At 39.2% G+C, this 121896-nt stretch overlaps 1 protein-coding gene across 5 annotated transcripts; it reads left to right on the top strand.

Moving 5' to 3' along the window:
• Window positions 1-1420: 1420 nt before the first annotated feature.
• Window positions 1421-91659, top strand: SLC39A12 (solute carrier family 39 member 12). 5 transcript variants are annotated; one of them, XM_074404968.1, is made up of 15 exons: window positions 1421-12931; window positions 13789-14134; window positions 21865-22146; window positions 26062-26269; window positions 30844-31016; window positions 34922-35093; window positions 39281-39453; window positions 42908-43060; window positions 45299-45406; window positions 47801-47867; window positions 52855-53013; window positions 55334-55521; window positions 86141-86216; window positions 86759-86871; window positions 89130-91659. In XM_074404968.1, the coding sequence occupies exons 2-14, from the start codon at window positions 13874-13876 to the stop codon at window positions 86842-86844; spliced, it is 2106 nt and encodes a 701-aa protein (XP_074261069.1). In that variant the 5' UTR covers window positions 1421-12931; window positions 13789-13873; the 3' UTR covers window positions 86845-86871; window positions 89130-91659. The 5 variants fall into 5 exon arrangements, with proteins under 5 accessions (XP_074261069.1, XP_074261070.1, XP_074261071.1 ...); XM_074404969.1 differs by lacking the exon at window positions 86759-86871; XM_074404970.1 differs by lacking the exon at window positions 45299-45406 and having other exon boundaries at window positions 7790-12931.
• Window positions 91660-121896: the final 30237 nt, after the last annotated feature.

Genomic DNA, 121896 nt, shown 5'->3' with positions numbered 1-121896 from the left:
TACAATCATTGCCAACACTTGTTATTTTCCAGTCTCTTTTAAAACACTGATAATTATCCTAATAGGTTTGTGGTCGTTAGGATATCTTTCTCAACAACAACAAAAATAAATCACTTGATTCACACACACACACACACACACACACACACACACACACACAAACACATACTCTCTCTCTCTCTCTGTCTCTCTCTCTCTATTAGCATGTATCTCTGGAGAACCCTGAAGAATGCAAGTATCTAAAAGGAAATTTTTCAAAGTACTTGTAGAGTGAGTGGGTTTTGTAAAATAAACCTGTACTGCGAAGATCTTAAAATTAAAGATCTAAATAAGAAAAAAAAATACCTTTCTGAGTTCCTACTTCAGTGAGCAGGGATGGAAAAACCCCATTAAGTGCATTGTATGAAAGTTCCTGTGTCCAAGAGACATTCTAGAGTGTGCCAGCCAGTACACCGCTTACAGAAATCTGAACTTCAGTGTGAATTCAAGATTCAACCTTACGTGCTTTTCTCCACACTCCCTCTCTTCTCAGGGAAAACTTCCACAGCCCAAGCCATTAAACCAAGTAGGTGCTCAAAGATCTCTATCTGCTGAGTCAATATCAACTGCGACTCCTCATGCATGGGCCATTTTGAAGGTATTATTTCTTTGTCACCAGAGGGAATCTTGGGTTGTAGCTAGATGGCAATTTGTGTTCAGTGATAACCACTTTGTTCAAGAACCCTTCTAGCCTCTCTTCTTGTGATTTCATAGAGACCTCTACATTTTAGCATAGTGCTAAAAGCTAACTTGCCTTTTATTGTCTCCTGTGGTTTTAATACTGAGTTAGGGATCCCCATCGCACACACCAAATATCCCTGATGACAGTACTGACCCCGCTACATCTGGCTGACTGATTACCAGGCTTTGTTTGACAAACTGCGAACCCAGTGTGGACTGTGACTGTCCTTTCCACTATATATCACCAGCACCTAGAATATAGTAACATAGGTAGATACTCATATACCTGAGTGTGATACTATGTAAATGTACACATAATTCCTAAGCCTCATGAACATTTCCTATGTGCTATGCATGGCATTACTTGCATTACTATTTATTTTGTTTATTTTGAGACAGTCTTCCTCTGTGGCCCAGGCTGGAGTACAGAGGTGCGATCTTGGCTCACTGCAACTTCTACCTCCAGGGTTCAAGTGATTCTCCTGCCTCAGCCTCCTGAGCTGCTGGGATTACAGGTGTGCACCACCATACCTGGCTAATTTTTGTATTTTTGGTAGAGACAGGGTTTCACCATGTTGGCCAGGCTCTTCTTGAACTTTTTTTTTTTTTTTTTTTTTTGAGAGAGTTTCACTCTTGTTACCCAGGCTGGAGTGCAATGGCATGATCTCAGCTCACCGCAACCTCCGCCTCCGGGTTCAGGCAGCTCTCCTGCCTCAGCCTCCTGAGTAGCTGGGATTACAGGCACGCACCACCATGCCCAGCTAATTTTTTGTATTTTTAGCAGAGACGGGGTTTCACCATGTTGACCAGGATGGTCTCGATCTCTTGACCTCATGATCCACCCGCCTTGGCCTCCCAAAGTGCTGGGGTTACAGGCTTGAGCCACCGCACCCGGCCCTTGAACTCTTAACTTCAAGTGATCCACCAGCCTTGGCCACCAAAAGTTCTGGGATTACAGGCGTAAGCCACTGAGCCTAGCCTCATTACTATTTAACTCCTCACAACAGCCCTATGAAGGTAAGTTTCCGCTATAACCTTTATTTTATAGTTGAGGAAACTGAGAGAAATTTTCAGAAGCTCATCCCACAGCCAGCAAGTGGTAGAATTTGAATTTGAGCCTGGGGATTCTGGCTCTTGAGTCACTAAGTTGATTCTGAAAGGAAGAGGAAAAAGGAAGGAAGAAAAACAAACAATTTTATCTGTTTTAATTTTTTTCCTAGGCAAGAGGGAGCCCAGGCCACTGAAGGCAGGCTAGGTGAGAAACAGAACTGTCCATGGGACAGAGCCCTGGTGAAACCAGACTGAAGGTCAGCACAGGCCAAAGGCCCCAGAGAAAAAGCTGTATTCACCAGAGACAGTGACCCAGAGCAAGGGGTTGGGGATGAGTGGGGAATTGGTGGCAGGTAGGGGCTTCTGGGCTTCCCAGTGCCACTCCATTTCTTCCCGCTTGGACATGGCTGGCCCTGGAGGCCATCCCATAAGGGAGGAGTATGATACCAACAGCTTCAAGCTGCTTTTCCACTATCAGCCCTGAGAACAATGAATTGGGTGTCTTATGCTGTATGTTACAGTTATCAATGAATAGATGATACAAATACATGATATACAAATGTTAAAATGCAAATTGTATATATAATATAGATATATACATATATACAAACATCCACTCATAGTTGTGTATATATAACATTTTAGCAAAATATAGTAAACTTGGAACAGTTATATACATATACACACATATGCATATATATGGAGAGAGAGACAGAAAGCAAGCTTTACCTTTCCTCATTTCTCTTTTTACACAAATGGAAGAATAAATGCCTTATCTTTTTGCTTATGATTATGATTGATAGGTGGGTAGACAGGGTCTTGCTCTGTTGCCCAGGCTGGAGTGAAGTGGTGGAATCATAGCTCACTGCGGTCTTCTACTCCTGGACTCAGGCAGTCCTCCCCCGTCAGTTTCCTGAGTAGCTAGGACTACAAGAGTGATCAACTGTGCCCAGCTTATTTGTTTATTTTTGTAAAGATGGGGTCTTTTATGTTTCCCAGGTTGTTTTCAAACTTGTGACCTCAAGCAGCCCTCCCACCTTGGCCTCCCAAAGCATTGGGATCACAAGTATGAACCCCTGTGCCCAACCTATGATTACTTTTAGTGATTGTCTCTTATTAGTGTATATAAAATGACTATTAATTTGTTGGCTGCATATGGTCAACTGAAAAATATAAAAATGTCCTATCGATGGTCAGTTAGGAGGTTGCAGATTGTCATGGTAACAGTACTGATATGAAGATCATTTAACATGCTCCTGGCTCTTCCAGAGAAAGATACAAGTGTTTCTCTAGGATATATAACCAGAAGCATTTTATTTGACAGCTCTTTCAACCTCTGCCCTCAAGAGTTTCTTTATCTCCATCCTCTCAACAAAGTTAACACCTTTTTTTTTTTGTTAAATCAATATTCAGTGCTATTACATTATACTATCATAAGTCACATAGTAGGCTTTTATGTCTTTCCTAAATTACTTTGTTTGCCTTCCATTAAAATGTTCTCTCTCTTTTTGCTTTATGTTTGAAGGCTCTATCCCTAATTTAATTTCTGTACTTAATGATTTCTTCACCCAAACGTATAGGGCCATTTATTAGACTCATGGTTTTTCTAGGAGACATTCATTCTGGGCTCTCTTCTCTCCTTTCTTATGAATTGGTTTCACTAAGAAATTTGAAGAAATGATTATACAATCTCTCAGCATTCAGAGTTGCTGTCAAGAAATGTGGTGCTATCTCCAATTCTGTACTTTTTTGTATGAACTGTCGTGTTCCCTCTGGATGTTATTTGGATTTTTATTCATCTCCAGTGCTCAGTAATTTTACAGTGCTAGAGTTACTAACCTCTTTCAATCTGGAAACTCATGTCCTTCAATTCTAGGAAATATTTTTGTGTTCCTTAGAATTTGATCTCTTTTTCACTGTTCTTTCGGAGCTTTTATTATTTGAAAACTAGACCTGTCATCTTTGTTTTTCAATTCTTCCTACTCATCTGTAATACTTATTTTCTAACTTTTATTGAAATATTTACTACTGCAAGCCCATTCATAATATTCAAGAGCTCTTTGTTTTAATATTTTTTACATTATTCAGTTCCTGATTCGTATATATAATAGCTTCTGTAGGAATAAAAGCTATACCTGAAGGGAGCCATCATTTAGGATAGAGTATTACATTTCTACCTTTCTTTATAGAATCATCCTCCTCTCCTGTCCCCACCCCACACATATATCCAACCATATCTATTATCCCCAAGTTCAGAATTTTTCTGACTGAGCCTTTCCAGAGAGGAAACTTCGACCCTTTCTCCAGGGAGGAAAAAGTACTTATGCAGTGGTGTGGCTTGAAGAGGACTGGAGTCCAACTACTTGTTGATAGGAGTTTCAGCTAGTGGTGTGCTGGATTTGGGTCACACCCAGCTCTTCCCAGTAGACGGTTCAGTGTTCTCTTATTGGTAGTCTGAAATGAGCCATGATAGGAGTATTGATACTACAGAGCTCATCCATCATTGGGAGGTGCTCCTCACCTTTCAGGACAGTCGTTACACGTAAGTCAGCATGCTGCCACATCCAGCCAGTCCCCATTTTACGCTTACCCTAGTCCAAGTCTTCAAAGGTACCAAGTGCTCCATCCCTGAGCCTCCTTGTTGGACTGTGACACAGGGTTTTGTTTCTCTTCATTTTCCTCTTCTTCATGCAAGTGGATGTCCAATTTGGTATGTTAAGCCATGCCTACTCATCCATTTTCAGCTTTTAAATTTGTTTTTTTTTTTTTTAAATTTCTGTTGTCCCTTCTTTGCTCTCTTGATTCAATTGTGTATGGTTTTTTAATCCCCTGTTTTCATTATAAATGTATTTGGAGGAAAGATTTGAGAAAATATATACCATGTTAACCAGAAGTCTTGTTATGTATTTATGGTCTGAAAAGAGGTATTGATGGTACTGATGTAGCACAGCTGGGAACTGGATCCAGAATTGGGCAGTTATCTTGGATATCTGTGGATGTTTAATCAACTTAAAGAATAAATGAATCTAACAAAATCCTGGCTTTGCTAATAATGTTTAGCATTTTCAGTGCCAGATACTACACTTCACATGCTCTACCTCATTTAATTTCCACATGAGATAGGTACTAAATCATTATCTTCCTTTTAGAGATAAAGACATCAAACCTTAAGAGACTTCCAAGGTCACAAATCTTATGACAGTGGCAGGGATTTATATTTACGTCTGTCTGAAACGTTTAACTCTTGAGCCTGTTTATTTATATACTCCTTATGGAAGATTCCTGACCAAGAATAGATTGAGGATCAAGCTTCAGTTTTGTGCACCAATGTATGCCAGAGAAGAGACAGATGCTCAGTGCAGGTTTCCGGGGTCTTCTATTCTCAAATGGCATTTAAAATAAGAACAGTGCTATCTTAGAAACTGGTTAAGAGTAAGCTTGTTTAGTTCTGCTTGACGACATTCCATCCGTGGTTTCCAGTGCCGTCCTAACCACTTTGTACTTCCAGCATCCCCCTAGATGGGTCTTAATCATTTTATAACTTTTTAGACTCTAAAGTCTAAAAATTTCCGTTTTCACGCTATTATAAAGACCTTCCTGCGACTGTCATTCCCTTTATAAAAGGAGTAGGTTTAATGGACTCACAGTTCTGCATGGTTGGGGAGGCCTCAGGAAACTTAAAATTAGGCTGGAAGGTGAAAGGGAAGCAAGAACCTTCTTCACATGGCGGCAGGAGAGACAAGTTCAAGCACGGAAATGCCAGATGCTTATAAAACCATCAGATCTCGTGAGAACTCACTATCATGAAAACAGCATGCGGGAAACTGCCCTGCATGAACCAATTACCTCCCTCCCTCAGCACATGGGAATTACAGTTCCAGATGAGATTTGGGTGGGGGCATAGAGCCAAACCAAATCAAGTGGGAAATGCTACGTATCCCCAAAGAGAAGCTGAAGTTTTCAGAAGTTCTAATACAATAGGATGCGGGGTTTTAACAATATTACCTTGTTTTGATTATTAATTTTAGTGTCAACTGGACCACAGGGTACCCAGATGATTGGTGAAACGTTACTTCTGGGTGTGTCTGTAAAGGTGTTTCTGACACTAACATTTAAGTTGGCTGATTGGCTAAAGCAGATGGCCCTCCCTAGGGTGGGCCAGCATCATCCAATCCACTGAAAGCTGAACTAGAACCAAAAGGCAGAAGGGAGAATTCGCTCCATGTGCCTGATGGTCTTCAAGCTGAGACGTGTGTCTTCATTCACCTTTGGACTTGGACTGGGAACTTACACCATAGGCTCTCCAGGGTCTCAGCTTTCACACTGCAGATCCTGGGACTTTTCAGCCTCCAGGGTCTTACGAGCCAATTCCTTATCATCTTTATCTGTGTCTATGTCTATATTTACATCTCCTATTTTTTGGATAACCCTAACTAATGCAATTGGATTGGCCCTCCCGAAGTGCATGCTGGAACATTGCATTGCAAATCTCTCAGGGGGTGCTTTGTATATCATGGACTATGTGAATGACGTCTAGCAGAGTTGTGCAGCCTACGAGGCTAGTTATATTTACTCTCTTGAATCTAAGGCTCTTTACTAGTAGTTATGGGATCCCAACGAGATCACTCCTTATAATACACAATATCCTCCAGTTCGAGGAAGATCTGATCTGGGTTTTCATAGGAGCAATGTATGAGGCAAAGGTTATTTAAACAAAGGTGCTTCATTTAGCAAGTGAGGTACAGGCATTAGCTGGAGCTACTTCCTTCATCTTCTCTTCAGAAGATGGAGATGATGAGTAAAACAAGAGATCACAGCACGGCTCTCATGTCACCATTTTCTCTACTCAGCACCTTATCTTTTTGATAGATTTTTTTTTTCAGTGGTTGAGTTATATTATTTTAAGCTGGCCCTCCCCTCTTCTAGATTCGGATCCTCTGATCCATCAATTGCCTTTTATCCATTCAAGGATCAACCAATTCTAATCAACGTTCCCTCCTTTGGCTCATATATTCAGTTGTTTATTAAATATCTGTTGAGGACTCGCTATATGCCAGGAGAGCCTATGATGTGAAAACTTGGGATACAGCAGTGAGAGAAAGATGAAGTCCCTCTCCTTGCAGACTTTACTGACGGGCAGGTAGACAGAGTTTAAACAAATAATGACAGAAATAACTTACTTTTATTGAATGGAACAGAATGAAGGAAACTTACAGGAAGCCATGAAGGTGCACATTGGGAATTATGCCAGGTGTGAGAAAGTAATGCAAAAACTGAACGATGATGCATGAGTCGGTTCAGAGAAATGGAGAACGGAAGGTTGGGAAGTAGTTGAGGAAAAGTTTGTTGGAATAAGATGCAGAGGAAAAACAAGGTCATGACCCACTGCTCAGGGTATGGCTACCTCATTTTGTGGTTCCCTGTCTTACAAACTCCCAGTTGGGTTTATCTTTTTATATTATTGTCAATTCTCTGAACTTTAATTAAAAGGAAAATCCTCTTTACTGGTAGAACTCAGGATATATCCTCAACCTTTTTGCATTAGTAGGGGCCAGGGTCTTCCACTAGACATAGCACATGGGAGAACAGGGTTTTGATGGTATACATCTTGTGTTATATACAAACTATATCTATAGTTGTATATTTCACTTGGCAGGCTCTAAAAATGTGCTTGCTGAATAACTTGTTGAATTAAAGTTTTCCAGAAATTATTTCTGAGAAAATATATTGTTAAAGGAAGCATTTATTTGATAAATGTTAAGAATTATTTTCCTCCATTTCTATAATGCTAATCATTCTGGGATTATCTCTTTTAAAAAATGCTCTACTGGCAGGGCGCGGTGGCTCAAGCCTGTAATCCCAGCACTTTGGGAGGCCGAGGCGAGTGGATCACGAGGTCGAGAGATCGAGACCATCCTGGTCAACATGGTGAAACCCCGTCTCTACTAAAAATACAAAAAAATTAGCTGGGCATGGTGGCACGTGCCTGTAATCTCAGCTACTCAGGAGGCTGAGGCAGGAGAATTGCCTGAACCCAGGAGGCGGAGGTTGTGGTGAGCCGAGATCGCGCCATTGCACTCCAGCCTGGGTAACAAGAGCGAAACTCCATCTCAAAAAAAAAAAAAAAAAAAAAAAAACTGCTCTACTTCCTTTCCTATTCCAAACCAGTAGCATCTTAGTGCTCTTTTGCTTTGGGAATTTTTGCACAGAGCAAGCAGAACTGATTGATATCAAAGGGGCTTTCTGGCTTTTATAAGAGCCAACTTTCATGAAAGAGATGATGCCAGGGGCCCTGAGGATGCGGGAAGAGATGAAAGCATCTTTGAGAGGAGGAAGAAAAGGAGGGAAATGCTGCCCATACAGGCACTGGTTCCAGTGAGAACCCGAGGCTAACCCATTGTGCTGAAACGGTGCCCTGAGTGACACAGCCTCTGAAGCCAGGCCTCAGAGGAATGCCTAAAATTGAGACAAATGTTCGTTTTCATAAAGATTCTGAGCCCTGTATGCAGAGTGGAAATAGCCGAGTCCATAACCAAAACTGGACTAACCGGATGATGGGGATTAGGATGTGAAGGTTCTTAGCAACTACTCAAGTGTGCAACTGATGAGTTTCCCTGATGTTTCACCTAGGACTCTGGCCCCACCTGAGGATGGAATTTCCCTCCATCAGCCTGCATGGAGGCCCAGAGTTAGACTGAAGGTGACATTTTTCACATGAGTTTATCATTCTGTCACAGCACACTGTGAGTAATTGTTGACCAATAGAAAAGACATTTGAGAAAGCAGTGGTTTTCCTCAATATTGGATAGGTGGTTTTAACCAGCTTAAGGGAAAGTACTATTTCCTTAATGAATTTAACATCCTGTAGGAAAAGTTGCTGGATTCACTTGAGGTCCATGTCCATAGTGTGGGACTTTTGCCCACTTCTTCAGCTCAAGGGCATTTTGATACTTCTGTATTGTTGCCATACTGGAATCTTCCATTGCTGGTTCCAGCCCCTCCCCTAAGTAGGAATTCCATTCATTGATTGATGGCTTCTAATTCTACAGTTAGCAGTAGATGCCAACAGTGTTGACTTCTGCCATGTTACAATGCAGCAAGAAGCGCTTTACCAGATACAGACCCTCAACTTCAGACTTCCCAACCTCCAGAACCAAGAGCCAAATAAAGCTCTGTTGTTTATAAATTACCCAATCTATGGTATTCTGTTACAGCAGCACAAAACAGACTAAGAAAATGATTTTTTTTTCTGGTTGTGTAAAATTATACAAGTTTTCAATAGAATGTAGAAATATAATAGAAGGAAAAATCACCTACATTCCTACTACCAGTGGGCTATTAATAGTTTATTGATACCCAGTGTTTTCGTCATGAATGTATTTTTTGTAGTTTTAATCTGTATATTACACATAAATGCTTTACTTTTTACATGTTATACTAATAATTGCACAAATATTGGAATGATCCCTTTTTATACTGAGACAAAAATCCATTGCATAATCATTGAACAATTTATTTGGTAGAATGCTGTCAATACCATTAGTTCAATCCACATAACTAACATCAAATTATTCTTTCTTGGAAATAATTGAGTTCACATTTTTTAAAAAAACTATCATTAAAGGCTATTTAAAAGATAGAAATTTTAATATGTCACATAATTTTGATATATCCATCAATTTGACACCAAAATCTTAAAAGCAGAGTAAAGTATTAAATATCATCCCTCTGTTTTTCTAAAAAAAAATTCTGAAAATAGTAATGTTTTTGGTTTGTGGAGTAAAAATCTACATCTGATCATCCTGTACTTTAGTATTCTTTAATATGAAATTAGAGCTCTTAATTTTAGGATCAAACAAATAAGGCTAATTTAAAAAGAAAAAAATTCTCAAGATTCTGAATAAATATCAAACACTGAAGATGTCCTTTGCTTGGTATTATTTGTAGCCAATTCAGGAGGACTTAAAGGCAACATTAGAGAATGGGTTAAGAGATAAAGAAAATGTCATTAGAAGTTCCACCTACTTCCCCTGGAGAGAGTAGAGGTGACAAACACAGACTTTGGATGTAAATTGTCATATTGACTCATAATTTTCCATCTCTATTCTCAATGCTTTATGGTACCTAGTGATCCCCACCTCCTGGTATTCAACCCTACATGGTGTCCCCTCCACTTAAGCATGGGTGGGGCCTGCAATTCACCTCTAACCAGTAAAATACGGGCTGTCGCTCTGTGTTTAGATTACATAAGATTGTCAACAACCACATGAGCATGAAAAGGGATCCTTCCCTAGTTGAGCCTTTACAAGAAACCTTAGTGCTGGATGACATCTGGATTGTAGCCTTGTGACAGACTCAGAAGCAAAGGACCCAGCTGAGCTGTGCCTGGACTTGTAACCCACAGAAATTGTGAAATAATCCACTCGACTTGCTGTAAGTGACTAAGTTTGGGTCGATTTTCCATGCAGAAATGGATCACAAATATACCTGTGTACACAGTGCTTCCCTAATAGTGACTCAGAATAGCTATGAAATGAAGTGCCCGCTCTCACCAGACTTCTTCATACCAACTCTCTATTTCCGCTAGCCTCTTTTATGCCTGAAAATGTCACTTTAAGAAACACTGGTTTGTAGGCTATTATTACTGCCTCAATTTTAGAATTTGTTATTGGTCTGTTCAGGGATCCATCGTCTTCCTGGTTTAGTCTTGGGGGGTATATGTGTCCAGGAATTTATTCATCTCCTCTAGATTTTCTAGTTTATTTGTGTAGAGGTATTTATAGTATTCTCTGATGATAGTTTGTATTTCTGTGAGATCAGTGGTGAAAGACTCGTTATTTTTTATTGTGTCTTTTTGATTATTCTCTCTTCTTTGGATAGTCAAGACCCATCTCACGTACAAAGACACATATAAACTTAAAGTGATGGAGGAATATTTACCAAGCAAATGGAAGGCGAAAAGAAAAGCAGGGGCTGCAATCCTAGTCTCTGATGAAACAGACTTGAAACCAACGAAGATCAAAAACACTAAGAAGGGCATTACATAATGGTAAAGGGATCAATGCAACAAGAAGAGCTACACTATCCAAATATATATGCACCCAATACAGGAGAACCAAGATGCATAAAGCAAGTTCTTAGAGATCTACAAAGAGACTTAGACTGCCACACAATAATAGTGAGAGACTTTAACACCCCACTGTCAATATTGGATCAACAAGACAGAAAATTAACAAGGATCATCAGGACTTGAACTGAGCTCTGGACCAAGTGGACCTAATAGACATCTATAGAACTGTCCACCCCAAATCAATAGAATATGTATTTTTCTCAGTGCCACATAACACATAATCTAAAATTGACCACATAATTGGAAATAAAACACTCTTCAGCAAATACAGACTAACAGCAGTTTCTTAGACCATGGTTCAATCAAATTAGAACTCAGCATGAAGAAACTCACTGAAAACCGCACAACTACATGGAAACTGAACAATCTGTTCCTGTATGACTACTGTGTACATAACAAAATTAAGGCAGAGATAAATAAGTTCTTTGAAACCAATGAAGACAAAGACACAATGTACCAGAATCTCTGGTCCCCACCATGGGGATGACAGGTGGCACTGAGAGGAGCTGGTAGGGAGCTGTGGTCTCGCGTGCCCCTCTGGTCCTGAGCCTGCTCCCTCCTCGCTTCTCCACCCACTGGACTCTCGGCTTAAAGGGCTTGACTTTCAGTCCAACTTCCTGCTCCCCTCTTTGATTGCTCATTCCAGACTCTTAACTTCAGTTAATCTCAGCGCAGAGCTCACAAAACACAAGCCAAGTCCCTTTCCTCGACAGTTCAGTTAAACCTCACTGTTTCCTGAGGGCTTATTACAGAGAAGCCTGGGCTGGGCACAGTGACTCGCGCCTGTAATCCCAGCACTTTGGGAGGCCTAGGTGGGTGGATCACCTGAGGTCAGGAGTTCGAGACCAGCCTGACCATCATTAAATGGCGAACCCCTGTCTCTATTAAAAAATAAAAAAAAACCAGGTGTGGTGGCACATGCCTGTAATCCCAACGATTTGGGAGGCTGAGGCAGGAGAATCCCTTGAACCCAGGAGATGGAGGTTTCAGTGAGCCATGGTCATGCCACTGCACTCATGCCTGGGTGACAGAGCAAGACTCCATCCTCACCCCACAAAAAAAGGTCTGGAATTTTCTAGGAATATTTGCCTTTTGTATTTCCATCAGTGTTACCAGCAATCTCTCAGGAATATCCCACCCCATAGTCCCCAGATTTCATACCCAGTTAGTGATGAGGCTAATTATCCTGATCTCTAGTTTACCTGCCCACCAGCAGACTTAAAGCCCTGTACTGTGGCGTGTACTTTGCTCACTCCGAAATCTTAGGGTTTAACTTCTCTTGCCTTCTAGAAAATGAACCACTTAGTTCCTTCAGTCATTTACTCACTAATAAGTTGTTGAGAGGCTTTGTTTTGCGGAGCATGAAGGATCTGACATAGTAACTTCTACCAGCAATGCTGGTCCTCACAATATATGCAGCTGATTAAAGTTCCTGGTTTACACCACCTACTTCCCTGGTAAGAACTTCATTCCTTCAACCAATACTTTTCATTTGAAAACATGTAATTATGAAAGCTTTCAATCTTTTAGGCGTCTGCATCTTGCAGAATAAATAGGGTTCCAAAGAGCCTATCTTTTCAACAAATCCTTGGTTAGAGCCTGGATGAAACTGTTATTACAAAATCAACTAGAGAGAAAAAAACTCTTCATCTGACACTAGTCTTTCTATTCTGCGAGGTGAAATCCTTTGACCTAGATTCTGTCCCTTGCAAGGCAAAGTGACAGTAGGCGAGCCTAAGAAAAATGGTTAAATCTTGATCTAAAACGTTAAATTCATGAACCACACTGATCTGATTACCCTGAAAACCTACCAGAGAGAAAGTTCTCCCTTTTATCCACCTTCATTGTTACCTTCAGAGCAGCTCTCTCCATAGCAACTGAAAACTTCTCTGGGCTGAAATAATCCTCTCTAGCTCCCAGTGCACAGTCAAAGAATTTTAAAAACAAGGAACTTTGTAACTGTGAAATACTCTCCAAGATTTAAAGGGCTGTGGAGCTCCAGATCAAGAATCGTTTATCTTTCTTCTGAAGGTAAGCACTGGGGTTAGAAATGGTTGCATCATTCTCTGTCACTTTCAAAATGCTAACATAACATCCTAAAAGTGTCTTTGGGTTTTTTTTTTTTTAACTCATAAAAGTAATCCCAATATCTTTGTTGCTAGCCTACAGTCATTTACTAGCTAGCTCATCTCTGGGCCAGGATCAGATGTGAGATGCTGTTAATATTTTACATGCCTTAAGCCATCAACAGAAAGATAATTTTTTTTTTCCCTAGAAAGTTGACTGGCTCTAAAGTCGCCCTCCACTCCTTCAGTCACTACTGAGTGAGTGTGTTTGTCACGTTCTTGAGGTCTTGGAATTCTGTTTTGCTAAGATGCTCCCTACTCTAGAATCTTGACTTTCATTAAACTAAAAAAAAAAAAACAGACCTGTGTTTTTGGAACATTATGATTTTCTTCCAGTACTTTTCCTTGTCTAAAACCTTTTAACATGATGTTGGTGATTCAGTAGAATTTATTTTCTCTTTTTATTTAGGGATGAGGACCACAAATAACTTGGAGTTCTTTATAATGTGATAAATATAAGGTGTTTCCCAACGTGGGTCCTGTAACTTGTACCACCTGCTGGTGAATGAAGAAACTCTTCATTTGTGACGCTATGTTTAGTTTAGGGAGAGGGAATCTAACAAGCTTTTTGGCTGTTGGGCAGTTTGAGAATCTACAGCCATGGTACTTTCCTGCCATTTGGGGTAAAAAATTACCTACAGACCCCCTGCTGTGTAGAAACAGCTTGTCATTGCAAATCAGCTTAGCCACCCAATTAATGAGTCCTTTCAAACATGTTGAAGGCACAATAATGGAAGGCTTTATTTTTCCCCTTTGCCACAGAAATTCCTTTGGTTACAAGTTTACCCTGTCAGCAGCAACACACTCATCTCCATCCAAGGCAGACTCAAGGTGGAGGAAGGTGGAAATGTGCTTCTGGACAAAGCTTTCAGTATCCTGGGTGCCACTGTTTCTTCTACTGGGCCTTGTTTTTTCCACTGAGACAGACAAACCCTCCACCCAAGGCAGCAGAGGTCGTGGGAGCTCAGGCCAATTCGCAGACCTACTGCAGGTTCTCTCTGCTGGTGACCACATACCCCGCAGCCACTCAAGAAGCCTCATCAAAACATTGTTGGAGAAAACTGGGTGTCCACGGAGGAGAAACGGAACGCGAGGAGATTGCAATCTGGTTAGTGACATAGAATGGTGTCAGGTATCAGGACACGTCCAAAAGAAAGCAGTGGATTCTATAAGGGTTCATTTCAGTAAAGCTAAATCACAGGCCAGTCTTCCAGTATGTACTTGGGCAATGCATTCTGGTTAAATAATTTCCATATTTGGGATACAGCAAATCATTCAGCATTCTATTTATAACACCTAGGGCCATTTTTGTTGTTGTACAAGGAATAATGTTTATATAAGGCTTTCTAGAACCTTTCTGTATATTTAGAGGTATTTATTCGGGAGCATGAACTTTTAGTCGTCTTTTCTGATTAATCTTTTTTAAAGCCGTCAGTGCACCTGCATGTGACTAGTTTTAGATGCTATTTGTTTTCTGGAGCACAATAATGGTGATCTGATATTTGTCCAGTGTTAGATTTTTGAGTAGTTTCTCTTGGCATGGCATTTTCTAATATTATGCATAGATCGTAGTTAATGATTAGATAATCATCTTCTTACAGATGAGGAATCTGAGCTGGGGTGACGGGTGCTGTAGGTGGAGCTGAAGTCAGACCCATGGCTCCTGGGGCCTGATTCACAGCCTGATCTTAGGCTACAAAGTCAATCTCAACCCTGACTGGAATCAGCTGAGTAGGTTTCCCAAAATACCCATGTTTGGGCTTCATCCTCTAGAGATTGAGATTTTACTTGCCTAGGACAGAATTTTTTAAAGTATCTCTGGGTCACTTTAATATGCCATCTGTGGTGGCTGAGAATCTTCATTAGGGAGGGTGGGGTAGGATGGTAGGAGGTGAGAGCTCATGTGTTTAAATAACTGCAGAAAAAGATGAGACATACTCCACCATCCCGTTACTTACCCACAGGATTATTTAGGATGAACCCTTAAAAGCATAAATGAAAGCATGCCTATGTAAATAAAACAAAAGTTAATAACTGTCTCCAAAACACGTTTTGGTAGACTTCTCAATCAGGCATAGCTCTGAGGGGGGAGGGGGTTGGGGGAGGGGAACATTTTCTGACTAGGTGTTTTGTTTCTTCCTAACAGAAGATATCTTGATCACAGAGACTTTTTCTCTGCTTTGCGTGAGCAATAAATAATTCAATAATTATTAAAATACCCAATGGTTCCCAGAGGAAATGTGTTATAATAGGCAAGTCATCTGTGATGACATTAATATATATAGAGAGCAACACAAGATGTCCCACTGGAAATAACCAGAAGTCATCTCTTATTCATGTCCTCTGAGGATTCGCTTCAGGGGAATGTTCTCCTTTAATGACGTGAAGTGCCTTATGAAGGCTGGTCCAATATTAGTTTTGCTGGGGAGAAGGTAAATATGCAGAATTGTTCTCCATTTTCAGGGCTGGGGGAAGGATTGTTCTGTATTTATTGTTTTCTGTGACATCATCAGGGGTTTAGCTGCTTTGGTCCCCATTTGAATGGGTTCCATCCCTAGGATTTGAAACACCATCTTGAATAGCTTTACCCTCCTTCTCTAGGAAAGAAACTGAGAAGTTAATCTCAGCTTTACCTGTTCAGAAGGCTTCAGTTCACCTGAATCACCCATCAGGGAGAAGCTTAGGAAATGTGTCCCATCGCTCATGACAAGAGAGAGGAAACGGAGTCCTGTTGATTTCACAAACACCCGGTTATGGCGGAAACCACAGGGCTTCAGCTTAGGGTCTAGTCTATTCTGTCACTGAGGGACTTTGCTGACAGTCAGGGTTCATGCCACAAATTCTGTGGTAAAAACAGAGGTTAAGGGAGCTTGTTCATATCCCTACATGTCTGAAGAAAGAGGGAAGTGGGTATCTTGAATTTGTGGGGAGGAAAACATGCTTCCAGTTTTAGGTCTGTGTAAAAAGTGAATTTTTAAAAAAGCCAATCTGAAGTATCCGAGAGCATTGCACATTTAAAATAAATTCAGTCAAGCTGCAGTCTTTGAAAATGAAGAGTTCTTGGCTGATCCTGGCTTTTTCTTTCTTTAATGAGAGGGGTCAGAATATAGTTTTAATGAACTTCATGAGGGATTAAATAATTCCCAAACAATACATTCCACTTCAGTAATTCTGAGAACCATAGCCCTACACAGGTTTCTGAAAGGAAAAGAGCCCTCTTCTGGCACCTTCTACTGTTGGGACATGAGGAACCTCAGCTTCCTCGCCTGGAAGGCTGAGATAAGGAGCCCCTCCTCGGGGAGATGTGTGAGTAGCACATGGACAAACACGTGTTCCTTGGGGCACAGACCTCTGAGGGTCACATGGACAGATACATGCCTCTGTGGAGGTAGCTGTGAAAAATCACATGGATACATGTGTGCTCCCCAGGAAAATGTCTGCGAGGATCTCATGGACACACATGTTCTCCTTAGGAATCAGATCTCTGAGGACCTCATGGACACACATGCAGAAAGTCAGATATAGGAGCTCAAGTTCCTTCTGTTCCCTGCACCTCACAGCAATGTCTGATTCCTCCTTTTCCAGGGACACTAGAGCAGTGCCATTCCTCAGAATCTCCCACCTGCCTGTGCCTCAGGCCCCGCTCCACTGTCCTAGAGTCTGAGGATTTTAAACCAGTTTCTCCAGGTGATTCTTAGACACCTTCAAGGGAGAGAACTACTGCTTTAAAGGTCTCCATTTAATTCACACGTGGCCCTCGCCACTGACTCATTTGGCATAACTGTCATGGAATAAAGTGTGGAAAACACCTAGCTTTGTCTTATCTATCAATTTTTTCTTAACCCTTCTCAGTTAAAAACTTTGTGTTAGTCAGAAAAGCCACTAAACTAGTATAGACCCTAAAGAGCCAGTACCTGTCATCACCAACATCCTTCCAGCTCTTTGTGAGGAAAAAATGAAATATGCTTTCTCTCTTACATTTATAGTCAATTGTTAGCTACCTCCCCAAAAAAAGACCTTATAGAAACCTAATAAATTGAAAGAGGACAGTCTCTGTCTTTATAAAGAGGACAGTGACTTTTAAGTTCTTAGATTTCTGTAAGATTTACCCATTACTCAAAATTCAATTTTAAACATCTTTCAGTCTAAAACCCCTGAAATTTATCCTGGAGGCCTGACAGCTGTCTTATTAATGTAGGAGAAGACAGCTACCATGCTGCTATTTGTCCACTGAAGCTCTTACCTGGCATAGATTATAAGCAATGCTGTATTTCAAGACTAGGGAGGCCATGTAACGTAGCTGTAGGATGTGGTGGATAATTACTACCAAGTATCCGAGTAGCCTGTTTAGCTTGTAAGGGGAGCCTCTCCTTGAATTTTAATCAGTCTTTTCCCAAAGTTTATTTCCTTATAAAGTCATTAAAACCAATTCTCAGAGTCTACTAGGTTTTTTTCCCCTCCTTAAACCTTATTCCCCAACCTGACAAGATTAAAAGGAAAATCAATGGATTATTCCTGAATGAGTCCATTCTTCTTAAACAAAGAATTGCTTCACCAGAGGGAGCAGCCTTGGACAGATCTTGATGCCTGTGGGGTAGCAGTATTTGCAAAATTTTGCTAAACATCCTCTCCCAAACACAACTGAGCCAGCTTTTAAATCATTAACAACAAAAACAAATCTAGTGCTGATGAACTGAAATTTCCAGCTCTGCCCTCATCCGGCAGCCTCAGTAATGCTTTTTGTCATATCTATGTCCAGGGGAGGAAAATTCTTATTTTAAGTTAGCTTTTCTGAGGCTTTCACATGTATTCTTTCCTCAGGCCACTGCCTTCTGTATTAAAATAAATTAAGATTCAAATATAAAAGGGAGCAAAGTTTCCAGCCCATTGTTATTTGATTCACAGTTAAGCTTTAATTTAGCAGGCCTCAAAATAAAGCAAATGTGAAGCAACACCTGTTTATTCAAGGTTACCGAAATCTCTGTTCAGACCAGAGAAGATACTTCTACGACTGTTTCAAGCTTTCCAAAGCCAGAAACCAATTGTACCTTCCAGGTCGTATGCCTTTTATACATAGTTCTGGAATGCCCACCTGCATGGTTACAGTGAGGACCCTGTTCTCTGCTGTTCTGTGCCATGCATGCCAATTTCAACCCTGGAAAGGTACATGGCAAAGACACTGAGGAAGAGTGATGCTTGGACAGGAGTCTCAGCATCTCAGATGGGTTGAAAGGTGGCTACACGCTCTGCCATGTGCTCATCCCCCAAGCCCTGCCACATGTGTGTGGCAGGCCTCATGAATGTCCTGCTTCTTACATCACAGGCACTCTTCTTTCTACCTACCCAGCCCCATCAAGCAACCTGAGTAGCACTTGAAAGTGTAACATAAACTCATTCAGTGCTCTGGTTGTACCATGTTCTTATTCTGATGGATGTTAGATTTGGACCAATCTCTTAGCCATCTAAGTGACATCTTGTCTCATCAAATGGAAGGGAGAGAAAATTACTGGTTGAAGGGGTTACCCATCAGGTATGTCGGTGGGTCCACAGCCTGTGTTCTCCATGGCACAAAAGAAATCAAAGAATGAGACCTATTCTTGGAAGAGCAGAATTGAGACTAGCAACGCTCACCGCCATTAGCTGTGTGGCTTTGGGCAAGATTCTTACTCACTTTAGTCTTGGTTTTCACATATTCTATGAGTAAACTTTTCTCATGAAGAAAGATGTAATTCATGTATTCTTTGTAGTACCCTTGAATACTGTACCTAATTTATCCATTAATCCATGGTGCATTAAATAATTGAGTAATTGATCTTCTAATGGCTTTATGTTATATAACGAAAATATTTAGAAATAGTTGGTAGATTATTACATAGGCTGGAAACATTTTGTTTTTTACTCTTAATAGGGTCCTTACTATCAAAGAATTGATGATTTTATGCATTTTTCAGAACCAATTATACACCAAGGAATAACTGAATGCAAAGTTACTCTGCACTTTGCTGGGCATATGGCTACCTACAAATTGTAGCTAATAATACCAATAGTTTGGTTTCAGGAGCTCATTTGGTACAAATAATGGCTTTATTACTCTTTTGTTTCAACAGATTCACCTTTTGGGTCTTGCCTTGCCATCAGCTACCAAGATGTGGACTTTTTTTTTTTTTTGGCAGCTATTTAATTTTTTTTTTATTGCATTTTAGGTTTTGGGGTACATGTGAAGAACAAGCAAGATTGTTGCATAGGTACACACATGGCAGTGTGGTTTTCGGCCTTCCGTCCCCTCGCCTGTATCTGTCATTTCTCCCCATGCTATCTCTTCCCACCTCCCCACCCCCCATCCCTCCCCCATTTCCCCCCAATGGATCCCAGTGTGTAGTGCTCCCCTCCCGGTGTCCATGTGTTCTCATTGTTCAACACCCACCTATGAGTGAGAATATGTGGTGTTTGATTTTCTGCTCTTGTGTCAGTTTGCTGAGAATAAGATGTGGACTCTTCTTCTGGGCTACTTAGGGAGCAGAGAAGGGTTGCTGAGGTTTTAGAGGTGGAGCCTAATGTCTATATTGAGAGTTGGTCTTGGTGGAACCCCTGGGTTCTTGACGCCCTGTAGTTGGGGTCAGAAGGGGATTAAATCTGTACGGTTTTATGGAGAATGTGATTATGCTTTGATTTGGAGATAGATGACATTTGTTTCTTTCTGACTCAGATGATTATATCGCAGATGCTACACAGTGGGTTATACAGCAGACCTGGAATTAGAGCCCCCAAAACTTCCACTTCAAAGAAGACTAGATTAAAAGATGTTGTAGTACAATATCCCCACCATGGGACAAATCTGTCTGGGACTCAGGACAGGAATTTCTCAATGCTTTCACTCTGAGGCTGTGTCCTCTGGCTGCTTCTCATGTTTTATGAGAATTCTTAGGAGCTTCCCAACTGCCTCCAAGGAAAGGTAGCTTCCCTCTTCCTGAGAAAGCTTCCAGTCCACAATTCCTGTGTCTGTTTTCTCACTGTCCCACAGCATTTATCCAAATTCCTTATGTCACGTAAATGTCTCAGATTAATGGTGCTGGGCATGTACTTGTGGTTTGTAAAACAAATAAGGCATCACAGTGTAGGGTAAGAAAGACTCTTCCTCTAACATTTTAAATTCTGCAGCTGGGGCTTGTGAACTAAATGGACAAAAGATAGATTAACGAGAAAAAGCATACAAATTTTATTTGATGTTAATATTTTTATGTAGCATAGGGACATCGTAGAAAAAGTGAAAACCCCAAAGAAGGAGGGGCTTATATACCATTTTAACAAAGAGTAATAAATCGTGGGGATGTGACAAGAGTTTAAAAAAAAAGGGAGTTTGGACTAGAGATGGTAAATTGTTAGAAAGTGACTAGGAAATTTACATGGAAAACCAAAATAATTTTTAAAACAGTTATACCAATGGAGAATTATTTTAGTAAGGTTTATTTGTATAGGTTCATCTCAGCATTAACTCCCCCTTTCCAGTGATAACAATGTTCTCCTCTTGCTGATACAGCAAGGAATCCTTTCTCATGGGAAACATATGTCCTGCTTTTAGATAGTAAGGGGAAGGGCAGAGAATCCTTCCTGTACCTGCTGTTTCTCGGTTGCCTTCAGCTCAAAATAAAGAATATGCCACAGTGGCATATTTTGGGGTAGTATGTTCCAATTCCCTTCAACAAAATCGTTTTTAGCAATTTCCCTAAATAGGATAGAAGAGGGGCAGATGGACGTCATTCGTTAAATTTTTATAACTCTTAAGTGCCAGATATTGTGCCGTATGCTGAGGATAGAACTGTGTGCCAAGGAGATGAAGTCTACCCTTAATGGACCACTGGTTGTCATAGAGAAGAGAGAAAATAAACAAGTAAACAAAGCAATTTTAGAGTATGAGTGCTATGAAGAAATTTTGTTTCATGGTGCATTCCAGAATTGTGCTGTCCAGCAGAGTAACCACTAGCCTGCATGTAGCTGTTGGACACTTGATACGTGGCTCATCCAAATTTAGATGTGCTGCTAAGTGTAAAATGGACACCAGTTTTAAAAGACTTTGTTCAACAAGAAAAACACAAAATATCTTAATTCAAAAAAATTTTGATTACGTGCTGAAATAATTTAATCTTGGATATATAAGGTTAAAATATTTACAAAAGTTATTTTCAGCTGTTTCTTTTTACTTTTTATAACCTTGCTACTAAAGAACTTCAAAGGATATATGGGGCTCATATTTGCAGCTTGCCTTGTATGTCTATCAGATAGCTCTGTACTAGGGAACACAGGCTGGGAATCTTTAGGAAGGCATCATGAGAGGGTGATATTTTAAGCTGAAACCTGACAAATGAGGGGAACAAGGAGACCTGGAACATCATGGGAAAGAACTTGGTGAAGTTGACGTAAGATTACAGGGCAGGAGTTTAATGAAATGCTGGACCAAGGCTAGGAGAAAGGAGGGTAGAGTAGACAGGAGCCAAACCAAAGAGAAGATTGCAAGGAGTTTGGATTTTGTTCTCAAGGCAAATGGGCATCAATTTAAAAGCCAAAGAATAATCTGTTTTCTACAAGGCGACAGATCAACAACCTGTGGCCACTGTAATTGTAGAGAGGAAATTACCCTTAGTGGAAAGAAAGGGTCCCTAGAAGGGCATCATTGTTACATAGGAGTCCAACTCTCTGAATCTAGCTATTGGACCTGCCCGTTTTTCCTTTTCGTTTATAAAATGATAAGCATTGAAGACCCAGGTGGTCGTTAGTGTTCTGGAACTATTTGTTAATCTTTGTTTCTTTTGCTGCTGCTGTTGTTACTGTTTTCTTCCGCAGTGCTTTGAACCGGATGCACTGTTACTAATAGCTGGAGGAAATTCTGAAGATCAGCTTAGAGAAGAAGTGGTCCAGAGAGTTTCTCTTCTCCTTCTCTATTACATTATTCACCAGGAAGAGATCTGTTCTTCAAAGCTCAACATGAGTAATAAAGACTATAAATTTTACCTACATAGTCTACTGAGCCTCAGGCAGGATGAAGACTCCTCTTTCCTTTCACAGAATGAGACAGAAGATATCTTGGCTTTCACCAGGAAGTACTTTGACACTTCTCAAAGCCAGGTAAGAAGGCAAAATTACGAACTGGCTCCGCTACTAAGATGCAGTCTTAGTGCCTTATTTTTTGTTCCTTATTTATTTCTAAGACATTCAAGGACTTCTAAGGGAGGTACATATTTGTGGTTTTTGGTTATGAGATGTTAAATGACAAAATTTAAAATTCTGAGTCCAAAAGAGGAAGTGTAATGACTAATTGGAAGAGGAGTTTTCGCCAGAAGTTGGGTGGGTGGGTAGGCAGTCCAGGTGACAGGGCAGTTTTCTTCTCCTGGGTCCTTCTGAGCACTTGAGTCAGTGTGACCCAGGGCTTTCTGACCGGTCTCCAGGGACTGAGCTGTAGTGGTGGTGAGCAGGGTGTCTATTTGCTTTGCCTCCTGGCTGGGAAAGGAGAAGGCAGAGACATTTTGAAAGAGATGAATTACCATTAGTTATTTCACTGAAGAGGCAGCTTGCAAAAAGCATTACTCATGGTTGCCAGCCCTAGATGATATCCCTTTGTGGCTTTTGATTTGTGCTGCCTGTGTAGAGGATCTGTTCAAATGCGTTTTCTCTCTCCCAGCTCCCACGTGGTCTCTGTTGCCTTTATTACTATTCTAGCAAAACTGGCCTTTCAGTTAGGTTTTCGTTTTCTGGTTTGCAGTGGGAAATCTCAGCAGATGAAGTTCTCTGAACATTAGGTTTATTTAAGCCACAGTTTTGTTTTTTTTTTTTCAATTATTGAGAAGCCATTATTACATTTTGAAGAGTGTGGGGAAGTCACTTTTTTCCTGAATTATTCATAAACATGTATAGACAGATTTAGTTCTTGCTCTCAATTCTGGCATTCTGCAGCTTAACAACTAGCAAACATATCCTCCAATTTGCTGTAAATATGTTTAATTTCTTTTATTGGTAAAGCAAGTGGAGAAGCTCTTTGCTAAGGACTTTGTGAATATCACATCCATAGCTCTAATCCTGTTAATTTCAAAGTTCGGCCATAATTCCTATTTTCACTTCAGGAAAAGGGGTTCCTAGGCCCATCCCAGCAGATCATATCTATAATCCCAATACTTTGCAGGGCTGAGGCAAGAGGATCACTTGAGGCCAGGAGTTTGAGATCAGTATGGGCAACATAGAAAGACCTTGTCTCTATAAAAATAGAATTTATAAAACTAGCTGGATGTGGTGGCATGAGCTGGTAGTCCCAGCTACTCAGGAGGCTGAGGTATGAGGATTGCTTGTGCCCAGGAGTTTGAGGTTACAATGAGCTATTATGCTGTCATTACACTCTAGCTTGGGCAATAATATGAGACCGTATTTCTAAAAGAAAAAAAAGAAAAGAAAAGAAAAAGGGGTTCCTTTACAGAACTGTTTTCTACTTAAACCAAGAGATGTGCCTACATATAATTTCTTCTGTGCAACATCTATATAATCCAAATTTGATTCAAATTGGCTGCTAAGATTTTTTGTTTGTTTGTTTGAGACTGAGTCGTGCTTTGTTGCCAGGCTAGAGTGCAGTGGTGCAATCTCAGCCCACTGTAACCGCCACCTCCCATGTTCAAGTGATTCTCCTGCCTCAGCTTCCTGAGTAGCTGGGACTAGAGGGGCACGCCACCACACCTGGCTAATTTTTGTATTTTTATACAGACAAGGTTTCACCATGTTGGCCAGGATGGTCTCGATCTCCTGACCTTGAGATCCACCTGCCTTGGCCTCCCAAAGTGCTGGGATTACAGGTGTGAGCTGCCGTACCCAGCCGGCTGCTAAGATTTTAATCCTACTCATTATGGCCTTTTGATGGAGATGAAATGGAAACTCAGCACTTAAAAGCAGATTGTGTGGGGTGTATGTCCATGTTTCTGGTTATCCTACACATACTGCAAATACTCAGGCTTCTGAGTGTTTCTGAGATAAAACAGCCCCAGAACAGAACAAATCAGTATTGTGTCTAGAACTCCGTTATCCAACTAGTTTCAGTCATTAACAGTTGAACACCTGCAGAGTCATAACCCTTTGCTAGGCCTCAGACCAGTGAACACCTGGATGACACCACTGTCTTTAGTTCCTGGGAAGGATCCGTGAGCTCATTCAATGATTCTAGGATTCTGTAGGATATCAATCCGTCCAGACTTTGCAGGAGGCTTTTGGGACTTCACCACGTCAGCTGTTCTTTCTGACTAGATGGTGTGAGGTCAGGGGGAGTTCTGGCTCACCAAGCCAATCATTACTTGAATTTCCAGCTCTTTGTCTGCACAGGACCCAGCTTCCACAGATCAAGTCACTAATGGCTGCTCTGAGCGGACCTCAACCAGCTCCCCAAGAGAATCAGCTTGATACCCTAATCCAGGCAAGCTCCCTGACGGCCCAGAAAGAAATATCTCTCCATTCCTTCTTTCTTGTCCAAACCTCTCTGTGTTTTATCTTCCTGATTCAATCTCTCAATGTTTCCACCTCTTTAATTTTCTCCACTGTTGGCTGATTCCATGGTAAATGAACAGGGATCTCTCCGTAGTATTCCCCTAGCCCTGCCTACTGCATGGTGGCTGGTGTTCCTGACCCCACCCAAAGGACTTCAGGGATGGGAACAGTGGTTGGAATTCTCCTTTATCCACAATGGTGTTTTGAGACCATTATTGTTTCACAGCCTGCATGAAAGACTCATGCTTCTATCAGCTTCAAACTCTATTTCAACTTGTTCTTTTTACCCATGGATCTTGTGGCTACTCCTCCAAATTTATCAAAATTTTGGTAATTGACTCTTAGCCTTCCACTCTGCTCTGGACCACGGTTATAAATACGCTCCTGCCAAACTCTTCAAATACAGACTTAAGAAAAAATAAGTTCAATGGGCACTTTTCCTCCTCATCCTAAGTCATTAGAATGCAACCTTGACACCATAACCTTCCCTTGATCTCTCTTGATGAATTTGTTTTCTCCTTCGCTTCATATGAAATGGGCTTAGGACAGTGCCTGACATATGGTGAGTACTCAAATGTCCAAATGGGATTATGAACAGGATATAAGGCAAAATGAGAGCTTTTCAGATGCTTATAATTTAATTGAGGAAAATTGGTATACACTTTAGAAAAAGGTCCTGTGTCTTCTGGGAGTTCACAGAACACAGTCAGCGTGCTAGGTTTGGTGTGCAATGAGCAGACATTGAGCTTGGGACTAAGGGTAGATGAGACGTAGAGAACCCTGTGAGGGCGCAAGGCAGCAGAGCCTGTGTGAAGTCAGGGCAGGGACTGTCAGCTTGAAAATCAGTCTCCTGCAAGCTGTACTTAAAGTGGACAGAGAAACAACCCACCAGTTTTAAAGGTGTTAAACAATAAGAGCAGGAGGTCCCCTTGGAGAAAACACATCTTTAAGAGGATAGTGAGGCCGGGTGTGGTGGCTCACGCCTGTAATCCCAGCACTTTGCGACACAGAGGTGGGTGGATCACCTGAGGTCAGGAGTTTGAAACCAGCCTGATCAACATGGTGAAACCCCGTGTCTACTAAAAATACCAAAATTAGCCAGTCGTGGTAGTGCACGCCTGTAATCCCAGCTACTTTGGAGGCTGAGGCAGGAGAATCACTTGAACCCAGGAGGCAGATGTTGCAGTGAGCCGAGATCATGCCACTACACTCCAGCCTTGGCAACAAGAGTGAAACTCCATAAAAAAAAAAAAGGCCCGGGAAGGGTGGGAGAGATAGTGAGAAACGCTGGATAAATAAGGACCAATGGGATGAGGGTTAGAAAATTCAGTGCTATCGTAGATAAACCATTTCCAAATAGAGTTGTATCTGAGACAGGAGAAAGATGATCGTCATATTTCTCCAAATGATTCAATTTTCTTTTAGGCAAACTATTTTTTATCTTTTGGGGGAAATTCCAGTGGTGTTTGAATCAAAATAACTTCAGAAGTTACAATTTTCTCTTTGTTTTGTATCTGATTTCAGTGTATGGAAACTAAAACACTGCAGAAAAAATCTGGAATCGTGAGCAGCGAAGGTGCTAATGAAAATACGCTGCCTCAGTTGGCAGCCAGCATCATTACTTTGTCCCTCCAGGGCGTCTGTCTGGGACAGGGGAACTTGCCTTCCCCAGACTACTTCACAGAGTACATATTCAGTTCGTTGAATCGTACGAATACCCTCCACCTATCAGGTAAGGATGTTTTCACGAATTTAACTTTGAAGTCATACCTACTAAATAAACCCTGCCGAAAGCAAAGACTGAAGCTCTTGATGACTGAATTCATTCAGGTATGTTTTAAATACCATTTTTATTGAGTCATGAAGTCAGACAGCTTCGGTGGCCTTTCAAGGCAAGCGTGCTATGAAGGCTATGTGGTGATGAGGCAAAAACATGGATTTGGTCTATTTCTAAGCGATTGGAATTGTGGATGTAGAGGGAGGAAGAGATTTTACAATCTTCCTTAAATAGTCACTGAATAGTTTCTTATTTGGGACGTAATGCTGGGCCAGGCCTAACAGACTGTCTTGTAGAATGGAGGAATCGTGTTCCAAATTGTGCAAGATATTTGGCAGCAGTTTCCTTGAAATCGTAAAAGTCATTTCATTTCAAATAGAAGTAACATGAAATAGCCATCCTGTTGCATTCCTGACTTCCTGCTTTTTGGGTCTCCAGGATGAAATGGGATGTCAGAACTGGAATTAGAAGGTTTGTTTTGCACCTTTCTTTGTACTTGACAAGACGTTAAAAATGAAATGACTAATTATTAAACTATACATCAAAATGCCCCTGAGATGGATTTTTGCTGTTGTTTTTAGAGACAGGGTCTCATTCTGTTGCCCAGGCTCCAGTGCAGTGGTGGGATCATAGTTAACTGTAACCTCCAACTTCTGAGCCTAAGCAAGCCTCCTGCTTCAGCCTCCTAAGTAGCTGAAACTACACGTGTGTGTCACCATGCCCAGCTAATTTTCTTATTTTTTGTAGAGACCGGAGTCACACTATGTTGCCCAGGCTGGTCTCTGAATCCTGGCCTCAAGTGATCTGCCTCCTAAAGTGCTGGAATTACAGGAGTGTGCTACTGTGCCCAGCTGGATCTTTTTTTTTAAAGTGCGTCATTATCAGTATCATGAGTAAAAAATTGATTACTATTCCCTACTATGATAAAAAATTCAGGCAAGGTGCCATGGCTTACGCTTGTAATCTCAGCGCTCTGAGAGGCTGAAGTGGGTGATCACTTGAGATCAAAAGTTCGAGACCAGCCTGGCCAACATGGTGAAAGCCCGTCTCTACTAAAAATACAAAAAAATTTAGCCTGGCATGGTGGCACGTGCTGGTAGTCCCAGCTACTCGAGAGGCTGAGGCAGGAGAATTGCTTGAACCCAGGAGGCAGAGGTTGTGGTGAGTCGAGATGGTACCACTGTACTCCAGGCTGGGAGACAGAGTGAGATTCCATCTCAAAAAAAAAAAAAAATTCAGTCAGTGTTTATGTTTTTATAATTTTTTTAAAAAATATTTTTTGATTGAATCAAGATCAAAATAAAGTTCAAAAAATGTAAATTGTTGGTATGTCCCTTAAGTTTCCTTTATACCTGTCACACTTCTTCCACCTTCTCTATTTTGTTGCAAGTTTTTTTTTGTTGAAAACAAGGGGGTTGTTTTGCATCTGGAATTTGCTGATTGCATTTCTGGTCATCTGTCATGCATTTCTGTGCACTGTGTTTCATGTTTAGGGGTTGTTATATATAGAGGCTTGATAGGGTTGCTTATCGGTTTTATAGTTAGTACCTTCCATTAGGAAGCATATAACACCTGGTCATCTCTTTTTCAGAAGTTGTAAGTAATTGATGATAGTTGCCTAGATTGATTGATTATTTCGGGCTTATAAAATGGTGATCTTCTGACTCTCATTTCTTTCTTACTAGTGTAATAATCCTATAATAGAAAAACTTCCTCTCCTTACCACTTATCTTACTGAGGTTCTTAAGGGAACGTAAGAATGAATTATTTACACTCTAATTTGCTGGTCTTTAAAATAATAACACAGTGGCCATACATCCTTCAAAAGAGAAAGATTTGCTTTTAAAAATATTTATAGATTTTCAGCATTTCTTGTTATGTTTATACCTATGCCTTTAACATTCTTTTTGACTCTCTTAAATGAGGTCCTCTTTCATTGTATCTTCTAGTTGATCTTTGTGTTTGTGTGTGTGTGTGTGTGTGTATACATATATATATGTTTCTAATTTTTAAAGGTTAATTTTATAACCTGCTTCATGATTATCCTTATATTGATTTTTAGGGGTTTCAGATATATAATCATATTATCTCTAAATAGTTTTGCCTATTAATATCTATTTGCCTATTAATATTAATATCTATTATTTTATTTAAATTAATAAATTAATAATTAAATTAATTAATAAATTAATTTAAATAAAATAATCATACTTTTATTTACTTTCTCATCTAATTGCATTGGTTAATAACCCTAATAAAATATTAAATAGTAGTGGAGGTGATCTGCATCCTTATTATGTTTCTGACTTTGAAAGAGAAGCCTATTTTCTCATTAAGTTTAGAGAACAAATGAGAAAAAAATATATTTACCGAGACTTTTATATTAATCCACATTTTCACATCTTCAGTGCTAGTCATTTCTTGGAGCGGACTTGAACAAAATGGGAACTTTACCCAAGTAGTAAATTTGGGTCACTTCTTTTCAGCCTAAAAAACTTCATTTTGTATTTCTTACAAGGCAGGTCTGCTAACAGTAAATTCTCTCATTCATTGTTTACCTGAGAATGGCTTTTTTTAAAACCCTCAATTTGAAGGATTATTTTGCTGGATATAAAATTCTTTTTTTTTTTTTTTTTTTTTTTTTGAGACGGAGTTTCGCTCTTGTTACCCAGGCTGGAGTGCAATGGCGCGATCTCGGCTCACCGCAACCTCCGCCTCCTGGGTTCAGGCAATTCTCCTGCCTCAGCGTCCTGAGTAGCTGGGATTACAGGCACGCGCCACCATGCTCAGCTAATTTTTTGCACCATTAGTAGAGACGGGGTTTCACCATGTTAACCAGGATGGTCTCGATCTCTTGACCTCGTGATCCACCCGCCTCGGCCTCCCAAAGTGCTGGGATTACAGGCTTGAGCCACCGCGCCCGGCCGGATATAAAATTCTTGATCTTTTTTTTTCATTTTACTTTTTTCCAATGTTTGTGGGTACATAGCAGATGTATACATTTATGGGGTACATGAAGTGTAATGTTTTGCTACAGGCATGCAATGTGTAATAATGACGTTATAGAGAACAGAGTATCCATCCCTTTGAGCATTTATCCTTTGTGTTACAAATAGTCCAATTATATTCTTAGTTATTTTAATAGTCAAGTAAGTTATTGATTATAGTCACCCTGTTGTGCTATGAAATAATAGGTCTTACTCATTCTGTCTAATTAGTTTTGTTATACCCATTAACTGCCCCCCTCCCCCCAATACATTCTCTAACCATTAGAAACCATCCTTTTATTCTCTATGTCCCTGAGTTCGATTGTTTTTTTTTTTTTTTAGATTCCGCAAATAAGTAAGAACATGAAATGTTTGTCTTTCTTGTTATTGATTTCTAGTTTTATTCCATTGTCGTCAGAGAAGATGCTTGATATTATTTTAATTTTTTAAAAATATTTTGAGACTTGTTTTGTGAACTAATGTATGATGTGTTCTTGAGAATGACCCATGTGCTGAAGAAAAGAATGTGTGTTCTGCAGCTGTTGGATGACATGTTCTGTAAATATCTATTAGATCCATTTGGTCTTACAGTGCAGATTAAGTTCAATGTTACTTTGTTGATTTTCTGTCTGGAAGATCTGTCTAATGCTGACAGTTGGGTGTTAAAGTCTCTTGCTGGATTGTGGCCTGTGTCTCTTTTTAGCTCTAATAATATTTGTTTTATCTGTCTGGTTGCTCCAGTGTTGGGTGCATATATTTTCAAAATTATTAAGTACTCTTGCTAGATTGATACCTTTATCATTACATAGTGACTTTTGCCCCTTCTTAGAGTCTTTGTCTTGATATCTATTTTGTCTGATATAAGGATAATGACTTCTGCTTTTTCTTTTTGGCTTCCATTGGCATGGAATACCTTCTCCATTCCCTTTATGTTTAGTCTATGTGTGTCTTTATAGGTGAAGTTTGTTTCTTACAGGCAATAGATCAATTGCTTATTTTTTTTAAAATCCATTCAGCCAGTCTATGTCTTTTGATTGGAGAGTTTAGTCCTTTTACATTTAGTGTTATTATTGATAAGTGAGGACTTATTCCTGCCATTTTGTTTCTTTGTTTTCTGGTTATTTTGTGGTCATCATCTTTACATTGCATTAGAAAACAAGGTCTAGAGTGTTTCTAGAATCTTGTCTCCCTTTCATGGCTTTTCTCTCTTTTGCTTATATATTTAAAAGGAGAACAATTTGATTGACTTAACTAAAGTAATAATTAACCTACTAAGAATGTATAATGCCTCAAGGGAATAATTTCTTAAGGATTAGTTCAGTTTCATCTTTAATTTACCTTTTTATAGAAAAAGAATATACTTGACTCCATGGAAGGCATTTTCATTGATGAAAATGTCCATTCTGTCATCTCTAGAGCTTAAAAAAGATGAGAATATCTTTGTAAGGGAATATCTATGCTGTGACAACATGAAATTGTGACTATTCTGAACTTGACCTGTCTATATTCTATGTGACACCAGATTTTATATGAAATTTCTAGAACTAGACCAACTCCTCAACACTCTCTGGACCAGAAGTACCTGTATCAAAAAGGATAAAATCCAGCAACTTCAAAGGAAACAAAACAATGCAATAACCCATGATCAGGACTATTCTAATTTCTCTTCATCTTTGGACAAAGAGTCTGAGGGTGGTCCAGTTTCCTGGGATCAGGTATTGCCATTATTCCTCTTATGCAAGCATTTGCTGTTGTGAAAGGAAGCCCAGCTGTGAAAGTTTTATTAGAGTTGTAGAAAACTGAAAGGATATCGTGTATTGTCTTGAAAAGTAAAAATACTCCAGTTCTCCCATGTAGTTACAGTTTTCTTTTTCTACAAGTCTATCTCTGTAGACATAAAAACAAAGCCAAGGTATTTAGGTGAATGAAATACATGACTTTTCCTCCCTTGAATTCAGACTGAATGCATTAGTACTTAATTCAGAAAACATATATTGAGCATTTTACTGCACACCAGTAGTCATCTTGGGCATGAGAGATACAGTGTTGAACAAAAATAGGCACATATTTTTCCCATTCTATATTTTAAAAGCCAATTTCTGTTACTTCTGCCATGTGTAAAAGGCACCTATTGAAGGTGACCCTTTCAAACTCATGTTTACCATATTCAGCTGCAGGTGACAAGAGTTGATCTTCATATTAATCCACGTGTGTGAAGTCTCCTTAATTCGGGCCAACTCTCAGGAAGAGAACATATAGGGTCTGTTTATGGAGATATGCTTGCGCTTGTGTTCATGTCTCTTTATGGAGACCCGATTTGAACAAAGGATAAAGGTTATGTTTTAAAATTAAAGGGTTACTTAAGACATACATCTTCTAAGAATGCTAATAATCATTTTCTGTGCTGACTATGCAAAATAAACAAAACAGCCTCTTCTCCAGTAATTCTTCTCTGTCCCAACATGTGACTTTCTTTGTGATTCTTGATGGGATCCTAACGTGGGACACCAGATTTGAGGACTCTGCCTGTATTATTTAGATCAATGGTTTTCCAAGGTTGTGCCTGGGCCAGCAGTAGCAGCATCACCTGGGAACTTGTTGGAAATGTACATCCTCAGACCCCAACCCAGAATCTCCTGAATCATAAACCCCAGGAGTGGATCCTAGAAGTTTGTTTTTTAACAAGCCGTGCAAGTGATACTCAAAACTAAAGTTTAGAAACGACTCCTTTTGAATATGTTTGTAAAGCTTCCATAGAAACCTGATGACATCATCACAAGTGCAAGCATATTTCAAAGTTACATATGAAGGAATAAAGATGGTTTAAGTATTAGTGGCTGTGTAATGTATATTTTCATTTTATTCTTTATTAAAAATAGTTGTGTTCAAAATTTTATAGACTATATTGAGTCCCCAGTAAGGACATTTACATTAGTGATTTCAGCAGAAACTTACTTAAAACAATGGCCAGATGGCACAAAAGCAGCAAGCAAAGATGAAGGACACAGAAGTTCGTAATAGAATAAGCAATAACCTTACTCTGTGAGAAGGTATTCTTGTGTGTGTGTGTGTGTGTGTGTGTAGATGTTTTTTTAGACAGAGTCTCGCTGTGTCACCAAGCTGCAGTGCAATGGTGCAATCTCAGCTCATTGCAACCTCCATCTCCCAGGTTCAAGTGATTCTCCTGCTTCAGCCTCCTGAGTAGCTGGGACTACAGGTATGCGCCATCATGCCCAGCTAATTTTTTGTGTTTTTAGTAGAGACAGGGTTTCACCATATTGGCCAGGCTGGCCTGGAACTCTTAACCTCGTGATCCACCTGCCTCAGCCTCCCAAAGTGCTGGGATTACAGGCATGAGCCACTGTGCCCAGCCTGTGGGAAGGTATTCTAAAACTAGAAACTATTCAACTTGGCGACAAACTGGAGCAAGATGGATGGCATTTTGTTCGTGTTTCTCTCTCCATTCCTTCATTTACCAGTCAGGCATTTTCCGATAGGAATTGCATTATGAAACCTTCATCAGAAGTTTGTTGGTAGTTTCCTTTTATTTTCTGTCAATATTATTGATGATGAAATAGACAAGTGGTGTAGAAGAGAATATCGTCTTTGACATGCATTATTTTGATAAAGGGAAAAAGACACAAGTTTAGCTTTCCGTGAATGTTTTTGTAGCAGAAACTGCTTGGAGTTCTTGTCCGATCCCTTGCAGAGAAATGCCTTCCTCACCCACAGGCGTGAGTTTGGCACCCACGTTTGAACAGCTTTTTCCATCTCCTACTACTTGGGCAAAACTGATTGAACTAAATGGACACCTGACCCAAGAGAGACCATCTGTGGCTTTGCTGAATCAATTAGCTGCAGCATTCTTGGGTTTTGGAGTGAAAAGTTGGGGCTTATATGGCCTGGAGTTTACTAAATGAGAGAGGGCCAAACTGTGAAAGGAAATAGATGGATGTAGAGGGAAAAAGGAAAAAGGAAATACTTGGCTCAGGGAGGGAAAGCAGGGCGGGGCAGGAAGGAGGGTGTGGGCAGAGATCATGCATCTTTGGTTCTGATTTCCCAGCTTCAAGTTGTCATTACTTATGAAGTGTGGGCATTCCTTCAACCCCTGGCTCCTTTGAGACTATCTGTGCCTTTCTAATACATTCTCCTCTTGGTTTTCTTATTTCAGTGTGTTCTGTTCCATGTACTCAAACATTTCCTGATCAAGATTAAACTTTTTATCCCTGACATCATCTCTAAAGATTTTTATTTGGGGAAAAAGACAAACAGCAACTGTGTCATAATTACTTACTGATTAGCTAAGTGCCTTTGTTAAAAATCCCTAAATTCTACAGCATGGCAAGCCAGACCAGGCTTGCAGACCAGTAATTTTTAAAACAATATCTTACAGATCGCAACTAAAGATCACAGAGACGTTGCACTGGAGTCTTATTTCAATAGAAAACATCCATTTGCACTAGCTAAACTACGTGTCATTCTCATTCACCTATTAATACTTTGATTTTTTTTTTGTTTGTTTTGTTTTGTTTTTTGTTTGTTTTTGATTTTGAGACGGAGTTTTGCTCTTGTTACCCAGGCTGGAGTGCAATGGCGCGATCTTGGCTCACCGCAACCTCCGCCTCCTGGGTTCAGGCAATTCTCCTGCCTCAGCCTCCTGAGTAGCTGGGATTACAGGCACGCGCCACCATGCCCAGCTAATTTTTTGTATTTTTAGTAGAGACGGGGTTTCACCATGTTGACCAGGATGGTCTCCATCTCTTGACCTCATGATCCACCCGCATCAGCCTCCCAAAGTGCTGGGATTACAGGCTTGAGCCACCACGCCCGGCTAATACTTTTAAATTGTAATTTTTTATGTGCACAGTGTCAGCCTTTATTCTGAGATGGACAAATGTCTTGTGGCCATTTTTAGAGACTGGCATTTGTTTTTTTTATTTATTCTTCTCTTTCGTCAATATGCCTATGCAATATGAAAACAAATTGTGGAGATTTAGGTAAAAATCAGCGAAGTCTCATATGATGCTTTCGACTGTCGTGTGTGTGTGTGTAGAGAAGGGATATCAATTGCGAGAGGCAGCCATATCACTCGGTGTTTACACAGCAGCTAGTTGACAGAGCTTTACTTTCAAAAATATTACTTGTATAACTTTTGGAAGTACACGTTGCCTGCACAGGCTGATTAAATCAAACAGTGTTAACGACAGTGACCTCATTACCCTAGGACTTCTGTTTGTTGTGTGATATCTTTGCTAACACAAAGCTATCCTCGTTGAAAAGCAACAAAAACACTGAGGCATCCTAAGGCTCCTGGTTAGAGCAACACTGAACACGTTGTAAAACACAATGTGTCTTTCTAGGAAAGAAAAAGTGTACGGCACTGAAACTAAATAATGCTCAGAATAAAAGCAAGGTATTGCAGACTTTGATCAGGGATTTCAAACATCCTTAGGAATTGCATGTAGGGAATTAGGAACGCTTGCAGGGAAACACGTGTCGTACTGGCTTCATTTTGTGTGTTCTAATCATTCCATCTAGCATTCACTCCTCAAGAATGATAACTGGTGGAGAATCTAGTTTAGTGCGGAGATTAGTAACAATGTATGTTTCCTTCATACAGACTTGCTTCTCTGCTAGGCAGCTGGTGGAGATATTTCTACAGAAAGGCCTCTCCTCCATTTCTAAGGAGGACTTTAAGCAAATGAGTCCAGGGATCATCCAGCAACTCCTCAGCTGCTCCTGCCACTTGCCCAAGGACCAACAAGCAAAGCTGCCACCCACCACTCTAGAAAGTAAGTTCTAGATCTTCCTGCAGAGAGCTGGTGTGCACCATGTGTGCAATAATAATAGTAAAAGCAGGATACTTATTATATTCCAGGCCATGTTCTAAACATTTTACATTTACCAACTCATTTAATACTTCTAACAGTGCTACAAGGTAGATGTTATTATCCCCATTTTACAGATGAGGAAACTGAGGCACAGAGAGATTAAGTGACTTTCCCAGGAACACACAGCTGGGAAGTGATGGAGTTGCCATTCAAACCCAGCCACGCTGGACCTGGAGTCCTTGTTTCTAGCCACAATACATCCTACCCTTCAATGAATATTTGCTATATGGTCGATATAAATTAATTGTGTCATCTGTAGTTGACTCAATCATGGATCAACGTAAAAGGCCATAGTTGAGAGGTGGCATGGTATAAGAGAAAGCGGTAGTGTTGGAACCTGGAATGCAGAGCTGAGTCATGCCTTCTTTCCTCAGACACTTTGTGATCTTAAGCCATTTCTCTCCAGGACTGTTTCTTTTCCAGCACAGTGGAAAGCAGTGATATCCTATAGGGCTGCCTGTCTCACATCATGGATGTATGAGAAATGAAAATACATTAAGATAAACCAAAGCACATGGGGTTGCTGTGGAATGAAGGTGACCCATCCAGGGAGATACCAGCCTCCCAGACATAGCTGTCAGCCCCAGGAGGGGAAGAGATCAGTATTTGCAGTTATCTGTATCCCACTGAGTCATTGCAATAGATGAGATCTCTCTGAGGGCTTCACTGGGTACCTGTGAGGTTCAAATGAGATAAGGTATACAAAAATGTGTTCAGTAAATTTAAAGCTCTGTATGTTGAAAAGGCAAAAAAAAAAAAAAAAAAAAAAAAAAAGGTTGTCTGTGAACTATCTATGTTATTTAGTAAAAATATGACCATTAACTTACCATTGATCTGAGGGTCTTAGATATGTTATTTTCTCGGAGCTGTGTTTTTCTCTTTGAGATAGCCGCAGTACCGATCATAGATGAGTTGTTCAGTTACCCATCTCTGACTCGTAATGGATTCTGTAACATCAAGTGGCTTAATTGAAAATGTTACGTGTTCACACAGATGTCTTAGGAAAACAAAACGAAACCACAAAACAAACACAAAAAGAAAATGTTACGTGAACAAAAACATCTCAGGCCTAAATATATACGATTCAGCATTCACTGAGAGGAAAATAACTTCATTAATAGTGAGCAGCTAAATAACTCAGCACCTGGTGATGGTCATTCAGTGAGGCCCAGAAAATGGATGAAGATTGCACTGTGTCAGCTGGAACATCCTTGGACACCTTTATATTCCTACCACCTGGCTCAGGGCTGGAACATACAGGTGGCTCAGAAAAGGGTTTTGAACTTAAGACCTATGAAAAAAGTTGTATCTCCTTTCGAATGAACTTCTAGATGCTTCTGGGGAGTAGTCTTCCTGAGAAACATCCTAACTCACTAAAGAATCTAGAAAGGCCAGGCACAGTGGCTCATGCCTGTAATCCTAGCACTTTGGGAGGCCAAGGCAGGAGGACTGCTTGAGCCCAGAAGTTTGAGAGAAGCCTGAGCAACACAGGGAGACCCCATCTCTACAAACGGAAACGTTATCCAGGCATGGTGGTACATGCCTGCGGTCTCAGATACGTGGGAGGCTGAGGTGGGAGGATTGTTGGAGCCCAACAGTTGGAGGATGCAGGGGGCTGTTGACAGTGCCACTGCCCTCCAGGCGAGTGACAGAGAGAGAGAGCCTGTCTTCAAAACAAGAACCTAGAAAAATATCACTGTCCTCAATCGAAAATGTTGCATTGTGTGAATAGGGAGAAGCTTGTGATTTCAAAAGGTCTTTTGAAATGATAGAAATGTCTGATATTGTATTGAAGGGAGGAGAACTTGAGGAGACATTCTTAAGAAAATACTGTTCAGCATGCGGAAACTCAACCGCTAAGTACCACCTTCAGCTGAGTTTCCAGGAAAGAGTATGATGGCCATGCACAAATTAAGTTTCAGACCTATTGAAAGTAGCTGCTCAGAAGTAGCTAAGAATTTAGTGAATAGGTCAAGCTCTATTGTAATAACCGGAAACCTTAGAACCTGCCTGAAAGTTGCCTGACACCAATCAAGACTTCATGGCACCTAAGCAGGGACCTGGGGTAAATTAGCAGAGTCCTGTGACCACAGGTCAGAGATTTTATGGTTTTGTGGCTGTCCTTCCTACATGAAAGCAAGTGAAATATGACTCACAGAAAATCTAAAAAGGTTTGCTGACCTCTGAAGTTCGGAAACATTCATTTCGCGCATGGTAGGCACCCACAGGGGTGAGGGGTAGCAAAATATCCAAAGAAGTTTCACCTTTGCCTTTTGCCTGGGAACTGTCATACCCTAATTTGTCATTGTGTTTTTCTTTCTTGGCATTTTGTGGTCTTTTACAGTTACCACTTTATTTTATTTATTTATTTATTTATTTTTGAGATGGAGTCTCGCTCTGTCACCCAGGCTGGAGTGCAATGGTGTGGTCTCGGCTCACTGCAACCTCCACCTACTGGGTTCAAGCAATTCTCCTGCCTCAGCCTCCTGAGGAGCTGGGATTACAGGTGCCCGCCACCATGCCCGGCTAATTTTTGTGTTTTTCGTAGAAACGGCATTTCACCATGTTGGCCAGGCTGGTCTCAAACTCCTGACCTCATGAGCCACCCACCTTGGCCTCCCAAAGTGCTGGGATTACAGGTGTGAGCCACCACAACCGGCCTGCAGTTACCTCTTTTAAAATGGGCCAGCTTTAAATTGTGTTAAACATCTAGGTGTCCATGTTAATATTCAAATATCTTTAATTTATGTTTAAATGAAAAGAATGGCATTCCCACATAGAGTCTACTTGGGGAAGAATAGGATATGAAACTTGGCTGAATATTTTCAGGGAAGTTTCTATAACACGGGCATTTTTACTACATTACAAAGATGAAAGAAAAATGATGTAGGTGTCTGATCAATACATACGACATACAATTTGGCATCTTAACCACTTGTATTTGCACAATTTGGTACATTCGCATTGTTGTGCAACAGTAATAGAACATTTTCATCTTGCAAAACTAAAATTCTGTGCCCTTAGAATAACAATTCTTTATTTCACTTGCTTCTAAACCATTTTATAGAGGTTCTACAGCAGTGAAAATGTGGTAGTGGGAGTATGGGAATAAATGCATAAAAGTTTTTCTACCTCTTTTGAGTACACTACCAACCCTATTTTAATCTTAAACCCCTGGGTAATTTAGAACTTATATTTTAGTAAAGGTCCTTTTAATATCACAAGACTATTTTTCTGTTACCAGTTATATTATTAAAATGATCTAGGCAGGAGGCAGTGGCTCACACCCGTAATCCCAGCTCTTTGGGTGACCAAGGTGGGTGGATCATTCGAGGTCAGGAGTTCTAAACCAGCTTGGCCAAGATGGCGGAACCCCACCTATGCTAAAAATACAAAACTTATTCAGGCATAGTGGTGGGTGCCTATAGTCCCAGCTACTCAGGAGGCTGAGGGAGAAGAATCATCTGAGCCTGAGAGGTGGAGGTTGCAGCAAGCCGAAATTGTGCCACTGCACTCCAGCTTGGGTGACAGAGAGAAACTCTGTCTCAAAATTAAAATAAAATAAAAGAATTTAAAGTGCGAACCTTTAAGAAAAATGGAAGGATGATGAGAATGAAATATTTTCTACAAACTTTAAGAGGGTAGTTTTTCTTAAAAACTTGCAATGAGCTTTAAGTATTTTGACACCAGGTTTGATTTATTGTATATCTGTCATCACTGAAGAAAATGATAGTTTAATTTTGTAATTAGACTTCCTCATTGTTTACAAACTAGTTTGCTATGACTTTTAGTAATTTCTGAACAGGTAGAGAAATAACCCTTTGCTTTGACTATCTACAGCAGATGAAAATGACGCCAAGCATAACTCCGTATCCCTTTGTCATCTGTACTGAGTCTGAAAGTCATTTCTTCCCTCTTTTAATCTTCCCTCTTCCTTTTCCTCCTTCATTTCTTCTCCCTTCGTATATGTATTTGTTTTGCTTTGGAATAACCCTACAAATTGTCCTTTATGAATATTTTTTAAAAAGAAGCATAGAAACATGACATTCTAAGGGTTATAAAAGTGTTTTTGATCTTTTTTGACTTAGAATACGGCTACAGCACTGTGGCTGTCACCCTTCTTACACTGGGCTCCATGCTGGGGACAGCCCTGGTCCTTTTCCATGGCTGTGAGGAGAACTATAGGCTTATCCTACAGTTGTTCGTGGGCTTGGCCGTCGGTACACTGTCTGGAGATGCTCTGCTACACCTGATCCCTCAGGTAATCTGCTCTTTTCCATTTCAGATAAAGTTTGTTTCATTTCTCTTCACATTTAATTACTGGAGGTATTTATGCAAAATTTTACTGAGACTTCAAACAGAGAATATGGTGGCTGGTGTTTTCCTTTAAAAAGAAATGTTATTTCTCCAAAGCCCCTCTGCCCTTGTAGAAGAAAAGAGATGCTGCAATATTAGGCTCACCACATAGTAGTAGTATTTCTGAAATAAAAGAGAAAAGGTGGTTGGGCATGGTACTTCATGTCTGTAATCCCAGTACTATGGGAGGCTGAGCCGGGCAGATCCCTTGAGCCCAGGAGTTCAAGACCAGCCTAGACAGCATGGTGAAATCCTGTCTCTACTAAAAATACAAAAATTAACTGTGCATGGTGGCATGTACCTGTAGTCTCAGCACTTTGGGAGGCTGAGGTAGGTGGATTACTTGAGGTCAGGAGTTCGAGACCAGTCTGGGCCACATGGTGAAACCTCATCTTTGCTAAGAATTCAAAAATCAGCTGGGTGTGGTGCCGTGTGCCTGCAATCCCAGATATTCAGGAGGCTAAGACAGAAGAATCACTTGAACCCGAGAGGTGAAGATTGCAGTGAGCCAAGATCGTACCACCACACTCCAGCATGGGTGACACAGCAAGACTCTCTCAAAAAAACGTTATCACTCACTTAGTTCACCCAAGACCTGGTTGTTTAAAAGTCCAGAACCTCCCCTTTCTCCCTCTCTTGCTTTCTCTCTCTCGTACCTGCTTCCCCTTCCCTCTCTGCCACGACTGGAAGCTTTCTGAGGCCTGCACCAGAAGCAGATGCCGACACCATGCTTCCTGTACATCCTGCAGAACCATGAGCCCATTAAACCTCTTTTCTTTATAGATTACCCAGCCTCAGATGCTTCTTTGTAGCAACGCAGAAATGGCCTAATTCACTTGCCCTTCTCTCTATTCTTACCCGAAGGCTGTACCTCCTCAGCTACCTTGAAGGTTGGATTTTTGTCTGGGGTCAGCCAACGGAGGGCCCAGTGGAAAACGCAGAGCAGGAGGAGAGAGAGGCAGTGGTGCTCCTGCCCAGCTCCCTCCTGGCTACGGCGTCTGCTCTAGAAGAGGCTGCTCTGCTGCAGGCTCGCCTCCAGTGGACACCTTCTTCTCAGCTCTGCGGCTCACTGACCTTCCTCCCTTTTTTCTTTCACCCCTAAGGGTGGCAGTACTTTCCTGGGATTGACAGTCTCTGGGAGCTTCATTATCCCTTGTTTATGCCCTTGACCCTGCCCATCTCTGTAATAGTCTTATCTTTAATGTTTCCTTATTTCAGCCATCACAGTAGAATTCTCCTTCTTACCTAACAGTGTCTAGATTTCCCGTTCCTAGGAGCAGGTAAGTGCCAGGAGGCTGCCTCCTGTTGAAGTGTACCGAGGCTCATTGTCAGAAAGGAAAGGGCTAAAACCTGAGTTGAGGTCGTCTGCAGATGAGGTTATCTCTTCTCTCTGAAGTCTCTCCCCAGGTATGATGAGAGTGGACCAATGATCCGCTCCCCCGCCCCCCAGCAAAGCCTGAGCTGGTTAAAATTTTCCACAAGCCTCTGGCATTTTCCTGCAGGGTGACTCTTGTTGCTTAGAGGCTCAATTGTTATTCAATTTTCTGAAAATCTCAGAGGGAGCATTGGAGAAATAAAACCATTATGGTTTTTAATTTCCCTCATAATCTAATTTTCTGGAAATATTTCAGGGCTTATGTTTGACTAGAGGGGGTGTCCGAGGCCTTTGTTCTAGGTCACAGCAGTGGTGGCAGAATTGTTTACTGCCCAGGAGCCTGGGAAACAGAAAAAGGCTCTCAGGTCAGCCTGAGTCTCCCGCAGTGGGGGAGCCCACAGCGAGGGTGGACTTGGGGATGGGCGCAACATGTTACAGAGGAGAATTTAAGAGATTAGCTGGGTTTCATGAAATTTTGTAGGCAGATGTTTGCTTAAGAAAAGAGAGGAAGACTGGGTGCAGTGGTTCCTGCTTGTAATCCCAGCGCTTTGAGAGGCCAAGACCGGGGGATTACCTGAGGTCAGGAGTTTGAGACCAGCCTGGTCAACATGGCAAAACCCTGTGTTTACTAATTAAGCATGTATAATCTCAGCTACTCTGGAGGCTGAGGCAGGAGAATTGCTTGAACCCTGGAGGTGGAGGTTGCAGTGAGCCGAGATCATGCCACTATACTGGGGGACAGAGCGAGACTCTATCTCAAGGAAAAAAAAAAAAACAGAGACAAGGATGAAAGTTGATAGAGGAAGAAAAATGCAGAACAAGTGTGGTGGCATGCTAGAAAAATCAGTGATCTGTGGCAAGTTTTCAAAGAAAGGTCTGCACAGAAATGAGAAGAAAATGCTAATAGGATTGCCTTTTTTAGTCAGCCAAATCTGTTCAGTTGAAAGATCTACATTTTATTTTGAGATCTGAGGCTTTTCTTCTGTTTTATTTTATGATATTACAAATGTTCTCTATTTTGTTCAATAATGGTCATTAGAAGTATTAGGTGAGTATCCTTTAATGCCCTTAGCAAAAGAAAAAGTTTACTAACATATATTGGTTTTTAGTGATATTTATGTATACAATGTACATATGTAGATACATATGTATACTCACAGATACACATATATATGTATAAACACATAAATGCCTATATACATATATGTATGAATGTATACACATAGAATCTATACACATATGATTTCTTTTTCCTCTTTAAAAATTAATTGTTAACATCCTAAATCTGGAAACCATTTATGATCTAGTTCATAAATTGCCTTCTCTAAGAGAAAGGATATGGTACAGAATGATCTACTGGCTCACAAGAAATCATGACGTTGACCAATGGGATGAGGCAATTACAGTAAAATTCCCAGCACCTTTCTTGTATCGTTTTGTGTCCCAGAGACCTGACAATATTGTTCTTCATACCGTATGCCCTCAATAGAACAAGTCTTCATAGTGGATTTCTTACTTATCCGAGTATTTAATAAAAGTTTACTTTGATTGCAATGGGGCATGAGGAGAATTAACCCCAGATGAAATATAAACTTTATTAATATTTTATGAAGCATTGTTGTACAAATAGATGCAGATTGGATTCCTGAAAAACAATTTGGCCCAAGGACTGAGTTTGTATGAAAATCGAGGGCACTTGTAGAAATAAAGCTTCGGCTTCCTTCTGTTCATGAACACAAGGTAGTCAAAACTCTCCTTTGTTCCCTACTGTGCACATTTATTTGACCCTGATTGAAGTGTATAGTGGAAGTATTCACATACCCAAAAGCAAACTGGGCTTTAGTGATTGTATTAATAGTTGTCATGGCATTTCCTAGAATGAAAACTAAATATATTCAATGCTGGGCCTACTATCTGATAGTTAAGTCATCAAAAGTTGTCTCCTTCCTTTCTTTCTGACTTTTTTTTTTTTTTTTCGCTGAAGGTTCTTGGTTTACATAAGCAGGAAGCCTCAGAATTTGGGCATTTCGATGAAGGCAAAGGTCATATTTGGAAACTGTTGGGATTAATTGGCGGCATCCATGGATTTTTCTTGATAGAAAAATGTTTTATTCTTCTTGTATCACCGAATGACAAGGTATATTTTATTTGTCTTGTGCTTTAGAGTCTTATAATACATTCATCTGTTACTTCAAAAGTACTTGTTCAAAAGTAATGAAGTTGCCTGTGTCAGGGATGTCTAGCGGAGCTCTGATTTCAAGAATACACAGCTTCTTCTAATAGGAGATTAATTTTTTAAAACATCTATTCCTGGGCAGTTAATGTACTTGTTACGAACTTCTGTTTAACCTTCATGGTTGGTATAGGAACTGGGGACTATTTCATGTTTGGGGAAGGAAGAGACCCAACATTCTAGCTATTAATCAGTGTTTTGGATGTCTTTCTTAACCTAAACAAATAAGCAAACAAATACTGAAAAGTCAAAAAAACGCATGTCATTTCTACCTTAAAGGCATTTAAAATTACAAAAACAAGCAGCTTAGGAATTTCGAAATTTGCAGCAAATCTTCTTTTCAGCTTTAGTAATTTCTTGTATTATGCCAGTAGCTGACAAATGTCTACAAATATGGGCCAGGTGCTGTGGCTCACGCCTGTAATCCTAGCATTTTGGGAGGCTGAGGCAGGTGGATCACAAGGTCAGGAGTTCAAGACCTGCCTGGCCAATATGGTGAAACCCTGTCTCTACTGAAAATACAAAAAAACAAAAAAACAAAAAAAAAAAAATTAGCTGGGTGTGGTGGCAGGCACCTGTAGTCCCAGCTACTTGGGAGACTGAGGCAAGAGAATCACTTGAACCCAGGAGGCAGAGGCTGCAGTGAGCCAAGATCATGCCACTACACTCCAGCCTGGGCAACAGAGTGAGACTCTATCTCAAAAAACAAAACAAAACGAAACAGCAGTAATTGTTTATCATTCCTAAATTTGTTCAAAACTTTGTTTTATGCATCAAAAAATAAAATGAATTTATTGATGGATAGGGGGATGATAGATGAATAGATAACATGATAAAAATAGATTTAATAAAATTATCATAGAATCCAGAAAGTGGATATTTGAGTATTTATATTACAATACAATTCTTTCAACTTTTTGTGTATTTGAAATTTTGCAGCTGTAAATAGATGTCATGAATTCAAATAGATGACAAGTCAACTTTTATAAAAGTTTTCTAATAAAGCAGGGCTTTTCTTTGGCCTGGGGCTTGAACTAAGATGCTATGGTAATTTGGAAATTAGGAATGCCAACTTTTGTTATAGTACTTACCCTAAAAGTTTAGACACTTACCTTAAAGAAGTTCTAATCTCATGAAGCATTAAGTAACAAATCCCCACTTATGCCCAATGGATTAACATGTCTGAATTGGGAAAGCTAAATTAGAAAGCCAATATACCAATCTATATATAACTCCATAGTTACAAATCCAGTGTGATAATGAGTGAAAGAAATTTGGGGCCAGGTGCCATGGCTCACATCTGTAATCCCAGCACTTTGGGAGGCCAAGGAGGGTAGATCATCTGAGGTCAGGAGTTCAAGAACAGCTCAGCCAACATGGTGAAACCCTGTCTCTACTGGGCGTGAGTAGAGACGTATAGGTGTGGCTGTGGCTCACACCTATAATCGCAGCTACTCAGGAGGCTAAGACAGGAGAATCACTTGAACCTGGGAGGTGGAGGTTGCAGTGAGCTAAAGTCACGCCACTGCACTCCAGCCTGGGAGACAAGAGTGAGGCTCCTTCTCAAAAAAAAAAAAAAAAAAAAAAAAAAAAAAAAAAAAGAAAGAAAGAAAGAAAAAAGAAAAAGAAAAAGAAAAGAAAAAATTCTGAACAGCCAAAAACATGGGGTTTATTCACATTGTTTATGGGCTTATCAGGGAACTTAAAATGAGTTTTAAGAACATAATTCCAAGATTTATAATGTTGCCTTAAATAAAAGGAATGTGTATGTTTAGGAACTGCAAATGCTTTAATTGATGAATACATTTCCAGAGACATTATTTTGCTAGTCACAGGGTACAGTTTTGGTAGTTTTATTATCATTGTGGTATCTCTGTCAGAAAGAATTCAAAATTTAATTTTGTTTAAATATATCTTTTTTTAGTAAATAAAAAGGCAGTATAAAAACTACCACTGTTCAAGCCTCCTTTAATCATCACTAGACATTTTTGAAGTTGCATTCCATTCTTAAAGCATCCCAGTTCTCTTTTGTGGCATCCACCGTTTTGGCCAATAAGCAATGGAATCGAACCATGACTGACGAAAACTTCACCTGTGTTCTTCTGGCTTCAACACTAATTTTAAATCATCCTCACCCACCAGGGCCTGTCATTGGTTAATGGGCACGTGGGACATTCCCACCATCTTGCACTCAACTCTGAATTAAGTGACCAGGCAGGCAGAGGCAAATCTGCTTCAACTATCCAGTTGGTAGGTTCTTGATCTGAAGCATTCTACTGATCTCCTTACCTTCTTTTCTTTATTCCTCAATGAACAAATGAAAATCAGTAGAGTAGACCAATAGATTCCACACTCCTGATTTACCTGTTGTTGACTGTGATAAATATTGATTAGAAAACTCTGCCAAGCACCTGAAAGCTGTTTTAAAGAGCAGCAAGCACCCTCTACAGATTCAAATCATTGTTCTCTGGATCGCTTTCAAACACGTGTGGATCAGACTGACATCATGGACTTGTCATTAATCCTTGTGTTTGCAAGTTTTCATAAACCAGTTGACCTTTGGGTTTTCCATTCTGAGTAATCCTTAGCCATGACTAGGTGGATACAAACAGATGTTGAGGAAGGGATTACTTAGAGCACCTAGGACTGGGGTGTTCATTTCATAATGCAGGAGAGAACTAACTCTGCCCAATGAGATGTTTCATAGTAAGTGCCTTCATTCTACTAAATTTTCCATAATAATATCTTCTGTATTAATTCTCAAAGTACAATGTCCAATCATGTTCAAAACAATACTCCCATTTGAATTCTTAAAGTAACAAGTGTAGGAATGGGAAAAATATGGAAGTAAAATATAATTGTTAGAATTCTTGCCTCCTGGAACCATGGCCTTGGGGTAAGGGGTTTACAGTTTAAGGACAGATTCCTCAGTAGAAATGAGGAGGCCATTCCTGAGACATTGATGTAGTAAAATAAAAGTTTGGGAGTAGATTTCAGATTTTGTGCTAATTCAGACATTAAAAACCAAAAATTAATTAATTAATTAATTTAAAAAACAAAAATTGCTTTTAAAATACGATTTTAAGAACCTTAATTACATTAATTGCTTGAATATTCTAAATATGGTTTGAAAGAAGATAACTTCAGGTAGGGTTAGTTTGAAAAATCACTTTACTGCTGACTTTATTCCTTCTCTTTGAAGTGTTCAGAGCCCCAAAATGCATATAAGCAAATCTCTGAAGGTAACTTAATCTTAAGCTATTTGAACACTTCAGCGCACTAATATATGTGTAATTCCTCTTGTTATTTAAGCTGCAAATTCAGTCTAAGCAAAATAGAAGTCGTATGAACATTTAGGAATGTTCGATGAATGGAACTTCTTGTTTCTTGTTTTCTCAAGAAACTTGAGGATAAGGAAGGAGAATATACATTTTTTTCCCAATCAATAAGAAGTCCTGAATATTTGACTCTAAATTACTTTACATAATGTGACAATACATAGCTTTTTTTGAAAAACAAGGCAAGACATACTACAATAAATATCTGATCTGGTCTTTTCACAGAACTATAAAGCATTGTGAAATAATTAGGTTTTTGATGTAACGTAAAGGGATCACATTGTTTTTCGTTTCTATATCCACCCAATTTCAAGTAAGAGGTCCACTTCCTGCTCTCTGTACCCTGCAGGTTCTACCTGATTTCTCAGCCATCATTCTCCAAAAACAGCCTATCATTATGTCTTTTGAATAGCTGCTGCTATTCTAATACGTGAACTTTACTAATATGTAAAATTTACTTTCTCTCTCACACAAAAAAATGCACTTATGTCATTACATTTGTGTCAAAATTTTTTACAGCTTTGGGTGACAGAATTCTATGAATATGCTTTTAAAAGGACATATTTAATATGCATATGAAAAGTTTTATTTAAATAATAGAATCAGAGGCACAAAGGGAAAATATCTTTTCAGAAATTGGACTGTGAGTCAGTCTCAAATAAAATCAAGTAATCTTAACTCATAAAGTCAATTTCAAAATCTCACTTCTCTGTCATATAAAAGAATGAAAAAGCCTTTGTATTTATTATAGTTGTCTTTTATACATATGTGGATCTATTTTCTTAATGGGCAAGATTCTTTTACTGACCGGCAAAGCATTAACACAGAATATTAGGTTGCAGTGAATGAAATGAGGTGTTGAGTTTGCATGGGTTTCTTTTCTATCCAATATATGTCAACTGCTCACAGATTAGAGGAGGAATCCTAAAACCACAATCCACCATACAGGAGAAGTGCCAAATTGGGCCGAGAATCATTTTTTTAATAGCTTTTGAATTTCATAAAGCCTTACATAATTTACCAGTCTGAATTACAGACTATCTCGTTGGCCTTCAGCTCTCTGTGGAAGATTCTGATCTACGTGACAGTGCTATTTTCATCTAAATATGAAGAGCGCAAAAGGCTTGCTTTGCCATATGCTTTTGGCTCTCCATTGTATGTGTCTATGAAACCTAGAGGTTCTAATACACGTCTAGAGTGTTAAAACGTCTTTAAAAATCAACATAACTCTCCAGATGTTTCATTTTCCAAAAAAAAATGATGGCCATTACTTATTTTTCATCAGTTATTTTTTTATTTAAAATAGCAAAGCCCGGAAGATTCACAGGCAGCTGAAATGCCTATAGCCAGTATGACAACCTCCAACAGAAAATGTGAGTACCAAGCTAAACTGTACATGTAGAAAGTTCCATAGAAAACAGTTATGTCTGTTTTCAAATAAAATGTCAAAACCATATAGATTTCGTATCAGGTAGGTAGTTTATTATGAAAAACTTTTCAATAGGATTTGTAATAAAAATGAATTCCTATTTGGCTCTCAAATTTACTACATATTCATCTCAACTTTACTCCTTCTTTTAAAAATGAAGTTTTTCTTAATTTAAACTAATTCCTTTCAGGGAAAACTTCAATTAATGTAAACACATGTGTGTTTATATCATGGCTCATTCCTAAACATATTTGTGTATGATGATTGAGGCTTTTATTTCACTATGAAGGGTAAAGATATCATTGGTTTTTCATCTTCTGTCACAGTCTACCGAAAATTCATCACAAATGTGTCTTATACTGTCATGGACATAGTGGAGTTCAAATCAGTGATCTCATTTATTCACATCTTATTCTGTAACTCATTTGTTCATTTAATTTTTAATTTAAAAAGGTTGATTTTTTTTTCCCTATGACTTTTCCTTCTTCTGCATTTAATTTGTCAATGTAGGATACCACTTGATTTACCTGTGCTTATGTTTCTGAATAATTCTGGAAGATTTTTGGTTTTGTTTCTTTTGCCTGTTTTGGTTTTCATCTGTTACTCTGGAAGTTTTGCCTTATTTTTCTCCTTTATTTTACCCTTTTGTGACACAAACTTCTTACAGTTTTAAGGTTATGCATCATGATTTTACTGTAATAACTTAGCCAATAATAAAAATAGCTACCATGTATTAAACACATCTTTTATGCTAGGCACGGGTCTATGCTAATCAATTCATTCAGTTCTCCTACAACTTAATGAAATAAGAGTAAATATTATCTGAATTACACAAATGAAGAAATCAGTTATTAGAGAGGTTAAATCACTGCTCAAGGTTACATAGCTAGCCAGCCCCAGATCTGGCGAACTAAAGAAATGCTAATGTACCAACGATTTTTTTGTGATCATTCATTTATACATGCATCAATGCATTCTCTGACATTATTTTATTCATTCAATAAATGTATGAAGACCTGCCACGTTTCAGACATATTTTATGCAGTGCAGAATAAAATAAGCGTGGTCTTTATCCTTAGCTTGCGATGTCGTCAGGGATGGAAATGCTACTAAGAACAAACACTGTTAGAACAACTACTGTTCTAAATGTTTTAGATAAATTAACTCATGTAATTTATTTATTTGATTCAGAATATGGAATTACACATTTTGTCCATTTCTGCTTTCAGAAAATTGCTAGTAATATTTTTCCTTCTGAACTTTTAGTTCCAAAAGTAATTTTAGAATGCTGGGCACACAGTAGATCTGCAACAGATTTTTTCCCCCTTTGTTTTTGGTCTTGGAAGAAGGCTATGCCCAGTCAAATCAGGAGCTGAAAGAGGACGGTAGATCAGGGAGTAACGATGATCGTCTTCAAACATTCTGCAGGCCTTCTACCTACCTGCTTGCTTACTGTTGAGCTTGGCATGCAGAATGAATGGTGAACATATTCACATTACATTAGTCAACTGCCCCTTGGCTAGGGACATAGTGAATTAAGCTTCAAACATTTGATGACCTGTTTTGTGTTACCTCATCCGTGGAATTCAACTTGTGTTTCGAAAGACAAGATGCAAAAATTCAATCCATAGTCTGATTTAAATTTGAGAAAAGCACAGTGATACCACTTCCAGCCCCCACGTTTTACCATGGAGGACCTCTGATATTTCAGAAATGTGGAACTCAATGACTGCCAAGTACATGAGTAAAATATTGTAGGGAGTTCTGTAATGAGTACATTAAATTACCAGTGAATGCTTATCTTCCACTAAATGTGTGTGTGTGGAAGATATATGTGTGTATATATATGTGTGTGTGTATATGTGTATATATATATATATATGTATATATATGTATATATACAAACATATATACATACATACATACACATATATACATATATATATAATCTATGTGTGTTTGTGTATATGCACACACACATACAGAGAGAGAGAGAGAGAGAGAGAGAGAGAGAGAGAGAGAGAGAGGAGAGAGATGGAGTCTCACTCTGTTGCCCAGGCTGGAGTGCAGTGGCACAATCTCAGCTCACTGCAACCTCCACCTCCTGAGTTCAAGCAATTCTCCTGTATCAGACTCCTGCTAAATAATGTTTAAATTCTTTTAAGAAATATGCACAGTGTGTTCTGTATGGCTTACATGCAAATATTTTTATTTGCCTGTGGCTTGTTACCTATCCACAAACTAATATTTAGACACCCATGATCAGAAATAATCAAATAATAGTAAAAATAGACCACACTGGTTTCTAGTAGAGTATAATATTGGCTAAAAACCCTCCTTTGGAATGTATACTATTAATATCAAGGCTACAGGTAGGAAATTACAAGTTTATCTGCATGTTGCAGTGATGTCAAATATAGCATCTGAAGCTTTTTTAAAGTTTCCTTTCACAAAGAAGAGCTTTATCTCTGAAAATTGGCAGGAATGGTTAAATGATCTGATAGCATTATTGGACTCTGAGAGTTTCCAGGCAATGTCAATAAGAACTCCCTGAATTTAATAATTCAGTATTTATTCTGTGTTTGTATGCTGTTGCCTGAAATCTTTCCCTTTTTAGCAAAGACTAAAATAAATTACTAAACCACAAGAAGGATGTAAATTAGTCCTACAGTGATATTTCTAAATACTCATGATTTTTAGAAGTGAAATGCACAGGCCATCTTTGGAACACAGTAAATAGGACTATCTCCTAGGTGCTAATCTGGGCTATATCTGCTATTTACTGGAGTTATTTATTTCACGGTGTGGGATATGACATGTATCAAATCATATTCCCCAAATAAGATAGCAAACTACATTGTAATGCAATCTCCCTTGTAGTCTTAGGCCATGCAACAGTTAGAAACCAGGAAGTACCCTCTTTCTATTTTTATTGAGCACAATTATTAGAATTATGTGTTCAGGCCGGGTGCAGTGGCTCAGGCCTATAATCCCAGCACTTTGGGAGGCCGAGGCGGGTGAATCATTTGAGGTCAGGAGTTTGAGACCAGCCTGGCCAACATGGTGAAAACCATCTCTACTAAAAGTGCAAAAAGATTAGCCAGGCATGGTGGCATGCACCTGTGATCCCAGCTACTTGGAAGACTGAGGCAGGAGAATTGTTTGAACCTGGGAGGTGAAGGCTGCAGTGAACTGAGATCATGCCACTGCACTCCAGGCTGGACAACAGAGCAAGACTCTGTCTCCAAAAAAAAAAAAAAAAGGAATGGCCAGGTGCCATGGTTCATGCCTGTAATCCCTAATCCCAGCACTTTGGGAGGCTGAGGCAGGTGAATTACCTGAGGTCAGGAGTTCTAGACTAGCCTGACCAATATGTTGAAACCTGACTCTATTAAAAATACAAAAAAATTATCCAGGCATGGTGGCATATGTCTGTAGTTGCAACAGCTCTGGATGCTGAGACAGAATTGCTTGAACCTGGGAGGAGGAGATTGCAGCGAGCTGAGATCACGCCACTACACTCCAGCCTTGGCAGCAGAGCAAGACTCCATCTCAAAAAAAAAAAAAAAAAAAAAAAAAAAAAGCATTATGCATTCATTCCATTCTAACACTAACAATAACTACTACTTACACCTGTCACAGCATATATGGAACTTAATAATGACATTTTTGACTATGACCTATGACAATGGATTAATGATTGTTCTTATCAAATGGTCTACATAGGCAGATTACTCGCAGATAAGTACTATGCTCAAAATACTTTCTGTGTTTGTGAGTCATTCACCTCTATAATTGAGTTATACTAACATGCAATTTAGACTTTTCAGAAAAGAAATTCTGTCCATTAAAAAGCTGAACTCAATTATGATCAAAATGGTTTCATTGGCTCTCTCTTGACCAGATAATATATATTATGCAATAGAATTCCATGAAGACGGAAGCTTTTCTTTATTTTGTTCAACATCTAACTGGCCTGGTGCTGAAAGTGACCTTGCAGAAAGATTAAAACATAGAGTACTTATTCCAAAGCCGACTATGGGGCCGGAAATGTTGGTTGTGGTTCTGTTGAAGTCACAGTGGGGAGTGATTGGGGCACTTCAGAGAAGTCATTAGCACTCATCAGAAAGGGAAAGAAAACAATCACACAGTGGCAGAAAGTACACTGCCATCGATTGACACAGAACAGTCTGACTCAAATCACAGCTTTGGGAAATGGACTCCGTTTTAATGACCTTCTGCTGGGAGGTTTGCCTTGGCCTGCTTGGTCTGCTACAACAAACTACCATAGGCTGGATGGCTTATAAACAATAAAAATTTATTTCTTATGGTTCTGGAGCCTAGAAGTCCAAGGTCAAGGTGCAAGACAAGAGCCACCTTTCTGGTTATAGATGGCGCCTTCCTGCAGCAGGAAGTAGCTGAAGGTGCAAGGGAGCTCTTTGGCATCTCTTATAAGGCTGTTAATTTCCTCCCAAAGGCCCTGCCTCCTAATATCACCACACTAGGGGAATAAGTTTGAATGTATGAATTTTGGGTGGGGCACAAACATTTAGTCTCTAGCAAGGTTCTTAAATTATTTTAAAATGCATTACAAGAGATATACGGGAAGGTCATTAGTGGTATTTTGGGAGATAATAACATGGTTTTTATTTCCTTCTATTGGCATAACTGCATAAGATGTTAAAATAATGAATGTCAGCCTGTAATTTGTCTCATGAGACCGGTTAGTAAAACAGTGACCATATGTTAAGTGTGTGAGTTATTACATCTGAATCCCTAGTCCTGACTTTTGCTGAAACAAAGTGATGTTATTTAATTAGATGGAATACAAGAATGTCAAGGGTAGGTGGGAAAGTTGGTTGGTTTTGAAGGATTTCGTGAAATATGTAGAACTCTGTTAATGTTTCTTCTATGTTTATTTGGCGCTTCAGGTAAAGCCATTAGCTTGTTAGCAATCATGATTCTGGTTGGGGACAGCCTGCATAATTTTGCAGATGGCTTAGCTATAGGAGCAGCGTTCTCATCGTCGTCTGAGTCGGGAGTGACCACCACGATTGCTATCCTGTGTCATGAAATCCCACATGAAATGGGTAAGTTAAACCGTGGAATCACTGTCTTCAGCTTATTGAGAAAGAAATTTTTCCAGCTATGGTTTGCCAGGTTTTTTTTTCTAACCTATGATTGAAAGATGAATACTTTCCTTTGATAATTTATTTAAACCATAAGGAAGAGGAGAACTAGAAAAATAACTCCTATACCTTGGAATAAAATCCAGTTAAACTCCTTTATGATGTTCCCCAGGGCCAGGAATGATTCTGTTTGGATTCCAGAGAATTCCATATGGGAGAGAGTCATTGAGAGAAATATTTTGAAGAGTTTTGACAAGGACTTTAAAATCTGCATATTAAATGTGAGAAAAATATTGGGAGGGGAACTTTACCCATCATGTCAGCAAATGGGCCAGTAATATAAAATAACATTTAAATTAAAACCGGTCAGGCACAGTGGCTCACACCTGTAATCCCAGCACTTTGGGAGGCTGAGGCAGGTGGATCATCTGAGGACAGGAGTTTGAGACCAGCCTGACCAACATGGTAAAACTTGTCTCTACTAAAAACAAAAAATTAGCCATCTGTGGGGGCCCATACCTGTAATCCCAGCTCCTTGAGAAGCTGAGGCAGGAGAATCGCTTGAACCCAGCAGGCAGAGGTTGCAGTGAGCTGAGATTGTGCCGTTGCACTCCAGCCTGGGTAACAGAGCAAGACTCCATCTGAAAACCAAAAAGCAAACCATGGTCTCATCAATCTGACTTACACAAAATGTTTAAAGCCACTGAAATGACAGGTGTGTGGTGGCAGATGCGCATGCGTCTCTTTTTCTGCATAATCTTAGATGCCCTGTAATTTTTTTCTTTTAATTTGTGTGGGTACGTAGTGGGTGTATTTATTAATGGAGTACATGAGTTGTTTTGATACAGATATGCAATCCATAGGAATCATATCATGCAAAACTAGGTATCCATCCCCTCAAGAATTTATTGTTTGTGTGAAAAACAATCCAATTATACTTTTAGTTATTTTTAAATGTACAAATTAAATTATTATTGACTATAGTCACCCTGTTGTGCTATCAAATACTAGGTCTTATTCATTATATCTGTTTTTTTTTTTTTTTTTTTTTTTTTTAATGATTCACCATCTACACCTCCTCTCCTCCCTCCTCCCCACCCCGTTACCCTTCCCAGCCTCTGGTGACCATGCTATTCCCTAACTCCATGAATTCAATTGTTTCGATTTTTCGATCCTTCAAGTGAGGACAGTATAGCTGTGTAGTTTGCCCCCCAGGGCACAAGATGGTTTAGAACAGACATTTCTGAAACAGACCCAGAACGGGTAGAGGCTGGTCTGGCACAGGCTCCCGAGGGAGAGGGCTCTTTGCAGTCTCTCTGCTTCCCACTCTTACTCCTACATTGCCTCTAGGAAACTCTTGCCCTCTTGAGCTCGGAGTCTGTTGCTAAAAGTTCTGACATTGACTCACGATTGATGTATCCTTCTGGGAACAGTTTTTCCAAGGTCCTTCCTGAGCGCATTAAAGTCCACCTCATCTGAAAGCCATCCTCTGTCTATGGTCCTGCATTTTGCTACTATGACAGTGAGATGTAGTTCTCAATCCTCAACCCAAAACCACAGGGTGGTGTGACAGTCTGCAACAGGCCAGCAGAGACGTTTCAAGCCTTGTTCCTGGGACCAATTATGCAATAGAACTAGGAAACTGGGTCCCCAAGCTGTCTTTTTATTGAATTGTAGTCTCAATTCCCCTAACTAAGAAATAGATGCTCTCAGATTTACTAACAGGTGAATCTTCTCTTGAAGGAAAGGCATGGAGAGAATGAGGTTGTTTTCCTATAATTGTTTTCTAAAGGGAAAAATTTTGTTTCCACAACCAACTTTTGCAATGCTTTAAAAACCTCTTATTAGGTAGTTTTCTCTCCCCACATCAGTTTCTGCTAAAGTAAATAAAATCCCATATAGTGTCATGATTTCACCTGGCAAATGTCCAGGTCCAAAGATTTAGAAACCCTGGGAAAGCAAGTGACTATTTTGCATTTATCTAAGTTGGAATGTCACAGGATATCAAGAACTCAAGAATGTGTCACAGATCTCTCTGTATATACAATCGTTAGGAGTAGTCAAAGGAATGGAACTCTTGAAATGCAACTTCCTAATCGTACAATGAGGTGGCTATGAATCCTAGAGAAATATAGGAAAGCATTTTATTTACTGATCACTCAACTCTACCAATAAAATTGGTTCCAGTTGCTGACATTCAACGTAGCTAATAGCATGTTACTTTAGCAAAGGCATCTTCTGTTAAATGATAATTATATTTTCCTTTCCCCTTAAACTGCAGGAGACTTTGCTGTGCTTTTAAGCTCTGGACTTTCTATTAAGACCGCCATCCTGATGAATTTTATAAGCGCTCTGACTGCCTTCATAGGGTTATACATTGGCCTTTCTGTGTCAGCTGATCCATGTGTTCAAGACTGGATCTTCACGGTCACTGCTGGGATGTTCCTATATTTATCCTTGGTTGAAATGGTAAGCTTTGTGACTTTTCTATTTGGTTTTTCTAAACACTGAAAATGTAAAACAGAGGGAAAACAAGCAGTAAAAATGGAAGAATAAATGAGTAGAAGAGATGAATATATAAAACAACATAAGCCATTAAGGAAATATTCTTTGTAGACCAGAAAGTACATTCTAGGCAGAAAGAACGTAATTTGAGATATAGAAAACATGGCCATTTTCTGTAGTGTTAAAGTGTCAGGTATGTGATAGCAGATGCATGTAAGACTTTTCTTTTAGTCAATTTAAGAGGAAAGAATGAAATGTTGATAATCATCAAAAAGTAATCATCAGCTCATTCTATTCCAACTTTGTATCTATATGTCATGCCTGTATTTCCAGTTGAAAAATGAAAAGTTCTGTCAAACAGCCGGCTATTTTATTTATACAAAGGAAAATAATTCAGCTGAATTTGTCATTGAATTAAATCTCTGTTTGACTGAATTAACCAACCGTATTTTTAAAATAAGGATGACATCTTTAAGTTTTAATTGCCAAAGGACCATTATGCTGATGAAATGAGAAAGTAAGAAGATTTTTATAATATTTGGTCTCTAAAATTGCAACATACATTTCCTAAAGAGGTCCTTGCTTACTCTAATGATAACTCAGTCATTAGTTTTCTTTCTCTATAACCTGATGAGCTAATTGAACTTGGGAAATTTCACATTGTCTTGCTTCTTAAATTCTGGACTCCATAAGATAAAAGTCTTTTTGAAGGTCATTCTCCTTTGGGCTTATTTACAATTTTAAAAATATCTTAAGGCAAAATCATATTGATTATCCTTTCTCATGGGTTGGAATATGGCAAATTAAAATGGAATAAATTAGCAAAAGTAGTACTTAAGACTGAAATCAGATGTGTTATTACCTGCATCCTGGAAAAGAAAAAGTAAATTAATCTGGACGGTAATATGTAGAACAGATTCATTGAGATTGACTACTGAGGAAGCAGAATCCATCTATTGTCCTGGAAGTAAATGAAATGTTTTATAAGGAAAATAGTACAGGAAGCAGAAACCTGTGCTAACACAACCAGAAAGCAGTGCATTGTTGAAGTAGGTCTTAATAAGGGGATTCTCAAAGTAAACACTGCAATTTTTAAACCCCACTCTGAAGCTCCTGAGTTTCTGGTTGTTTTTCTTAATTCTTAGGATATTCATGCAGATGAGGTAAACACCAAATATTCTTCCATATTTAGAAATGTTCTTATATATTATTTGTGATGCTCAGAAAACATTGTAATATTGATAGTAAAGTGAAAAGTAGAGCAAATTTCGACCCAGCAATTCCATTACTGGGGATATATCTAAAGGAATATAAATCATTCCATTATAAAGATACAAGCAGCACTATATACAATAGCAAATGCATGGAATCTATACAAATGCCCAACAGTGATAGACTGGATAAAGAAAATGTGATACATATGCACCTTAGAATACTATGCAGCCATAAAAAGGAATAAGATTGCGTCCTTTGCAGGGATATGGATGAAGCTGGAAGCCCTTACTCCTAGCAAACTAACGCAAGAACATGAAACCAAACATTGCATGTTCTTACTTGTAAGTGGGAACTGAACAATGAGAACACATGTACACTGGGAGGGGAACAATACACATTAGGGTCTGTTGGGGGAGGATGGGGATGGGGAGAGCCTTAGGGAAAAGAGTTAATGTGTGCTGGGCTTGATACCTGGGTGACGGGTTGATAGGTGCAGCGAACCACCATGGCACACGTTTATCTGTGTAACAAACCTGCACATGTACCCGGAACTTAAAAAAATAGAATGGGATAAAATTAAGTGGAGTAAATTTTACCCCTTTTTCTGAACCTGTCTTCCAACCTGAGGTCAATGTTACAGAATCCTGAGATTCTTCCACCTTGAGAAATCTGTATTTACAGCTTTTTTTTGTGGCTTTGAAACCACAGTCACTCAACCATTTAATGATGTGAGCCATCCTTTGTTGAAACTGAACAGTCTTGAAGGTAATTTGTGGAACTCATCAGTCCTCAGATTCACTCTTGAACTTCCTAATGTTCAACTTTCGATTTCTAACTTCTCTTTATGGGTCCGTTTGGGGCAGTTGCTGGATTCTTTTGAAGTTTATTCTGTTTTTCACAAGAACTGGTTCTCCCTTTAAGTACGATGAATGTCATTGTCTACAGTTAATTTGTTTTCTTTGCTTTTGTCTACTCTCCCAGAATTGACCTGGGAAGGTTATCAAGAGCCATTTGTCAAGCAGAACCCTAAGCTAAATATGTCATTTTCCTTTCAATGCTCCCACTCCTTTTCTCGTAAGGGTAAGCAATTACTTATAAGAAAGCAATGTGACTGATACCCTGTGAGATTCCAACTGGCATACATCTTGACCATTGCAAATTACTATTAGCCAAGGAAAAGCCAGCATCCTGGCAGAAAGACAGGGAAGAAAAAAAAATACTTGTAAGTTTCCCGGGGCTACTTCCTATCATCCAGGTCACTTGCTCTCACGGTCTTCTGAGCAACTTCTAAATAAACGCGGCCCTTTCATATAGCAGTAAGCTTAACTGTTGCTGTTCTCTGTGTCCATGCCAAAGAAAATAGTCGGTCATTTAGAGGGAAGAAAACAAGATTGCAAGACTCTGAAATAGCAAAGAAAACAAATGCAGCATCTAAAGGGTAAAGGGGAATACTAGAGAGAATATACTAGTTATTTATTAAATCCTAGATATTTACGAGGTACCTTCTGAACAAGGTTAATGTGAAAGACTAGTTAGATCTTTGCCTTGTGTTTGTTTGTTTCAAAGATACTGGATGTGTTATTTAAAGTCCAAAAGAAACAAGAACTAGAGACATAAATGAGGCCATTAGCAATGAGGTCAGCAAAGAAGAAAGTCGTCTCCAGGGAAAAGTGCCAGCCTTAATTCTCCAAAGAATTGGCTTGTTCAAGGACACTAACTCCAAATGGCATTGAAGCATTTCTAAAGGAAGTTCAGAATGAATGCCTCTCTGGGTGGCCAGAGGAAATTAATGCTCTGTTATGAAGATCTGTGACCTAGACTGGGTTTCCCCCAAAGCAGCTGGGAAGACAAAGGGCAGGGTGAAAGCAATTCATTTGGGAGGTGATCCCAGGGAGCAGAAGTGAAGGGCTGACAAACTGAAACAGAGAAGGAAGAAAAAAAGTCAGTACCATCTGTATTTTTGTTAAGTTGACTAGGACTATGGGAACACCATCACACGGGACCTTCTGATGAGGTTCAAGAAATATGCCTCAGAATAGTTTACCTAGGAAAGGAAGAGGCTTTAGCATTCAACACCGTCCCAGCTGGCATTATCTCCCCATCTCCACTTCCAGCTTATATACACTTGAGTGCTAAGAGCATTCCTGTAAAGGGGCTCATGCCATCACATCAAGGAAGGCCAGGGCAGGAGAAGGAGGACCAGTGTGGACCAGAAGCAAGACTCTGCAAAACCAGTCAATGCCTCCTTGGAATGGGTCTCTGCAGCAGTGACTGGGGTCAGAGATGGGGCTGAGCTACATGAAATAACACACATGTGATGTCTATTAACAATTGACCCCTTCCACTCCTCAAATGCTCTCCTTTACTTTGAAGACCCATCTCTCCCCAAGTCCCTTCGTGGTGGTGGTAGCCCGCCAAAATACCACAATGACTTAATACAAAATAATAAGTGAAAGAAGTTCCAAATCCTGATGGCCCTGAGGCCATAGTTGATATTCATCATCTCTGCCCTCCAGCATCCGATCCTGATCCTCCTCAGCCCAAGCAGCACTTGGGTTGATCTACATTGTACTCCTGGTAGGGGCAACCCAGGTCTTCACTGAAGGGTCTGGATGTTCACTGCTTTGTCCTTGTTAGCATTTGTATCCTGTAGTTGCCTGGTGACCACTGTTACCAGGTGTAGAAGCACCAAGAGATGCTCCAGGAAATCTGAATTTCTAGCTGTTTCTTCTTTTCTTACCATGCAGCAGCACCCCTAACTCCTCATGGTTACAGGAAAGGGGTCCTAATCCAGACCCCATCAGAGGGTTTTTGAATCTCACGCAAGAAATAATTCAGGGCAAGTCCACACTGCAAAGCAAAAGCAAGTTTATTAAGAAAGTAAAGGAATAGAAGAATGGCTACACCATAGACAGAGCAGCCCTGAGGGCTGCTGTTTGCCCATTTTTATGGTTATTTCTTGATGATATGCTAAATAGGGGTTGGATGATTTATGCCTCCTCTTGTTAGACCACATAGGTCATGTCCTGACATTGCCATGGCATTTGTAAGCTGTCATAATGCTAGTGGGAGTGTAGCAGTGAGGATGACCAGAGGTCACTCTTGTCGCCATTTTGGTTTTGGTGGGATTTAGCCAGCTTCCTTACAGCAACCTGTCGTATCAGCAACGTCTTTATGACCTGTTTCTTGCGCTGATCTCATATCTCATCCTGTAACATAGAATGCCTTTGCTATCTGGGAATGCAACCCAGTAGGTCTCAGCCTCATGCTCTCCAGCCCTTACTCAAGATGGAGTTGCTCTTGTTCACACACCTCTGACATAGTCACTAACAATCACTCTTACCAGTATGGTAACTTTCTTCACTGTTAGTTGATCCACTAATATAGGGAACCACAGATGAGCAGGTGGTGGTGATAACTTCAAGTTTACTGGAAACTTTATTGCAGGAGTTCTCAACCCCTGGTCCTGTTAGGAAGCAGGGTGCACAGTAGGAGGTGAGCAGCAGGTGAGCAAAGTTTCATCTGTACTTACAGCCGCTCTCCATTGCTCACCTGAGCTTCACCTCCTGTCAGACCAGCGGAGGGTGTTAGTTTCTCCTGTGAACTGCGCATGTGAGGGATCTAGGTTACGCACTCCCTATGAGAATCTAATGCTGATGATTGGTCACTATCTCCCATCACCCCCAGATGGGGCTGACTAGTTGCAGGAAAGCAAGCTCAGGGCCCCCATTGATTCTATATTATAGTGAGTTTCATAGTTATTTCACTATATATTGCAATGTAATGATAATGGAAATCAAGTGCACAACAAATGTAATGTGTTTGAATCATCCTGAAACCATCACCCTCACCTCCGAACCCCGGTGCATGAAACCATTGCCTTCCATGAAACTGGTCCCTCGTGCCAAAAAGGTTGGAAACCGCTGCTTGATTGTATTCCCTGGTGCTTTCTCCTCAGGAACAGGGATCTGTGGTCTGACAGTACCTAAGTTTCCAGGAATAGGGAGCATAAATAGCCAAAGTGAAAAAACTAGCAATCCCTGTCTATCAATTGCTTTGTAATTTTTTTATTGTTTCTGCTCTAATCTCCATGATTTCCTTTCTTCTTACTTTGCATTTAATTTTCCCTTTACTTTCTTGCAGCTATGTAAGGGCATCTCATTTTGTCTGAGAGCTGAATGTTCCTTCTAAAAAAATGCTCAGAACTGGGAATCTAGAGAATTTCTCAAATCCAGCTTCTCTACAGTTTATAAAAATTGCTCAAATAGAAAAAAAAAGCCCTCAAAGTATTGGTTTTTGTTCCAGCAGTTTGAATAAGAGAGACTTTATTTTTAATGAGTATAGTTTGTTATTTAAAGCATAAATTAATTAATTTGTTAAAAAACCATAAATGGATTATGCCAAGCAAAGGTTTATTTTGGATCTGACTCAAAGTGTCAAACCTTTAGGCATTTTTCCTGAGGTTTTTAGATCCTGCCGAAATGGTGTTTCCATAGCAACAGGGCTGTAGAAACCCCAAGGGGCTATCCCTGTAGATGTAACTAGAGATGTCCCAACAATGGGGGGAACTGGACAACTGCCCAGGAATTCAGTACATTAATAGAACCCAAGCTGGTGGCAGAGCTATGACTCAGGGAGGGAGCTAATGGAGAAGAAGGTATCTGACTAATTCATGCCAAAACAAAATAAAGCCTAGATGCCCCCACTAGGTACAGCCAAGGCAAATGAGCTGGAATAGGGGAAATACCCAATTTCCAACCCTCTTCCCCTACAAACCTCCCTTGTCACACAGTGTTCTAGATCTCTTCCCCAAGGCCTCACGTTTTTTTTGGATGCTCTTTTAAAACTTCATCTCCTCTCCAAGACTATCCCTTATATTTCTTCAACCTTATTTTACTTATCTAATAACTGTACAGGTGGGAGGGTGGGGCTGGGGCTGGGGCAGGAACCTCAAGAATAAAAAGCAGTCATTTAGAGCAATTTACTTCTCTTACCTCTTGTGAGAAGTTTCTCCCAGAAGTAATATCACAGCCAGACCTTTGCCTGGAGCACTTCCAATTTCCAGATGATTTTCCTTACATGAAAGCCAGGATCAAAGGTATTTTGACCATGAATTTAAGATCCTCTGCCTTTAAAACATCCAAAAATGCAAAAGTCAAATCTGAGTATTAAGTCTGGTCAATAAATATCAATATAGTTCATCCTCTCTACACTTACTGTAGGTCAGTAAATATAGCAGATTCAAGATCATGAATTGGGTAAAAACAAAAGAAAACATTAATTGAGTGACAAACATCACCTTTCTAGCCAGGCTTCTCCTCTCTTCTTCATCATATGACTATGGAATTAAACTAAAGTAGAATCCTAGACTTTTAGAATAGTGATCACATTTCCTCCTCTCCATTATTCTTTTTTATTTATTTATTTATTTTTATTTTATTTGCATTTTAGGTTTTGGGGTACATGTGATGAACATGCAAGATTGTTGCATAGGTACACACTTGGCAGTGTGGTTTGCTGCCTTCCGTCCCCTCACCTGTATCTGTCATTTCTCCCCATGCTATCTCTTCCCACCTCCCCACCCCCCCGCCCCTCCCCCATTTCCCCCCAACAGACCCCAGTGTGTAGTGCTCCCCTCCCTGTGTCCATGTGTTCTCATTGTTCAACACCCATCTATGAGTGAGAATATACAGTGTTTGATTTTCTGCTCTTGTGTCAGTTTGCTGAGAATGATGGTTTCCAGGTTCATCCATGTCCCTACAAAGGACGTGAACTCATCGTTTTTGATGGCTGCGTAATATTCCATGGTGTATATGTACCACATTTTCCCTATCCGGTCTATCGTCGTTGGGCATTTGGGTTGGTTCCAGGTCTTTGCTATTGTAAACAGTGCTGCAATGAACATTCGTGTGCACGTGTCCTTATAGTAGAATGATTTATAATCCTTTGGATGTATACCCAGTAATGAGATTGCTGGGTCAAATGGGATTTCTATTTTTAGGTCCTTGAGGAATCGCCACACTGTCTTCCACAATGGTTGAATTAATTTACATTCCCACCAACAGTGTAAAAGTGTTCCTATTTCTCCACATCCTCTCCAGCATCTGTTGTTTCCCGATTTTTTAATGATCGCCATTCTAACTGGTGTGAGATGGTATCTCAATGTGGTTTTGATTTGCATTTCTCTGATGACCAGTGATGATGAGCATTTTTTCATGTTTGTTGGCCTCCTGTATGTCTTCTTTTGTAAAGTATCTGTTCATATCCTTCGCCCATTTTTGAATGGGCTTGTTTGTTTTTTTCTTGTAGATCTGCTTTAGTTCTTTGTAAATTCTGGATATCAGCCCCTTGTCAGATGGGTAGGCTGCAAAAATTTTTTCCCATTCTGTTGGTTGCCGATTCACTCTACTGACTGTTTCTTTTGCCGTGCAGAAGCTGTGGAGTTTGATTAGGTCCCATTTGTCTATTTTGGCTTTTGTTGCTATTGCTTTTGGCGTTTTGGTCATGAAGTCCTTGCCTACACCTATGTCCTGAATGGTTTTGCCTAGATTTTCTTCTAAGGTTTTTATGGTATTAGGTCTGATGTTTAAGTCTTTAATCCATCTGGAGTTAATTTTGGTGTAAGGTGTCAGGAAGGGGTCCTGTTTCTGCTTTCTGCACATGGCTAGCCAGTTTTCCCAACACCATTTATTAAACAGGGAGTCCTTTCCCCATTGCTTGTTTTTGTCAGGTTTGTCGAAGATCAGATGGTTGTGGGTATGTTGTATTTCCTGTGAGGCCTCTGTTCTGTTCCATTGGTCTATATCTCTGTTTTGGTACCAGTACCATGCTGTTTTGATTACTGTAGCCTTGTAGTATAGTTTGAAGTCCGGTAGTGTGATGCCTCCTGCTTTGTTCTTTTTGCTTAGAATTGACTTGGCTATACGGGCTCTCTTTTGGTTCCATATGAAGTTTAAGGTGGTTTTTTCCAGTTCTGTGAAGAAGGTCATTGGTAGCTTGATGGGAATAGCATTGAATCTGTATATTACTTTGGGCAGTATGGCCATTTTCACGATGTTGATTCTTCCTAACCATGAACATGGAATGTTTCTCCATCTGTTTGTATCCTCTCTTATTTCGTTGAGCAATGGCTTGTAGTTCTCCTTGAAGAGGTCCTTTACGTTCCTTGTTAGTTGTATTCCTAGGTACTTTATTCTCTTTGTAGCAATTGTGAATGGCAGTTCGTTCTTGATTTGGCTCTCTTGAAGTCTATTACTGGTGTACAGGAATGCTTGTAATTTTTGCACGTTGATTTTGTATCCTGAGACTTTGCTGAAGTTGTTTATCAGTTTCAGGAGATTTTGGGCTGAGATGATGGGGTCTTCCAGATATACAATCATGTCATCTGCAAATAGAGACAATTTGATTTCCTCCTTTCCAATTTGGATACCCTTTATTTCTTTTTCTTGCCTGATTGCTCTGGCTAGAACTTCCAGTACTATATTGAATAGGAGTGGTGAGAGAGGGCACCCTTGTCTAGTGCCAGATTTCCAAGGGAATGCTTCCAGTTTTTGCCCATTCAGTATGATATTGGCTGTTGGTTTGTCGTAAATAGCTTTTATTGTTTTGAGATACGTTCCGTCAATACCTAGTTTATTGAGGGTTTTTAGCATAAAGGGTTGTTGAATTTTGTCAAAAGCCTTCTCTGCATCAATTGAGATAATCATGTGGTTTTTGTCTTTGGTTCTGTTTATGTGGTGAATTACGTTTATGGACTTGCGTATGTTGAACCAGCCTTGCATCTCCGGGATGAATCCTACTTGATCATGGTGGATGAGCTTTTTGATATGCTGTTGCAATCGGTTTGCCAGTATTTTATTGAAGATTTTTGCATCTATGTTCATCATGGATATTGGCCTGAAATTTTCTTTTCTTGTTGAGTCTCTGCCGGGTTTTGGTATCAGGATGATGTTTGTCTCGTAAAATGATTTGGGAAGCATTCCCTCTTTTTGGATTGTCTGGAATAGTTTCAGAAGGAATGGTATCAGCTCCTCTTTGTATGTCTGGTAGAATTCAGCTGTGAACCCATCTGGACCTGGGCTTTTTTTGGATGGTAGGCTCTTTATTGCTGCCTCGACTTCAGACCATGTTATTGGTCTATTCAGGGTTTCGGCTTCTTCCAGGTTTAGGCTTGGGAGGATGCAGGTATCCAGGAATTTATCCATTTCTTCCAGGTTTACTAGTTTATGTGCATAGAGTTGTTTGTAATAATCTCTGATGATGGTTTGGATTTCTGTGGAATCTGTGGTGATATCCCCTTTATCGTTTTTTATTGCATCAATTTGGTTATTCTCTCTTTTCTTTTTTATTAATCTGGCTAGTGGTCTGTCTATTTTGTTGATCTTTTCAAAAAACCAGCTCCTGGATTTATTGATTTTTTGAAGAGTTTTTTGTGTCTCTATTTCCTTCAGTTCTGCTCTGATCTTAGTTATTTCCTGTCTTCTGCTAGGTTTTGAGTTTTTTTGATCTTGCTCCTCTAGCTCTTTCAATTTTGATGATAGGGTGTCAATTTTCGATCTCTCCTTTCTTCTCATGTGGGCACTCATTGCTATATGTTTTCCTCTGGAGACTGCTTTAAATGTGTCCCAGAGATTCTGGTATGTTGTGTCTTCGTTCTCATTGGTTTCGAAGAACATCTTTATTTCTGCCTTCATTTCATTGTTTATCCAGTCAACATTCAAGAGCAAGTTGTTCAGTTTCCATGAAGCTGTGCGGTTCTGAGTTAGTTTCTGCATTCTGAGTTCTAACGCGATTGCACTGTGGTCTGAGAGACTGTTTGTTATGATTTCTGTTCTTTTGCATTTGCTGAGGAGTGATTTATTGCCAATTATGTGGTCGATTTTAGAGTAGGTGTGATGTGGTGCTGAGAAGAATGTATATTCTGTGGATTTGGGGTGGAGAGTTCTGTAAATGTCTATTAGGTTTGCTTGTTCCAGGTCTGTATTCAGGTCCTGGATATCCTTGTTGATTTTCTGTCTGGATGATCTGTCTAATATTGACAATGGGGTGTTAAAGTCTCCCACTATTATTGTGTGGGGGTCTAAGTCTCTTTGTAAGTCATTAAGAACTTGCCTTATGTATCTGGGTGCTCCTGTATTGGGTGCGTATATATTTAGGATCATTAGCTCTTCTTGTTGCAGTGATCCTTTTACCATTATGTAATGTCCTTCTTTGTCTCTTTTGATCTTTGTTGCTTTAAAGTCTATTTTATCAGAGATGAGAATTGCAACTCCTGCCTTTTTTTTGCTCTCCATTTGCTTGGTAGATCTTCCTCCATCCCTTTATTTTGAGCCTTTGTGTATCCTTGCATGTAAGATGGGTTTCCTGGATACAGCACACTGATGGGTTTTGGCTTTTTATCCAATTTGCCAGTCTGTGTCTTTTGATTGGGGCATTTAGTCCATTGACATTTAGGGATAGTATTGTCATGTGTGAATTTGATGCTGTCATTTTGATGCTACCTGGCTGTTTTGTTGGTTAGTTGATGCAGATTCTTGATTATGTTGATGCTCTTTTACCATTTGGTGTGTTTTTGGAGTGGCTGGTACTGGTTGTTCCTTTATATGTGTAGAGCCTCTTTCAGGAGTTCTTGTAGAGCAGGTTTGGTGGTGATAAAATCTCTGAGTGCTTGCTTGTTCACAAAGGATTTTATTTTTCCTTCACTTATGAAGCTTAGTTTGGCTAGATAGGAGATTCTGGGTTGAAAGTTCTTTTCTTTAAGGATGTTGAATATTGGCCCCCAATCTCTTCTGGCTTGTAGGGTTTCTGCTGAGAGATCTGCTGTGAGTCTAATGGGCTTCCCTTTGTGGGTAACCCGACCTTTCTCTCTGGCTGCCCTTAGCGTTTTCTCTTTCATTTCAACCCTGGTGAATCTGACGATTATGTGCCTTGGGGTTGCTCTTCTTGAGGAATATCTTTGTGGTGTTCTCTGTATTTCCTGGATTTGAATATTGGTCTGCCTTGCTAGGTTGGAGAAGTTTTCCTGGATAATATCCTGAAGAGTATTTTCCAGCTTGGATTCATTCTCTTCATCACATTCAGGTACACCTATCAGACGTAGATTAGGTCTTTTCACATAGTCCCACATTTCTTGAAGATTTTGTTCATTCCTTTTTGTGCTTTTTTTCTCTGTTCTTGCCTTCTCTTTTTATTTCATTGAGTTGATCTTCGACCTCTGATATCCTTTCTTCTGCTTGGTCAATTCGGCTGTTGAAGCTTGTGCATGCTTCACGAAGTTCTCGTGTTGCGTTTTTCAGCTCCATCAATTCACTTATACTCCTCTCTATGCTGTCCATTCTCGTCAGCAGTTCGTCCAATCTTTTTTCAAGGTTCCTATTTTCTTTGCGTTGAGTTAGAACATGTTCTTTTAGCTCATTGTAGTTTCTTACTACCCACCTTCTGAAGTCTGATTCTGTCATTTCATCACCCTCCTTCTCCATCCGGTCTGGTTCCCTTGCTGGTGAGGAGTTGTGATCCCTTTTAGGAGGAGAGGTGTTCTGGTTTCGTGAGTTTTCATCCTTTTTGCACTGGTTTCTTCCCATTTTTGTGGGTTTATCCACCTGTTGTCTCTATTCTTTCTTTTTCTTACAATTTATTGAGTTTGACTGAGTCTTTCTTTATCGGAGAAATGTAGACCTCAGTTCAACTCAAAGATCTAGAATCACCAAGTTGGGTCTGGTAAATGAATCCTTTCTCTATCCACAAGATGAGTAAGTCTCTCTTTGAAGTTTGGCAATTCCTAAGTGTAATTCTGCTAAACATCAATGCACAGGAAGAGACTTGTTTTGAAAACGACATATGAAGTCATCTTGATATACATATTTGTTTTCAACAAATATTGTAGTTAAAATCAATGAGTTCCCTTGGGCATCATTTTAAATATCCTTTGGCTGAGAAAGAGGAAGCGTTCCAAACTCATTTCAGGTAGCAAAATTGGTGCAATTTAACATTCACAATTATTTCTTAACAAAAGCAAGAAAGGTGAATCATTGTTACTAACAAATTTGAAAGACTTCTCTTTCTGTAAAAATCAGTCAAACCCTACACTTAGAAATTTTCTACTGAGAAAATGATGAATTAAGCCAATTTTGGTGAAGGCTGAATTCTCTTTGTAATTAAAAGCCATTGACCATTAGAAATGCTGGTATTTTTTTATCCTCAGTCCTCTTTTCTTCTAACTCATTTCTCAATCATACACACAAATACAGAGTTCTTCCAAAGCAATTATTTTAAAAATGCAATTGACCCTTGAACAAGATAGGTTCGAACTGCATGAGTTCACTTATATTCAGATTTTCTTCCACCTTTACCACCCTTAAAATAACAAGACCAACCCTTCCTCTTCCTCCTCCTTTTCAGTTCCCTCAGTGTGAAGATGAGGGAACTGCTTAATGAATAGTAAATGTATTTTTTCTTCTTTATAATTTTCTTCTCTTTTCTTTTTGTCTTCTTTTTCAAAACAAAATATTACAAAGCTCAGGCCTTCTGGCTGGCCTGCCTACCTTCCTTCCTTCCTTCTTTCCTTCCTTCCTTCCTTCCTTCCTTCCTTCCTTCCTTCTTTCCCTCCCTCCCTCCCTCCTCCTTCTTTTTCCTGAGACAGAGTCTCACTCTGTCACTCAGGCTGGAGTGCAGTGGCCCAATCTTGGCTCACTGCAGCCTCTGCCTTCTGGGTTCAAGCAATTCTCCTGCCTCAGCCTCCCGAGTAGCTGGGATTGCAGGCGTGTACCACCATGCCCGCTAATTTTGGTATTTTCAGTAGAGCTGGGTTTTGCCATGTTGGCCCAGCTGGTCTGGAACTCCAGGCCTCAAGTCATCCACCTGCTCAGCCTCCCAAAATGTTGGGATTACAGGCATGAGCCACTGTGCCCATCCCCCTTACGATTTTAATAACATTTTCTTTTCTCTAGCTTACTTTACTCTAAGAATATAGTACATAGTACATAATGCATATGAAATATGTGTTAATTGTGTCATCGGTGAGGCTTCTGGTCAACAGTAGGCTATCAGTAGTTCAGTTTTGGGGGAGTCAAAAGTTATACATGAATTTTCAACTGCGTGGGGATCAGCATCCTAACGCCCACGTTATTCAACTGAACTAAAGCTGAATGATGTCTGTCTTTGTTGAGCTGCTTTACGACTAAGAATTTGTCTAACTGAATCACTTCCCCTAAAGCAGAAAAGGAGAAGAGAATTACTAAATCCAAGTTTAAAGCAGGTAACGCCTTTGTCTCTCTTAATTGTGTGTGACAGTGATGGGCTCTCTATCTTATAACTCACAGGTTTTTTTAAAAAAAAGTTTAATTTGTCTTCTGCTGCAAACTGCTTCGTGAATTGCCTTAAGAAGATCCCATTGGGAAGTGATAGACATATAAGATTCTGTATTTGGATTATTCAGCAAATAAAATTTTTAATGCTGAAGGTTTTAAAATAACCTTGAGGGAGGCCTCCAGGTTGGCTATTCCATGTAAGCTGAGACCTGTGATCTTTGCTTTCTTGCTTAATAAGGAAGGTTAAAACAGCTATGTTAAGTTGTTTATTGAACATAAATACTAGTTGAAAAAGACCTAAATTCAAAACAGTGGGAACCAACCTCCCAATTTCAGGAGATTCTTGAGTAACATAGTGTTGAAGATTCTACAATTACTAATCAAATATGATTCTAAAACAGAACATATTCTAACATCCCTCTTTTGATTGATGTCAAGAGCCAACCAAAAAAATGAATTCCATGCAAAAAAGGAAAAACGTATATAATAAGCCCAAGATAGCCATTACCAAACTTTTATTCAAATTCAACTCTCAGAAGATTGTTAAAAGCGAGAATTGATATAGTATTTGTAAGCAAACATTCCAGAGAAGATTTCTATTCTCCAGAATATTGTAGAAAGAGCAATCCTGGAGGGCCTTTTTAAGACTCTGTGGCTGATAAAACCTCATTTCTGTGCATAGGTAATAGTCTCCACCAAGGTCCAGTCAGAGGGTCAGCCAGGTTTATTAAAAGGAAAGAGACTCCAGACTTCCCTCCATCTTGTTTACAGCAAACCATCACAAAGAAAATCAAAGTATTCGAAATTCAACAACACCACAGACTATTAAAAAGAAAGGGCTTTGATCCTGCAAAAATAGATTAGTTTGTGGGGTTTTGTTTTTGATGGGGCTGGAGGATGCAGTTTCTCTTTTTGCCCAGGATGGCGTGCAATGGCATGATCTCAGCTCACCACAACCTCCGCTTTCCGGGATTAAGTGATTCTCTCGCCTCAGCCTCCCAAGTAGCTGAGATTACAGGTGCCTGCCACTGTGCCCAGCTAATTTTTGTAGACATGGAGTTTCACCGTGTTGGCCAGGTTGGTCTTGAACTCCTGATCTCAGGTGATCTGCCTGCCTCAGCCTATCATAATGTTGGAATTACAGGCGTGAGCCATGGTACCCAGCCAGTTTGTGGTTCTTAATGAAGCGTGAGGACATGAGAGCTGAGTTTATGCTCAGGGACTTTGAGATCTAAACAAAACTTAGAATTTGATGTTTTTTTAGTGGAAAGTAATGACAAAAAATCTTTATCAGGCAACAAGTGACATCTCTTACTATCATATAAGTTCTTAGATCTAATCTAAATGGTACTTTATTTAAAATGTTGTAATAGTATAATCTTTATATTATAATAAGCTAAAAAGCTAAACAATGATATTGCAATAAGTTAAAAAGATAAGTAGTTAATAAGCTAAAAAGCTAAATGCATATTACAATAAGCCAAATATGTCTCAATAAGCTAAAAATCTAAACAGCTAAACTCTAAGAATTTTAGAGTTTTAGCTATCATATTTGGGTCTGATCCATTTTAAGTTAATTTGTATATATGATGTTAGGTAAACATCCAACTTTATTCATTATTATTATTATTATTTTTGGAGACAGAATCCTGCTCTGTTGCCCAGGCTGCAGAGCAGTGGCATGATCATAGCTTTCTGTAGCCTTGAGCTCCTAGGATCAAGTGATCCTCCCACCTCAACCTCCCAAGTAGCTGGGACTACAGGCACATGCCACCATGCCCAGCTAATTTTTAAAAACATTTTTTTTGTAGATTTGGGGTGTTACTGTGTTTCCCAGGCTTGTCTTGAACTCTTGGCTTCAAGTGATCCTCTTGCCTCATCCTCCCAAAGTGTTGAGATTACAGCATGAGCCACCATGTTCAGACTGTTCATTTGAATGTGTATATCCCGTTTCCCCAACATCATCTGTTGTAGGGACTGTCTTTGGTCCATTGAATGGTTTTGGCACCCTTACTGAAAATCAGTTGAGCATGTGTGTAAGACTTTGTTTCTGGGCTCTATATTCTGTTCTCTTAGTCTAGATGTCTGTCTTTAGCCAGTACCATGCTCATTTGATTATTCTCGTTTTGTAGTAAGTTTTAAAATCAGGATATGTGAGATCTCCAAATTTATTCTTTCACAAGACTGTTTTGGCTATTCGAGGGTCCCTTGAGATTTCTTCTGAATTTTAGGGTGGATTTTTCTGTTTGATTGTGATTTTGATAGAGATTACCTTTAGTCTGTACTTTAAGTAGTATTGATATCTTAATAATATTAAGTTTTCCAATTCATGAACATGAGATGTCTTTTCATTTATCTGTTTTTAATTTCTTCAGCAATGTTTTATAGTTTTCAGTGTATGAGTCTTTCACTTTCTTGGGTAATTTTATTTCTAGGTATTTTATTCTTTTTGATGGTATTGCAAATAATGTGTTTTCATTTCTTTTTTGGATTGTTCATTGTTTGTATTTAGAAAGGCAGCTGATTTTGTGTGTTGATTTTTGTCTTTCAACTTTGCTAAATTTAGATTTTTGTTTTAACATCTTGGGAGTAAAAAAAATACATGCTTACTGCTTAACAAATTATTATTTAACAGAGAGATGTATTTTACAAGCAGTGTTTTTAAAAATATAATGCTGTAATACATAAAAATGTGTACATTAAAGACACATTTACAGGTCAAAAGGATATTCTACAACAATCACATAAGCCCTTTTCTCTTGTTTTTGAAACACACTAGAAACAGAAAGCAAAAGTTAACTCATTCAGTGTCTGCTTTTCCCTTCTTCAATTTTAAGTCGTGTAAATAGAGAAATATGCATTTTTGACAATAAATAAAGGAAATCTCTATCTTCTTTCAATGTTACAAGTAATCATGTCCTTTTAAGTCAATTTGTGCTGTATGACAAAATTAATTTTTACGTGAATTTTTTTGTTATTCGCTAGAGCAACTTTTCTGGTATTGCCATGAAGTTTGTGATAGTGAATGCCAGGTACACACTGGCTTGCTTTTTAGGACTAACATAGGTTTAAAGATTTAATACATCTATAGTTTGAGTGTTGTGCTGATCACAGCTGTGAAGAGACAACCTGTGTATGGCTTCGTGTTTCCAGCTATCTGGAAGAAAAGTAAAAAGTAGTGTGATTGACTTCATGGTGAAGCACTACAGCTAACAAGATGGCTAGATGATGTATGGGAGAAGATGAACTAAGTCAGTTCATGTACTTTCTGGGCTTACAAAAGCCAGATAGTCTTTCTAATTTACCAATCTTTCAGCAAGTTGTGATCTCATAGATGAATTTCTCAGTGAGTTTTCTTGGAGACACTGTATGGATAAAGGATTATGTAGATTGAGTATTAGGTTGGGCAAAACTGTATAAACTTTTGGATTCTCCTAAGAACCATATTAAATCTACCTATATATCTATTTGATAGGAAGATGACTACATATCTCTTGGTAATCATTTTTTAGTTGACATGTTATCAATAAATAATCATCAAAAGATTCCAAAAATAATAGAAAAAATAAGCTGAATGCCTTATTAACATTGTTTTCAATATGTGAATGAGAGAATGTTCAAAAGCTTTCTTTTTCACTTTTTCTCTGTGTTTGATGTTAAGGAGATATTCCAGTGAGTCTTCATAACAGCGATCACATTTGGAAAAAAAAATGTAGGTGCATTGGTGGTATAGTATTGTGGAAAAGGCTTGGACTAAATCTCATCCCAAGTATCAACAAAAGCCTGCCAAATGGCACAGCCTAGTTGAACCCTAGGCATTAAACAGGCCAGCAACTCAAAATATGCTTTATTCTTCTTTTGTGCTTTAAATATTTTTTAGAGTAATAGAATTATGTGGGTGAGACATAAAAAGTACAGAATGAGTCATAACCATGATTCTTCTCAAAGTGAATATGTAGCTCTTGTTAAGAGTGCTTCTTTAGAGATAAGTAATTAACATTTTTCCCCTACACTGTCCAAATGGTGGCCAGTAATTACATGTGGCTACTGTGCCTTGAAATGAGGCTAGTGTAACTGAAAAATTGATTTTTTTAAGTTAAACTTTATTTTTAGGGCAGTTTTGGGTTCACAGCAAAACTGATCAGAAAATACAGGTTTCCCATATGTCCCCTGTCCCCACACATGCACAGCCACCCCACTATCAACATCCTGCAACACAGTGATGCATCTGTTACAATTCACCAGCATACCTTAACACATCATTATCATTTGTTAGGTTTCACCCTTGGTTTTATACATTCTATGGGTTTTGACAAATAGACGATGACACATACCCACGATTGTATAATATAGAATAGTTGCACTGCCTAAATGTCACCTTTGTTCTGCATGTTTATTCTTCCCCCAAATTCCCGTGAACCACTACTATTTTTATTGTCTTCATGGTTTTGCCTTTTTCGGAATGTCATCTAGTTGTAATGATACAGTATGCTACTTTTTCAGATTGGCGGCTTCTTTCATTTCATAATACAAATTTGAGTTTGTATTATGTCGTTTTACAGTTTGATAGTTCATTTCTTTTGAGTGCTGAATAATATTTCACTGTCTGGATGTATCGCCATTTATCCATTTACCTACTGAGGGACATCTTGATTCCTTCCAAATTTTGGTGATTATGGGTTAAGCTGCTACAAATTCATTTGTGTAGGTTTTCATGTGGAGAAACATTTTCAGATATGTTGAGGAAATGCCAAGGAACATGATTGCTGGATCATACGATAAGCTTATGTTTAGTTTTGTAAGAAGCTACCAAACTGTCTTCCAAAGCGGCTGTACCATTTGGCATTTCCATCAGCAGTGAATGAGAGTTCCAGTTGCTCTACATCCTCACCAGCATTTGTTGCTATCAGTGTTGTGGATTTTGGCCATTCTAATAGATATATAGTGGTATTTCATTGTTTTTTAAATTTGTAATTTCCTAATAATATAAAATGCTAAGCATCTTTTTTATGATGACTTGCCATCATATATCTTCTTTGGGGAGTCTCTATTCAGGTCTTCTCATTTTTAATTGGAAATTGTCTGTTTTCTTACTGTTGTCTTTTAAGAGGTCTTTGTCTATTTTGAATACCATTATTTAACCAGATAATGTTTTGTAAATTGTTTCTCCCAGTCTGTGGCTCATTTTCTCATCCTCTTGACATTGTCTTCCACTCAACTGAAGTTTTGATTTTGGGAGTGTATATTCAGGACAAATTGAATCTGTGTTACTGGACTGCAGTCTTGAAGCTTGGCCCAAATAAATCATCTACTTATATATATATATTTTAAAAATACATTTTAATTTTAAGGAAGCCAAGCTTATGAATTTTTTCTTTCATAGATCATGTCTTTAGCATCTTATCTAAAAAGTCATTGCTATACCTAAGGTCACCTAGATTTTTTTCTATCATAACCTTCTATGATTTTTATGCATTTGCATTTTTAATTGAGGTCTGTGCATTATTGTGAATTTTTTGTGAAGAATGTAAGACTCTGTGTCTAGATTCCCTTTATTTGTAAGTGAATTTCAGATTGTTCCAGCACCATTTTTTGAAGAGGCCATTGGTCCATTTTATTGTGTTTTCTCTTACATCAAAGATCAGCTCACTAGATTTATGTGAATCTATTTCTGGACTTTCTGTTATATTCCATTTCCAATTGTTGAATCAACCTTGCATACCTGGAATAAACACCCCTTGATTGTGGTGTATAATTCCTTCTGTACATTGTTGGATTTGATTTGCTGATACTTTGTGTTTTTTTACGTCTATATTTCTGAGAGGCGTTGGTCTGTAGTTTTCTTTGCTTATAATGTCTTTTGCTTGGTTTTGTTCTTAGAGTAATGCTAGCCTCACAAAATGAGTTAGGAAATATTTTTTTTACTTCTATCTTCTGAAAGAAATTTTAAAGAATTGGTAAAATTTTTTCCTACAGTGTGTGGTAGAATTCATCAGTGAGTTCATCTGGGCCTGGTGATTTCTGTTTGGGGAGGTTATTGATTATTAATTCAAATTATTTAAGAGATAAAGTCCTATTCAGATTGTTTATTCCTTCTTATGTGGGTCTTAGCAGACTTCGTTTTTCAGGGAATTGGTTCATTGTATCTAGGATATCAAATCTGGGAGCATAGAGTCGCTCCTAATATTTCTTTATTACCTTTTCATGTCCACAGAATCTGTAGTGACATCCTCTGTTTGATTTACAGTATCAATACTTTATATCTTCTCTCCTTTTTTTTCAGTTAGCCTAGCTAGAGGCTTATCTATTATATTAATCTTTTCAATGAACTAGATTTAGTTTTGTTGAATTTCTGAATTGATTACGTGATTTTAATTTCATTGATTTCTGCTCTTTCATTATTTTCTTCTGCTTACTTTAGGATTTAATTTGCTCTTCTGTTTCTAGTTTCTGAAAAAGGAAGCTTAGAATATTAAGTTTACATCTTTATTCTTTTCTGAGATATGTATTCAGTGCTCTGAATTTCCCTTTGAGCACCACTCTCACTCTATCTCACAAATTTTGATAAATTTTTTTTTTATTTTCATTCAGTCAAAACATTTTTAGTTTCTCTTAAGATTTCTTTATTAACTCCTGTGTTATTTGTAGGTATGTTCTTTAATCTCCAGTTCTTTTGGAATTTTCCAGCAATCTTTCTGTTATTGATTTCTAGTTTAATCCATATGACCTAAGAATAGAAATTGTATAACTTCTATTATTTTAAATTTGTTAAGGTCTACCTTGTAGCCCAGAATGTGTTCTATCTTGGTGAACGTTCCAGGTGAGCTGGGGAAGAATCTGCAATCTTCCTTTGCTGGATAAAGTAGTCTATAAATGTCAGTTATGCCGACTTGATGGATGTCCTGCTGAATTCAACTATGTCTACTGATTTTCTGTCTGCTAGATATCTGTTCATTTTTTTAATCTTCCATTTGTTTTTAGGTTCAAGGGATACATGTACAAATATGTTATATGGGTAAGGTGCATATTGTAGGGATTTGGTATACAGATAATTTTATCACCTCTGCAATCAACGTATACCCAATAGGTAGTTTTACAATCCTCACCCTCCACTTTAAGTGGGCCCTAACATCTATTGTTTCCTTCTTTGTGTCAATATTTATTTCCCACTTATAAGTGAAAACATGTGGTGTTTGGTTTTCTGTTCCTGTTTTAATTCACTTAGGATAATGACCTCCAGCTTCATCCATGTTGTCACAAAGGACATGATCTTGTTTTTTTTATGGCTGTATAGTATTCCATGGTGTATTTGTACCACATTTTCTTTATCCACTCCACCAGTGACAGGCATTTAGGTTGATTCTATGTCTTTGATACTGTGCATAGTACTGTGATGAACATATGGGTTCATGAACATATGGGTGCATCTTTATGGCAGAATGATTTATATTCCTTTGTGTATATAGCCAATAATGTGATTGCTGGGTTGAATGGTAGTTCTATTTTAACTTTTTAAAGAAATCTCCAGACTGTTTTCCACCATGGCTGAACTAATTTACATTTTCACCAGCAGTATATAAGCATTCCCATTTCTCTGCAACCTCACCAGCATCTGCTGTTTTTAAACCTTCTAATAGTTGCCATTCTAATGGATGTGAGATGGCGCGCCATTGTGGTTTTCATTTGCATTTCCCTAACGATTAGTGATATAGAGCGTTTTTTCATATGCTTGTTGGCCGTGTGTGTGTCATCTTTTGAGATATGTCTGTTCCTGTCCTTTGCTCATTTTTTTAATGGGGTCATTTGTTTCTTGCTTGTTCATTGATTTAAGTTCCTTATAGATTTTGGATATTGGACCTTTGTCAGTTGGATAGTTGGCAAATATTTTTCCTATTCCACAGGTTGTCTGTGTACTCAGTTGAGAGTTTATTTTGCTGTGTAGAAGCTGTTTAGTTTAATGAGGTCCCACTTATCAACTTTTGATTTTTTTGCAATTGTTTTTTGAGTCTCTGTCATGAAATATTTGCCAAGACTCATGTTCTTTGCTAGGTTTTCTTCTAGAATTTTTGTAGTGATAGGTTTTATATTTAAGTCTTTAATCTGTCTTGAGTGGATTTTTATATATGGTGAAAGGAAGGGGTCCAGTTTCAATCTTCAGCACATGGGTAACCAGTCATCCCAGCACCATTTATTGCATAGTTAGTCCTCTCCCCATTGCTTGTTATTGTCTGCTTTGTCAAAGACCAGATCATTGTAGGTGTATAGTTTTATGCGTTTTCTAACATGTTCCATTGGTTGGATAATTCGGTCTTGTTGAATCGAATATTTTATCATTATGTAATGCCCATTTTGTCCTTTTTGATCATTGTTGGCTTAAAGTCTGTTTTGTCTGAGATAAGAATAGCAGCCCCTGCTCTTTTCTATTTTCTGTTTGCTTAATAGATATTTCCCCATCCCTTTACTTTGAGTCTAAGGGTGTTCTTGTATGTGAGATGGGTGTCTTCAAAGAAAGCATACATTTGGGTCTTGCTTCTTTATCCAACTTACCACTCTGTGACTTTTAAGTGGGCTGTTTAGCCTGTTTATGTTCAAGGTTAATATTGATATGTATCGATTTGATCCTGTAATCATATTGTTAGCTGGTTGCTATGAAGACATGATTGTGTATTTGCTTTAGAGTGTCAGTAGTCAATAGTGTTTGTGTGGGGCTGGTAATAGTCTTTCATTTCCATTTAGTACTTCCTAAGGGACCTCTTGTAAGTTGGGTCTGGTAGTTACAAATTCCCTTATCATTTGCTTATCTGTAAAGGATTTTATCTTTCCTTCACTTATGAAGCTTAGTTTCACCGGATATGAAATTCTTGGTTGACATTTCTTTTCTTTAAGGGTTCTTAATATAGGCCCCCAGCATCTTCTGGCTTGTAGGGTTTCTGCTGAAAAATCCACTGTTAGCCTGATGAGTTTCCCGTTGTAGGTGACCTGCCCCTTCTCTCTAGCTGCCTTTGATATCTTTTCTTTTGCATTGACCTTGAAGAATCTGATGACTGTGTGTCTTGGGGATGGTTGTCTTACATAGTATCTTGCAAGCATTTTCTTCTCTGAATTTTCTGAATTCAAATGTCAACCCTTGTAGTAAGATTGGAGACATTTTCCTGGAAAAGGTCCTCAAATATGTTTTCTAAGTTTCTTGCTTTCTCTCCCTCTTTTTCAGGAATGCCAGTGAGTCATAGATTTTATCTCTACATAATCCCACATTTTTCAGAGTTTTTAAAAATTTCTTAATTTTTTTCTTTATTTTCGTACAACTGAGTTAATTCAAAGAAGCACTCTTCAAACCCTGGTATTCTCTCCTTAGTCTATTCTGCTGTTAATACTTCTGATTGTGTTATGAAATTCATGTAGTGAGTTTTTCACTTCTATCAACTCAGTTCAGTTTTTACCTTTCATCTCTTGAATCATTTTGCTGGATTCTTCAGATTTCTTGGAATGGGTTTCAGCTTCCTCTTGAATCTTGATGATCTTTATTGCTATCCAGATTCTTAATTCTCTGTCTTTCGTTTCAGCCATTTCATTCTGGTTAACAGCCATTGCTGGGGAGCTGGTGTGGCAGTTTGGAAATAAGGAGACACTCTCACTTTTAGAGTTGTCAGGGTTCTTGTGCTCGTTCTTTCATATCGTGTGTGGGATGATGTTTCTTTAACTGTGGTGTAATTTGAATCTAGTCAGTTAGCTTTTTCTCTGGATGTTTCCAGAGGGCCAAGGCTTTGTACAGGGTCTGTTTTTGTGGCTGAATTCTAGTCGCTGGTTTCACAGGAGTCTATATTAGCATAGCACTTTTGGTATTGAAATTTGGGCTCTCATCCAGTAGATGATGCTTAAGAGTAATGACCAGCAGACAGGCTTTTAGTCAGCCACTTGTTTCCTCTGTTTTCCCTTGTGTTTGCAGGCACGCCCCTTCTCAGTGCTGTGAGAGTGTAGGGTCCTCTCCTACTTGAGTGCTGGCCACGGATCTCAACTTGGCCCCCCAGTGCTGTGCACCACAGCCCTTGGGCAAGCTCAGGCTTTTTGTTCCTTCCCCAGTTATGGGGCAGCAGGGATGGGGACCTTGGCAGTGCTAATGACAGAGGCCCTTTCACTTGTCTCTTGAGCCTCCACCCAAGAGAAATGTAGAATTGCTGTCAGAATGATCAGCTCAGGATGAAGTGGCTGCACTGTGAGCCCAGGCTGCCTGGTAAAGAGCCAGGGGGGTCAGAGGGTTCATGGGGAAGACAATCTGGCCTCTCCTTTATAGGGAAACTGGGTTATGCTAGAGGTGCAAGTAAAGCACGCAGTCTTTTTGCTCCTTCCACAGCCTGGTGGCAGGGGACCAGGCAGCACTGGTAAGGAAGGTTCTGCTGCTACAGCAGTAGCAAGGAGAGCTGTCAGTTGCCTCTGGGAACTCCATGATGGACAGATACAAAGCCACTCCTGATAGGATTGTTCGCTGGGGTGGGGTGGCCACCCCAATGAACATTCAAGCCCAAGCTCGCGACCCTGTCTAGTAAAGAGCAGGAGTCAAGGGTTCACAGAAAAGAGAGACTGGGCTCCTCTCCTGCTGGTTGCAGTGTGCTGGAGGTGGCCGCAAAGTGAGCAGGGTCTTTATTCAGGGCAGCAAGGGCAGCACCGCTGCAGCAGCGATGGCCAAGAGCCCGTGGGTTGTCTCTGGGATTTCCTCCTCAGAGAAATGCAGAGCCACCCCTGAAGGGTTTGGGTTGGGGCAGGGAGGCTGTGCTGTAGACCCAGGTCACAAGGTGCTGCTCAGTGAGGAGGAGCAGGGGCAGGGACCCGTGTAGAAAACAGTTTGGCCACTTTTCCATAAGGCAGCTGTGGTGTGCTAGAGGCCTGCGAGTCTTACGCTCTTTGCTCTAACTGCAGCCTGAGGGCAGTGGGGGTGAGAGCTGTGGCAGGGGCAAAAAGGGCAGTCCTGTTGGTTACCTCTAGAATCACCATCTCAGAGAAATGCAGAGGGGCGACTGGCCCTAGTGCCCAGGTGGAGGTGGGGTGGCTGTGTCAGGGGCCCCCAGCAAGGTGTTGATGGAAGTGAAGCCTGTAGTCTGTCTACTCCTCAGCACTGTGGCTGCAAGAGAGCCTGGCTTTCCTGCTCAGTGGAGCTAAGATACCTGGTGCCATGGTGTTCAGGAATCCAGTGCCCTTGGGGTTCCTCGTGGGCCTGAACAGTGGCTCTGCCCACACTCTGTGAAGTTCTCTATGTCAGTCTGGAGGACATGTGGGGAGGTGGGGGGATCTCCTGTGCCCAGGATTGCAAAGGTTCATGGAAGAAGTATGGGTCATCAGGCACTCTTGCTCACTTAACGCTTCTCTTGATGGGGACCTGCCTTGGCTCCACTTCAGTCCATAGTGGGCAGCTTTCCCTTTTCACTTTTCTGAACTCTCCGTTAAGTCTCATTACTTCCTTGACGATTCTAAACATGTCCTCCTGGATGATCTCGTTGAAGAGCTAGTGTTGACTTGCCACTCTCTGTCCTCTCTGTCAGAGAAGCACACACTAGCTGCTTCTAGTCAGCCATCTTGACCCAGAACCCCTCTGTTCATTTCTGATGGATGGATGTTGAAGTCTTCCAACCTAGTTGTGAATAAATCTACTTTTCCTTGTAGTTCCATCCCTCTTTGTCTCTCATTCTTTAATGCTGCCTTGTTAGGTACATACACATTAAGGATTTTGTGTTTTCCTGGAATATTGACTCGTTTATCATTATGTAATACACCATTTATCCTTGACAACTATCTTTGCTCTGAACTCTGCTCAGTCTGAAGTTTAAGATAGCTACAACTACTTATATAACGTTCTCCAACCCTTATAATCTATATTTTCTTTTTATTTAAAGCAGGTTTCTTGTAGATGGCATGTAGTTGGGTCTCGTTTCTTGATCCATTCTTAAATCTCTTTCTTTAGTTGGTATATTTAGATAATTATTATAGTGATTACTGACTTAGTCAAATGAATATCTACCATATTTCTTCCTGTTTTTTATTCATTACTTTTGTTCTCTGTTGCTACCTTTGTCTTTCACACTTTTCTTGCCTTTTGGTTTCTAATGAAGCATTTTACATGATTCTATTTTCTCTTATTTTTAGCATATAAATCATGCTTCTTTTAAAATTTATTTTAATGGCTGTCCTAGAGTTGCACTGTACATTGACAACTAATCCAAGTCTATTTTCTTTCTTTTCTTTTCTTTTTTTTCTTTTTTGAGACAGAGTCTTGCTCTGTCGCCAGGTGCCAGGCTGGAGTGCAGTGGCATGATCTTGGCTCACTGCAACCTCTGCCTCCCAGGTTCAAGCAATTCTCCTGCCTCAACCTCCCAAGTAGCTGGGACTACAGGTGCATACCACCATGCCCACCTAATTTTTTTTGTATTTTTAGTAGAGCTGGGGTTTCTCTTGACCTTGTAATCTGCCTGCCTTGGCCTCCCAAAGTGCTGGGATTACAGGTGTGAGCCACTGCGCCCAGCCTCCAAGTCTATTTTCAAATAATATTACACTACTTCACAACTAGTGCAAGTGTCTTATATAAAATATCTCTAATTCTTCCCTCTGTCTCTTGTATTACATCTTCATTCATTTCACTTATATATGAGCATACATAATTGCACCCAATATTATAATTATTAATAGCTGTAATCTGTTAGATCAACTAAGAATAAGAAAAATAAAGGTTTTTGTTTACCTTCCCTTATTCTCAAGTGCTATTCTTTTTTTTTTTTAACGTAGCTCTAAGTTTTTGACCAATATCATATCCCTTCTCTCTGAAGAATTTTTAACATTTCTCACAAAGCATGGCTACTGGCAAAAAACAAATTCCTTCTATTTTTGTTTTCTGAGAAAGTCTTTATTTCTCCTTCACTTTTGAAATATGATTTAGTAGGGTACAGAATTTTAGATGGGTAGGTTTTTTCTCTTAGCATTTTAAATATTTTAGTTCACCCTCTTCTTGCTTGCATGGTTTCTGGGAAGTCAGATACTTCTCATCTTTGCTTCTTTAAAGGTAAGATTTTTTTTCATCTGGTTTCTTTCAAGATTTTCTGAAGTTTAAAGATGATATGCATAGATGTAGGGGATATTTTTTAGCATATCTCCTGCTGGATGTTCTTTGAGCTTCCTATATCTGTAATTCGGTGTTTGACATTAATTTGGAGAAATTATCAGTATTGTTTCAAATATTCCTTCTAGTGTTTTGGCTCTTTCTCCTCTGTCTAATATGTTATGCCTTTTGTAGTTGTCCCAAAGTTCTTGGATATTCTGTTCAGAGTTTTCTTTTCTCCAGGTCTCCTTCTCTTTGCTTTTCTGTTTTTCAAGTTTGTTTTATAAAATCCTCAAGCTCAAAGATTCTCTCTTTAGCCATGTCTACTCTACTAACTAGCTCATCAAAGACATTCTTCATTTCTTTTACAGTGTTTTTAATCTCTAGCATTTATTTTTTTCTTACAATTTCTATTTTTCTGCTTAAATTTTTCTTCTGTTTTGAATGTTGTGTCCTTTTCTCATTAAATTTCTTAACATATTAATCACAGAATTTTAAAACTCCTGGTCCAATAATTTCAACATGTCTATTACATCCGATTTTGATTCTGATGGTTATTCAGTTTCTTTAAACCATTTATTGCCTTTTAATATGTCCTGTAATTCTAAAGGTGGACATACTGTCCTGAGTGAACAGAATTGTGCTAAATAGGCCATTAGTAATGTGGTAGTAAGGAATACATAGGGGAAGGGGAAGGTTCTATAGTCCTTTGGTAGAGCTCAGTCTTTTAGTGAGCCTGTGCCCTTGGACTATGAACTTCATCAGTGTTTCTCATTATCTCTTCCCCTAAGTAAAACAGGATGGCTAAAAGGTCTGAAATTTTTTCCTTCCCCAGGTGGCTAGGCTTTGATAAAACCCCAATAGGTTAGGCTCTGGTTAACCAGTTTCCTCTGAGGGCAGGTCTTGTTAAGAGCAGAATGCTCTGGTATATTTCAAAATGGTTATGTTCCTTCTTCCCCTACCAGAAGCATAAGAAGATTTTTCTCCAGTTTTCATGGTGAGGATCTATGTAGCTCCTGGAGGTAAAACTCACACAGTCTGGGGGCCTTCCATGACTAGGTCTTACAGAATTAAACTCGAGAGTTGCCCGGGCTGAGCTTTCAGCAGTTCATTCATTGCAGTCAGGTTTTCTTAACCTTGCACTGACTGGTTCTAGCAGAGGTTTCTGCTGTTGGGCTTCTGCCCTGGTAAGTTGTGATTCTCTGAGTCTACCTGCTGTCTGTCCAATATGTGAGACAATATGTACCTTTCCCTGATAGATCTAGAAAAAGCTGTTGATTTTTCAGTTGATCAGTTTTACCTGTTAGGACAGAGTGGAAGCTTCTTAGCTCCTTATATGCTGGACTAGAAACCAGAAGTCCCTGGTAGTCAACTGTTAAGTATATAGTTTGCATATACAGACAGGAAATTGCACATTTGTAAGCCAAATGGTGACTTGCACCATCAAGTTCCATTTTGTTCTTAGATGTCTGCTTTCTGCAAGGACAAACTAAGCCATTTACAAATGGGCTAGAGTTAGAGACTCCCACAAAATCTGTACTCCTCCAGAGATTAAGCATAATTAGGATGCCCTCCAAAATAAGTTTCTGAGTTTTCGTCTTTATCACATTTCATAGAAACAAACACGGTTCTACTTATCGAATGCAAAGGTATGTCTGCCTCAGTGTGCACAGTGACTTTTAGGACCCCTCTTAGAAAAAGATGTCATACATCAGTTAAGTGAACTTTATGAATGGAGAAGCAAATCATTTCTAAATATTCATAATGCCAAAAGCTATGCATTCTTGAGAGAGAACATGGTGAAACGCCGTATCTACTAAAAACACAAAAATTAGCTGTGTGTGATGGTGTGTGCCTGTCATCCCAGATACTCAGGAAACTGAGACAGGAGAATTGCTTGAACCCAGGAGGCAGGGAGGTCACAGTAAGCTTAGATCATGCCACTGGTCCATGCCAGGGTGTGAGATGGCAGGTCATAGTAATCCATCCTCATGCCATCAAATTAAGAAAAAAATATCTCAAGCTCACCCAAACAAAACATTCAGCTCTTCTCCATGTACTTAAAAATGCGTCAACCTGGCTGGGCATGGTGGCTGACGCCTGTAACCCCAGCACTTTGAGAGGCCAAGGCAGGTGGATTATTTGAGGTCAGGCGTTCAAGACCAGCCTGACCAACATGATAAATTCTTGTCTCTACCGAAAATACAAAATTAGCCAAGCATGGTGGTGGATGCCTGCAGTTCCAGCTACTTGGGAGGCTAGGGCAGGAGAATTATCGAGAACCTGGGAGGCATAGGGTTCCCAAGTGAGCTGAGATGGTGCCACTGTACATCAGCCTGGACAACAAGAATGAAACCCCATCTGAAAAAAAAAGTGTCAACCTATTTTCTATTGCCATAAACCTAAAGTCCTTGATCTTTCATTTGACCCATGAAATAATCTGAGTCATTCTCTACTGGAGGTGATTTTTATCCCCCAGGGGAAATTTGACAATGTCTACAGACTTTTTTGGTTTCATGACTAGGGGCAGAGATACTGCCACACCTCCTCTAATGGACAGGAGGGGGCTCTCACAAGAAAGAATTATCTGGCCTAAAATGTCAACAATGACAAGACTGAGTTAAATCTCCAATCCACGTTGACTCCAGCCTGTGCCCGGGTAGAAATGACTGTGTTGGGAAGGGGGTATGCTTGCTCTGAACTTCTCCGGGTGAGGGATTTGAAATAATTTGAGACAAATACACCTTGGGGCACTTCATACAGATACTTCAGTGAACCTTTCCCACTAAATGGTGTTAGGGTATTTCCCAAACATGAAATAGTCGCCACGTGTTTCTCTGAGAATAAAATATAGCCACAGGACAGCCTGGTCAACAGAGTGAAACTCTGTCTTTACCAAAACATACAAAAATTAGCCAAGTATGGTGGTGCATACCTGTGGTCCTAGCTACTCAGGAGGCTGAGGCAGGAGAATTGCTTGAACCTGGGAGGCAGAGGTTTCAGTAAGCCGAGATCCCACCACTGCATGCCAGCCTGGGCAACAGAGTGAGACACTGTCTCAAAAAGAAGAAGAAGAAAAAAAAAACCACAGAATACACACACACACACACACACACACACACACACACACACACACACACGAGATAATGTCCTTACTATTCTTACTATTCTAAAGATCAGGAAGACCTTAGTCATCCCTGTCTCTCCCTCTTTTTTTCCCTCCCTCCCCCATATGTGTGTGTGTGTATATATATATATATATATATATATATATATATATATATATGCGCCATATAACAACCTGTGCGTTTAGTCGTTTTATAAAGCTAATAGAACAGTCCAAAATAAATACCTTTCATAGCTTATCTATTTCACATTTAATCATTTTCTGAAAAGTAAGAGTTTGTTTTTGGTTGATAACCATGTCATTTTAAGACTTCTGCCAAAGGCCAGATGCAGTGGCCTATGCCTCTAATTCCCAGCACTTTGGGCGGCTGCAGCAGTCAGACTGAGTTCAAGTTCGAGACTGAGCAGGAGTTCAAGACCAGCCTGGGCAACATAGGGAAACCTCATCTCTACAAAAAGTGCAAAATTGGCTGGGTGCAGTGCCGCACACCTGGAAGGCTGAGGTTAGAGAATCGCTTGAGCCCAAAAAGCTGAGTCTGCAGTGAAATGTGATCACAGCCATTGCACTCCAGCCTGGGTCACAGAGCAAGACCCTGCCTCAAAAAAAAAAAAAAAAAAAAAAAAAAAAAAAAAAAAAAAAAAAAAAGGCTTTTGCCAATACTGGGATCCTCATAACCACAATCAAATGGCTTATATTTCAAAATCATAGTAGAGTAGGTATTCAGCATTTTGTAACTGTTTTGGGAATTTTAAAGGTTATTAAGTTCTGAATAACAGTCTCTTGTGTTTTCCCACCAAGCTTTTCCCAGCAGTTGAATATATCTGGATCTTATTCTGGTTTTTATTCTTTTTTTAGCTTCCTGAAATGACTCATGTTCAAACACAACGACCCTGGATGATGTTTCTCCTGCAAAACTTTGGATTGATCCTAGGTTGGCTTTCTCTCCTACTCTTGGCTATATATGAGCAAAGTATTAAAATTTAAGTTAGGATCTTCTCCATCTGTCAAAAATGCATTTATATAGTCTCACTTTGTTTCTTTCATTACACTCTACAATTATTTGTCAATTAAGTGTTTTTTATCTTAGGCAAAGTGTATATCTTTTAATTCATTAACTTATTGATTTTATAATGCAGTTTTATTTTTGGAAACAGAAATGTCAGACTGTCCTTGATTGAAATCTTGTTTTTGGTTTCCAACACCATGATGAAACTCTTGCTTTTTAGGAAGTAGTTAGTAAATTCTGTATGAATTGTAATAAACTTTAAAAAATAGATAGTTTCCCTGAGAAAGAATGTTTGTAGCATTTAAAGTAGGCAGATGCCTGTTGGGTTAAAATCAACTGCAACTTCTATGATGTTAATTTTTTTCCCTGTGCATTTATAAACTATAAGCAAGTTAAGTGACAAGCCAATGTAATAAAGACTAGTTTTAATGTGGTGGTTTTTATTACCTTCTGTGACTGGATGTCAGATTCGGAGTCATCTTTTAAAAAACCAATATATAGTTCACCCACTGACTCAAGAGCGCTCGTGAACAAGCCATCTTGGGAGACCTGAAGGATGACATGTCAGCCATTCTTCCATGTAAGTCATCAAATGAAATCTCTTCCAGCCAAGGGGAGCTGGAAACAAGAGATAAAGTTCAGAATTTTTAAAATAACAAAACTGGAGTCAGGCAGTAGATCAGTGCCTGTACTCTCACCGATTTAACAGAGGATATTTATGGAAATGATCTCAATGACACGTGAGATATATTTTATCTTCTCTTTCTGAGGAAACAGTCTTGAATAAGATTTCAGTTGGGAAGTTCATGAAATGTACATGCAATTTACTGGTAACCTAGTGAAAGGATGGAAACAAAATAACCCCGGCTTTAGTCATTATTCGTAGAAAATGGATGCCTTATATTTTTCTTATTTTTTAAATGATGTATCTTGACAATGAAAAAAAGCCGATTTTACTGCCGAAATGATTCATGGTGCTCAGTCAAAAACATCTCTCCTATCTCTTACTTGCCAGTAGGTATTTTTTATTTATTTTTTTGCTATGCCCTACTCAAACACGATCTTGTTCATCCATCTTTGTTTGATTTCAAAATGACATGGATTTCTTCTCCAGTTATCTTTAGAGCTTAATTTAAGCAAGGGCCATGCATCATCACTGGATAGTGCAATGGTTCTAAAACTTTGGTACAAACAAGTATTAACCTGAATGCTTATCTATGAAAAACACAGATTGGCCTAGCATGGCGGTTCATGCCTGTAATCCCAATGCTTTGGGAAGCCAAGGCAGGAGGATCCTTTGAGACCACGAGGAGTTTGAAACCAGCCAGGACAACATAGCAAGACCTCATCTCTACCAAAAAAAAGAAAAACAAAAAAACCTTAACCTAGTGTGGTGGTATATGCCTGTAGTCCCAGCTACTAGGGAGGCTGAGGCTGGAGGATCGTTTGAGCCCAGGAGTTCAAGGCTGCGGTGAACTATGATGGTACCATTGTACTCCAGGGCAACAGAGCAAGACCCTGTCTCAAGAACTAAACAAAAACACAGATGGGCGGGCCCCAGCCCTTGATTCTGATTCTGTAGGTCTGGAGTGAGGTCTGTGACCTTGATTTTGAACTGCTTCCATGTGATGCTGCTTCTGCTGGATGGGGTACCACTCAGCACTACTGGTGTGATAGATGTTGGGCTGACTTGGCTTCAAGAAAGCTGAGGTGCACAGCTCTGTTGCCCTAGAGTTGAATCATGTGCTTTTGAGTAAGTAGGCTAACACATCTACAAACCCCATGCTAGATTTGAGTTCCTGGGCTGAAACTCCATTTTCTTTGTCCGCTTGTTATGTGACATCAGATCAATCCCAGCAATTGCTGGATTAGGATTCCATGCAGCGCTTTCTTTCCTGTTCATATTTTCCCTAAAAGGTAAGCAGATTTGACACGTAGAGCTTTACTTTTTTTTTTTTTTTTTTTTTTTTAAGAGGAAAAACTGCAGCTGAACAAAAATCCCTTTGTACAGGTCAGCAGGGTGTGGAGGTCAAAATACTTGGCACTATCTATGTTTTGGTTTCTATGACTGGGTTCTGATTTTGACATTAAGCTTTAATTTATGCCAATTTAATTAGTAGAGTTCTGATGGATGACTTTGTTCCATGTTCAAGTTTGGAGTCATTTGGAGCTGGCTAACTTAAAATTGTTGGTATGAACTGCTCACCTTCAAGTTAAGAGTAAGTTGAATTTAACCCTCTGCTGAGGTTGGAAATAGGATGCAGAGAAACTTAAAGGGAGTGAGCTGTCAGAAAGATTTAGAGGTACCTTCTCAGTGGGTGTTTGCAAGCCTATCACCAAAGTGCCTTTATTGTAAGCAGAAACCTGTGGTCATCTGAAGTCATTTGAAGGATAGTGTGCTGTCATGGCTCCTGGGGACACCTTTCTAGCTCACCATCTCTCCCCTCCTCTGCCTTATCATTCATTCAGTGTTCTTCCAAAGAGTCCAGGTTCGAGATAACAATCCCTAGCCTGAGATGGACCTCCAGCCACAAGCAATCTTAGAATTGCTAGAAAATCACTATTCCTCAAAGCTGAGTAGCAAGAATGAAAGGACGATGACAACTATTTGCTTTCTAAATATGCACAGAGTCTAAATTTGGGATGGCTACACAGCGTCATCGCTTTAAGCTATCTAAGTTATGTGTTACTCACTGATCTTTGGGGTGCATGGTGTTTTCCTTGAAACCAGATTTCTCAATAGCATGAGGGTATTTATTTTTCCCAGGCATAAACTTAGCATTCCACTGTATTTCCACTTGGTGATTGACTTGTTTTTTTTTTTTTTGACTGAACTAGAAATGCTTCCGGAGAAGAAGAGCAAATCGCACAAAAATCTTATGTGAACATCTATCATCCATGGACAGGGCATATTTAGGGATGGGGAATTGGCCTGTGTTGCTGAAACGCTGAGAGCAGAGCCTGGGAACAGCAAACTCAACAAACTGGACACAGCATGGAGAATGTGACTATTACCTTTGTAGATGACACCAACCAAGAAGACATGTAATTATATCTAAAACAGAATGACACTTCTAAAAAAATGACAAGACATGTAATTATATCTAAAACAGAATGACACGTCTAAGAAAAATGACAATCAAACTGAAAGCAACCTAAATAATGGATGATAGGGTTACATAAACTGCAGCAGTAAGCCTCAAACAGAATGCCCTTCGGCCCATGAGAATGATGCTACAGATCAGAAAGCTACGTACAGAGCAGCAACTTTCAATATATAGGTTTAAATTTTAAGCAATAAGACCCTTTTAGTAAAGAAAAACTTGTGTGGAATCTATACAGATGCTCTTGAAACTGCCTTGATAAAAGCCACGGAATGGAAACGGGGGCCCTAATTTCTTGGTCTCTCCCTTCATTTCCTACAGAAGTCTCCAAGGGATCCCTACTGATACTCTCAGAAGAATAGAATCCTGCATTGTAAGTAAATATTTCAAATATTTGTAGTTATAAAAAGTGTTCACAACCCATTGAGTAAATAAGCAATTTACCAACTGAGTATATAATTCCAGCATTGTGAATATACAGTATTATATATTACATACATGTCCATATTGAAAAATTTCTGAAAGACTATACAGTAAAATATAGTATTTCCTAAGGGGTGGTATTTAAATGATACGATTTTGCTTTTTTATTTTAAAAAACCTTATTTTTTGCTATAGTTATGTTATATTTAGTTTTGGAAGAAGAAATGAGTAAAATAAATTTTTTAAAAAGTTATGTAAGAACTTTGGAATATTGGGCCAATATTAAGCAACATGAAATTTCACAAAGATAATGAGTGAAGTCGCTTTTGAGTTAACAAATCTGCCATATGTGACTTCTGGATTCTACTCTGACACGTAAGGAACTTATCATTACAAAGAAAAAAATCAAACAAACTGAAAAGTAAACTCTTCTAAGGTCCTTCAGAGAGCAAAGGTCACAGAGCAAATATTTGGCCTCACAATTTAAGAGGCAGATAGAGAGAATTTCAAGTTATCAAAGCAGAAGCCCAGCAGCAGAAAACACTGCAGGACCCAGTACCAGCATCCAATAACAAGGTAGAAAAAACTGAAATAGGCATTGATTAGTTGCTTGAATTGTATTGTAGACAAGTTTGAGAGCTAAAAACTTGAGGATGGACCAATTTGGGGTGGAGGGCCCTTACTTGCATGACTTTTACCTCCAGGATCCTTACCAGGTTCTCACAGTGAAGACTGGAGAAAAGTCACTTGGTGCTTCTGGCATGGAGAGGGGGAAGTAGCCATTTGGAAATACACGAGCATTTTGTTCTTAACAAGATCTGCCATCAAGGAAATCCATTTTACCAGAGCCTAATGGATGTTTTACCAGAGACTACCAGACTGGAAAAAGAGAAATCCCCAACTCCAGCTCCCTCTAACCTTTCTGTCTACCTAAGGTAGAGAAAATAAAAACTGAGGTCACAGCCCAGGGACCCAGGCTCATTAAAAGGTTGAGTGCTAATCATAGGATTTGAGAACACTTCCCCTTCCCTATACCTTACAAACACATCAAGAGGGCTCTTATATAATAACAAGGACATGCAACTGTAAGAACTGTGACTCTCACATGTGATTTCAGAAGAGGTATCTAGAGAAATGTAAAGACAACATAGGAGACAAAAACGAGGCTATCGGGAAATTTTAGCCTCTGACAACTACAACTCCAGCAGACACTAATTATAGCCTCACCCCTGGACAGATAAAGGACTAGTACCTCAGTTCCTTTCACTTTGTGTATCGTATTGGCTTTCAACATAAAATTACAAGGCATACTAAAAGACAAAAAACATAGTTTGAAAATACAGAGCAAACATCAGACCAGATTCAGACATGGCAAAGATGTTAGAATTACCAGACCTGTAATTTAAAACAGCTATGACTATGATTGAAACACAAAAGCCTCTAATGGAAAAAGCAGACACCATGCAAGAATGAATGGAAAATGTAAGCAGGGAGGTAGAATCTTTAAGAGAGAACAAAAGGACTGGGTGTGGTGACTCATGCCTATAATCTTAGCACTCTGGGAGGCTGGGGTGAGAGGATCACTTGAGCCCAAAAGTTCAAGGCTAGCCTGGGCAATGTAGTGAGACTCCAGCTCTACAAATAATAGTTTAAAAATTAGCTGCATATGATGGCAAGTGCCTGTGGACCTAGCTACTCTGGAGGCTGAGGTGGGAGGACTGCTTAAGCCTGGGAGGTTGAGGCTGCAATAAACCATGATCATGTCACTGCACTCCAGCCTGAGAGAGTGAGAGATAAAGAGAGAGAGGAAAAGAGAGAAACAGAGAAAGAGAGAGAAAGAAAGCAAAGGGAGGGAGGGAGGGAAGAGAGGGAAGAAAAGAGGGACAGAAAAGGGAAGGAAAAGGGAAATAACAGAAATCCAAAACATTGAAACAGAAATGCAGGATGCCTTTGATAGGCTCTTCGGTAGACTGGACATGGCCAATGAAAGAATCATTGAACGTGGAGAAATGCCAATAGAAACACCCAAAACTGAAATACAAGAAGGAAAATAAATAAAATAGACAATATGGAAGAACTGTAGGACAATTAGAAAAGGTGTCACATGCATCATGGAATGTGAAGGAGAAGAAACAAAAAATAACTATTTGAAGGAATAACAACTTAAAATTTTCCAAAATTAATAATAGACATGAAACCCCATATCCAGAAAGCTCAGAGAACGTCAAGCAGGATAAATACCAAAAAACGTATTCCTAATCATGCCATTTTCAAGCTGCAGAAAAAGGCAAATGAAATATATTGAAAGAAGCCAAAGGAAAAGTATTTTTATCTTTGCAGGAGCAAGGGGAAAAATAATTATATCGACCTTCTCTTCAGAGACCAAGCAATCAAAAGAAGTGGCATGAAATATTTAATGTTGCAAGGAATATAAGCCACCAACCTATAATTTTTCATCTAATAAAATTATTTTTCAAAAGTAAAGGAGACAAAGAGTTTCTTAGACAAACAAAAATTGAGGGAATTCATTGCCAGTAGACTGGCTTTGCAAGAACTGTTAAATATAAATTCTTCAGAAAAAAAATAAAGTTGGTTAGAAACTTGCATCTGCATAAAGAAAGGAAGAGCACTAAAGAAGGAGTAAATAAAGACATAAATTTTTTGTTTTTCTTAATTGGTCTAATAGATAACTTATTTAAAATAATATCAAAAATGTTTGTGGTAATTATCATTTACAGATACTTGAAATGAATAGCAGCAATGTAATAAGGAATGGGAAAAGAAATTGGAAGTACTCTTCTGTTCAGGTACTTGCACTACATGGGAAGGGATATAGTGTTCTTTGAAAGAGGTCTTGGACTAGTTGTCAATGTATACTGCAAAATCAAGGGCAACTGCTAAAAAGATTTTTCAAATGAAGTTTGATATGCTGACAAAGGAGAAAAAATAGAAGGATACAAAATGCTCAATTTAAACCACAGAATGCAGAAAAAATGTGGAAGACCAAAACAAGTTAAAAAAATAAGCGATGAAAACAGTAACAGATATGATAGATATTAAATCAACTGTATGAATCACTTTAAAAACCAGTGGTCTAAATACATCAATTAAAAGACAGGATGTTGTCAAATTGGACACAAAAACTAAGACCCAACCATATAAAGACACGGATTTAACATTAAAATTAAAAGAGGCTGGGTGTGGTGGCTCATACTTATAATCCCAGTCCTTTGGGAGGCGAGGGCGTGAGGATCTCTTGAGGCCAGGGATTCAAGACCAGCCTGGGCAACATGGCAAGACATCATTTCTACATTAAAAATTTAATGCATTAAATTTAACATCAAAGGGATGACATTCCACTCCTGGGTATGTACCCCAAAATTTTGAAATCAGGGACTCAAACTGATATTTGTATACCAATGTTCATATCCACACATTTGCAATGACAAAAAGGTGGAAAAAAATTTCACTGAATTGATGAGTAGAATAACAAAATATGGTGTATATATACAAAAGAATATTATCCAGTCTTAAAAAGGAATAAAATTCTGACAAATGCTATAACATGGATGAACTGTGAAGATATGCTCAGTGAAATAAACTAGACACAAAAGGGCAAATATTGCATGATTTGATACATGTGAGGTATCTAGAGTAGTAAAATTCACCAAGATAGAAAATAAAATGGTAGTTGTCAGGGATTGCAGAAGCAAAAAGTGGGTACAGAGTTTCAGTTTCAGATAACAAAATGTTCTGGAGATGGATGGTGGTGATGGTTATACAATGATGTGGATGTACTTAACACCACTGAACTGTACACTTCCAAATGGTTAAAATGATAAACTTGATGTTATGTATATTTTACTTTAATAGAAATAAAAAAGATATTCAATGCTAGCATTAATGACAAGAAACCTGCAGTGGCTATGTTAATTTTAGACAAAGAAAACTTCAGAGAAAGGAAAATTGTCAAGGATAAGGAGGAGGGTTACATGACGATAAAAGAGTCACTTCTCCAAGAAGACGTAATTCTTAATATGTATGTGCCTAACAACAGAGTGCCAAAATATGTGAGCCAAAAACTAATAAAACTTTGAGAAGAAATAGATCAACCCACTTTTGTAATGGAGCACTTCAGTTGGCCTCTGTCAGTAGATAGAAGAAAGAAACAATAATTGGTAGATCTAGCAGGCAGAAAATCAGTGAAGACACAGTTGAACTGAACTACACCATCAATTAATTAGATCTATTGACATCTATAGACTACTTCAACAACAGCAGAATACACATTCTTCTCAAGCACACAGAGAACATGTATCAAAACAGACTACGTTATAGGTCATAAAACACACCTTAACAAATTTAAAACAATAAATACTATATAATGCCTGTTCTCAGATCACAATGGAATTAAACTATAAATCAGTAATAGAAAGCTGGAAAACCCCCAATTAGTTGGAGATTAAACAACACATTTCTCAATAACACATGAATTAATGAAGTAAAAGAGAAACTAACGTATTTTGATTAAATAAAAATGAAAATACAACTTACTAAAATTTGTGAGATGCTGTGAAAGTAGCACTTACAGAGAAATTATCATCTCAATAAATATATTTTAAAAAGGTCAAAAATCAATCTATGATTCTACCTTAGGAAACTAAGGTAAAATCAGAAAACAAAAAGTAAAAGAAAAAAACACAAGTTAAGCAGAAGAAAATAAATAATAAAAATTAGAAAAGAAATAACTGAAATTTAAAACAGGAAATTAATGGAGAAAATCAAAGAAACCAAAAGTGCTTCTTGAGCAATAACATTGATAAATCTCTAGTAAGGTTAACTAAGAAAAGGAAAAAGGACATAAGTTACTAATATCAGAAATAAAAGAGGTGACATCACTACAGATCCCACAGTTATTAATAGAATAATACCAAAATATTATGAGCAGCTCTATGTTCACAATAGGTAAAATGCACCAATTTCCTGAAAGACACAATCTGCCTAAATTCACAGAGACAGAGATAATCTGATTAGGTATATAACTATTAAAGAAATGGAAACAAATATTAATAACCTTCCAAAAGAGAAACTACCAGGCCCAGATGACTTTACTGGTAAATGCTATTAAACATTTAAGAAAGAAATTTATACCAATTCTCTGCAATCTCTTCCAGAAGATAAAAGCTGAGAGACTACTTCCTAACTCACTTGATGAAGCCATTATTACCCTAATAACAAACCTTTATCTCTTGTGAATATAGATATAAAAATCTTCAACAAAATATTGGCAAACAATTCAAAACTGTATAAAAAGAACTATACACTATGACCAAGTGGGATTTATCACAGGTATGCAAGTCTGGTTCAACATTTGAAAACTGATTATTCCATCATATCAGCTAAAGAGGAAAAATTATATTATATCAATAGATCCAGAAGAAGTGTTTGACAAAATCCTACACCCATTCCTGATGTAAAAAGGGAAACAAGACTCTCAGTAAGTTGGGACTGGGGAGGAGTCTCCTCAACTTGATAGAGAGCATCTGCCAAAACCTGCATCTAGCATCATACCTAAATGGTGAGAAACTTGAAGCTTTCCCACTAAAATCATTAATGGGACAAGAATGTCTCCTCCCACCACCCTTTTACATCGTGATCCTGGAAGTTGTAGCCAATGCAATATGATGAGAAAAGGGAATAAAAGATACAGATTGAGAAGGAAGATGTAAAATTGCCTTTGCTTATAGATTCCATGATTATCTATGTAGAGAATCTGAAAAAATTGGCAAGCACCTGGAACTAATATGCTATGATAGCAAGTTAGTAACACAATCTTTAGGCTACGGTTTCAGAACTCAATTATTGACTTGCTACTGCTCAGACATTTCCTTATGATTCACATAAAAAATTCGGTAAAAAATATGATGAGTTAGCCAGGTGTGGCGGTGGTGCACCCATGTAGTCCTAGCTACTCAGGAGACTGAGGTGGGAAGATCACTTGGGCCAAAAGGTTGAGACAGCTGTGAGTCATAATCGTGCCACTGCACTCCAGCCTGGGTGTCTCAGTCTCAAAAAAAATAGATAAAAATTTTAAAATAAAAAATTAACAAGACAGGATCTATGTTTAGTTAGTTTAGGAGTGAACTTTGATGGTGAATTTCACATCTACATTGTATGATGTAATGAAAATAACTCCCTGCACATACCACTGCCAGTACTAGAGTCATGTTTATATATTAAACACTGACTGTGTACCCTGCACTATGCAAGGCACTGTATCATCTCCTTTAATCTTTAATGCAACTTTGAGGAGTTAATCTTACATGAGTCCACTGATGTTTATAAGTTATTGGCAAGGGGTTAATAGCATCTATCTTTCAGGTTCGAACACAAGAGAAAATGCATTTCAGAGTACATGCAAACAGTAAATGTATATACAAAACAGAAGATGGCTTTATTGCTGACAATTTATTTCAAGAAAAGACACAATCAAATTTGAGGTCAGGTACTAATATTGGTCTGACTGTCCAATTATGTCCTGCATCAAGACAGTTGTTAATCTGGTCACTTACAGCCTAAACAGTTAAACAGAATTCTTCTCTGAAATAGATGTGTGATATGAGCAGATACAGTTTCTTATACAGAATCATAGGCTGCTATCAAAGGAGCCTTTAATAACCTACAGCTCAGTGTGGTGTGATTAGAAGTATGTTCTTGGGCGGTTCTGGATGACGGACTAGCAGCAAAGGAGAGAAAGCAGCAGAAAGGGGTTTGAAGAGGCTGGCTTAGCTGAGGAGAAAGGAGGAACTTGGGAGAGGGAATACAAGCTGTTCAGACATGATGTTAGAGAGGTGCCACAGACTCAATGCTGATTCCAGAAGTCCTCCTTCCGCATGATGTCAAAGGATCCAGATCTCAGGCTCTAGTGGGCTCTGGTCCAAGGCTTCCACCAGAATCATGGCTGAGTCCTGGCGCCTCAGCCCTAGAGGAGTGTGTCTGAATTCCAACACCAACCCCAAGGACAGCTCTGCTAGACCTCTTGCCCCTGCTCCTGCTCCTGCCATGTGCTTGTCAGAGGATTTAAGAATCCAGGGCTGGGGATCCAGCCGAGCAGGATGGCCCTGACCACAGCATTGCAGCTGGTGAGGGGCAGAGCTGCACCCCAAACCCAGCCCCCCGACCACCTTTTTGAGTCTGCTTTCTGTCTTTTGCTCTCATCTTTTTAGATTTCAACTGTCTTCCTCTTAAACAAGAACTTCCTTTGCAGAAAGATTAACAATATTATTTATGTAACTCTGGAAAAAATAAGTATGTCCACATCACATAATGGGAGTACCTACTCCCTTCATGTCAAACAAACACTACCAGCACTAACACCAACCCCTCCATTACTTTCGAGGTAGTTATTCCTACATGAACACGTTGGTATTTAGAGAGCAGATGTAGCCATATATAGGGATCATTCAACAATTCTCATAAACTTACGTTTTGGAGTCTGTTTACTGATAATGAAATCTATTTATTAGTTCTACCCTCTGTAGCATGAAGTAGGGGAAGAACATAGGTTTTGGAGCCTGTCAAGACCTTGTTGTGTTAATTTGGGCAAATTCCTCAACCTCTCTGAGCCTCAGTTTCCATCACAGATCTAACACTTTCTGCTTTGTAAGATTGGTATAACATACGTAAGAAATCTAACATAGCTCCTTCCATGTAATCAGTACTCAATAAATCACAGCGACTATTATATTGTCACTTCTGTTAATATCTTTTTTATCTGCATGGTTTTTAGAAAATGAGTAAAATTTACACTGAGTTCATTCAAAAGCAATTGTAATAATAGCAGCAACATTTGTTGAACATTTTCTATATTTGGAGTACTGTTCTATAAATAATTATATTATCTCATTTAACTCTCACAACAACATTTACTATCTACTTCATGGTGTCATTATGAGAATTGATGAGTAAACACAGTCAAGCACCTCACGACACTGCTTCATTCAACACCATGCCATATCTATGATGGTGGTCCCATAAGATTATAATGGAGTTGAAAACTTCCTATTGCCTCGTGATGTCATAGCCATAATAATATCATAGCAAAATTACTTAAAAAAATACAGTTAGTGTAGCCTAAGTATAGAGCATTTCTAAAGTCCACAATAGTGTACAATGTGAACCCCAAATATCTGAGACAGGTCTCAGCTGATCTAGAAAGCTTATTTTGCTGAGAGCAAGGATGCAGGTCCATGACACAGCCTCAGGAGGTCCTGACTACATGTGCCAAGGTGGTCAGAGTTTGGTTTTATACATTTTAGGAAGAGATGAGAAATCAATCAACATACATAAGATGAACATTGGTTCAGTCCGGAAAGGTACGACAACTTGAAGATGGGAGGGAGCTTCCAGGACATGGGTAGGTAAGAGACAAATGGTTACATGCTTCTGAGTTTCTGAGTAGCCTTTCCAAAGGAGGCAATCAGCAATGCATTTATTTCAGTGAGCAGAGGGGTGACTGAATAGAATGGGAAGCAGGTTTGCCCTTAGTAGTTCCCAGCTGGACTTTTCACTTCAGTTTAGTGATTTGGGGGCCCCAAGATTTATTTTCCTTTCACAACAGTAATGTCCTAGGCCTGCACAGTCACTTACCACTCAGTCACTGACTGACCCAGAGCAAAGTCCGCTCCTGCAGGCTCCATTCATGGTAAGTGCCCCAGAGAGATGTACTTTAAAAAATCTATGCCATATTGTTACCATACCTTTTCTATGTTGAGTTACGTTTAGATATGCAAACACTTACCCTTGTATTACAGCTGCTGCAGAACTGAATATAGTCACAAGCTGTGCAGGTTGTAGCCTCAGAGCAATAGGCTGTGCTATCTAGCCCAGGTGTGTAGTAGGCTGTACCAGCGAGGTTTGTGTAAGCACGTTCTGTGATGTTCATACAACCACGAAATTGCCTACCAATGCATTTCTCAGAATATATTCTTCTTGTGAAGTGACATACTTTTAAGTACTTAGAATCGTTCTGGCATACAATAAGTGTTATATGTTTTTCTTAAAATGAAAAAAGATCAATACTAGTATTATCTCCATTGACTCAATTATTGGGGTTATGTTTACTTAATTACAGAGATTAGGGAATTCAGCCGAGTCACACAGCTAGAAAGCGGTGAGGCTGAGAGCGAACCCCAGCAAGCTGTCTCGTGCAGCCCCTACATTTAAGGGCCATAGCAAACTGTACTGGTATTTTCCACAGATGCACCCCATGACGGAAATGTGACTCACTGTTGCATTGTTCTGCATGTTACCTCTTTCCCTCCTCTTCTCCCGTAATGATTTCTTTCAATCCTCTAACATCCAGTTCTTTCTCTCTCTCTTCATCTGCTTGGGTGGTGCTTTGTTTTTACAGAGAGCAACCCAACTCCACAGGTCCCTTTCCTCTTCCTGATAACAAAGAGACCTTGAAAAATCACCATTCTCTCTCAAGAGACTTGTAGTTCAAAACTATTTCGTTTCCCTTCACATTGTATGGTGTAGGTCAACCCTTACTATAAACGTTCCTCTCTTTTTCCCTCCCTCTGTGAGATTCACAGATTCTTCCTAATTCTCTTTTGCCCAAATCTGGATTTCATTCCCCCAGAGTCCCAGGAAACACATTCCAGAAAATGTGCATTTGCATTTCATGATTATGCAGGAGAAGTGTGGGGACACATGTTACCTTTCAGCAGCTTGCATCCAGAAAGGCCTCACAACAGAATGTACGCTCAAAATCAGTGCAGTCGTTCACCTTGTCTTCTGAGTGATCTGTGTTCTGTGTGTCTGCACAGAGAGCTCAGTTCATGTTCTGAGTCTGTTATTTTGATGTATTCGATAAGAAAATCGCTATCATTTGAATCCACAGCTTGAGAGGGCTGCTTTGCCTTTCAAGTACGATAAGTTCTTAAACACAAGTGAGATGGAAAACATATTGTGCAACCCTCGGGTACTATTTAAAATGTAAAATATAAATATTTCTCCTTTGAATGTACTTAACTTAGCGAGCCCGTATCTGGTTTGTGTCCTTTCCATCATCACTCTGACATCGTGTTTGCTATTCCTTCATTTAGCTGAGTCAAAATGAGCTGGAGAAGCGAAAATCAGCACTTCAGCCCGTGCTACGGAGCCGAGCGCAGGAAGGTTGCCAAGCCTCCCTTGATCACATAATGCCTCTCAGATAAGGTTAACACTGCAGTAGGCCCTGCCTCGTGTTAGTGTTTTATGTTGACAGATAAGCTGGCTCGAGTCTCCCATTGCAATGAATCTATTGTGAGGAAAAGAAAACAGAAAAGTCAACCTGCTAGGGGTAGGGGGCCCAAACTTGGCTGCTCTCAGCCTAAACCTGGGGCTGTGGCTGTCATTGTCTGGTCAGGGCTGACTCAAAACCACCCACCTGTTTTCTACCCCTGACTGGAGGGATTTAAGGATTTCTGAATGTAATAGTGGGGAGGAGGGATAATAAAGAGGGGTTTCTTAATAGGTCCAAAAATATAGTTAGAACAAGATACAGTGTTCAAAAGAGCAATGTGGCTTAATAAAAATTTTTATTTTAAAATAATTAGATTTTAAATATTCCTGTTAGATATCGTGAACCCCAAGTTTCTCTTCAAAGAATCAGTACGTCAGTATGTTCAGCTCTTATTTTTTAATTCTCTATTTTAAAGTTTAACTTCCTTGTAGTTTCAGTAAACAACCTTTCCCACCAGTTCTCATGGGTAGTTCACATCTGTACCCCTGTGCCCGGCCCAGTCCTGACTCATCCCAGTCACCTGCTCCAGTCACGTACTCTGGCCACCTGCTTTGACCCCTGATTACCGGCTCTGACCTTCCCCTAACCATCCTTCCTGCCAAACTATCCACCCCACCCCTCTGGTTTGTATCCCTGCTCCCTTTAAAATAGCCGATCAGAATTAGACTAGACTATGCGGTCTAACCCTAGCCAATAGGGGAACGACACAGCAGTGGGTGTGACCTCCATCAGGAATAAGAACCCCTTCCCCTCCTTATCCAGGTGCATGCTTGCCATTGTTCTATCTGTGAGCTGCACCTTTCTATAGAAATAAATTGCCTTGCTGAGGAAATTTTTATTTGAGTGTTACTTCTTTTGCAGCATCAAAAATTCTACTTATAACATTCCCAACATAAATAAATGATAAATGCTTGAGCTGATGGATAACCCAATGACTTAAAATTGATTGATACACATTGTATGCTTGTATCAAAATGTCACAAGCATCCCATAAATATGTACAACTATTTATGTATCCATAAACATTAAATATTGAAAAATTTAAAAGTTGAAAATGAAGACTTTCTGAATGTAGAAAAACTAAGAAAGAGGTAGTATCTTCTCTCTAGCATCCTCCCACTCCACCAAGTTGAACTGTTGCTGTTTAAATAAGACTGAAATACCATTCTTCTCTCACATCTCTGAAAATTTTCAGACATTTTCAGACATCTAGCATGGTCCCCTTGCTTCTGCCATATAATTTAGGAGTGAGGACATGTAAAGTGAAAGGAACAGGAAGTGGGGCTCTCAGACTCCGTTCTGTGAATGGAGCATGAGATAGTGATGCTTGTGGCTGGGCAAGATGGCTCAGGCCTGTAATCCCAGCACTTTGGGAAGCCAAGGTGAGTGGATCACCTGAGGTCAGGAGTTCAAGACCAGCCTGACCAACATGGCAATGCGCCATCCTGCAAAAAATACAAAAATTAGCTAGGTGTGGTGGCTGGCGCCTATAATCCCAGCTACTCAGAAGGCTGAGGCAGGAGAATCACTTAATTCCAGGAGGCGGAGGTTACAGTGAGCCAAGATGGTGCCATTGTACTTCAGCCTAGGTGACTGAGACTCTGTCTCAGAAAAAAAAAAAAAAAAAAGATAGTGCTGCTTGTGGGATCACTATCTAATGCTCCAGTAGAGTGAATGTAGTTTTCTGTATGTCCTTTTCTCAAGTCTTCTTTTGTTATAAGAAAAAAGCAAAGAAACTTTATTGGGTAAAGGTAAAAAATATCTTTGTCAAGACGGGATAGTCAGTACTCAGGGGACAGCTCTGGTAAGAAGGTGGCTTCAAAATTTCCCAACCACGGAACACTTTCCTCAAGCAAAATCTCTCAAAGTCCAAATATCACTGAAGTTTTTCTGGTTATAGGAGTGTGGGAGGAGTCCTGGAGCACCTCTGATTGGTGCCTCTACTTTCTATCTCTATGAATTGTCTGTTCTAGACAGTTCATATAAATGGATTTATGCAAAATGTGTCCTTTTGTGTCTTGCATATTTCGCTTAGCATGTTTTCAAAATTTATCCACATAATGGGGTATTTGAGAAATTCATTCCCCTTTGTTTCTGAATAATATTCCATCGTGTTGATGCCACTTTTTGTTCATCCATTTATGTGTTGAAAGACACTTGGGTCTTTCCACCATTTGGCTATGTGACTATGCTGCAATGAATATCTGGTTGAGTTCCCACTCTCCATTCTTTTGGGCATATATCATACCCAGAAGTGGAATTGCTACATCGCATAGAAACATCATGTTTAGATTTTTGAGGTACCACTAAACTGTTTCCCACAGTAGTTGTACCATTTTAAATTCCCAAAAACAATGTAAGAAGGCTTCAATTTCTTCACATTCTTGACAACAGTTGTTATTTTTTATTTTCTGTTTGTTTCTTCCTATACTTGTTCTAGTAGGTGTGAAGTTATTTCACTGTTTGATTTGTAGTTCCCTAATGACTAAGTATACTTAGTATTCTGTCATGTGCTTACTGTCCATTTGTATATCTTCTTTGTGGAAATATTCATTCACACCCTTTGCCTGTTTTTTGAAAAGATACTTTTTTAGAGCATTTTAAGTTCACAGCAAAATTTAGTGTACACTACAGAGATTTCCCATATATTACCTGCCTCCACTCAAAAATAGCCTCTCTTGTTATCAGTATTTCCTACCAGAGTGGTATATTTATCATAACTGATGAACATGCATTGACACTTCATTATCACTCAGCATCCATACTTTACATTAGGATTCTAAATAGTGTAACATTGGTATTGGATTATGATATTCCTAGTGTTATACAATCTGTGGATTTGGACGAATGTCTAATGACATGTATCCATGACTGCAATATTCTGCAAAATAGTTTCATTGCCCTAAAAATCCTCTGTGTTTCACCTGTTCGACCTTTCCTACTCCTAACCTGTGTCAACCACTGACATTTTTCATGTATTTATAGTTTTCCCTTTTACGGAATTTCCTATAGTTGAGGAAATACCATATTTAGCCATTTAAGATTGATTTCTTTCACTTAGTAATATACATTTAAGTTTTATCTCTGTCTTTTCATGGCTTGATAGCACTTTTTAGCGCTTAATAATGCTGTATTGTTTGAGTGTACTACAACAATGATATATGATGTACAGCATCTTTTTGTATGCTTATTTACCATGCGTACACAGGTTGAATGTTCCTTGTCTGAAACATTTGATACCAGAAATGTTTCAGAGTTAGGACTTTTTTCAGATTTTGGAATATTTGCAGTATTCTTACTGGTTTAGCATCCCTCATCTGAAAATTTGGAATCTGAAATGCTCCAGCGAGCGTTTCCTCTGAACATCGTATCAGCACTGAAAAAGTTTTAGATTTTGGAGCATTTCAGATTTGCAGATTAGGGATACTCAATCTATATCCTCTTTGGTGTGGTATTTGTTCAGATCCTTTGATCAGTTTTTAATGAGATTGCCCGTTTTCTTATTGTTGAGCTTCAAGCATTCTTTGTATGTTTTAGGTAACAGGCTTTGGTCAGGTAAGTTTTTTGGCAAACATATTCTCCCACTCTGTGGCTTGTCCTTTCCTTCTCCTGACAGTGTTTTTTGGAAAGCAGAAGTCTTTAATGACGTCTGTCTTACCAATTTTTTCTTTCATGGACAAGTGCCGTTAATATGGCACTTAAGTGTCATCCCCAAACCTAAGGTCATCTAGATTTTCTGTTATTTTCTTTTTTCTTTCCTCCCCTCCCCGTCCCTATGTTATTTTCTAGGAGTGTTATAGTTTTATATTTTATAACTAGATCTACAATCCATTTTGAGTTAATTTTTGTGAGAGGCATAAAGTCTGTGTCTGTATTCTTGTTTTGTTTCATTTTGTTGCTTGTGGATGCCAAGTTGTTCCAGCACCACTTGCTGGAAAGACTATCTTTGCCCCATGTTATTGTTTTTTCTCCTTTGTTAAAATCAGCTGACTGTATTTATGTGGGTCTATTCCTGGGCCCGCTTTTGTGTTCCATTGATCTGTCTGTAACTTTATGCAGGTTGCTTTTCCCTAATCCAAAATTCTCTAAAATCTAATACTTTTTGAGCGCCAACATGATGCTCAAAGGAAATGCACATCAGAGTATTTCATATTTCAGATTTTTGGATTAGGGATGCTGAACTGGTAAACAGACTACAAATATTTCAATATTTTTAAAAGGTTTTATATTAATCTTGTATCCTGCAAAATTACCGTAAGTACTTACTAGTTCCAGGATTTTTTTTTTTCTGATACTTTCAGATTTTCTGCATAGACAATTATGTCATCTACAAGCAAAGACAGTTTTATGTTTTTCTTCGTAGTTGACATAACTTTTCTTTTCTTGTTTCATTGCGTTAGCTAGGACTTCCAGGATGATATTGAAAAGGACTGTTGAGAAAGGACATCCTTGCCTTGTTCCTGATGTTAGCATGAAAGCTTTGAGTTTCTTGCATTAAATATAATGTAAGCTATAGGTTTTTTGTGGAAATTCTTTATCAAACTGAGAAAATCCTCCTTTATTCCTCATTTACTGGGAGGTTTTTTTTTTAAATCATGAATAGTATTGGATTCTTTCAAATGCCTTTTTCCACCTATTCATATGCTCATGTGTTTTGTTTTGTTTTTTTCCTTTATCCAGTGGATGTGATGGATTACATTAACTGGTTTCCAAATTTTGAACCAGCCTTGCATACCTGGGATAAATTCTGCTCGATCGTGGTGTATAATTTCTTTCATACATTGTTAGATTTGATTTGCTAATATTTTGTTGAGAATTTTTACATCGATATTCATGAGAAATATTGGTCTATGGTTTTCTTTACTTTTGTCTTTGTCTGGCTTTCGTCTTAAGGAATGCTAGCTTCATTGAATCACACAGGAATTATTTCCTCTGCTTCTTTCTTCTGAAGATATTGTAGAGAATTGGTATAATGTTTTCATTAAAGGTGTGGTAGAATTCACTGGTGAACTCATCTGGGCTTGGTGCTTTTGTGTTTGGTAGTATTAATTATTGATTCAATTTCTTTGACAGACCTAGAGCTCTTTAGAGTAACTGTTCTTTATGTGTGCAAGTTTTGGCAGATTGTATCTTTCAGGAAATGATATGTTCCATCTAGGTTATACAATTTGAGGACATAAAATTGTTTATAATATTTCTGTATTATACATTTAATGTTCATGGGATTTATAGTGATGTCGTCTCTTTTATTTCTGATATTAGTAATTTGGATCTTCTGTCTTTTTTTCTTAGCTAGCCTAAGAAAAATGTTAGCCTAGAGTCTTATTGATTTTATCAAAGAATTAGTTTTTTGTTTCATTGATTTTTCTATTAATTTCCTGTTTTCAATGTCACTGATTTCTGCTCTAATTTTTTATTATTTATTTTCTTCAAATTATTTTGGATTTAATTTGTTCTTCTTTTTCCAGTTTTCTAAAACGTAAGTTTAGACTTGATTTTAGATTGTTCTCTTCTATCATATGCATTCAATGCTATAAATTTCCCTCTGAGCACTATTCTGTCTTGATAAGTTGGGTTTTGACTTTCCTTTAGTTCAAAACATTTTAAAACTTCCTTTAAAATTTCTTGTGTGACAAATGTATTATTTAGAAGTGTTTTGTTTAATCTCTATTTTGAGGCTTTCCAGTTATCTTCTTGTTCTGGAGTTCTAGTATAATTTTATTATGGTCTGAAAGCAGACATTTTGTGACTTCTTTTAAATTTGTTAACCTATGTATTTTTATGGCCTAAAATATGGTCAAACCCAGTAAATATTTCATGTGAGCTTGAGGAGAATGTGTATTTGGCTGTTGTATGTCTACAGATGTCAATTATATTCACTTGATTAATAGTGTATTGAGTCCAACTGTGTCCTTACTGATTGCCTGCCTGCTGGGTGTGTTTCTGATAGAGAGGTGTTGAAGTCTCCAACACTAATAGCGGATTCATCTATTTTTCCTTGCTGTTTACTTGGCTAGAAGTGTATCAATTTTATTGTAACAGGAACTCTTAGTAATGTGGTAGTAAGGTCAAGGGGAGAGAGGATGATTTTATAGTTCTTTGACTAGGGCTCGACCTTTTAGTGAGCTGATGCCTCTGGTTGTGAATTTCACAAGTGTTTCTCACTGGTTTTCTTCCTCCTTTGGTGAGGCTGGATGGCTTGTGTGGGCTGGATTTTGGTGTCTTTTTTCTCCCAGGTGGAAGGCCTTAGTGGCTGATGGCTGACATTAGGTATTTCCCTTCTCCAAGGTCAATTAGGCTCTGGTAAAACCCCAGCAGCCTGGGCTCTGATTAACTTACTGGTTTTTCCTGAGGATGGGCCTTGTTAAGAAGAACGCAGTGTTCTGGTGCATTTCAAAATGGTTTCTTTTTTCTCCTCTGCCAGAAGTGGGAAGAGATTCTTCACCATTTACGGTAAGAACCTGGTCAAACTCCTGGAGGTAAAACTCACAAAGGGATGGAGACCCCTATGACTGGGTTCCCTGATGTTTTTAATGTTCAGACTTGTTCATACCTAGTCTCCAGGAATTTGGCAATTACAATTAGGCAGGACACTCACTGGTTTCTGCTCTGGTAAGTTACAATTCTCTGCTTTGGCATCTCTGTCTCTCCAATATCTGGGGCAATGCTGTGTCTGTGAAACCTCACTTCTCTTAGGGATTTAGGAAGAGTTGCTGACTTTTCAAGTTTTCAACTTTTTACTTGTTGTTAGGACACTGTGGCAACTTCTAAGCCGTACAGAAAACTGGAAATCCCTCTGCCTATTTTTGATTGCGTTTTGTTTTTTTTGGTTGGGAGTCAGGAGTTCTTCATATATTCTGGTTTGATGATCAGATATATCTCTTATTTTGCAAATATTTTCTCCCATTCTACGAGTTATTTCACTTTCTTGATAATAACCTCTTATGCATAAAATTTTTAATTTTAGTGAAATTCAATATATCTATTTTATCATTAGTTATGTTTTTGGTGTGTAAGAATCTGTCTACCAAATCCACTCTCATACTTTTCTGAACTGTTTTTGTTTTTGTTTTTGTTTTTAATCTTATCTGTCAGGCACTTCCCATATATAATCTTACTTACTCCTTATAACAAACCCAAGTGATATTATTGTTCTCTTGACCGATAAGGATATCTAACCCAATAATAATTTGCTCAAGACTGTACCATGAGTAAAATGGTAGGGCAGGGATTTGAACTAGTGTTTACAAATTTCTAACAGATACTAATTTGGAGGGCTCAGGAATGAGATATCATAATTTACAAGATTTCTCAGGAATTCCCCAATTATAAGTTATTTAAAAAATAATTTCAACATTTTTATATACTTTACTCATGATTATGTCTATCTTTGGAAGGTATGTTTGACAAATGAGAAGTATTTAGTAGCAATTATGAAGTACAGCAAATGTTCAAACACTAGAAAATGCTAGGAAATGGTACTGAGTGGTATTCAAATAATGTAACATTGGATTCCCTAGCACGCTTAGCAGAACTACCAAGAATCCCATGTAGAAATATGCCAACGTAAGGATTTGTGTGCTTCTAAAACTCAGTATTTCTTAGAACAGCGTTTGTGGAATTTAAATGAAGCATGAGATGGGTATAAAATTATTAATATTCATTTTCTGTCCCATTGTGTGACTCATTGTCAGCAGCATACAAGGCCAGAAACATACATGCACAACAAAGCAACAGCCACAAGCCCAACTGATTCAATTGTGAACACGCCTCTCCAATGTTAATTGCTACGCTTCAGTTCATGCTAGAGAATTATAATACTTTCCCCAAGTTTTCAATGATTTTCAGGATTTGGAAAATAATTTCTGAGAAATGCCAAGAAAGAATTCTTTTATAGAAATAGTAATTAGAACCAGGTCTGGGCTTTTTTTCCCTTCTGAAACTCATGTTCTTTCCACTACTATATCTGGCAGGCTTCCAAGAGCTGCTAAGAAAGAAAGAGGAAAGGAAAAGACCATTGGGTTTTATGACTAGGAGGTCTTTGGTGTAACATCTTGAGAGTGATTATTGAGTATATTAGTTTTCTATTGCTGCTGTAATAAATGACTACAAATTTATTGGCTTAAATCCACACAAGTTTATTCTCTTACAGTTCTGGAGGTCAGAATTCCAAAGTGAATTGCAATGACTGAAGTCATGGTATTGGCAGGTCTTCTCTGGGCTCCGCTGGAGAGTACCTTGGGTTTCTTTGCCTTTTCCAACTTAAAGAGTCTATATTTATTGGCTTGTGGCTCAGTCTTAGCCTATTTGTAGTCTGTTTGTGGTACCATAACAAAATACCACAGATTGGGTAATTTATAAAGAAGAGAAACATAGTTCTTGCCGTTCTGGAAGCTGGAAATTCAAGATCAAGGCACCAGCAGGTTCATTGTCAGATGAGGGCCCACTCTTAGCTTCCACAGTGGTGCCTTATTGCTGCATCCTCTGGAAGAAAGAAACACTGTGTCTTTCTTTGCAGAAGGAATAGGAATAAAAAGGGACAAACTCCCTCTAATAAGCCTTTTTATAAGGGTACTTGATCCCATTCATGGAATTGGACCCTCATGACTTAATTACTTCCTAAAGGCAATACGTCTTCATAATTTTGCATTGGGGCTTCAGTTTCAACATGAGTTTTGGAGGGGACACCATCTTTAAAACCTCAGTGATACTGACAGGAGACAGGGAAATACTGAGTAGAAGAGAGAGCTTCCCTGGCAAAGGCCCCACTCTCAAGCCTGGAGTCCCACAGCACTAAATGAGAATTGCCATTCTGTTTTCATGCCCACAAAGTTGCCTTTCAGCCTGCCATGCTCCCTATCCTGCCCCCATATAAACCCCAAATCTCAAACACCAGGAGAGACCAGCAGATAAGTGATGGTGGAATGATGCAGCAGAGAAAGAGAGAAGAGGAGAGATGCCTGGACACTGAGGGGGGTCTGGCTGAGGGCAGTCAGAGAAGTCTTGCACCTGGGTGGCCTGACTCCAGAGGAGTACCACCTTTCCACTTCATCCCCCTTCCAGCTCCGCATCCATCTCACTTAGAGCCATCACCTCTTCCTCATACTAAAACCTTGCACTCATCTTTTGAGCCGTGTGTTCCAATTCTTTCAGGAAGCTGGGCAAGAGTTCAGGATAAAGAAGGCTGTCACACTGGCCCTCTGCCCTTGTGATAAGGCAGAGAGTCTTTTGAGCTTATTTAACACACAAGCCATCTGTGGAAGACAAAGCTGAAATAGCTTGGTAACACTGGAGTTACAGGCACCTACCCCTAGACGCTACCACAGGGCTGATAGCCCAAAGCACTCACCCTGGCCTCTGCATCTGCCTGTCTGCCTGCACTCCTAGGGGTTTGAGCTATGGGACAACCAGACAGGCAAGGCACACCCCTGTTGCACGTGCTGTGAGGGGAACTGGGGGACTCTCCTGTTTTCCATCTGTTTGTGTCCTCTCTTATTTCCTTGAGCAGTGATTTGTGTTCTCTCTCATTTCCTTGAGTAGTTCTCCTTGAGGAGGTCCTGCACATCCCTTGTTAGCTGTATTCCTAGGTATTCTCTTTGTAGCAATTGCGAATGAGAATTCACTCATGATTTGGTTCTCTGTCTGTTATTGGTGTATAGGAATGCTTGTGATTTTTGCACATTGATTTTGTATCCTGAGACTTTGCTGAAGTTGCTATCAGCTTAAGGAGATTTTGGGCTGAGACAATGGGATCTTCTAAATATACAATCATGTTGTCTGCAAATAGCAACAATATGACTTCCTCTTTTCCTAATTGAATACCCTTTATTTCTTTTTCTTGCCTGATTGCCCTGGCCAGAATTGCTGTGTTGAGTAGGAGTGGTGAGAGAGGGCATCCTTGTCTAGTGCGTTTTCAGGGGGACTGCTTCCAGTTTTTGCTTTTTCAGTATGATATTGGCTGTGGGTTTGTCATAAAAAGCTCTTATTATTTTAAGATACATTCCATCAATACCTAGGTTATTGAGAGCTTTTAGGATAAAGGGCTGTTGGATTTTCTCATAGGCCTTCTCTGCATCTATTGAGGTAATCGTGGTTTTTTTCTTTGGTTTTGTTTACGTGATGGATTATGTTTACAGATCTGCGTATGTTGAACCAGCCTTGCATCCCAGGCATGAAGCTGACTTGATTGTGACGGATAAGCTTTTGGATGTACTATTGGATTCAGTTTGCCAGTATTTTATTGAGGATTTTCACATCAATATTCATTGTGGATCTTGGCCTGAAATTTTCTTTTTTAGTTGTGTCTCTGCCTGGTTTTGTTATCAGGATGATGTTGGTCTCATAAAAAGAGTTAGGGAGGATTTCCTCTTATTGTATTGTTTGGAGTAGTTTCAGAAGGAATGGTACCAGCTCCTTTTTGTAGCTCTGGCAGAATTAGACTGTGAACCCTCCTGGTACTGGGCTTTTTTTGGTTGTTAGGCTATTAAATGCTACCTCAACTTCAGCCCTTGTTGTTGGTCTATTCAGGGATTCAACTTCTTCCTGGTTTAGTCTTGGGAGGGTGTAAGTATCCAGGAATTTATCAATTTCTTCTAGATTTACCGGTTTATGTACGCAGAGGTGTTTGTAGTAATCTCTGATGATAGTTTGTATTTCTGTGGAATCGGTAGTGATATCCCCTTTACCATTTTTTATTGCATCTATTCGATTCTTCTCTCTTTTCTTTTTTAATCTGGCCAGTGGTGTATCTATTTTGTTGATCTTTTCAAAAAACCAGCTCCTGGATTTACTGATTTTTTGAAGGGTTTTTTGTGTCTCTATCTTCTTCAGCTCTGCTCAGAGCCAATTTTAAATACATGTGGCCATTTTGCCTTTTGATACTGTAAGTGGATGGCTCCCAGGACAAGAAGCGCAGCAAGGCACTGCCTTACTCTGAGATAACAACACTCTCAAAACCTTGTCACCTCTGATTCTCAAAAGCCTTGGCCTGGGGTCCAGGTTCTCCCTACAGTAAGCAAAGCAGACAAACAGCTATGCCCCAAAAGTGCTGAGAAAGTCTTCAGTTCAAAAATATCCCTCCTGAATTTGTAAGATTTTTTTTTTAAATTTCTTTAGCTCGAGTGTTAGCTACCTTGATTCTTTTTTTTTTTTTTTTTTTTTTTTTAATTTGGAGACAGGACCTCACTCTGTTGCACAGGCTGGAGTGCAGTGGTGCTGTTATGGCTCACTGCAGCCTCTATGTCCTGGGCTCAAGTGATCCTCACACCTCAGCCTCCTAAATAGCTGGGACCACAGGCACGCATTGCCATGCCTGGCTAATATTTAAAGTTTTTTTGTAGCAATGAGGTGGTCTCACTGTGCTGCCAAGGCTCAAGCAACCCACCTGCCTTGGCCTCCCAAAGTGCTAGGATTACAGGCATGAGCCACCTTGCCCGGCAACTTTAACACTTCATACCCTTTACCAAGGCGAGTGCTGCTCAAATACCACTGAATGCACTGTTTAAGCCACCGTATTTTTAAAATTCAATAAGTTTTACACCGTTCCCCGCTATAATGTTTTCAGGGGGTGTCACAGAAAGTTGAATACTCTGAGGGAGAAAAGGGGTAGGCAGGGGAAAAGTGACATCTGTGAGAATTACTACAGTTGAGTGGTTAAAAGGTTAATCACAGGAGATAAGGGTTCAAATCCTAGCCTGGCTACTGCACCATCTGTGTGTTTTAGGGGTCATTGCATCTAACTTCATTAAGCATTAGGTTCATTATTTATAACACAGAAGAATGATAGTCTAAGGTTGTAAGGCTGTAGAAAATGGAAATAATACTAGTACTAGTATGGTGAGGATTAAATGAAATATTCGTGGTAGTCAGAAGAATGTCATCCAAAGATGCCCATGTCCTAAACCCAAGCATCTGTAAATATGCTGCCTTATATATCAAAAGGAACTTGTAGATTGACTACTATGAAGGACCTTGAGGAGATGGCCAAGGGGAACTACGTTTGCAGATGGAATAAAGGTTGCTAATCAGCTGATTTTAAACAAGGAGATTTTACTGATTATCTATGTGGGCCCAGAAAAATCGGAAGGGTCCTTATAAGTGGAAGAGGGATGCATAAGAGAGGCCAGTGATGGGAAGAAGTGGATCCGCCATTGCTGGCTTTGAATATGGAGGAAGAGGCCGTGAACCAAGGAATGTGGGTGGCCTCTAGAAGCTGGAAAAGGAAAGAAAATATCTCTGTTAGAGATTCCAGGAATAAACACAGCCCTGCCAACACCTTGATTTTAGCCCCATGATAACTGAATCAAACTTCTAGTCTCCAGAATTATCAAATAAAATTGTGTTGTTTTAAGCCACTAACTTGATGGTAAATGATTACAGCAGCCATAGAAAACTAATGCAGTTTTAAAGATCATAATGACGTGTCAGGTACATCATAAATAATCAATAATCACATGTTAATTATGCAAAATAAATAGGAAAAATACTGAATACTTCTAAAGAAAATTTAATCTTTCACAATTTTGTCCAGAGCTGACCCTGTAGAAGTCCTCAAAGTCCTGCTCTTAAAATCACATAGAAACTCACAGAGCTGGGTTTGGAAACTAAAATATTTGTTCTTATTATTTATCATTGGGGACTGTCGTGTCCAAGTTTACCCCAGCCATTGTTCTGCCTGAAAAGCACTTGAAAAATATGTTATAAAATGTATATATGTGTATACCCACTCTGATTCTTAGAAAATTCGGTGTTTTCCTGGGCTGTAGTAATTCCAAATGGATGTAACTCTTACTGGTTATCCCCATTCTAGTGGAGGCTCTCATTACCTCTCACAGGGATGATTTGAACAGGCTTCCAACCAGTATGGTGAACATCAGTGGCTACTGCCTTCTAATCTATCTTTCACACTGTGTCTGTGGTGATTTTTAGAAAGAAAAATCTGGTGGTGTCACCTCCTCAACATAAAGCCTTTACTTAGATGAGTAAGTCCCAAATTCCTAAGTGATTTTCAAAAGATTTTTCTGTTAGTTTCAAGCCCCTTTCCTTTCTGGCTTGAGATTTCACAGCCTGCCTACTTAAATTGTATGCTCTGAGCCACCAGGGCAACCCCATCATTCAAAAACATAAGTTGCACCCACCTGCCTCCTTGTGCAATGTAGTTTCCTCCTCCAGAATGTCTTTCTCTGACATCTTGGCAAGTCTAAGTCTTACCCAACATTGTCAAAAGCCTTTACAGATCACCCCAGCTAGAAGTCATCTCCCCTCTGAGTTCACAGAGCATGCCATACTGTTCATGTACTTCCTTCTAGAACGGTGATTTTCATTTTCATACAAACCCGAGCTTCTCTATAAACACTCTTAAGACTTGTAGGGGAAAAAAGAGTGGGAGGCGGGAGAAACAATAGCTTACATTTTGATGAATCCCACATAGTAGCTAGAATAGTGCCTTTCCTTACAGTAGCCACCATCACAAGTGACTGTTTACATTTAAGTCAGTTGAAATTTATCTAATTAAAAATTCCTGAGTCACACCAGCCACATTACAAAAGCTCAGAAGCCATGTGTGGTTAATAGATGTCATATGGGGTTAGTGTAGACACAGCATTTCTGTCATCACAGAAAGTTCTGGTGAGTGCTGATCTAGAACAAAGAAAATGATCAGTAATATCTGAGGAGTAATGAAAGAAGAAAGGGAAAGAAGAAGATTAGGAGGGATGGAAGATGACTCTAATTTTGAAACGGTGTCAGGAGAGATTGTCCAAGACTTGGAAATGAGCAAAAGAGATTACTGAATGTCCTTCCAGCAAAGGGCTGGCAAAATCCTCTGGGGATTCTTTGGTTTTATAGGACTGTGCACCTTTGACTGATTTTTTAAAAATTATTATTTTGAGACAGAGTATCACTCTGTCGCCGGGATGGAGTGCAGTGGTACTATCTCAGCTCACTGCAACCTCCGCCTCCTGTATTCCAGTGATTCTCCTGCCTCAGCCTCCTGAGTAGCTGGAACTACAGGCATGCGCCACCAAGCCCAGCTAATTTTTGTATTTTTAGTAGAGACAGGGTTTCACCATGTTGTCCAGGATGGTCTCAGTCTCTTGATCTCGTGATCCACCTACCTCCGTCTCCCAAAGTGCTGGGATTACAGGCATGAGCCACCACACCCGGCCTGACTGACTTTTTATTATCTAGGCATTTTTCCAGCTCTGTAAAGGAAGAAATTAACTTGTAGAAAGCTGATAGAAATGCAAATAAATCTTGCTTGCAGTGATGCAAATAAACTTTGTTCTGCTAGAGAAACTATTCATTTCATCTTGTTATAAAAGATAATCTCCAACATTACATTTCATTGCCCCATAAGATATTAACACATTTTAAGTCTTAGTAAATTTGCTTCACTGTTCTTAACTGACTAGATCTCTGTTCCTCAGTCTCCTTTGAATATGTCTTAGAATCATACTGGTTCTCTCATTGATTGAGTTGGATACAATCTCAGACACATTAATTTTCATATATGCATGAGATGTATGTTTTTAATGTGTTAAAAATTATAGCTTAGGAATTTCGGAGGCTGCAGTAAGATACTCAGGAGGACTCACTTAGAAGCCTGATTAAAATGCCTTGCCTAAGCAGTACACTTCATGGGCTGTGCAAGCCCACGTCTGCCTTTGCTTGGCTCCCAGACTGAATATTAAAAAGCAGTCGAATTTGAACTTTGCTGACTCTCTGTTTCTTTAGGTTCTTTTATCCTATTAGTTTTGGGGTTTGTGCATGTATTTGTTTTTGATTCTTGTTCATACAAGGCCACTAAGCCATTCGACATTATTTGCAAAACTGGAATTTAGTTTTTTGGTCTGTTTTGGAGATCCTTGCCAGATGAATGATGGAGAGAAATCAGAATCACGTTTTTAACTTTTTAAAAATTATACTTTAGACCAGGTGCAGTGGCTCATGCCCATAATCCCAGCACTTTGCAAGGCTGAAGCAGGAGGATTGCTTGAGGTGAGACATTTGGGACTGGCCTCGGCAACAAAGCAAGACCCCATCTTTACAAACAAAACAAAACAAAAGCAATTGAAAAAATATAACAATTAGCCAGGTGTGGTGCTGTGTGCTACTCAGGAGGCTGAGATGGGAGGAACACTTGAGCCCAGGAGGTCAAGGCTGCAGTGAGACGAGATCACACCACTGCACACCAGCAGTGACAGAGCAAGATCCTGTGTCTACCAAAAAAAAAAAAAAGAAAAAAGAAAAAAAGTTACACGTTGGCAGGGCAAGGCGAGTGACAGATGAAAAGAAGCTCCTTTGCCAAAAGTCCCTTTTAAGATGCAGGTCCCCATACACCTAAGCAAAGGTAACTTGGAGGGGCCTTTGGAAAAGAAGAAAATTGCCAAATGTATGATCAAGAAGTCTCCAAGACAGTGAAAATTGACAGGATAACAGCCAAAAGTGAAAATGTGCTTTGCAGTCCCTGAATATGAAAAAAATAAAGGATATAATAAAGGCAAGGGTAAGAAGCGGAGACTTTGTGAATCTGTTTTCTGGGTTGAGATGCCAACAAGAAGAAAAACCTCTTTAAATAGAGTCCCATGTGCTCAAGGTAGAGGTTTGTTACTTTTACATTATACTTTGAAATGTTAAAAAAGGAAATAAAGGATGAGAAATAAAGTCAATACAGCCAGGACAAAGATCTTGTTTTGATGGATATGGAAAGAAATAAGAATAAAAATAATGATATCAAGGAAAAAATACCTTTCCTCTACTCTCTTGGGTTCAGTACCTGGAGGCCTACAAATTATCGTAACAAAAGGTTAATAGGAGAAAAGCAAAGTTTATATTAATATTTATATGCATTGGTGTTCACAGAAAAGCAAAACTCAAGCAATTACACTCAGGCTCTTATACCTTTTTAACAAAAGAAAGGTGGTTGGGGCTTCAAGGAACAAATTCTGGGGAATTCATTTACTAGAAAATGTGTAGGGAAGAGGTGTCCAATCTTTTGGCTTCCCTGGGCCACATTGGAAGAAAAAGAATTTGTCTTGGGCCACACATAAAATACACTAACAGTAATGATACTGAGGAGCTATAAAAGAAAATTGCAAAAGAAATCTCATAATGTTTTAAGAAAGTTTACAAATTCATGTTGGGGCACATTCAAAGGCATTCTGTGCCACATGCGGCCAAGGGGCCGTGGGTTGACAAGCTTGATATAGCGGAGCTGAGGGAAAATAAGGGTTATTTTAGTAAGATTGGTTTATACAGACTTTTCTCAGTGTCAGTGCTCACAAGGATGATTCTCACAGTCTCCAGTGATAAGAATTTTTCTTCTCTTTCTGGCAAGGGTGGAGGGAACACCTTCACACAGGGAAATGTATGCCCTACTTTTAGGTAGATAGAAAACTCATTCTGCATCCATTGATTCTCAGTTGCTTTCAGCTCTAAATAATTTTTATGCCAAAATGGCATATCTGATCCTGTTCAATGACTTTCTACAACTGTAGTAGGTTTGATGTGTGAAGATCAGCAAAAATCGAAGAAAGCACTTGTTCATTCATTTGTTTATTCCATCAGTGAATATTTATTGAATACTAACAGTGTGCCAGGCACCTGGATAGGAGCTCAAAATAGGAACAAGAAACAAGAAAGGCAGCGAGAAAGACGAGAAGGCATGGAAGATGGCTCTCACAGATATTCTTTGCCCTCATAGGCATTCAAGCTAGGAAGGGTCAGATATGGGCCTGAATTAAGTAAAATACAAGGCCAAGAGGCTGTGATAGAAGTATGTGCCTGATTCAAAAGGAACACAATCACATAAATTGTCTATTTCATCTGAGAGAAACATAATGCTAAAAACATGAATGTTGCAGTGATTTTCCAGGGCTTCTGACCAACTGAGTGTAATCAGAAATCAGAGTCCCTCTGTGACTCAGCAGTGATTACTGTCAAACAGCAGACTTAACTAGCGAATTTGTGTTTACTGGAAGCTATGTTCAATAAACAGTTCATCTGGAGGTATTTAGTTGAAAATGTATGTCTTTAAAAATTTTACCCATTGTTTATTTTCTTCAAAAGAAAAGTAAACCAACAAAATGATAGTAATTATAGCTACATCCAGTAATATATCACTGTAAATATTTTTTAAATTATTATGTTATATAATTACTTTATTATATAACTGTGTTGTTTCATATAGATGTATAAAATTTGGGGTCTTGGGTAGATTTACTGGAATCTCCAACCTGCTTTGGACTGTCTGTTGCACTAACATACACCAAATACCTCGGTCTGACATATTTTTAACCCAGTTTGGGAGACTTTTGATGAAATGCTTTGTATTGAAAGTTATGTAGTGACATCTGTTCACTATGAGAATGCATTATCTGGATTTGTTTAGTTATTTTTATGCCTCTGGTCAGTCTTTTTCTTGGAAGTTATCCAATAGCTTACATGCAGCTTCTCACCAGAACTCAAACTTATGCAATAGGCTTTTCTCCACCAGCTAAACAGATCTAACATCTGAGGCTGCTGTCCTAACTGCTTGATGTCATTCTATATACTTATTATAATCCAATCTCAAGTCTATTACAAATAAACTTTACCCGTTCTTAAGCTATCAATCATAGGCAGGAATGCTGTGAATTAAATTAGTTGCCCTGGGCAACACTGGAATGTTGCATATTTCGAGGAAATCAGCATGGCTGTTTGAAGTAAACAGGGGTAATTTTCCATTCTTTTTTAGAAGACTTTGTGCCAGGAGAAAAATCAGACCTCAGTGTGACAATAATATAAATGTGCCGATCTCCAATCACTATCTAATTCAGCTGCTGCCAGTGCCAGAGAAAGGTTCTTTTGTGTGAAAATTCTTTCTGTGATTTGGGGCCGTCTTCAGTGTATGGGGGCAACAGAAAAACACAAAATGAGATGGTTGTGTAGGTGGCCCTGTTAGGCCATGACAGCTGTAGGTGGCTATTTATTCTGAAAGCCAAGCTACTCACTTCAGTTTGCAGAGAACATAGCAATTATTTGAAATTACTCTTCAAAAATCTTACCTCTGACTTCATCTTTCTCTCTTTTAAAAGCTAAGTTCATGTTAGCTGGTACGTTTCGTGAAAAGGATTTCCTGAATGCACTTCTGTCTGGGGCCATCTTGTCTTCCCCTGGATCTTTCTGTCAGTTTGCTCTGTGATTATAAGCATCTAATTCACTCTCCCACCCAACTGGCTATTTTGTAGAGGAAGAAATGGGAGGCCCCTGGAATGGTGGCCTCAAGGCCCTCTAGCTGTTCAGACAGGATCTGAGGCCTCTAATCACAAATCCCACTGGAAGTGGGACTAAGTATTCCTTCCAGAGATTTTTGTTTAATCAGCTGTACACAGAAACGTCTTACTACATTACAGTAGTTCTAACTAGGTCCCTTGAAACCTAAATGCATATGTATTATGTGGCTTGTACTTGGAACCACGGTTTCTTTCTTTCTTTTCTCTCAGGTCTCCACCCTTCATGAGCCATGAGGATCTATGAATGCTGCCTGCCTTCCACCCTTCTTTCAAAAGTTCTCCCATTCCTTCCAATCCCAGTTTTTTAGCCTATTCACCTTCAGCCTCAACTATTGCCATGGTGACTGAATCACAGCTGCCTCTAGTTTCTCCCTCACCCAACCAGTTCCTCCCACAGAGTGTGAGTAAAAAGTAGTACACCAGGCTCCAAACAGAAATGGCCCCCCAAACAGAAAACAGGGACCCATGGTCCTTGAGGCATTTGGGGATGTCTTCTCAGGGCTCTGTGAATCTCTACAAATGTTGAAAAATGTTTGTGTCATCATTTTGTTGAGAACATGTAAAGTATAAATAGGGAATCATATTAGTGTAGATAGACAACCATATTAGTGTAGATAGACCATTTCAGCATTCACATTTGTTTTTTTTTGCATTGTCCCCTCTAGAGCACATTTTTAAACAGTTAATGCAGTTTTTCTTAAATTTGTGTTTGCAGCTCTAAGGATTGAGTGAAACTGTTAGATACAGTGAACTCCAAGTTTCTCTTCAAAGACTCAGCATGTCAGTATGTTCAGCTGTCTTATTCTTTAATTCTCCATTTTAAAGTTGGACTTTCTGGTTCTCTGCACCCCCTTGCCTCTAATTTTGGTAAACAACTTTCCTGCCAGTTCTAATCAGTAGTTCACATCTGCTCCCCTGGTCACCTGCTTTGACCTGAGTCACCCCTGGTCACCTGCTCTGACCTGTCCCATAACCAGCCTTCCCACCAAACTACCAACCCCGTCACTCGGACTCATACCCCTGATGTCTTTAAAATAGCCAGTTGGAATTAGCTTAGACTGTGCAGTCTAACCCTAGCCAGTAGGGGAGCAACACGGCAGTAGGGGCTACTTCTGTCAGGAATAAGAACCCCTTCCCCTCCCTTGTCCAGGTGCGTGCTCACCATTGCTCCATCTGAGAGCTACACCCTTCTATAGAAGTCAAGTGCCTTGCTGAGGAAATTTATATTCAAGTGCTACTTCTTTTGCAGCACTGAAAATTTACATATGACAAAGCAATGGAGCAAGTTTTGGAGACGCTGTTTAGACAGGACATGGTAGTTATTTTCAGAATTGAGCCACATTTTACAGATTTCTATGAAGACTGAACATAATTAAGCCCAGTGGTAGGTGATTTTCAGAAACAGTCTCCAATGTCAAAAAATCTCGGTCAGGTGTTAGTTGTATGTGCACTGCAAAATACAGCATGGATCTATTTGCTTTATTCTGTGAGTTGGTTGTTTAGTTTTCTGATGGTTCCATATGGATGGGAGTTTGTCAAGAGCATTGCGACTGATGCTTTAGAGCTAGAGAGCTTTGTTAAATATTTCCCCAGTTCTTCCTCCCACTCTTGTTATCTGTTCTCAGAGTCTGGTGACTAAGGTTTCTGAATTATAAGGTAGACTTTTCAGCTGAACAGGCACCCTCCCCCACTTTCTGGCTCCTTGTGGCTATGTTTCAGCTTCATATCACTAAGTTTCTTCTCTTGTATCCTTCTGGTTTTTCAGAGAGCTGATGTTTGCATCATGTCTTCTCCGAAGCACCTTAGACCTCAGCTGGAAGTAGAGGGTGGACATAGAAAGATGGGAAGCATGTTCTTGATCTCTGAAAGGCTGTATAGACTTGTTTATCCTCTTAGATGAGGTGCCCTTCTCATTTGTCACTTCTTGTCTTCTTGCCCCTCTACTTTCTTTGCATTTCTATTCTTCCTCCTCCCTCTCTCTGTCCCTTTCAGTCTCTGTTTGTCTCTCTCTCTGCCTGCCTCTCTCTCTCTCTGTCTGTTTCTGTCTCTGTCTCTCTTTGTCTTTGTCTCTCTGTCTCTCAGTCCCTCTATGTCTCTATCTCTGTCTCTGTCTCTGTCTCTGTTTCTCTGTCTCTGTCTCTCTCTGTCTGCCTCTCTCTCTCTCTCTCTCTCTCTCTCTCTCTCTCTCTCTCTCTCTCTCTTTCTCTCACTCCCAGGTCTTGTCTGACAAATCACCTAGATTACTTTTGATTCCCAATTTCTATCCTACATAACAACACTTTATAAAAGTAACAGCAATTATGAAACCTATGAAATATGTCAGGTGCTCTGCTATTAACTTTTACACTCTGTATTTCATGACACTTTTAAGAAAGCCATCCCTGTCATTCAGGCAAAAGAGGGAATTTTCTGGCTCCTGTCAGTAGATGAACTCCACTTCTCTCTAAAAGCTAATAGCATTTTATTTAGCACCCCAGGATTTTAGCCAGGAGAGAAAAATGAAACATATCCATTCTGGTTCATGGGCAAAATACTACCTGCCATTGTCTCATGAGGCTTGTTGGCTTCACCTGAGCCAGGTTCCCACTGGGACCAGTCAGCCAGAACCAGAGACAGGGACATGTTTTATTAATGTAGTAACTTCCATTTGGATCTGAGGATGGACAGGGAGAGGCAGGCAGGAAAGGCTATCTGGCAGGTGATCTTAGGTATCCATTTCATGTATATTACAGCATTTGGTACTTTCAACAATACTTGAAGTCAACATTACTATTTCCACTTTACAAATAACCAGAGACTCCTGGAGAAGTTTTATCACGCAAATGTTAAATGGTTGGTCAGATTGATTTCCAAATCAAAATGTATCACACTTCCCATGATGACATGACACAATGTCTGGATGAAGATAAACACTGGGTTGCTTTAGTAAAATAAAGGAATTCTTTTTGTTTGTTTGTTTGTTTTTGAGACGGAGTTTCGCTCTTGTTACCCAGGCTGGAGTGCAATGGCGTGATCTTGGCTCACCGCAACCTCTGCCTCCTGGGTTCAGGCAATTCTCCTGCCTCAGCCTCCTGAGTAGCTGGGATTACAGGCACGCGCCACCATGCCCAGCTAATTTTTTTGTATTTTTAGTAGAAATGGGGGTTTCACCATGTTGACTAGGATGGTCTCGATCTCTCGACCTCGTGATCCACCCGCCTCGGCCTCCCAAAGTGCTGGGATTACAGGCTTGAGCCACTGCACCCGGCCAATAAAGGAATTCTTAACCAATTGTTATCTAGTATTATACCCTGGATGTCACTAAAAAGTCTTCATTTAATTGTTGGTTATTTTCATAAATCCAAATAATGTGATGTTAGAGCTACAAAGGACCTTGAGACATGATCTCTAGCCCCGAACCCAATCAGAATCTCAACTGCCTTCACTGTCTGCATAAGCAGCGTTACATCCTATACTCTAAGCTCTCAGTTCTTGGACCACCTGAATTCTGATCCTTCCTCATTCTCTCCCTTCTTACT

This window comes from Saimiri boliviensis, chromosome 8 (genome assembly GCF_048565385.1).
Source record: "Saimiri boliviensis isolate mSaiBol1 chromosome 8, mSaiBol1.pri, whole genome shotgun sequence".
Lineage (NCBI taxonomy): Eukaryota > Metazoa > Chordata > Mammalia > Primates > Cebidae > Saimiri > Saimiri boliviensis.
The sequence above is the reverse complement of the archived record's forward strand: the minus strand, read 5'-3'. Positions and strand labels throughout refer to the sequence as shown.

What these genes read in the sequence shown, in the direction of transcription:
- SLC39A12 (XM_074404968.1), top strand. Translation starts at nt 13,874, where the DNA reads ATGTGCTTCTGGACAAAGCTTTCAGTATCCTGGGTGCCACTGTTTCTT. An exon ending in CGCGAGGAGATTGCAATCTG is followed by an intron (nt 14,135 to 21,864) that starts GTTAGTGACATA and finishes TTTCTTCCGCAG; the next exon opens with TGCTTTGAACCGGATGCACT. An exon ending in GTCCAGTTTCCTGGGATCAG is followed by an intron (nt 31,017 to 34,921) that starts GTATTGCCATTA and finishes TCCTTCATACAG; the next exon opens with ACTTGCTTCTCTGCTAGGCA.